The 136,654-nt window shown below is 32.1% G+C and overlaps 3 protein-coding genes across 3 annotated transcripts; 2 read left to right on the top strand and 1 right to left on the bottom strand.

Moving 5' to 3' along the window:
• The first annotated feature begins 11,494 nt into the window (after nt 1-11,494).
• Nucleotides 11,495-15,873, top strand: LOC127702152 (alpha-latrocrustotoxin-Lt1a-like). Its single transcript, XM_052206257.1, has 2 exons — nt 11,495-11,656; nt 14,491-15,873. The coding sequence occupies exon 2, from the start codon at nt 14,524-14,526 to the stop codon at nt 15,664-15,666; it is 1,143 nt and encodes a 380-aa protein (XP_052062217.1). The 5' UTR covers nt 11,495-11,656; nt 14,491-14,523; the 3' UTR covers nt 15,667-15,873.
• An 18,155-nt stretch (nt 15,874-34,028) lies between these two features.
• LOC127702162 (beta-1,4-galactosyltransferase 1-like) lies at nt 34,029-45,687 on the top strand. Its single transcript, XM_052206268.1, has 7 exons — nt 34,029-34,289; nt 35,707-35,939; nt 36,202-36,389; nt 39,792-39,914; nt 40,442-40,546; nt 40,761-40,899; nt 44,960-45,687. The coding sequence occupies exons 1-7, from the start codon at nt 34,145-34,147 to the stop codon at nt 44,963-44,965; spliced, it is 939 nt and encodes a 312-aa protein (XP_052062228.1). The 5' UTR covers nt 34,029-34,144; the 3' UTR covers nt 44,966-45,687.
• Nucleotides 45,688-58,391: 12,704 nt separating this feature from the next.
• On the bottom strand, nt 58,392-93,403 carry LOC127702837 (uncharacterized). The gene is made up of 15 exons (XM_052207140.1): nt 93,397-93,403; nt 91,840-91,967; nt 90,533-90,755; nt 89,491-90,084; nt 89,181-89,316; nt 86,208-86,311; nt 83,950-84,150; nt 82,611-82,812; nt 81,535-81,725; nt 75,155-75,280; nt 74,401-74,613; nt 73,432-73,620; nt 63,393-63,593; nt 61,249-61,373; nt 58,392-59,957 (listed from the first exon to the last, which is right to left on the bottom strand). The coding sequence occupies exons 1-15, from the start codon at nt 93,401-93,403 to the stop codon at nt 58,392-58,394; spliced, it is 4,206 nt and encodes a 1,401-aa protein (XP_052063100.1).
• Between the last annotated feature and the right edge of the window lie 43,251 nt (nt 93,404-136,654).

Genomic DNA, 136,654 nt, shown 5'->3' with positions numbered 1-136,654 from the left:
CATGAAAACTTAACATTGACCAATGAACCATGAAAATGAGGTCAAGGTCAATTCATACTTGCCAGACAGACATATACACCTTCCATACAACAAATATAGTTGATCTATTGCTTATAGTTGAAGAAAAACAGACCAAACACAAAAACTTAACACTGAGAAATGAATCGTGAAAATGAGGTCAAGGTCAAATAAAACCTACGAGACTGACATGTACATCATAAAATATTTCCATACACCAAATATAGTTGACCTATTGCATATAGTATTAGAAAAAAAGACCAAAACTCAAAAACTTAACTTTGACCACTGAACCATGAAAATGAGGTCAAGATCAGATGACACCTACCAGTTGGACATGTACACCTTACAATCATTCCATATACCAAATATAGTAGACCTACTGCTTATAGTATCTGATATATGGACTTGACCACGAAAACTTAACCTTGTTCACCAATCCATGAAATGAGGTCGAGGTCAAATGAAAATTGTCTGACGGGCATGAGGGCCTTGCAAGGTACGCACATACTAAATATAGTTATCCTATTACTCATAATAAGAAAGAAATTAACATTACAAAAAAAGTTGACTTTTTTTCAAGTAGTCACTGAACCATGAAAATGAGGTCAAGGACAATGGACATATGACAGACGGAAACTTCGTAACATAAGGCATCTATATACAAAGTATGAAGCATCCAGGTCATCTAGCTTCTAAAATATAAAGCTTTTAAGAAGTAAACTAACGCCGCCGCCGTAGCCGTAGCCGGATCACTATCCCTATGTCGAGCTAGGCTCGACAATAAACTAAATAAAGTATTATTATTTTTTTCCCATATTCATTTTACTATTATATGTACTCCAGAACACCAGAAAATAGTAAAAATCAAGAAAGAGGTTAATCAATAGGTTTTATTATTCTTGTTAAATGTCTTGCCATTCAATTAAATTGTTACATGCCTACTATGCGGTATGTGTTTCGCTCTATGTTGAAGGCCATACAGTGACCTATAGTTGCCTACCTTCTACTTCATTTGGTCTCTGGTGGATATTTGTCTCATCAGAAATCACACCACATCTTCTTATTTCTATATGTATAACTTTTCATTATTAAAGTCCTTATCCAATAACTTAAAAAAGTGACAATTTTTATTAAAAAAAAATCCTTTCTGCTTGCATTTGATCATTTTGTTAAAATTTGAAAACACTGAAAAGGAATTTGAGTTATTGCACAATGCATGGCTGAATGAATAGACTTTTTACAATTAAACTCTTATTGCTCTACAAAAACACATCAGAAAATCATAAAAAAAAAACCTTTAAGAGGGTCACTGTCAAATTTCATGTCATTAATAGAAACCTTTCTGGAGTTACAATTAAAGGTATCATACAACTCATGAAAATTGCCCCAAGCTTACATGTAGATTCACAATTAAAATTTATAGTATCGAAACAATAACTCAGAAAGTCAAAATTGAAGGAAGTTTTTTTTCATCTTTATCTTGTGCTAAAAGTTCAAGAAAGTTTCAGATAAAAACAATATCATTTTTATAATTTAAGAATGAAATAACAGAGATGTAAACAGTTTTTTTTTCTGTCAGACATTGGGGCCTACAGGGTAGCAAGTTTTGTCAGACCCATCAAATTTTTGCCAGACCTACATTTTTTTTATATCAGCTTTTTATACAGTAAGAGAACAGAGATAGGATGTATTTACAGTGAAAGCTGCTTTAGTGGATTATTTTTAGAAAATATCTAAAATTCAATTGAGTTCTTTTATTTAATAATAACTACAATATATTTAAATTTTTTTTATTGTGTACCACTGAACATCAGGCTAGGGCCATTCTCCATTTTTTTGACAGTGCTCTAAGATTTTTAATTGATTACAACTTTCTCAGGAAAGTGAGGACTGAAAAGTCAATTCAGTTTTAAATTTCCCTCTTTAAAGTTCCCAGTTACAACTCTCATCACAGGGATGAATGTACTTACAAAAATCAATCAGATTGATATAAGCTGTGTGCAGCTTGTTTCCAGATCTTACTTTTTGTTATCCTTGTATATTTTGATATATTTGTAAATTGCATGATTAAATATGTTTAAACTTCAAAAAGCAACATTTGAAAATTTAATAATTTTTTTACCATTATGTTGACAGCAAACATACTAACTTTAATTAAGAAATTTTCAACAAGGCAAATTTCAATTCCCCACTAATAGGTTAGCACCAAAAATGCTAAATCTTACTAAAATCCTAGAGAACTGCCTGCCGGTCATTAGGTCGTGCACAAAAGCCCAATTTGCCGGACCTGCTCAATTTCTGCCCCCCTCGGGCCGACAGGTCCGACAATTAGTTGCATCTCTGAAATAAATGTGGATAGTGTCCACATGTGGACACAGATGATGCCCCCGCTTGCATATCATATAGTTATAAAGGGACATAACTGAAGAACGGTAAAAGTGACGCTCCCCAAATTTGAACTTGATCTGAGTTTTGTGGTAATAAGCATTGTGTGTAAGTCTCATAACATTTGGTTGAGGCTAACTTAAGTAGAGAACAGAAACTAAAAATTCAGCAATTTTTCTATTTGTAAACACGCATAACTCTAGAACGGTTGTGTATAAGTTTTATAACATTTGGTTGAGACAAACTAAAGTTAGAGAACGGAAACGAAAAATTCAGCAATTTTTATGTTTATAAAGGGACATAACTCAAGAATGGTAAAAGTGTCGCCACCAAATATCGTACTTAATCTGTATTATGTAGTAATAAGCATTGTGTATAAGTTTCATAACATTTAGTTGAGGCAAACTAACATGACTAAAGTTAGAAAACGGAAACAAAAAATGTGTACTTGATCTTAGTTTTGTGGTAATGAATATTGTGTATAGGTTTCATAATGTTTTGGTTACAGAATGGAAACTAAAATTTTTTCAATCTTTCGATTTATAAAGGGGCATAACTCAATAATGGTTAAAGTGACACTACCCAAATTCAACTTGATCTGTATTTTATCAGTGGAAGTCAAAATTGAACATTGCATTGTATAAAGCATTGATTGAAGTTGATTCAACTATAATCATGGACAAAGGAAGATAACTCCAATTTTAAAAATTATTTGATATTTAGAAGAAAATAAAAATTTTGCAATTTTTCCATTTATAAAGGGGCATAACTCTAGAACGGTTTAAGTGACGCCACCAAAATTCAAACTAGGTCTGTGTTTTGTGGTAATAAGCATTATGTATAAGTTTCATAACATTTGAATGAGGCAAACTTAAGTTAGAGAACAGAAACTAAACATTTTGCAATTTTTCCATTTATAAAGGGCATAACTCTAGAACGATTAAAGTGACGCCACCAAAATTCAAACTTGATCTTTGTTTTGTGGTAATAAGCATTGTGTATAAGTTTCATAACATTTGGTTGAGGCAACTTAAGTAAGAGAACGGAAACTAAGAATTTTGCAATTTTTCTATTTATAAAGGGGCATAACTCTAGAATGGTTAAAGTGACGACACCAAAATTCAAACTTGATCTGTGTTTTGTGGTAATAAGCATTGTGTATAAGTTTCATAACATTTGGTTGAGGCAAACTCAAGTTAGAGAACGGAAACCAATTTTGGGACATACATACGTACGTACAGACGGACAAGGGTAAAACTTAATGCCCCCACCGCTACAGCGGGGGCATAAAAATAGCAATTCAGTCAATATTTAAAATCCAAAAGTTTACAAGCACATGTTATTTCCCATAGGGTTAAAAAGATCTTTGAGGCATCAATTACACCATGTAGTCATACAATCAGCTTGAAATAGCCATTATTTGTATAATATCTCAAAATAGTTTTGGTCTTGTAATGTTAAAGAGAAAAAAATTGGAAAATTGAACAAAATTTTGTCCATTGAATATTGTGGAAGATAATGATAAATTTTAACAAGGGATCCTACATACATCATTTCTGCCAAGTTTTTTTTAGAGGAGAAAAGAGGAGTTGACAAAAATGTGAAACTGTAACATGTAATGGATGACAAACAGCAAATCACAGTTAAGGGAAAATTCAATACATGTAGCGATACCTATAGCTAGCACAGACAGTTGCACTTTGGGTCAGGTGAGAATAAAATACAAATATTCACTTACATTTTATACTTATACTGGTTTCAAGTTAAATTCTCTGGACTACCTATGTCTGCTCATTTATCAACTGCAGTTCCTGGAAATCAAAGAAAACAAAAAGCTAAAAATATATTATTATATATAACTAAGAAAAAACAAGACTTTTGAATTAAACCCCATTAAAATTGCTAAAGAAATAAGCAATTTATACAAAGTATTGGTTTAGCCCCTTTTAACTAAACCAATAGGATCATAACCCCTAAAATCAATCCCAGACTTTATTTTATGGTATAACACCTTGTGGCACAATAAGATAGCAATAAATAGACTTATACTCAAGTTATTATCCACAAATCAGAAAATCCTAGTTTTTTGGCCCCTTTTAGTCCCTTATTATTGAACGGTTTGGACCATGACCCCTAAAATCAATACCAACTTTCCTTCTGAAGTATGGATCCTTGAAGTAAAATTTCATATAAATCCATACTCTGATACACAAATTAGTGTCCTGAAACATGAAAAATGCTTGTTTTTTACCCCTTTTTGGCCCTTAATTACTAAACAGCTACAACAAAAAAAAAACAAAATAAATCTCAACCTTCCTATTGTGGTATGGAACCTTGTGCTAAAATTGAATAGAGATCCATACACTTATACTCAAGTTATTGCCTGCAAACCAGAAAAATAGTTGTTTTCTGCCCCTTTTTGACCCCTGATCATTAAAGATATGGGCCATGACTCTCCAAAAATCATTCCAAACTTTCCACTTTTCCACTTTTGAATATTTTACTTAAATTTTAAATATTTTTTATTGCACAGTAAATTTATATCTAGTGAATTTAAAATGTGTAAATACAGTTTTCTGTCTTTCCTTGCATATATGTATTAAACTGTTTTGGTTCTTCTTTTTCACAATTTTTCATAAAATATCATAAAACATGAAAAAGGAGCATATAATTTCCTTTATACAGGTACCATTTCCATCTCAACTTTCGATACATTTAGTTTTAAAAGAGATATTGGTTTGTATCAATTTATTTCACAATTTCTGTCATGTCTGTCAGTGCTTCCAAAATGCACTGAAATGTATGAATTTTCTCACTGAGAGTCTGGGCAGCATGCAGTTTTTTGGGAGTCGTTGTGGGGATGAGCTTGGAGCTTTTAATAAAATTCCATTAATTGTTAAAATATTTTGAATTTGTTCTGTTTAAAGAAAAGGCTTAATCAATACATATGTAGATTTAGATTTAGGTTTATTTTATTTAAAGTGCATCCTTATACAATATATACATAATATAACACCACAATTACAAATCAATACATCAGCAATAGTGTACTTTATCAGCCAGCCTTTAGAGGCTTATAAAACTAACAATATTCATACAAGCATATAAACATACAAAGAAAATATAAACTATAAATTAATCTTTCTGAAATCTGAGGTTATTATAATTTGTTAAAACAACTTAGGTAATAAAGTGAGTTTTCATGAAAAACATCCTTCATAAATATTAATCAGACTTTTGTAAACACAGATTAAAAACACATCTACATATAATGTGTGTGTAAATAATATTTTTTTTAAATCAAATAATAATTTTATACGAAAAAAAATTTCTTTTTACAGTGTTTTTGATAAAAGCTGGCAACCAGAATAGAGAAAAATCGGTACGTCTAAACACTGCTAAGGACTCCTTAGTGCACTAAGGACTTATATATGCCACTAAGGACAAGAAGGGGTTATATATACATTGTTTTCATATATTGGTAGAGATTGATATTTGATGCATAAATTTCAAATTTTATAGAAAAATAACCACAAATAAATGAGAAATTGCACAATGTTTAGGCAGAGACATATATATGTTGGTTTAGGCACATGCATATTTTTCTCTGATATTGCCGAAAATCAGTGAACCCATTGACACGGGCCTACTTACATAACAACTGATTAAACAATTATAATCTTTTTATTCTAAGTAATTAACAAGTTCGATAGTTTATTAGTTATAAAGAACTTTATGCAAATGAAGTTTTGTTTTCAAATATATAATGGAGACAAATATTTAAAATCAATTTCAACTGTTTAAAGTACATTTTATACGTACAAACTACCAGAAAAGCGCACTTTTGTCACGATTGTATATTACAGTTGCTTATTTATTTGTATTGTATGAAATCACAATGTCTGCAATAAATAATTTCATATTCTCTGCTTAAAAGCCAAATATACTTATAATTCCCAAGAATTATATCCCGTACTTGTTAATTTAGAACAACTTTGACTATATAATTTTGTCAAAAATAATTTATGATTTGTACAAAGTTGAAAAGCCTAAAATATCTTTTTACCTAACAATGAGAAAATCATAACATTGGTAATGCTTATTTCTTCATAATCTATTTCTTAAATGACTTCTCGTCCTGAATATGCATGAACTATTTGTCACTGGACTTTAATCAACCAATAAACAATAAACCAAATATTGCACTAAAAAATGAAATAACCAATAAAAGCAAGAATTGCATCCATATTTTGAGTCTGTCGTCTGTTTGTACAGTAATATACTAAATTTGTTTTTGTCCAGAAAAAGGTTTCAATATTTTGATAAATTCATTGAGTATCTTGTGGTAGTTGTTATTCAGTGAAATCATTTTGTGTCTTTCCTCATCTGCTTTACATATCAAATATTGTATCCACTGTTTGAAATCAATTGTTTATGGCAATTGCCATTTGTGCCCATGCCCTAAATGTAAACCCTACCCCCACTCTTAGGCAATGACTAATCATGTGGGGGGGGGGGGGCTATTTTTGGGGACAATCTTATTTCTTTCCTTAAAAAAAACACTCTGTTTGATATCAGTTGTTTATGGCAGTCGGGCCTTTCATTAAATTAACTAATGTATAATTTTGATTTGAACAATAAATGTTGAATTAAAAAAAAACAATAATAAACCCCAAAGTGTTCAAATGGTAAACATATCTAATGTCTGTTTGTTTTCTTATGCAAATATTTTTTTTAGTTTTTTTTCTATACAGATAATAGTGTAATCGATTATGTAACTTGACACATGTGTAATGGTTCATTGATTTTCAGCAATATCAAAGAAGAACTGACAGGTGCCTAAACATTGTAAAAATTACTCATTTATTTGTGGTTCTTTTTCTATAAAATTTAGAATTTATGCATTAAATATTAATATCTACCAAAATATGAAATTTGTTTACATGTTATAGCATACCTTCTAGTCCTTAGTGGCATATTATAGGTCCTTAGTGCACTAATCAGTCCTTAGCAGTGATTAGACACACCCGAGAAAAATGGCCTTAAAAAATAAAGGATACAAAATGAAGACCCCCTTTCCCCCCCTAAGACCTTTTTATCTTTGCACCATGACTCAAAAGACCTAAACCTAAATGTCCTAAAGTTAGAAGGATGGAGACAGATCTTAAGTTAGTTTGTCATAAGACGTAAGACATTTTATTTCACTAAAGCCCCCACATGAGGTATGTTAGTACATTTGTACAACATTTAAACCAAAAAAAATGTCAGTGATGAGAAAATGGATAAAATTTGAGTTATCTTTCTTTGTATTCAAAGGTGCTCCTACCGGCAGAGGCTTATGGTTACAAGAGCGCAATTATTCGTAATGCATTTTCCATAGGGTACCACTGGTGTTCCGTATTTTTTTCCTCGAGGACTACACAAATTAGGGAAAAACGGGTAGCAGTTCCTGTTACTAGAAATGCCAGTGTTGTATTACAACTAAAAAAATATATATGGTCATGCGGCAAAAATTGACTTAAAATGCAGTTGAAAAAGATCGTCTATTTTTTTCGCTTAATGAAAAAGGCATATTTTTAATGACTCTGACGTGCAGAAATGGAAGATATTTTCTACACTTTGTAAAATATGAATATGATTTTCTGCATTTTTTAAACCTAATTGGATAAGCTTTCGATTAAATGTAATTCCAATCCTGTATAATCCAATCAGAAGCCGTATAGGATTCTATTCTGAGTACCATCTTGGGGTAAAAAACTTGCCGGTAAAATGTAAACAAATAATTGCGCTCTTGTTACCTTATACACAGTAGAAGTGAATACAATATGGCGTCGATTTTAAATCAGAGACTTGACAAAAACCATGTCGGATTTCAAAAATTGTCAGGATTTCAAGATGTACTTTAATGAATTCATTATAGTTTTCGTCTTTCAATTAATTACGTTTTTGTCATGATACTACGGTAAACATTGCAAATTGTGATTGTATGATAGATTAAAATTGAAATGCCAACTGACCGATTCTATTTATCAAATTAATTAATTTTGAGGATCATCCGATAAGCAGATTACCTGTAACAACAAATTATGACACCTGTTGTAACCGTTGATTAGCTGGGGTCATAAACTTGTCATAAATATGTCGCCAGGTAAAATCATAGATTTACAGAAGTTGATCAGAAAAACTTCAAATCGATAACCCACAATTTTTTTTCTGGTAGATTTTGTGAAAATAAGGATTTTGACTTGTTTTACGATATCGATATCGGGATGAGGCATGAAAATCGGGAAGATACCGCCAAAATAGGGATAGTTGACAGGTCTGATCCTTTATGATTGAAAGTTTGTTACCCAATCAAAAATGAAAGAAAACAATCACAACCCAGAAGCAAATATTATTCACTGTGCATGTAAATATCATTTACTCATTTGTAAATAGTCTGATACCCTTTACGGGAGAGGAGCTTGAGAAATATATTTACTCTGCTTATCTTTTCATATTGTGACCCAAATTCTGTAATGAAAGTTGACATGCTTGCAAGTACATGACCTTTTCATGGAGGATGTTTTGTTAGGCATGTGCAGCAGAACCTATTGTATTATTAATTTCAATGCTTAAAAATAAATTTGCGATCTAGTGACAAAAAATAAAAATTTTAGAAAAAAATAAAATTGGGACTTGCTTGTTTGTGTTTTCTTTCCACAACAATTATTCCAATTTTAACAGGTTGGGTACAACCCGCCAAATGGGGAACTATTCCCCATATGAGTAACAATCCTTCATTTGAGTAATCATTTGACATGTTTGATAGAATTAAAAATGAAATTTTCTTAACCAAGGTTTTTTTACTTAAAATGGCATATACTCATAAAAAATGCAGCAAATTTTCCAAAAGATGAATAGCCCTAACCTGATTTACTGAGAAGTTACAGGCCTATATGGAAACTTCGAAAAATGGAATTTTTTCAAGGCTTCTAACTTTTTAAAAACCCACAATAAAAATATGGTTCCTTGGAAGAAGTTGTTCCATTTTCTATAAATTTGTGCCATTTTAAGTAAAAAGACCCAGTTAAGAAATTTTGGTTTTAGCACTATCAAATGATAACTCAAATGAGGGATTGTCATACTCTTTTGGGGAATAGTTCTTGATTTGGTGGGTTGTCCCCAACCTGTGTAACATTTTAATTCCAATGGTCAATTGGAAAGTCCAAGACGAATTTAAAACATACATGTAACCTGGGAACAGTATATCTAACAGTAAATGAATCTGATAGGCTTTTCAGTATAAAATTGATAAAATCTCTGACTCCACGAGACTTCGCGAGATTTATGGATTTTGGTAGCATCTGACTGAAAAACTATCGGAACTGCGCAATAAATTAACCACATAATTCTAATCGTAAATAGATACACGTTTAATCATAAAGTAGATATATTTTGTCATATTAAATGACCAAAATAAGTGTGATTTATTTGATGTGAAGTGTTTTAAAATGGTGTGAGAAATTGTGAATGCAATTGGCACCATTTTTTTATTACCCTGTTTGCATTCTGTGATGAAATGAATTCGATTATAACAAATTTGAAGTGACAGATAACAAGTTTGATACACTGGCATCACTTTAAAACTATGTTTGAAAGACATTTTATTGATATTATCAGAAATTATTAGGATAATAGTGAGTACGTTTTTAACACATCTCCGTTTCCGTATCATCTCTTTATTAACTATGACCCGACGATAAAATCTGCTACAATTAGGTAGTGTCAAGTCCCGTCAATATATATGTTCCTGATGTAACTAAACGACTTTTTACAAAATTCAAATGAAAGGAAATTGAAGCATACATTTTTATGTACAAATATTTTTGCATAAAGTTTTCATTCAAATTATTTTACTATTTACTTGCTTATCTTAGTTTTTTTTTTTATTGTTTATAAACACTTTTTGATGTAAAAAATCTGTTTACTTAAGGAATGACTGTCTATGAAGAAATAACATCAAAAATGTAGTGCACAATAAATAACCCGCGTAGCGGGTTATTTTAAAGTGTGCACCAAATTTTTTATGTTATTTCGAATAGACAGAAAAAATATTACAGTCATTTCTTATAATTTAATTCTTAATTCCATTTTAAACCTGAGTAAACCATGAGAAAACGTTGATGACGTCACGGTCACATGACAAAATTATGTCTATGAGCTGATAAACAAAAAAACGTCAGCCAATTAGAAGACGTGTTACATCCAAAATTAAATTATTTAAATATATTGAAACAATTACGTCTTTAGCCTTGAACATGTTGAATAGGAACAAGCATCACATGGCCTACAATTTACAAATAGATGATGACTCATCCTTCCAGGTGCCAACAGTGTTGAGGGGCCTGATGGGTTATTTTCGTTATTCGTGATCGGCGCATTTTCGCTATCGTGATCCGTTTTTCTACAGATTTATTATTTTTTATATTTTCGTGATCCGTGATCATGGAAATTTATTTTCTGTGAATCTTGATTGACAAAAAAATCAACTCGTGAATCGTGATGAGACCCCCCCCCCCCCCCCCACATCAGTGTTGCTAGAAGGATATTCCAAAGAACTCACCGAAATTCTGGCAGAAATAAAAACAGTTACGTATTTTGAAAACAAATGTTTAAAAAAATTATTTCCAAAATAATGCATAACTTTTTTTTATATTTAAATTGGTAAAAATAAAACAAAAATCGTCATGTTAGATATCCGGAATATCACGTTGCAGATAATAAATATTCATGCATGACGCCATGAGTTAAGTGGAAAATCCCGAATGTCAGGAGAACTTGTAATCATCGACGATAATCATTATGTAATTTACACAAGTTACCTGCAACTCGTCTTGGGGAGAGATATAACAGATACAGTCACATTATTTGCAAGAAGAAACAAAAGATAGCATGTATAGCCGGTAATGTGGAAAAGTAGCTGCTTTTACCATGCTTTTGTTTGTTCAAATAATTTTGTTGCCATCGGCATCTGCAAGAGGAAAGAAAAATTTACCGGAAATTTGTTTTTCATTATAAATGTCGAATCCGGCGGGGAAAGGACGTAATCCGTAATTTAACACACCTGGCTTGTCAGCATATAGCACACCTTTTATATATACAATAATACATGTATGTAGGTAACACTTGGACTAATACATTTCAGACGTTTATTTTATAAAAGTCAACTACCTGCAACGTTATAGAGCTCTACATTCAGAAAGGAGAGGTCAGTCAGTCTTCATTTACCATGTTTACAGTTTATACAGTAATACATGTAAACATGTGTAATAGTTAATAACTATTACAATAAGTAGTCATAAATAGAGGACCCAACACATATATGTCTATACTAAATTAATCCCTTACCATAAAAATAACCCTGTATCACTTGAACTTGGCAGACTAGTTGCTGTACTTGTGGTGTCATGCATCACAGGTCAAACTCTGTAAACATCTGTTTAAAATTCCATTTAGGTAATTGACAAATTTAATAACACTATAATATTACATGTATATGATAATATTAAGTACTTGTTTGATGGGTCTTAGTCCCTTTGCATTTCAATGATGAAGTTGTAGAACACTTAAATTACCATTCTTTGATGATATTTTTGCTTTAAACTGGGTTTAGTATATATATATATATATATATAATGATATATACTAACAATTACCAGGAATTGTCTAATTATACTGCAGGGAACTTTTTTTAAATAATTCTAATACATGTATATGTAAAATAAACAGCAATCATTGTCCTTTTCTATATTTGGATATTTCTGGTCACACGATGAAACTTTCTACAAAAGTTTATGCAAAGACAGATGATTTTCTGTTTCCTATTGTTAATTTTCCATTTTTGGATGGTGATGTTTCTCTGGCCCCTTTCAGGTGTGTCAAAAGGGTAAGCAGATGGCCATATTGGTCGTCATCTGTGAAACAGACATTTCATAACAGTTAACCAACTAGTGATGGTGTCCGTAAAATTTTCGAAGGGGAGATTTCAACTTCCCCACTTAAAACTTTAGGTTTAATAGCTACATTGTACATGTACCTTGTAAGCAGCAAGTAACCCTCATTATAGGGAATGTGAGCTCTTGAATATCATATTAACCATGTTAACTGGGAAATAAATACTCCATGTTCAGGCAGTACTGTAATGTTGCTACATAGAAATGAAAAGTTCACAATTGGGAAGCTTACATGTAAATCATCTTGTGTCTTGAAGTTTTGTTCTCAACTGACCCTGATTGTCAATTTCTAGATGTAAGATAAGAAATGAGGCAGACTTAACAGTATCTGTTGTATCCTTTACTCCAAATTCGAGGGGAAAGACACGTTTAACATAGTTTCCAAACAGAATTATTTAGTGAGAGGACATTATCTCTTTAGCGGAACATGAAGTTAAAGGATAATGCTAGCTTTTTAAGAAGCTCCTGTTTGAAGTCAGTCACATGATTAAGTCTGAATTTTGTTACCACAATTTCTTTCATAGATACAAAGATTTGATTTGGTAGTTTGGCTGTACCTGTAGAATTCTTATTACAAACAGGATATATATATATCACATCCTAATTTTACAATGATATTGTTGATAATGGAGCCAATTAATTTAGATACAATCCATGTAAACTCAATGATCCTTTGAACATGTTGAATAAACCTTATCAATTTAACACATAGTAAGATCTTTGAATATTGTTTATCAGTACTAATTTACATTGATTTTGTTTTTGATATTTTAAAACAAAACTAAAAATGAATTCCAACACATTTACATGTATGGTCCCACATTCTGTCAAAACTACATCTACATGATCTATGTACTTATTTTCAAAAGATCATGCTTTTCTCAGACTGTTTATGAAGTCTTTACACTAAGTCTGTTGGATGTGTACTGATTGATATTTTCAGTATTGGTGTCACCATGTGTGGTTTGAAAACACTATAACAATTATATTTCCCTTGAAGTTCTACATTGGCTACTGTACTGCATCAGGGCACTGATCTGATCCTGATCCTTTAATTTCAAAGTTGACATGGCCGTTTACAAAAATTGTCTATGGGTGCCATCTTGTTAATGTCAACTATGATATAAGTCTGCCAAATGATTTCTCATTGTAATTTTCAATATTATTTGTTGAGGCATAGAATCAAAAATAAGGTTATATAGATCTTGATAACACTCCACATTCTCTATGAATTCACCTTCATAATCATGAGCTGTTCTTTTGTAGTTTATTATTTTGATTGAGCAATGCAAGTTTTTTTATGTGTCTAAGACCTCCCATTTTAACAGCAATAAAAGTACTTCTCCTTTGCTTTGGGTTTTGTCAAGTGTGTGTTATGATTTGTACGGTGAATTACTACACCACATCCCCCCAAATTTTCCATCAGAGACTAGCCCCAGACTATTTGGTTGTGATTAAGCTTTTACTTGCCAGCAGAAGATTGTTCCCTTCCCATGAATCAGAAGTTGAACATTTCAGTTCCTTACAAGCCAGACATCACATGCATACAGTTTTTCTGTCTGTTTTATAATGACAGTTTCAAAACACTGAACAATGGTAGTCCATCTAATCCAGTCCAGTAACATAGATGACTTTGCAGTATTTATGGAATATTAAACTTTTTCAGACGGACGTTTTAATTTTTTTTAATTTTTTAGATGACAGACAGACATTTAAAACTGAATTATTGTCAAGGTGTGCATTATTTTTCATTCAAAGTAGATTCCATACTGTTTATCTCAGCAGTTTGATTACAGATGTCTGGATTACTTAAAGCTTAGAAGTTTCATCAATGTAACAGGTTTATTTAAACTGTGTATGACTTATCCACCACCAATAGTAGATGTGCTGTGGATAAGGTTAGAATCTTTGACTGTAATGTTGAGATAACAATTTACAAAATTAGCTTTATGTTGTGTTAACATTGAATATTGAATGATGTTCACATATCCTCTGTTTTAAATCATGTCTGCTTTATATCTTGAGTATCATTTTTCATGTTTTTAATACTTGTGCATGGTAAATAATGTTTTTTTGTATTATCTTCCAGATAATAACTCCTGTGAGAAAAAATGTTTAGATAATGACCAGTCGTTATTCAAGAAACAGTATGCAGGATCTATTCACTTCGCTGAGAAATGGAAGTGCTCAGCTACTGACCGAGTATAAAAAGAATGGTGGTTATATGGATATTGTTGATTCTGAAGGGAAATCCTTATTAATACACAGCCTATTTGATCAGAAGATTGCAAGGACAAAATTGTTAATTAAACTAGGCTGCAACATTAATCTTGGCACAAAAAATGGATTATCTCCCTTGCATGTGGCATGCATACAGAAAAGTTTGCCACAGGTTGAATTGTTAATGGAAAGTAGAGCAAATATAAAAGTTAAAACTGAAATCGGAAGAACACCTCTGATGCAAGCCATTATTACAGGTAGTTACCAGATTGTAGAAAAGCTTTTGACATTAGGGTCAGATGTGAATGTTTTTGACAATATAAGAAACACTCCACTTCAGATAGCATTGCTAATGAAAAGAGAAGATATTGCAGATTTACTTGTCAGACAGAAGGGAATAAATTTATCATTGTCATTCCGTTGTCGTATTGATGAAGACTTTTTATATATTACTAGATACCTTCTTCAAAATGGAGCTAATCCTTTTGAAAGAGGCCAATCTAGTAGCAGACAGAAAGCTTTCTTTCCAGCAATGCTTGATTTGGAGATTGTTTCTTCTCAAGAATTTTCTTCAAAAGTTGAACCGATCTATAAGGAAATTTTTACAGAGTATGGACTGTCTACTGCATTTTACACAAAGAACAGAATGCTACAGGAATTTCTTAACTGTAGTCCGATTTTACGTTTGTTTGAAATTGAACCCACATTACAAATTAGTGTTGATCGATGTGTAAATAAGGTCTTTAACAAATTTTTGTCAATACTTAAAACTTTGAGTGGCCTTGGTCTTGTTTTCCCAATAAGTAAAGATATTTGGCAATGTGAATGTGATAATACAAGACTTGTTGATATTGTGAACCAGCTTAAAAATCAACAAGCATTTTGGTCAGTGATGTATTCCTTACGTCAATCTCCACCTTCACTGAAACAACAGTGTCGTACAGCTGTAAGGTCTCAGTTAACATTTGGTGTGACATACAAGGTACAACAACTTCCTTTACCAGAACAAATAAAGCGATATTTATGTTTTCCAGAAATCAAATAATTATTATACATGTATTGATTATGCTTCTTTTTTTTTCTTTTTGAAATTGTTAGAAGTAATAAATATTGGTGCATTACTAGTGCCGATGAGATATACGGTAATGAGAAATTGTAAAATGGTATAATTATAAATGCAGTGTCACGTTTGTGGGCATAGAAATATTATTTTGAAACTTGTTATATATATTGATATTAAATTTTGAATATATTAGTGTTTTGAAAATAAATTATTTGCAGTACAATGGGTATAAGAAAACCACCCTATAAATGGGAGATAATCGCAAAAGTGGATTAAACATGACAGAATCTCAAAACTAATAGCAGACATTAATATAAAAATTAGGAGATGTGGTATGATTGCAAATGAGACAACTATCCACCAGAATTCAAATGAAATGGATACTGTAAATTCAGAAATTATTGCGATGTTTTTATTATTGCGAAAAATGCGACAGTGTTATAATCGCAATAATTTAAACTCGCATTTTGAAATTTTTTATTTGAATTAAACAGGATTGTTCTCAATATCGCAAAAATTAAAATCGCATTTAATTCTAAAATTGCAAAATCGCAATAATAAATACACGCAATAATTTATGAACTTACAGTATTAGAAATTATAGGTCACCGTATGGCCTTCAACAATGAGAAAAAGCCATACTATATAGTAAGCTTTAAAAGGCCCTGTCATGAAAAATGTGAAACAATTCAAAAGAGAAAACTAATGGCCAGGACCTTTGTTTTTCACGAATTGTATTGTTACAAATTAGGCCGGGCCTAATTTGTAACAATACAATTTGTGAAAAACAAATATGACAACCATGAACAAACAACATCTACTGAATGTCAGCTTCCAATTTAAAGTACTTTTGATGGTGTTCACACAGTCTTTGTAAACAGGGTGTTTCCTAGGGATTAGATGGGAATTTCTCTTATTATACGACCGCAAAAAAATTTTGTGGTCGTATATTGGTATGACGTTGGCGTCGTCGTTGTCCGGTGTCAGCGTCGTCGTCGTCCGAAGACACATTGGTTTTCGCACTCTAACTTTAGTTTAAGTGAATGGATCTCTATGAAATTTTACCATAAGGTTCAATACCACAAAAGGAAGGTGGGGATTGATTTTGGGGGTTATGGTACCAACAGTTAAGGAATAAGGGGCCAAAAAGGGGCCAAAAATAAGCATTTTTGTAACTTCCAGACATAACTTGTGTGTTAGTGTATGGATCTCTCTGACATTGTACCACAAGGTTCCATATCACAAAGGGAATGCTGGGATTGATTTTGGGGGTAATTGCCTCTAAATTTTAGAAATTACGGGCCAAAAAGGGGCAAAAAACAAGCATTTTTCTAGTTTCATGACAATAACTTGTGTGTAAGTGTATGGATCTTTATGAAATTGTACTACAAGGTTCCATATCACAAAGGGAAAGCTGGGTTTGAGTTTGGGGGTAATTACCCAAAACGTTAAAAAAAAGGGGCCAAAAATAAGCATTTTTCTAGTTTCCAGACAATAACTTGTGTTCAATTGTATGGATCTCTCTGAAATTGTACTGCAAGGTACCATACCATAAAGGGAAGGCTGGGATTGATTTTGGGGGTAATTGCCTCAAAATTTTAGTAATTAGGGGCCATAAAGGGGCAAAAAAACAAGCATTTTTCTAGTTTCAGGACAATAACTTGTGTGTAAGTGTATGGATCTTTATGCAATTGTACTACAAGGTTCCATATCACAAAGGGAAAGCTGGGTTTGAGTTTGGGGTTAATTGCCCTAAAGGTTTAGGAATTTGGGGCCAAAAAACAATCATTTTTCTAGTTTCAGGACAATAACTTGTGTGTAAGTGTATGGATCTTTATGAAATTGTACTACAAGGTTCCATATCACAAAGGGAAAGCTGGGTTTGAGTTTGGGGTTAATTGCCCTAAAGGTTTAGGAATTTGGGGCCAAAAAACAATCATTTTTCTAGTTTCAGGACAATAACTTGTGTGTAAGTGTATGGATCTTTATGAAATTGTACTACAAGGTTCCATATCACAAAGGGAAAGCTGGGTTTGAGTTTGGGGGTAATTGCCCTAAACGTTTAGGAATTTGGGGCCAAAAAGGGGCCAAAAAACAAGCATTTTTCTAGTTTCCAGACAATAACTTGTGTTCAAGTGTATGGATCTCTCTGAAATTGTACTGCAAGGTACCATACCACAAAGGGAAGGCTGGGATTGAGTTTGGGGTTGATGAATCATAAGGGGGTTCAAAAAATTTGGGGGGGGGATTTTTTTTCATTTTTTTTCTTTAAAATTTTCCATTTTAAATTGGTTATTTCTGATTTATATATAAAAGCAAATAATAATGATATGGTTTGAATAGGTAAATTTAAAATTTTAAGTTCTTAGACCACATTCATTCTGTGTCAGAAACCTATGCTGTGTCAAATATTTAATCACAATCCAAATTCAGTGCTATATCAATCTTGAATGTTGTGTCCATACTTGCCCCAACTGTTCAGGGTTCGACCTCTGCGGTCGTATCAAGCTGCGCCCCAGCGGAGCATTTTATTTTTGTCGATGCTATAATTTGAATTGCCACATCTGCATAAGAAACTTGACATAATGTATAAGTAAAGATACATACAAGACTAACAAAGGCCAGAGGTTTCTGACTTGGGACAGGCTCAAAAATGCGTCGGGGTTAAACATGTTTTGTGAGATCGCAACCCTCCCCTATACCTCTAGCCAATGTAGAATAAACAAACACACAGCAAAACGCACAGTAAAACTCAATCTTTTGTAGCACTTATTACCCAGTCTCCAGATCAAAAGCTTGTCAATAATTTAATTAAATTTACTGGTAAAATATTTCCTGACAATTTCTCATTTCCTTTTTTGGTTCATTTATTACACTTACTAAATCATATTGTTGAGTATGTATTCAGTCAAAACAATTCAATTCAAATAAAAATTTAAATAATCCGCCCTTCATCGAACACTATTACAGAACCTATCTTTTTTTAAGTATTATTTATTTATTTGTTCTCCTCCTGAACATGCATGAAATATTTGCCATGTGATGTTAAGCAACCAACAATCAATCAATCAATCAATCAAACAAGTTAATTCAAATAAATATTTTTGTAATGTTGTATATTAAAATGTGTTTTATTTTGCAGTAAAGATTGCATTCATGCAATCAAAATCCTTATGTGGCTGGCTTGATAGTTATCAATTTTACAGATTTTATCACTACTTTTGATATACACAAATTTGAATCATCATATGTGCATTGAGGCAACATTTTATACCAGGTTTGTGCATCTGCTCATAATATCATAACCAAATTATCTATTTACATTCATGTATACCATGTGCGTCTATCTCCCACCTTGCCATGCAGCACCGTCCCATGGTGGCTTTTGCAGTTAAGTTAAATATCCAATTCATGGCCAATTTATTTTAGGAACTTTGTCATGTTGGGGTGTACCTGAGAAGGAGGGAAACACTGTTGAACATATATTTAAATATATCTATATATGTGTGTAGTTCATGATATTCAAACTTCTTTTTCTTTTCTTTGTATGTATACTAGACAATTTTTGTTTCTTTTTGTTATTGTCTTATTAATGTCTTATATTGTATTATGCTCCTTGTGAGCCCATTTAATGGAAATAAAACATCTTCTTCTTCTATACATTCTACCTATGAAAATTTCAGGAAATTTATCAATGAAATATATACTCAGATACTCCAGTTACAAAATGATGTGTATGTGTATTACCATACTTTTCTAGAAAATTACATAAATTGTGCATGGTGCATGAATCTAGTATCTTGTCTAAAATATCAATGATGTCATTGTTAAAGTAATATTTAGAATTGGATTTATCTTCCTTTATACATATTTGTAGTTGTTCTCCAATTCATAGTTATGCCTTCCAATGCTTAATACATTGCAATGTTTAATGATTTTTAGTTTCAACTGCAAAATGAATGATACATCTTTACCCTTCACTGCTCACAAACACTTTGATTTTGTTATGCAATTAAGTTGTGTATATTTAATTGCTCACTAGGTTGTCAATTATGTAGAGAAAAAACATCAGAAGAAAGAAGTTCGCTCTGATCTCTGTTTTAAACCAAACAGACTTAAATTACGTTTATGTCCAAATTTTTTTGCTCTAGAATGCTTGTTTATCTTCCACCAAACCAATTTGATATAAAGAAGAATCTTGGTGAACAGAATGGTATTCTAAATAAACAGGTACTCGTGCATAGTCACCTTAACAAAGACTGTAAAAATAAGGAGATGTGGTATGATTGCCAGTGTGACAACTATCCACCAGACACCAAAGTTAACAATGAGCAAAAACCATACCGGGGGCTCCCACAGGGTACCCCCCTCAGGTCGCAAGGTCGCTTTTAAATTCGTCGCAAGGTCGCGAGGTCGTTTTTAAGGGAAATGTACAGGTCGCAGGTCGTTTTTTCCAACATAGAGGTCGGAAGTCGTTTTTATATTTTAAAAAAAAATCCATTTAAGTCATTGTTGTGTCGATTCTTGTGTTATTAAAACAGGGACATATATGTTCCTGATTAAACTTTTAGTTTTAAATTAGATATTTTGCTGTGCCCTTGGGTTCGGTTGTTCTTGTTTTGTTTGAGGCCATCAAGAGATGCGGACTGTCTGTAAGTGGGAAGTTCCTGCTCTATTGAAGTTCGTGTCGTCAGCTCTAGATTTATTTTTGTGTGGCATTTAATGATCAATATGTGATGTCTTCTTGCCATTAACCCATATCCGTTCTTTTCCATATTGAGACCAAAACAGGACTTGAACTTTTCGATTTTTCAGAACAGTAGTTTCAACCAAACATTCAGGATTTCACTAATCCAACACAATATTCATATTGAGCAAGTCCCAAGAACTTTTATAAAATCACCGGGGATGTAGAGCTGGATTTACCTAATGAGATACTTTGAACACGATCTATAGACTGATGGCAACAAGGAAATGTCTTGAAGACAGGGGTGTCCCGCTCGGCGCTTATTTCCATTTTCGATGGAACTCCCCCATTTTTACACAGTTGTTAGTCCATATCATGATAAATAAAGAGTAACTTGTACAAAATTTCATGAAGATTCGACTTGAAACTTTTTAGGAAATCATCTTAAACGCAAAGGTAAACCAAAGTGTAACTGACGAACGAATGGATGGACGAACAGACAGAAAAACTATATTTACCGCAACAATGTTGTTGGGACATAAAACATGTAATTCTGATCATCAACCTTACTTGGATACATTTGTCTCTTTGGAGCACACACAGAGACGCTAGTAGCTAGTGCCCTATGCGCTAGTGATGACCATCGCCCATAGTGTCCATGCATAGTGTATTTGAAGCAATAACCCAGACCAACTTAAATCTTTTTTAAGAAACAAAAATGGTCCAAAAATGATCATAACTTGATAATTTGATAGCTTATCAGGCTCTAAAAACAAAGAAACGAAGACTTCTAACCGACTATAGATACAAAAAGGGTCACAAATAGTTCAAAATTGATTATTGAGGGGGCGGACAGGGTAAAGGGAGACGGGGAGAGAAGGGGCGGGAGAAAGGAGAAAAGGGGTAGATAAGGGAGACAAAAATGTTTATAAAAAATAATAAAAGTGAGTCGGAAATTGATTGTTTTATTAAATTAGATAATACAAAGCTTGAAGAAAGTGCTAATAAATGTCATAGTTGGCTTAATGAAAACGACCTCATAAATACGCCAAGCGTCGTCACTTATTCAATCATTACGATCTCTTATATACGGAGAAAGACTAAAAACTAACAGAATATCAATGATTGTATTCTGAATCCGTGCATTTATAGAAACAAACATGTTACCATCCCTGTTTTTTAGACAAATTGCGTCAAAGTTGACCGATATGCAGAGAATTTGACAGAAAAGGGATGACGCTTCTGCATATCAAATAACGTTATTTTTACGGAGAGGTATGAAAATATGTAACGGGATCTGAATGGTGTTTGTCATTTTGTTTTCATTTCCCCTGTCCGGTTACTTACATTTCGTCCTAACCGGGTGCATAATTAGCTTATAAAGAACTTCAAATCTTCAACTTAACCCTACTAGCCAAATTAGACAAGGGTGATGCCACCGCAACTTCCGTGTGTAAAATATTTCATGCATGTTTAGGACGATTCAATACAATTAGAAATAGATGTGTTTAAAAGACACATTTAATGCAACCATCAAAAAAGGTTCAACATTCTGTTAGTTGTAAAAATGATAGATACAAACAATATCTTGATGAAATACATATTCTTAATCAAGTATATTGTATGGTGTAAACGTGTGATTTTTTTTAATGAGTTTGCTCATTTTAACATTTTGATAATATATAAAGGCACCTTACAAATTGTATTCAAAATTTCACTTGAAAAGACTGACAAAGTTCAACATTCTGTCATTCGTGAAAAATTATACAATATAAAATCCTTAGAATATATATGCACCCGCTATATAAGTAAAACACTCGGTGCATATAAAAGTTCAAGCTTGAAATTGTTCATGTAGTCGTAGAAGGAGTAAGCAGGGCTATGTATTCTGCGTGCATTTATATATTATCAAAATGCCAAATTAAGCAACCTGACATTTAAAACAAAAAACAAACCAAAATCCTGACAATATGCGCACTTTTGGTATATGTACTAACACCTGGTACATAATTTAAAGTTGAAACTTAAAATCTTAGCAAGAAGAAATAAACTGAATAAACCCTCAGTTATATATACCAAGTCAGGGACGGGCGGTCATACGGACACGGGTAAAACAGTATGCTTCCGGGACCAAAATATATTAAGCGTATCTGGTGATGGTCTATTTTATAAGGCATTTTGTGACAAAACATAATATTGTCTTTGATAGAAAGATGTCTCATAGGCACTACATCTCCTTATTTCATAATGGTTTGAGTTTTCTTCTGAGTTGTTTAAAGACTAACAAATTTGTACCTTACGAGATTGACATATGCATGTTTGTATTGTAATTAATATGACTAATGTTGTTAACGTGTGATGTTATCATTTGATAGATGTTATACTTACTATAGTAAATATACTTATTAACTTTCAAATTCAAGGGACCAAATTATCTTTTCTAAATCTACAAATTAGCAGTATAAAAATTCTCGTCCATTCTGCATTTGTCCTGTGTTATCTAGATGTCTTTGTTTTTTGTGTTGTTAATTGGCCAGTTGCAGTCTTATTGAATCTCCCATATCTCCATTTACAACACTTTTATTTAACATACATACTTGTATATGTAGATATAAGAAGATGTGGTATGAGTGCCAATGAGACAACTCTCCATCCAAGTCAAAATTTATAGAAGTAAACCATTATAGGTCACAGTACGGTCTTCAACACGGAGCCGTGGCTCACACCGAACAGTAAGTTATAAAGGGCCCCCAAAATTACTAGTGTAAAACCATTCAAACGGGAAAACCAACGGTCTAATCTATATAAAAAACGAGAAACGAGAAACACTTATGAACCACATCAACAAACGACAACTACTGAACATCAGATTCCTGACTTAGGACAGGTGCAAACAAATACAGCGGGTTTAAACGTTTTAATGGTACCAAACCTTCACCCTTTTTCTGAAACAATAGTGTAACATCACAACATAGAAAGACACACTATAAAATATCAACTGAAATAGCTTAACTCAATCAAAAGACATATTAACACCATTGAACATACACTGAACAAATAAATTTGACCTATGATACAATGTAAATACAATGATAAATAAACTAAGGGAAGAATAATAAAAGTAACATGTTATATCGGTATGAAATGTTAAACAATTAAAGAAAAACAATCTGCTCGAACAAAAATATCAGCCGTTTGCAATAACTTTAAACACAGGTAAATGAAAATAATTTTGTTGTTAGGTATACGTATACAGTTCCAATAGAGAAAGGAAATATTTTTACAAAATAAATAATTTTGATGTTCATACTACGAAGTGAAAATTTATAGTAATACCAAACACTTATAAAAGCTGGTATATAGACCAGATATAAACCTGAATAACATTAAATAACAAAAAAGCAATACAATTAGTATCAACAGGTCAAATAAACAAGAAAGTACGATTTGAGAGTACTCGCAGTTACTGACAGCTAGTTAAAAGCCAAAACAATTAATAATAAAAAATCATGCATCAGAGACTAAAATCAACTAAAACACATCCCAGGGATTTAGTATTTTAACGTCATGGACAGTCAAAGAAGACATGACTAGTGCAATGCCAAAAATAAATGTATCGACAGACAGTAGGATAGTTATGAGTTTAACCTCTTTATAGATCAAAACGAACGTGGGTGTGTCTTTATACATCCCGTTTGAAAAGAATACAAATTTAGTTATGTTTTAATTTGCTGATGACAAAATCGATATTAGTGCCAATGTAAACTATATTCAAAGATCTAATTACAACATTGGTAAGATAACCTTTACTAATAAGTTTGTTTAAAGGTTTGATGAGTTTACACGGATCACATAGTGATTTCCGCGCTTTAAGTACAATATTACCGTAAAATTTAGGATGTGAAATACCGTTTTTAATCAGTTTTCTACAAGTACAGCCAAATTTACTTTGTATCTATGAAAGAACTTGGCTTAGCAAAAGTTTTACGTAATTTATGGTAACGAAATCCCTGATTTAATAATTTACCAGTGATGCATTGATTACGTTCGTTAAAATCTATGACATCACTACACACACGGGCATAACGAACGAGTTGGGATATATAAACACCGTATGATGGAGCCAAAGGAACATCGCCGTCTAAAAAAGGAAAATTAACAATAGGGAATGAAAAATCGTCTCTTTTGTCGTAAATTTTCGTATGGAGTTTTCCTTTAGAGATTGAAATGTCCAAATCCAGAAAAGGACAACTACTGCTGTTTATGTTAGATTTAGTTAAAGTAAGTTCTATTGGGTAAATTTCGGTAGTATATTTAGAGAACTCTGGATTATTTAACGAAAAAATATCATCTAGATAACGGAAGATGTTGTTGAATGTATCAACCAAATGTACTTGTTATAAAATCTCTTTTAAAGATCGCAAATACCCTCTGAATTTTTCCGACGCTCATGGAGTCATGTCAGAAATGTGTCCCTCCCCAAAAAGACACCTTTGTTAATCATTTATGAATCGTTTTGACTCACCGTTTTATGAAATGGTGCATTTTTCATCATCTGTACCTGTACAACATGTCCAGCTCAAACAAACAAAAATACAACCATTCCTGTACACCGAAGCGTAAATTAACTTGAACCTATATTAAAATCAATCAGGTCCAGGACCAATCCAGTATATCTTATTATAATCCTTCGTAATTAATTCCATTTTCTATGTGCATATATTTAGAGTAATTTGGAGCTGGTATACTCAGCATAGGATACATATTTCTTGTTGTGGAATACATTTTTCAGAATTTATTTTCATATTTTTTAAGACATTCACATTTCCATGCTTGTCGTATAATTATTGTGTGTGTGTATTTTTAGAATAGAAATCCAGTGATCTGGTCTGTGTTTCTTATACTAAACGAGGTGTTTCGGTTATGGTCATGTATACGTAGGCCTATCCTCATGAGGTATACTTCCGAAATCATATCGAATTTCTTCTAAAACAGTCCAATAACAGATATTTTTTTTCTTCTTATTTAGCAGCATTTGGATTTCTACTTTTAAAAAAAATCATCGGGAAACGGTGTTTATCAAACTCAGTTGCAAATTCAATGCAAACAGACAGCTTAACAGTCAGTGAAAATAATATTGAGGTTCTTGAAGCAGAAGAAACAACACTTCTGTCTTGTGAAAGGACAAGACAGGGACTAGCTATAAAAAAAAGCAACAAATTTGATCGATTTTAATTAAAACGAGATTTCTATACATTAGTTTTTCATGTTTGAGGTCGGGAGACAAGAGAAAGGTGTGGGAGAAAGGAGAAAAGGGGCAGGAGAAAGGAGGGAAGGGACGGGAGAAAGGAGAAAGGTACCCCCTGTCCGCCCCCTCATTATTTGAAAACTGCATGTTGATTTAAGATGAACATCGAACATAACTTGTACTTTATAGTGCTAAACAATTGGGAACAAATGAAATAAATCTTCAAGTGATCCGTTCTCAAGTTTTCATCTGGATACCACCATGGGACGGTCAGACAGATGGAAGTACGGATGGATACCCAACCATGTAATACTTCTCTACATCGCGCCCAAAATGGCAAGGTCGTTTTAAGCGTGGGTGAAGTCGGAGGTCGTTTTTTCCAAATTTTACAGGTCGCAGGTCGTTTTCAGAAGGCCCTCAGGTCGGAAGTCGCCTCTAAAAAGCCCGGAGGTCGCAGGTCGTTTTTGACCCTGCGGGAGCCTCATACCGTTTAGTAAGCTATAAAAGGTTTGTTTTGCATTGTGTGCAAAAGAAAGATGCATCAATGATGATCTGAGATAAGTGTTTGATGTTTAGATTATCAAAACGGACTTTTCTTAATGACAAAATATTTTGGCAAAAATTATCCAAAATCAATGTATTGCACCAACCTGGGACATGACATATAAAAATGGATCTCACACTTAACTCCGAAACATATAAATGAATCAAAATTCAAAAACATACAAGACTAACAAAGGCCAGAGGTTCCTGACTTGGGACAGGCTCAAAAATGCGGCGGGGTTAAACATGTTTTGTGAGTTCGCAACCCTACCCTATACTTCTAGCCAATGTAGAATAAACAAACACACAGCAATACGCACAGTAAAACTCAGTTTTAAAGGAGTTCGAGTCCGATGTTAGAATAGGTAACAGAAGAAACTAAGCAAAATGACAATGATCAACATAAATTAACAAAGGACTACTAGCAGTTACTGACATGCCAGCTCCAGACCTCAATTAAACTGACTGAAAGATTATGTCTTCATCATATGAAAATCAAGCACAATCCCTCCAGTCAGGGGTTTAGTATTAGTTTAAACATATTTTATTTACTCAACGTAAAATGGATTGGACACAAGTAAACCATACTTATGAAGTCCGCTCCGAATAACAATAAGTAACAATACAATATAGAGGTTTAATATCATACCATCATAAAATATACGAGAAGAACATAACCCATATCATGCCAACAACTGGTTTTAGAAGAGAGGTTTTTATTTACGATGCAAAGACCCTATGAGTGAATCAATATTAATTCCAAAAAAATGCCATATCTAATGACATGACAACAGTATCGTAACTTTATCCCTTCTGAATAAGTCTGTTTAAAGATTTGGTTAGCCTTTGAGGTGAATGACGACATTTTTGTGCTTTGTATAGAATATTACCATAAAAGATGGGATGTGAAATACCTGAACGTATAAGATGTCTGCACGTTGATTTATATTTACGAATGATGTCTTTATACCGATGATAAAATTTAGTAAATGTTTTGACAAGTTTGTGATATTATACTCTTCCCAACACCAACCCACCAAAACAGCTGTCTGTCTCTCACTTATTGTGTTATCTGACACTGTACTCTGAAGTCATTTTCGAGATTTCCCCGATTTAAATAATATGATTTCGTTCATGCCGTGAACATTTTTTTCTCGATCAATTCTTTATTTGATATACACTCAAAGGACGACATTTGGAAATAAATGCTTTCAATACTTATCCTATAATTCTATAAGTACTCTCAGAAGTCCATCAATGAACTTCTGGTACCTTTTAACATTGTCAGTATTGTTTTATCTGTCTTATTTTTCCTAGGACGCCTATCCGGCATAGTTGATATCTTTTACAATTTCCGTCTCAGTTTCTCAACTTACTAGAGATATTTGAACTTAGTCATATAGAATATAAATTTTTCAATCAGTTTTTACGCCTCGCTTACGATAGTACGGGTATAATGTTTCTCAGGTTAAAGCCTTTTAAAAGATATTAAGCCAATGGTGAACCACATTAAACGAGAGATAGCTTAGAAGACTTTCCAAAAGAGTTGCTAAAATCACCATTAACTGACCCTGTTTGGAAGAAAATTGAACTAAAGAATATAGAGAATTGATTTAAAATAGACCTATCCATTCTTCTGTAATAGGATTTTTAATATTTCCATAATTGAAATATGAGTAAAAGTGCATTTAAGCGGTAGCTCATTGGTTCCTTTATCATTAAGTCAATGCCACTCCTAGTGGAGGTTTCTCCCCGAGGGTATCACCAGCCCAGTAGTCAGTACTTCTGTGTTGACATGAATTATCATTGATATGGTCATAATTATAAATTAACTGTTTATAAAACTGAATTTTTCGAAATACTAAGGATTTTCTACTCCAAGAATAGATTACCTTAGCTGTATTTGACAAAACCTTTCGGAATTTGGGGTTCTCAATACTCTTCAACCTCGTACTTTTTTGTCCTTTTTAACTTTTTTTATTAGAGCGTTTATTGTACCAATTATTTTCTCAGCAGATGACAAATATACACAATTCTAAATATAATCAGTTGCGTTTACAAAATAGACTGTTGTGCTAATTGGTCAATTATATATATATACTTTTTTATAAATTTTGTGTATGTTTTTGTCATGTGTTTTGTACTGCTGTTTCTTTTTATGCATTAGGTAATGTATATTTAATTGTTCACAACATTATCACTTATGTAGGGAAAACAACAGTTACGTCAGAAAGAGCAGTTCCCTGACCTCCGTTTTGAACCAAACTGAATTGAACTAAGTTTATGCCCAACTAGTCTCGGTAACAAGTCTATCTGCCAACAAAACTATAGGTGCTTATAAAGTCTACTTAATTTTGACTTTTGGATAGTTGTCTCATTTGCAACCAAACAACATCTCTGTAATCTATACATTTAATGTAAGGGGGTCATAGGAAGCAGAATTATATTCTTAACAACCATATACTCGTGCATAGTCACCTAAACAAAGATCGTTTGTCTCTCACTCATTTTGTTCATCTTTCCTTGAGTTATCTTTTTATCATTTTTTTTTAGAATAATGAAAAGAGATTCTTTTGTGTATCAGTATAATTCTTTTTAAAGTATATGCCAAATTAGGGTTTGGACCAGATTTTGCTGTTCACTAGACTTTTATACTAAAACTGGATATATTTTCAAAAGGAATACGACCTCTTCACCCCTGAATCCGCCACTGCACCCGTCCTTTCCAGATCCCCTGATATCACTGCAAGTATATATTTTGTTTGAACCAAAGAAGTTCAAGAAAAACAAAGAAAAAAAAAACCAAAAACTAACTGTCATTCCTTTCTTACTGCACATATATACTGTCTAGAACTAGTGTAAGGAATATTTTACATTGTAAATGTGCTTATGTAACTAATGTAAACTTGTACGGTTATTATAAGCGTAAATTGTATCACAAAAATTATAGAAACGTGCATGACCATTAACAACTAGATCTAAAACAATATGATTGAAAAACAGAAATAACTTTTTTGATTGTATACGATGACGATTATTTTGCAATTGTGAACTATTTTTGAAATAATATAATTACAACACTGATTGGTGATAATTGGTTTGTAGTTTGCTATTTGTAGTTCTCTCCGGTTTATACGTGATTTACAACAGAAGTACGTAAGTACGTATATAATTCGACTGTCGCTAAAGGAAGCGGTTATCGCCAACCGATCAACCAGTGAATCGGTTTCTATGATACTGAAATGATTTATATTCTAATATGACGTTCTTCAAACGCTTTGAGTACCCACCCGTGATGAAATATGAATATATTGATGTCAGCTGATCGGCAACGTCATGATTTGTTTGGGCTGTTCCGATCATACTCTCACGTAATATGCTTTTTTATGAATGAGCTACCCGACGTCAATTGGTGTAAATGACGTCATTGAACGATGACGTAATATAATTTACGGGAAAATGCACGGTTGTGAAACTGAAAGTCGTCAAAACAAGGAAAAATAAACAAACGATAATAAAATTTGTTAAAAGCCATTTATTTTTACATATAAGTAAGATTATCATTTAAATTCACCCAAACCTATCTAAATACGTTATTTTAAATAGTTTAAGCATGTCAATAGTTCAGTTTTCTCCGTTCTTTTACGTCAATATTAATAGGGTGTTTAATAACGGGAACGGCAAATGTTTGCCTTCACCTAGAGCGATTCGATCCAAAAGAATTGCCGTATTTGTCCTATTAGAATAGAAACAATTCATGTGGGCTTGAATTTATACTGATTTGACCACGAGTTTGCCCTTTATGCCGATATTTTACCCCTCGCTATCGCTCGTGGTAAAATATTAGGCATAAAGGACCAACCCGTGGTAAAATCAGTATAAATTCAAGCCCCCGTGAATTATTTCTTAAACAAATCTTTTTTTGAGATAATTTCTATGTAGTTTGCTATTCGTAGTTCTCTACGCTGCATGTATACATGATTGTATTGTTACAGATTACCAATTAAAGAAGGTACGTACTTATGCAATTCGATGGTCGCTAAAGGAAGCAGTTATCGGCAAACAATCAGCCAATGGATTTTTTTTTTTTGAAAAAGGAGAGAAGATTCCAAAGTGATTCCACGCTTGGGGAAAACAGATAGCATGATGGCGAATATAAAAATATGAACAGACAAGCATAACACATGAGCGAAGGCATACCCAAAACAACATATTTGTATAAAAAATTTTGTAGCAAAATGTCTTTTTGGATACGACTACGGCCCATATCAAATTATTAATGACTGATCTAAAAAAATATCTATTTTTCAGTTTTGCATAACATGCGAGAAGCTAAAAGCTTAAAGCAAATATGTCAGAATCTAAAATATCCGACTGACGATGTCTTGTGAACATCTGAAGGATGTTATCTAGATTGATTTCTTTAATTTTTAAAATTTCCTTATTCAAGGGGTAAAAATTGCGAATATCATGATACATTTTCTTCGGAATATTTTAAAACTGCATTTTTTTCCTTTTGTGTTTGATATTGCTTACCGATAAAACTGATCCCTCTCTCTCTCTCTCTCTTGACCCTAGTTTTTAACAATGAAAAGACATATATTAAATGTAATTAAAAAAAATCAAAATGAATATGAATAGCATTTTTACTTTCAAGTGTATTAGAACTTTATGTATAGTTTTGAGTCAAATATTATAAGAATGGACACGTTTGGCCTGAGGAGGTTATGTTGACACTTACATTGGACTTCTACTTCCTTATGACCGGACAATACTTCGACGGACACATTAAGGTACGGATTTAGATTTAATTTTACAGTAAAATATTGTTAAAAAACTCGTTTGAAGAAAAAAGATAAGATTACTATAAAATAATTTAAGCAGTTTTAAGTTTTCTTATTAAAGAGGATGGGAATAATATAAAAAAAAAAAACTGTATTACAAGGATTTATTCGACATTTTTTTATCCTATCAACTGTTTTTTTTTTTGTTCAATTTTTGTCATCTTCATCGCACTATCAATACGCTTTGGATATATAAAGTTTGAATAGTGCAATATAACATCTACTAATTTAAGCGACTTTACTAATGAATAAGTCAAGACAGATTTTAAATAACCAATAAAAAAATAACAAATTTGATGAAACAATAAGCAGATAGAAGTTTATCAAACAATAAGTAAAGACAGATTTTATTAAACAATAAGTAAAGACAGATTTTATTAAACAATAAGTAAAGACAGATTTTATTAAACAATAAGTAAAGACAGATTTTATCAAACAATAAGTAAAGACAGGTTTTATGAAACAATAAGTAAAGACAGGTTTAATGAAACAATAAGTAAAGATAGTGGTCAATGCAGGTCGTCTTAACAAATCATATGATATACATATAAATAAATATTTAATTTATTTTGGAATAATTTTGTAATAAATATGAGACTGTGAACTCTTGTCACCATTTTCATGTCTAGAATGTACATAGAACTTGTTTCAGTAATATGTCCTTTCGAGTGTATAATTAAAAATTGGTTTTGTTTCTATAATATGCACATATACATTTTCCCCAAGGTAGGAGCTTTTTTTTTTTCTTTCTTTTTTTTTTTAATTTAAAATTTCTTTATTTCCATTAGTTGCTTGTTACAATGTCTTCAACAGGTCCAAGCTTCTTGTGAAGAATAAGTATAATTTTCAATTCTATTATATTAATAAATAAAACATCAATCTAATAACTGTTTTTTCACATTAACTAAGAATTTAACTTCTTCTAACTTCTTTGTATAATACATTCGTTTTGTAAATTCTCTAACAACAACAAAAATACATCAAGTCCTTTCATTTTCTGATCAGATACATAGTAGGATTTATAAAATGAAAATCCAATAATAGTTATAAGATAGTTAAAGCCAAAGTAATATTTATCTGATATTTTATAGCCAAAAACAATATCTTTTTATGTGATAGCTTTTTCTATATTTACTTTTTGCAATACATTATGAATTTTTCTCCAAAAATTGTTTAAAAAAGAACACGATATAAAATAATGATGATAATCTTCTTCCGTAAAGCATTTGTTACATAAATCAGTGTCTGTTACCTTCCATCTAAACAATAACTTCTTAGTAGGTAATATACTTTGTAAAAGTTTCCATCGATACATCTTCAATTTATTTTCTTCTAAATAGTAAAAAATAAAGTTGTACAATGGTTTCAAATGAAATTCTGTCTGTAATGGTAATACATTTAACCATACATTTATACCAATCGGTTTCACAACCTTTTTCTTTACTAATCTGTCATATAATAACTTATTTGACAAAAAAGAAATGTCAATATAATTACCACTTATTGACAAACATTGTCTTTTAACATTGACTCTACTTCTCGTGGAATTCTCTGATCTAAGACATTGTAACCAATCTTTTGGAATTGCGTTTTTTAAGGATGTTAACTCAGCTATCCAGTTGGATTTATTATTTTTCTTAGTGCCATGCCTTTTTGCTTTTTTGTTTGTTTTGTTTGTTGTTTTGTTTTTGTTTTGTTTTGGTGGTTTTTATTTGTTTTTGTATGTTTTTTGCCTTTGTTTTTGTATATTTTTTTGTCTTTGTTTTTGTGTGTTTTTTGTTTTTGTTTCTGCAGTGGACACTGTTTATGTAGGTTGAGATAAAACTGAAATCTAAAATACAAATCAATTCTTAAATATACCAAACGCATGCATAATTAATGAACAGTTTTGATCTTTCTGTTGACAGTTGTAGGGTCAAGATGGTGTTATTGCAGTTGAAATCAACAACAGAAATATTGATGTAATTATCTCATATTGATACACATGGAAGAGATGAAGAAATATCTGAATAGACTCATAATCTTGCTTGTGTTGTCTTTGTTTTTTCTGTCAATTCATAGTGAGTTTTTTTTTAAATTAACAACCGCCATGAACTGCATTGATATCTAACAATTATTTCATATTAGTGCTGTAATATGTTTTTCGATTGGCATTTAAGAAGTAACATTGTATACAAATAAAGTGTACGCACTAGATTTAAATGTGTGCTTTCTTAAATGAAATAAGGGCAATAGATTCTTTTACATAGGGCTATATTTCCAAGTATGAATTCTGCCAAAGGGACGAATTATGTAGCGTTATTGACCAGTCTTATGGATACGGCCTATTTACAAGTAATTATTGTATTAAGTGTGCAATGTACCGAGGGCCGTTTAGCTGTTTATTGACTCTTCGGTCATTTGCTAAAAAGTATATAAAGACTGAAGTGAAGTGGAGTACCAACAAAATATATATATCATTATATTCGATAAAGTTTACTAAGATTTCGATAATAAAACGATCGACTAACTTTGTAGAACTTAGTACTTCATATATGTATGGTCACTTGTATATGGATGAAATATTTGCTTGTAATATTTGCTAATGGACTTTAACAATGCAACAATTATCCACCAATCTCGCAAAAGAACCGACATTTAATGTTACGTTGCAAAGCTGGTATTGAACGCCATCCTAACTTGTTACATCAAATAAAATAAAACAAATCATTTAGAAATATAAAAATCGCAATGTCGCACATGTTGTACATTTAACTCTTACTAGAGGAAGTAGCTTTTGTACGGATAATATGTTGGGGGTTGGAAAAGTATGTTTTCTAATTTTTTTATAAATGTTTCTTTTGTTGTTGGGTTGGGTCTAATTGACGTGTACCCAACATCTCTGTTCATTCATATTAAACGAAATATATTCATATTCATATTTGTGTACTGTTAAATTACATGATGAATAAAGAAAATATTAAAACCTATATATGTACAATGAAATAACTAATTTGTCTTTCATTTCAAACTGTAGTTCAGTTAGCCATTAACTTTTCCGTCAAGAAAACAGCTTATCATGTAGTCAACAGAATATCTAGGCAAATACAAGAAGGACATTTCTCCAGAAAGATTTCATCAACAAATAAAACTGGATCTATGGACAATTATCGGAATAAACTATACACTGTGATGAATTCACCAGCAGGTCATGCGAGTTATGTTGGCAACAATGAAAATTGCACAGATATTAAGGACAAAACCAACTGCTTTCTTTCATGTCCAGAAACATCCCCTAAACTTGGTAAGAATGACTCAAAATTTAATTTATTAGAACCTCTTGGTATTTAAAGTATCAAAAGGTTAGACATACTTGCACCATGAATAACGCCAAAGATGTCATACATAAAACGGTATTTCACATCCTAAATTTCACGGTAATATTGTACTAAAAGCGCGGAAATCACTATGTGATCCGTGTAAACTCATCGAACTTTTAAATAAACTTATATCTTACCAATGTTGTAATTAGATCTTTGAATAAAGTTTACATTGGCACAAATATCGATTTTGTCATCAGCAAATTAAAACATAACTAAATTTGTATTCTTTTCAAACGCTTTTTTGGGGATGTATAAATACACATCCACGTTCATTTTCTATATAGAGATTACTCTATCTATATATTATATTATACATATTTATCAACAGGTTAACTCCTTACTATTCTACTACCTGTCGATACTTTTATTTTGGCATTGCACAAGTCATGTCTTCTTTGACTGTCCATGACGTTAAAACAGTAAATCCCTGGGATGTGTTTTAGTTGATTTTAGTCTCTGATGCATGATTTTTTATTATTAATTGTTTTTGGCTTTTAACTAGCTTTCTGTAACTGCGAGTACTCTCAAATCGTACTTTCGTGTTAATTTTCGGTTTGAGCCAAGGCTCCGTGTTGAAGGCCATACTTTGACCTATAATATGGTTTACTTTTACAAATTGTGACTTGGATGGAGAGTTGTCTCATTGGCACTCATACTACATCTTCTTTTATCTATTAGACAGAAATTGTTTTTACCTTTTCGGGAACCGGACCCACTACCGTTTTTTTATTTGTGTTCTTTGTTACAATTTTTCTAAAGTTTGGTTGGAATTCGTACGTTAAATCCGATGGTACATGTAGGAATAGTGTTACGCTCTATGCATGTTAAATAGCGCTTGTAACAACAATCCGGTGGGTCTTATTGTTCATCTTGTTCGACCCACAGATCTTACATGTTTTAATATTGTTAATTTATTCATCCTAAATATGCATGCATTGTTGTTGTCTCTTTGACACATTCCCCATTTCCATTTTCTATTCTAATATTTGCCACTAGACGTTAAATAAGCAAATCAAATCAACACCAAGTACTAATACAAATCATGCTTAAAGGAACAAATGAATGTATACTTAACAATAATGAGATGTGGTATTAAAGCCAATGAGATAACTATTCATAAATGACATAAACAGCTTTTTAATGTACGGCCTTCAACAATGAGCAAATTAAATCCGTTCTGTATAATAAGATATAAAATGTCCGAAATTGATAACGAAATGTGAAAAAAGGAAAACTAACTATATTTGATATAATAACAGAAAACGAAAAAATCTTGAAAAACCTGAGTATGACAAACTTCAATAAAGCACAAGGACTTGACTACAATTTTATTTTCAGTTGGACGAAAAACTCCTTATTTATCCATACCAACTACTACAAAATTAAAGACAGCTCTGTCATGGGTCAAGAACGGTGGTCGTTACAGCCCTGATGGTTGCATTCCCCGTCACCATGTTGCCGTGATTATACCATTCAGAGACAGAGACCAACACCTAAAAACATTTCTATATAATATACACCCCTTCTTAAGACGACAACAACTTGACTACGGGCTATATGTTATTGAGCAGGTAATATAAAGACGATATTAGATTAGTTAGATGGTATAATTTTTCAGTAACCTTACAAATATTTTCTTTCAAAAAATGTTTCATATAATGTTAATTTTATTAACTTTTTAGAAAGTGAAATTCGATTATGTCAACCATAATTTGATACATTCAAATTTCACCTTAAAATTTACCCAATCTTCTTGTATTTATACGATGACATTTTATTGTTCAAACCACAAAACGTTGCGCTTTAACTATATAGATTTAATTTGTTTTTCAGATTGGTACTTCTAAATTTAATCGTGCCATGTTGATGAACATAGGTTATGCAGAATCGATAAAAATTCACAAGTTTACATGTTTTGTATTTCACGATGTTGACCTTTTACCGGAGGATGACAGAAATTCATACACCTGCACAACACAACCAAGACATTTGTCAGCAGCCGTTGATAAATTCAAATACAGGTAAAATCATAGAAGTTGAATGTGATCGAACATAAGGGAGAACATCAAAAGATCGATGTAGGATAAAAAAAAACTTAAATAACATAGTTAGAAGGTGGGGTTCAAGCTGGCTGCAAGTTTTGTTATCCTACATTGCTTTTCCGGGTTAAAAAAATGTGTATGAGAGTTCTGTCCTAAAAGTGAATTGACCTTTCATGCAAATAAACGGTAAACAATCGTACAGGATAGTCATTTTTGGGGAGAAAAAACGTCATGTATAATACATATAAAACTCATCACTGGCGCTCTATTCAAAACAGTTGGAAAGCCAAATCAAATACGAAGTTGAAAAGCTTTAAGAACGGAAAATTTTGAAAAGTGAAGTGACTAATGGTATCAATGTCAATGTAACCATGATAAATGGCTATTTTAATTCTCCAGTCAATATTTCCAGTAGGCCCAAAGTCAGTACACACAGAAGGCACCATTCATTGTTGACACACAAGACACCATTCATTGTAAACATGTTTAACCCCGCCGCATTTTTGCCAGTTTAGTCTTGTATGTTTGTTTTTATTTATTTCATTTATATGTTTCGGAGTTTAATGTGACGTCCATTAGCTGAACTAGTATACATTATTGTTTAGGAGCCAGATGAAGCCCGCCTCCGGTGCGGGATTTTCTCGCTGTGTTGAAGACCGATGGATTGGTTGCCTTGGTCTGTTTTCTGCTCTTTGGTTGGGTTGTTGTCTCCTTGACGCATTTCCATTCTCAATTTTATTGACACACAGAAGACACCATCCATTGTTGAGGAAAACAACACTCCCAGTACTACATGCATACTTTAATGCATTTAAAAACATTCCCTCAATGCTATATGTCTATACCGAACAATCAATATTTTCCAAATTAAGTTACTAGCGGGGGTTAGTTAGGGGTCCAGGAAAAAAACCACTGTGCATTTTTAATGATATTTTTGATGTAATAGACAATTGAATAGTACCACATCATGTCCACATGTATATTTATTTATGCTAATGACAACACCTTATCCCTTGCTAATTTTGATATACAAAATGATATTAAAATTTTAAAAATTGGTAGTCTCAAAATGCTGGGAGGACGTCCCCAATTAGACGAGAATGTTGACGTTGGAGTTGTCTCATTGGCACTCATACCACATCTTCTTATATCTAGTTGTTCCAAAAAACGTTTCAAGCGTACAAGCTTTTGACTTAAGTGAAAATCCCGCTTAAGATAACCGTAGAATTTACATTCTTCTCATATGTAGTTATTTTGCAGATATTTTCGAAGGTACTTCATTAGCTATTTTTGTTTTCCAAGCCGGGGTTGGCATCATTAATATATGCAAACATTGATACCCAAATTTCCATAGAACTTTAAAAAGATATTTAAAACATATGTTGTAATTTTGTATAAAAATTGCCCCCAACAGCAACGTTTTGCACTGAATGACAATTAGATGTCTTGAATGTATGTAACATGATTTAAAATTTTTTTTGAATAATATTTAGCGTCTTTCATTTTCAAAATCCAGAATGTTTTGAAACTTTAAAATTGATTTTGATACTATGAGTGAAACAAATGCAGGGAAAATCTGACACTACCTCTTTATTCTTAGCGTGCTTCCAAAATATCACAATGAATGTCTTCGTTTATAACATTCGATGTCTTATTTTCTTTTTTAATATAGACCCAAATCTACCTTAACCACTAATCGATTAACAGCAGACCGAACTCCGATTTTTAAGTTATACTCATTTTGATGTGACAAGATGGATATATTTAAGTAACTGCTTTCGTAAATATACGTGGATCAATGTTTTTGAAAGGAAGTACTATGAACCTGTAATGCATTTAAATAAGAAGATGTGGTATGATTGCCAAAGAGAAAACGCTCCAGATGACGTAGAAGTAAACAACTATAGTTCACCGTACGGCTTTCAACAATGAGAGAAACCCATACCGCGTAGTAAGCTATAAACGGCACCTACATGACAAATGTGCAACTATTCAAACGAGAAAACTAACGGCCTGGTTTATTATTAGCATTTTCAAACCTTCCATCTCTTAAAGTCAGAAGATGACGAGCAATAACTATGGAAACTTTTAAGATCATAAACAAAAAGAATCCATCATAATTTGATTAATATAAAAAGTAACAAATATTCCATTAGATATATGGCACTCACAGACAAGAACAACAAGCTATGGCATGAATTCCTTTTGCTACACAGCTGCAAAAATAAATGGAATGAACTACCCCAGAGTTTTAGAGAAGAACAATTTTAACCAATTTTCTAAGCTCATTGTTACCGGGAATGGTAGTTTATGCCAACGCAATATCTGCAAAAAATTAATGCATTAATTTATAGTGCTTTACTGCTTCATGTGTTTTAAACAGCTTTATATGCTTTTAACAATAATTGCTTAAAGTACTATTATTATATCTACATATTATTACCTAATTAACATTTTCATGTAATTTATGTATATATATTTACATGTATATGTATGCTCCTTTCAATGATTTGCTTTATTATGTAGTTCTTGTGTGTTTGCTTTGTTTTAAACGTGCATTCTTTAAATGTTTTGTTATTATAAGACGATTAAAAGCTCAATAGATCTTATGTTTTCTGTATTCTAATATTTGTCTATAAATAAAGCTTTTGAAATTGAAAAATCCCTAGTTATAATGCATCAGCATTTCGTGCGTATGTTAGACCAGATGCCATCTAATTAACCATCGAGATGACATCCGAAGACTGTCGATGGTCAATGACCTGATCTGAACATAAATAAAAAAAGGACAGCCAAGCAAGTGAAATCGTACAATTATGATTTTTCTAAGTCTTTTTTATTTCATTTTATAGATTAAAATATATGCAAATCATCGTTTTTGCCTGTATAAGAAGGATTTATTTTTGAAGACTGAATCACTACAACGGGATGGTTCATCCTGGTTTCTCTTTTTAATGTTGACATTCTTTTCTTTTTAATAACTGAACACGGTTAGCACATGCGTAACCCATCTCCAACTAAAGGTCAAATTAAAGATTACATGATACGGATTCAAATGAGTTATATTATTGATTTGCAATACAACAATACATGAGCGATGTAATTGAGTTTATTTTAACAAAACTGAACCTAATTGACTGCTTTTATGAATGTTTGAAACAGAAAATAATCCTATCTTAAATGATTTGTCTTAATCGCAGCTAATGTCCCTTTAAATGAAACCGTTAGTTTTTGTCTTTCTATTTGTTTCATAAGGCCATTTATAGTCTTCTTTACGGTTCTGATTTTGCTCATTGTTGAAGGTCGACGTAAACCTGTAGTTGTTCACATAATTGATCTTTTGGTTGATAGCTGTCTCATTTTAAATCATTGTTTTTACAGATTACCATATAAAGCTATATTTGGTGGCGCGTCAGCTTTATCTAAAAGCCAGCTACAAAGTGTCAATGGATTTTCCAACAAATTTTTTGGTTGGGGAGGAGAAGACGATGATATGTGGAACAGGTGAGTTCATAAATAGAAAAAAAGGGAGACAAAAAGTAACACACAAAACAATCATGAAAACATTTATCCGAATTCACGTAGTCATTCACTGAATTTTACAAGACATTTACTGCTATAATATACGGAACAGATGACTTAATGAATTGAAAGAGTGACAATCTAATTAAAATTAAATCTCCGCACTTGCTCTTCGTTGTTTATATGTCGCGCGGGGGAGCGCGACATATAAACAACGAGGAGCAAGTGCGGAGATTTAGTTTTAACTAGATTGAAAGAGTGATAGACACAAATTTACAAACAAAATTACGAAGTAATTTATCAGAAATTATATAGTCATTCAATGAATTTAACAAGACTTATATTGCCGTATAACCAGAAAGCCTTAAGATTCCAAAACATGAATAACAATCATCCACTCTTTATATTTAAACTATATATTTGAAAATAGCCATGCGTTGATATATCTTAAGACTTGCATGTTGTAATATGACGTCCTCAAATTATTCATTGACATTTCACTTTTTCAGGCTTATGCACGCTAACTTCACAGTTACAAGACATTCGAATAAAGTAGCAAGATATACAATGTTGAGACATGGCAAAGAGAAGGGAAACAAACACAATACAAAGAGGTAAATTTATATTGAAAAATGACAAATAAATATGCAGCAGACATTGGATCTTGTTTGTGTGATATAGTATTTCGTATTTGAACACGTTTTCATTTGCATAATTGTCAAGTTAGAATACAGCCACTTTAAAATAGAAAAGTTCATTAAATATCAGACTCATACATTGCTGAATCTTATGATATACGTTGTTTTTACATTTTTCTTACTTCTATAGATACAAACTTCTAGAAAATGGCTATAAGAGATTCAAGAAAGACGGGTTAAACAGTTTGACATATAATGTGGTCCGAATCCAGATAAATCCTCTTTATACTAGAATATCTGTAGACATCAATGAAAAAGAAATTATGAAGGTAAATGCATATTTTTATACCTAAAGACGATTTTGTGCAAATATTTTGAGCATTCCCAGAGAGTGCTTCAGCTAAAAAATGTCTAATTTTCCCCTTAAATTTTGAATGAATATTACTGCAATTTTTTTCATGAAACTATTTTATTGAACCCGCCCGAGGAATTCTTTACTTGACATGATCCAGAGCACGAAAGGGTCAACAAATCAGATTTTGATTCGAGCTTCACAAGTCTTTTGTAGGCGAATCGCGTGTAAGCTTCCGTACAAAATTTTAATCCTGGTATCTATGATGACAATACAGCTATGAATGCCGGAAATTTCAAAATTTAAAATAGAAAGCTATAGGACAATGAATTACCGGTTTTACTCCTTATACGTTGAAACCAACAATTATAAATTCTGACAGATCTATTCTATCTGAAAAACTAAGTAAATCCATTTATAGGCATATCAAATAAAATCGATATAATTAAGGATTATGTACCCTTGTTTTGCTTCAATGCTAAACATAAGGAAATTTTATAGAAAATCCACAGACTTTCCCCTTGTACTCTCATATTTGGCAATTCGGTACTTGATAGATAGAGGATAATTGCATGCAGTGCTAGCAATGATTTCCTTAAAACAAGTGTATAAATTTAGATATTGGTTAAAATAAATATAAACATGGACCAAATCAAGTTTTGGAATTTAAAGGTTGTTTAGAACTTTTTGTAAACAATAAACGCTAGCTGATCATAGAAAAACAAGTGAGTAAACTATGTTTCAAATTTTATAACAAAAATCTCTGTATTAAAGTCTGTGGATTTTCTACAAAATTCTTGATTGTATTTTCACCAAATTACCTTTTTCTATTAAATGCAATGACACTATCAATAATTATGCTTTGCACGACGTTTCCCCTTGGTATATGTACAAAATGGCCCATCTCTATTATTCATTATCTTTGCTGTTTTGATACTATTGCAGTTTGAAAAGTTCATAATTCACAGGCCACAGAAGGGGTCATAAACCTTAAAAAAGTGACAGTCAATTCATGTGAAAACAATACCTAAGCTTGGCTCGTGCTAAACATAACCCATATACCTTTTATTGCATTTAAGAGCGAACTGGTTCCCGGAAGTTCGGAAGTGAAATACAGGTACTTCTGATCTGGGAAATAGGCCTTCTATTTTAATTTCATACGTTTTTTATCATTGAAAATGAAAAAAAAAGAAGTGTCCAACACTGGTCCCAGGTCATTCAGCTTTCCTTTCATTCGAAAATTAACCAAATATTTGCATATTTCAAAGTTAAACTATGCGTAGAAGCTGTTTTTTTTTTAAAATATGTACTACTATGTTATTTGTTCTTCCTGACCGGTCCCGAATGAGTGGTTCTATACCATAAACTGATTAGTACGTTCCTTATTCGATCATATTGTAACGATCAATCAGACAAGATAATAGCATAAAATGGCTTGAGAATTGACTATCAATATACAAAAAGTTAACTGGTTACAAAAGTGTTCCCTCTTCACAACAATAGTTTAGTAAATAGTAGTAATGCAATCCGATAACAATAAAAACTGTATTCATTCTTCTTTAGATCTAAAAACGAAGAGAACGGCAGTTTCCATGAGTTTTAGATCATAAGGTTTATAATGTTGTTATGCATATCAATTCAAAATTTTCTTTATGCGGTAAATGTCACATTTTCACGTAAATGAAGACAAGACAAGTTAATAAAATACGTACAGAAAACATGTACTATAATAGGCAGTCAATAACAATACATTTTAATTAAGGTAAATATAAAAGAAAATGTGGTATGATTGCCAATGAGACAACTCTCCACCAGAGACCAAATGACGTAGAATTATGCAACAACAGGTCACCGTACGGCCTTCAACAATAAATAAAACCCTACAATCATGGAAGGAAACTTTTAAGACGTTATCCGGACAAAAACATATAAATGTCAATGATTCGAAAAACCGTACATATATGTGCAATAATAGAGACGACCTACACTAATCATTGCTCAAAATATAATAAAACGTTTAATCTATATAAGTTTTTGTAAATATATTTTGATTATATGTTTCCCCCTGAACAGACCTTTTAATCGTCATATGATAAAAACAAATCATCAAAGATAACTACCTAGCTTATAATTTGGTTCGCCATATGCGCGTTTCGTCTACATAAGACTTACCAGTGGCGTTCGAAAAAAACAGTTGTAAAGAACAGAGAATATTTTTATATTTCAAGTTCAAATGATTTAGTATAAAAGAGGTCGAAGATACCCAGGAGACATTGCAAACTCATAAGTCGAAGAAAAACTGACAACCCCCAACCCCATGGCAAAAAGAAAAAAATACGACGAAAAGACTAAAAAATTCCACAAAACACTATATAAAAATCTAAAGAATGAGCAACACGAACCCCACCAAACCCTGGGGTGATCTCATGTGCTCCGGAAGGATATAAGCAGGTCCTGCTCCACTTGTGCCATTCGTGGTTTATAAAAGGGACGTTATTAGGACAAACACAATTTAAGCGAATAAAACACAAGAACTGCACATAATCATGACAACATTTTTCTCGGTAACTAATGAATGATAGACAATATTCATTTGCACATATCTTATATGGCACAGTTTAACTGATAATTAAAAATGGAAAATAATTCTGGATTCAAAATTCCTTTTGATTACCATGGCCAATGAAGTAAAACACCATTGATCTTTTTACTTTAGTCACAAGAAAACTTAATTTTCTATTGTTCTCGAAGCACTAGTCATCCCATTATTTAAGTTTGAAACAAACGCGCTCAGAAATTAAAATAACACTTTGTGAATTGATGCGCTTTTCTGGATTTACCTTCATCTTGAACGATCAAAAACAATAATTGAAAGCCAAGGACGTATAAATACTTAAATACTTAAGACACTGTATGACCAAAAGTGACCTAAAATAACTAAATCCACCTAAGGTCAACTTTATAAATAATAAGACGTGGTATGAGTGCCAATGAAACAACCATCCATCCAAGTCACAATGTGTAAAAAGTAAACAATTATCGGTCAAAGTACGGCCTTCAACACGGAGCCTTGGCTTACACCGAACAGCAAGCTATAAAGAGCCGCAGCATTTGCCTGCCGGAGTTGGTATCTTAGTTTCTACAAAATAATTTCTACATTTATCAACTTAGAAGTTAAGAAAAGAACGTTACGAATTGTGTCAGTAGCAAGGCACATAATCTGATTACATGTTTGATGAAACCTACGGGGACTAGCTGTCCACCACCAATGGAATCTACCCAGTGCTTGTAAATTAAAACAACACTTTATCAAGGTGGTGCGTCCGAAGCACATTTCTGGGTTTACAATCAGAATGAACACTCAAACCCGATTGTGACAATTTATAGTCCGAAATTCTGATATGATTACACAATGCTAAAATCACATGTAACTAAAAAAAATACATGTTAAATGTCTTTAGAAGATGTGATCATATTTACTGACATTTAATGACAAATTAAGAAGAAGGTCAAATATATGATACTATGGTCATACACAGGAATGACTATTTACGTGTCAGGTGTTTTTTGATAAGTGAATAATGTAAGCATGGTAATTTTTAAGGTTACAATGCCAATACTATTCGTGTGTGGGTTCAATTCTTGCATCGACGATAAATTTGCACTTCAAATCAATAGCATAACCAATCAGATTAAAACAAGCACTTGGTCCTCGTTTTCGTTTGAATATTTATATTTCGCGCGTGGTAACGCAATATATTAACAACCGAGCGAAATTGAGAAGCAATTGCGGAGAATTAATTACAATTAGATTGTTGTAATGATTTATACAAACTTTTTGCGTAGGGAATATTTAAGCGCAATTAACATGATCATCAGCAAAAAATAAAACCCGCCGAAAATTTACAGTAACAAAAATGTGTGCTTATGAACCAGCACTAATGTTCTTCGATGTCATTCAATGTTAGTCTTTACATATTGTAAATGTTAGTATTCACATTTTTTAATGACAACAGAATATCATGTATTATCTGTAGAACTGAGTGCTTGTAAACCAAAGTAAAGACAAATGAGCGCAAAGGAGAAACAAAGAATAGAACTTACAAGAATTTTGCTGTCGGCTGATTGAAGACTGAAAACTAATTCATCATTCAGCATTTGGTATAAGTAAAGCGTCTATAATTCCTCGTGTGACGATTTGCTTTAGAACAAAGCTGGATTATTATTTCTATGCAGTATCATAGTAATAAAAGATGAAACTGTTGTATATGCATCAATAGTGTCAAGAGAATTAATGTTATTCTTTATGAATGTAAGCAATAAATGTGCCAGATCCACGTTAGAGTATGTATTAGTTGTGTCCGTGAATGTACGGCTGATATCTAAAGTGAATACGACATCTAACATATTAGGAATATTAAGTCAACTGGGGCGATATTTTTGCAATCATGTGATTTATATTCTAACTTGTAGTTAATTAGTCGGATTGTGTAAAAAAAAATGAACGAAGAAACAGCTTACAATTTTTGTCCATCATTTAACATGAACGATAATGTGTCCTGAAGTGTATTCTTCAGTAACTTGATATGTATCAAGCAATGGAAACTCTCATATTATTAATCTATTGATCAATATTCTAATCATATTTCTATGCAGTTTTGTATTTGATCACGTTATTTATATCTATACGTTACTCTCCTAAAGGAGGATAACTAATGTATATTTAATTATATAGACATAATACAGTAAAGTTATAGAGAACAGATATATCATGTTTAATTGTGGTATTTTCCAAAACTACCAGTCGATATAATGCAAAATTGTATGAAATTTATTCTCACGTCAAGTATTTTTCGCAAAAACCAAGTCTGAACATAATACATAAGTGTTTAATTATTGTGAATATCAATAAGATGTTTAAGTTGAACACGCTATCAAGATTTTAGAAAAAAAAACAAGCGCAATTTATAAAGAGCACAAGTGAGCAAGCGTCTCTGTTAAGATAAAAAAAGAGGCGTATACCTTTTTCAAATACCACGCCAGAAAGGGTTAAAGAGATATCCTTGTACATATACATCAGCAACAGTTAAATCAGATAAATACACTAGCTATTAACCATTCGACGACGCAGATTTCGTCAACATAAGACACATCAGTTTAGTTTAAACAGTATTTTATTCAAATAAATTGAATTGGATTTGGAAACAGGCATAGCCTATGTAAGCCCTCTTCATAAAACAAGGTACAAAGTAAAATCACAAAAATACTGAACTCCGAGGAAAATTCAAAAAGGAAAGTCCCCAATCAAATGGCATAATCAATAGTTCAAACACATCAAACGAATGGATAACACAATATATTACATTCAAACAAAGCAACACACACACAAACATAATGGCAACACAGAATTAATTTTCCAAAAATACCTCATAGCTGACTGGAATGATGCTTCAAATAGTGAACTCAGATAAAAAGTATGAATATTTTAAGAATGCTTCAAATACATGTAGTTAACTCAGAAAAAAAAGAAAAAAAAAAGAAAAAGAAATATTAATATTCTAGGTAATAAACTCCAACATTGATTTAGAGGCCTTACATTAAATTAAACAGTCTCCAGTCAGCTGTTCAATATTATAATTTTAATAACTCATTTTTCAAAACAACATGTTTGATATCATGTACTTATTTTTACTAATTTATCGCACCTGAAGAATAACGACAGTGAGTAATAACCATATTGATACAGTAAAGAATCATAATAAAGACACATCAGTGACAGTCTAATAAAAAGAATCGAAAGGCCAAATCAATTGTAAAGCTCAAGAGTATTGAAAAGTACATTTAAAAAAAAATATTGAGTCAAATTTGGCCTAGTCATCTTTGACTTGCGGTAGAAAAACCTTAGTGTTTCGATTGATTTTTACATTTTATGAAGAGTTTACAGAAAATTACCGTATCAATGATATTTCATGTCAGCACAGAAGTGAAGACTTCTAGGCTGCTGATACACTCTGGGACGAACCGTTCACTAGCATAGGCATCTACCCAATGGTAATAAAAACATAAAACACATTAAAGATGCCAGGCATTTAATTTCGTCTACATCAGTCTCATCATCGAACTTCAAAAGCTTCATAAAGTTGTGCCAAATATTGCGTTGTTTATCTATGTATGTGAAAATGAAAGAAAACCGTAGTATTACAATTATATTAACAGTAAATGAACATAAAACGCGATTGTTAAATAAAATATCATGTCCGCGCAGAAGTGGTTTAATTAGTGTATAAAATTAAAATTTCCGAGAGAAGTCAATAGTAACAACTTCCAAAACAACTAGAAAACTTTACTTTAACTTTACTTTCCGCTATATAGATGATGTTCTTTCACTAAATAATTCAAAATTTGGTGACTATGTTGAACGCATCTATCCCATCGACCTAGAGATAAAGGATACAACAGATACAGTTAAGTCTGCCTCATATCTTGACTTACATCTAGAAATTGACAATGAGGATCGGTTGAAAACAAAACTTTACGACAAAAGAGATGATTTCAGCTTCCCAACTGTGAACTTTCCATTTCTATGTGGCAACATTCCCGCAGTGCCTGCATACGGAGTATATATCTCCCAATTGATACGATATTCCAGGGCTTGTATTTCCTATCATGATTTCCTTGATAGAGGGTTGCTGCTCACAAGGAAGCTATTAAACCAAGAGTTCCAAATGGTGAAGTTGAAATCATCCCTTCGTAAATTTTACGGACGCCATCACAAGTTGGTTGACCGTTATGGAATAACCGTTTCACAGATGATAGCGAATATGTTCCTAATGTCGTGACTACAATCCCGTCCCCTTTTCACGAATGTGACCTACGGAATTAGACTATTTACCGGGTTTGTACTAACATGAGCAACACGACGGGTGCCACATGTGGAGCAGGATCTGCTTACCCTTATGGAACACCTGAGATCACCCCCAGTTTTTGGTGGGGTTCGTATTGCTTAGTCTAAAGTTTTCTATGTTGTGTTTTGTGTACTATTGTTTGTCTGTTTGTCTTTTTCTTTTTTAGCCATGGCGTTGTCAGTTTATTTTCGATTTATGAGTTTGAATGTCCCTCTGGTATCTTTCGCCCCTCTTTTAGAAAAAGAATTCTATAATTCTGTATCTAACATAATATTTATCTAGAATGATTAATCTAAGGTACGTATTTCAGATTGTGTTCCTGATTCACAGGCCAATAAATACTCCCAAATTAACAAAAGCCTTCCAACATTGTGTTGGGTAGCATTTACATTTCATTGTAAAAAAAAAACACTTTTAAAGCTGTATTAAGTTGGGTTTTCCTTCAGCAATAATCAAACAAAATGAAAATATCACGAAGGAAAGAACTTTTATAGCGGACTATACGGTATGGGTTTTTTTTATTGTTGAAGGGTTGCCTATAATTGCTTACATACACTTCATTTGAACTTTGGTGGATAGTTGTCTCATTGGCAATTATACCACATCTCCTTATTTATATAACTATATTTAGTTTGCTCATTAGTGTATGAATTCACTTCAATGGAGAGACAGCGATTGTAATATCTAATTATCAGTATAATACCCGTCAATATCGTCCTTTTCGCTCTCTTATAATAATCTATTAATACAAAGATCCAAAGAAGTTGAACAATACTTTTCACAAATTATATACGTAAAGGAAAGAACTGATGACTTGTTGTGTTATAAAATAGATTTCTATAACTAAGGTATCTGGTTATTTTGCCGTTTTCCCGGTTAATTAGTTCATTAGACTTTGTTATGAAAATACATCAAAAAAGAATTCAATGACTTATTTAATATCATTTATATCATAAATTACTACTTTTTTGGTTTCTCTAACTCCTTAGACACTTTATTGAATATTTTCCCCTGGAGATAATTATTCGAATACCCAGAAATGGAAATCGGTGAAAAAATACTAAAGTAATATGTCATCAGATTCGAGGAACGGGTAGTCATATTGATTTGACGGAGGTTGCCATTGAATAATCCTGACATAAAGGAGAGGACCTGAACCAACAACTTTGATGTAAATAAAGTTGATCTATAGAAATATGGATTAATATATTTTTCTTTGAATAATCTTATTTCAATGGTTGAAAACAAACACGAGACTGAGACCAACTGATGTTTTCATACAAAAAAAAAATTTGATGATAACCATAGAATTTCAAAGCGCATTCCAATCAAAAACAAGACTTTTATCAGATGCAAAGCTATGAATGGTCTTCAAAGTACAAATTCATTAATTGTGGTTTTCGATGAAATTTTTTCCAAAATATGCAAAATTGTAAGTATGGTATCAATCTGCTTCAACAGCAATATTGATTTATTTACATTTCAGGAAATAGTTTTTGAATAAAGGAAACAGTATTTTTCCGATGTTCAAATGTCATAAATTAATTAGGAAGACAAATCAAGGTAATAATGAAAAACAGGTGGAATATCATGAACTCCAAAAAAAAAAAGCGAAATCAGGTGCGTCGACAGGTAAGGGTCTCCTGCCATGCATTTATCATCCCCATTCGCATCCACACACAGTCAAAATGTCACATTTGGGGATAGGACGTAAAATTACAGATAGCATAACTATTCTTGTTTCTAAAGATACATGATGCTAGTGAGTTGAGACGTATGCATATCGCATCGTCAACAAATTCGTGATGGAGTCCGTAAAACGTTTGTAGAGTCGATTTCAGTTTTTCTTCCTCATTTCTTTTAACTTTATTATTCAGGCTCTGCTTATCAATTTTCACTATGTTTCATCAACCATCTGATTTTTCCCTGTAAGTGAAATGAGCTTAAAGGGGCATTATCTACGAGATATAAAAAAAAATAAAATATGATTTGTTTTTGTTCAATCATTAATGAAAGTGAAATAATGATTTAATGATTTGCTTTTAGCAGCCAGTTTGGTTCAATTTTGTCAAAATAAGCTAAGAAACATCGTTGATGAATTATTCACTTGCAAGTAAATAATTCGACCTCATTGATTTCGTATTCATGTGACCTTCAATTCAACCCCTTAGCTGGAGATGGGTTACGCATGTATTCAGGTATTAAAGGGAAAAGGATGTCAACATTGAAAGTGAAACAAGGATGAACTATATGGTTGACTGATTCGATCCACAAAAAATCATTCTTATACAGGCAAAAACGATGATTAACACGCTTTTTAACACAATATGAAACCAAACAGGCCTAGAAAAATTCAATTGCACGTAGCCGCTATCTATTATATTCATATTTATGTTTGTATGGTTATATGACCGTCGGCAGTCTACGGAGGTCAACTCGATGGTTAATTAGATGGCGTCTGGACAAAAATACACACGAAATGCTGATGCATATTATCGAGTCCGTGCATTGTTAATTGTTTAGTTTAGACTTTTTGTAATTTGAATATACTTTAGTATATTATAAATCAAATATGAGAATTTGAGTCAAATCGAATACATGAATTTGACAGCTAGTTCCCCTTTAAGGAGATATTTTCTAATATTTAAGTTACATTTAACTGATTTGTATGAAACAACATAACTCTGAATCTGAACTGTTAATCTTTCGTGATTGCACATTTTTAACAACATATAAACCACATTATGATCCGTTATATAGGTATTTTCTGTGTCGTGTCTGTTGTCAAAATGAAAAGCAGGTTTTAGCACTTCAAGTTGTCTTTGCTTCTACAACACATTTACATCATGCGTCCAAATGTAAATCGTTGACAATTGTTGACAATAAACTCATCGTAGATACATTTGATCAGCTTACATAAGCGAATTGCAACATATTTTATTTAATGTACTTCAAAAATAAATTAATGTTTGATTTGTACTATATTGCCAAATGATAAACCAAATCAACGTAAACCCATTACAATTCAGTAATATCAAACAATATACGCATGAAAAGCCTAGTTTGAATATTGCTTGCAAATCTGCAAAACGGAAGTCTTTTAAATTGGTACGGAAGTTGTTATAGAACATGTCTTTCAAACCCAGTTGATACATTTTTGCAAATGGCGACAATTCTTTGTAAGAAACATACACAAAGATGTGATGAACAATGTGCTTATAAGTCCTTCACGACGTGTCACAAATGGAAAATATTTCTACGGTATTTGACGTCAACAATTTCATTTTCTGCGCATACGTACCATTGTGCTACGAAAGCTAACAGAGCTGGAATCAATGTGTATTATAAATGAATGAAAAAAAAAAACCATGCTTGACTTTGGTATCCATCTATCCAGATTCAGAATTTTTCGCTTACACTTCGAAAGTTTTACGTGCGCCATTATGAGTTGGTTGACCGTTATGGAATATCGGTGTCAAAGATGACCACATATATGTCCAATTGTCGTAACCATTCTCCGGCTTTCATTTCCTCAATAGTGATGTCACCAAATAAAACTGAATACCGAATTTGTTCTTACCATAAGCCACCTGACTTGTGACACATGTGGAGCAGGATCTGCCTATCCTTCCGATGCTCATGAGACCACCCCGGTTTTTGGTAGGGTTCGTGTTGTTCAGTCTTTATTTTGTTTTTTGTATAGTGCTTTGTAGGCTGTTGTATGTATGTTCGTCGTGTTTTGTTTTTTGGACACAATTTTGTCGGTCTCACTTAAACTTTATAGTTGATGGTCTTTTTGGTATCTTCCGCCTCTTTTTAAAGGAATAAGTGATTATTGAATTAACGTGAGAAAAATTCAGCGAAATTTCACCGACTTCTTCGTGGCAATCACCTTTAGGAGGCATTCACAGATATGCTATAAAGACTATTCAAAGCATATTTCTTTGGATTTCCAGAAATAAACAAAAACTATTGTTTCATTATTCACTTCTTAGAATATCAATATAATTTCAATCATTTATATTCCTGTCGTAAACATAAGCTGTAACATTAACTAATTGTACTTTTTTCAGTATATATATCTTGTCCACCACATCGCAATGTTTGAACAATGATAAACTACTATATATTAAAAGTCTACACGCGACGATTTTGGTTTTTCGTTCGTCATACCCCATTTTTTTAGTAGTAAAATGGAAATGGATAAGCTTACCCTTTTGAGTTACTCGGTCAAGATACGCTCACCCTTTTGAGTTACTCGGTCAGGATAAGCTTACCCTATTGAGTTACTCGGTCACTTTCCGTTTCGAATCAATACGATTCTTTCAAGAATACGATTTTTTCAAGATCCTTTCCAGAAAATCGCTTCGGACGAATGAAATTGTTTAACGTGTTGTTTTCATTTGTTTTCTCTTGGTTGGTATATATTCGAAATGAAATGATCAAGTTCAGAAACATTTTCTTTTAGAACAAACATTGTTTGGATTGGTTTTATTCGTGCTAGTTTACTGTGCAATGTATTTTGGATATTTTTTTTTATTTCTAACTTTTTTTGTTATCATGGAATTAGTTCGAAGTAGAGCTAATAATAACAGTTTTCAGAATTAGAATTTAAGATAAAATAAGAACTCATAATATAAAAAACAATAGTTTAATCAACATATCATTGTTAAGAAACATGAACAAGATGAATATGCATCAAAATAACATTTTCATATTTTCGCAACATTCAATTACGATATTTCTGCATTACCAATAATCAATTCAATGTTTAAACAATTAAGGATTGATCAAATTAAAAAAAAAATAATTATAATGTAACGTTAAAACATAATAAGGTTCATGATTAAAAATGTATGAAAGTTTACTGACCATTCGAAAATACAAAATGATTATTTGCTGGAAGGTCGACACAGTGACAAATATCACAAGTCTGACTGACGAGCATGTCAGCACTTTTCCTCTTCTTTCCATTTTTTTTAGTACACATAGCAACACAAGGAAAGGGTTACATGGACTGCTTTAGATTTCTCTCTCTCATTTTCACGACTTTAATGTATATTTTTGTAAAAATTGCGAAAATTGAAATTCACTTAAAGCTTGCAGAAAAAAAACAATTTTTAAAGCGGCACCAGAGTTTTCCACATAATATAGGTAATTTAAATAACATATATTAGACATCTTTCAAATGTATTTTTATGTAGAAATGTGATTGGAAAAAGTACCGGTACTCTTCCTTCAATCTTTTAAGAAATTCCAATGTACTTCCAAGTTTTCAATTTAAAGAAAAATCAATTTTGTGGGTTGAAAGTTATGAGAATTATAAATTTGAAAATCAAAAAGTCTTCATATTTCATGAAGAGATATGTTTCATGTACAAAAATTGGCTACTGGTTGATCCATTCTTTAATTCAAGACATAGGTATTTTAAAAGAAATTCTCTGTGGTTGTGCATTTTGTTTTATTCAGTATTGTATAAACATCAATTTCTAAATGGCGATTCATTCCGATTAAAAGTATTTCTATTAGATTTCACCAATTATTTTGATATATAAATTGTAAAAATTATCGGGCACTATGGTAATATAATCGATTAATGAGATATATGTGAAACGGAATGTGTTGTACTGCATATATAAATGGTTGAAATAGCACCACCTTTTTGGTTACAGAACAGAAATATATACAAGGCTTGACTCAGTTATACATTTAAATAATTTAATAATTTTGTAAACGTTCAGTACTTTGGCAAAGTGATTTTAATAAGTCACAAATTACATTAAAAATGTATAAAACTCGACAAAATATAAAATCTTTTATTTTACAACATAATCAAAATATTTATACTAATTTGAAAGAAACGATACTACGAGATGACGATATGTTTGTATTAAAAAAGGAATGTTTAATTGTGCTTTGTCTATGTTAAACACAACTAATTGCTCCTCTACAGTGTTATACAAAAAGTAAGAGCATTAAAGCTACCAATTTCACTACAACAGATGCGCATGCATGTAAACAATTAATGTCTCTTCAGTGATGGACGAGGCCAAATTATTTGAAAATCCATAACCAAACACAAGAGCGGATTAATCATTACCTAAAATGTTTTGTTATATATTTCATATAAAACTTTTTTTTGTTAAAGCTGTTTGGTTATATTTTTGTTGCTTATTGTTCTCATTTTCTGATGATATACACTCGAGTATTATTTCCTGTCCGGGAATGATTAATAATATTCAACCAAATTAAATTGTAAAAAAAAAGTATGCATCTTTATATCAGGGGAAAACAAAATCTAATGACAAAATTATGACCAAATACAGAATTATACTTTAGACAATTCTGTATCTTTCAGCATATGGTTCATTAGAATTCAATCATTAAGGCTATTAAAAAAATATGTAATTATATGAAATATATAACAAAAACATTGTAGGTGACGAATACTTATTGTATATGACTTGTACGTTCGATCGCCCCGCTATGATGTAAGTTTCAGCAAACGCTATTATGATATCACATTGTCAATGTAACTTCACCAGATATAGATTAAAAAGTGACTAGAAGATGATGTGACATCCATTCAATCGTTCTGTAACATTTGTTAATATTTCAATGAAGTTTCAAATTTAAGATAGCTTGGTTGGAAGAACTGTGGTATCCTGAAGTAACTTTCCCACATAACATATAAAAATAAAATGTACAAAAAATAGACCAAGACGAATTGACGCCAAATTAATGTAGAATTTCTGGTTCAAAGCAGATGTTTTTGAAATAAATGTAATGTTATCATGAAGTTTTGGTTACTGAATAAATCAAAATATGATCTATCTACAATATACTAGGTCCAATAGATGGTTTTGCCATCACTGTTGATTGGTGATTGTAAATATTCAAGTTAAAGATAATTTGGTTTAGAGCCGATATGACAGCATGATGAAACTTCAACATTGTTTGTTTTTTATCAAAATATGAAATACTCAAAACATAAATTCCCATAATGGTATGACTCTGATGCAGGATTTCCGTTATAATGTTTCGACGTATAGTGGGTGCTGCATCATGAAGAAACTACACCAAACACAATGCCGAAATTAAAAAAAAAACATCATCCTAAAAACAACTTCTGACAGGTCTACCCATTTTTAGATTATGATAGTCCTAACCTAGATCAAATTCTGACTGTACTACCCTATGTTTAACTGTTTTCTAACGGTTAACTGTTCTCTAACAGTTAAGAGCAGTTCTATGACAAATCCTTCTAATAATTCTACGGAGAGGTTAGAACTGATCCTACTTGTATACGGTAAAATTCACTCATTAATTTATTGATGACTTTTAAACGACAAATTCCTTCATTTCAATGTCTTCAGTAAACAAGGACTGTGTGTTAGTATCGTCATTTATAGTTGCAGATTCGGGTGTGTGACTATCACCTTCTTCTGACACCTGCTCTAATGGGTACAGTTTAGGATGTAGTGAAAAATTACTGGTTCTTGGTCGTAGTGGTGGATGTAATTCTCTGAAAAATCAAGAGTTCAGTCTTTTTAAAAACAGTGTTATGCAATGTCATTTCATAATGATTAAATCGTAACGGTCGTAGTGGTGGATGTTATTCTTTGAAAAATTAAGAGTTAAGTCTTTTTTAAAAAGTTTTTATGCAAAGTCATTTCATAATGATAAATCGTAACCACCAATATTCTTTATTGTTCCTGCCATTATTGTGTATTGATTTATGTACTTCTATTTACACTTCTTTTATATTGCTCTATGAAAACAGGGGAAACCCAGGAAACATAGTTTTGACGTGACGAAGAGTGTAAATACTTGTACACATGATGTAAGTGTGCTTAGACTGAAATCTACTATATTTGTTTTCTCTGTGTTTGAAAAACATTGATTTCAATAATTAACAAAAAAATTAATTGATATAGGGAGGTATTATTTTCTCGTGAAACCCGCGTATCGTCTGATCCTATTACTTCATGAGTATTGAACGATTGGCCATTTTGTTGTCATTTTTTATTTTTCATTTTGGTTAAAATTTGGTAATCCCGTAAAGTTCCCTATTTATAAGCCATTTAATACTAAACACACATCGATTGGACCGTTAAGATTTGTGTTTACCATAGCCCCATAGGTATTTATCTATTAAACACCGAACGCATACCCAACTGTTCAACTTTGTATTTTTAAGTTGATTTATTGAATTATATATGATTTGTTTACCTTGGTGATTTGTCCGAATCTGTATCTTCAGTTTCTGAGAAGGTATTTGTGAGAGCGCTGTCTTTTGAAAACTGAGAATTCTTCTCATACATAATTAATCTTTTGGCAGCTTGTTGAAGCTTGTTGGTCATGTCTATTCTGCTGAATAAAAAAAAGTCACTGATCTTTTATTGGTATACACTTACTTTAGAAAAAAAGTGTTTAAAATAAAATTCACTAGTAAGCAGGCTAATGCTGTCTACAATAAGATAGAAAATACTGAATGTTTTCTTCTTTTATATGATATTTTATATTTATTGTTTTACATAAGTTTGTCTAAGAATAAGTAAACACCCTTTGCCATTATTTTTTTATTGTTGTAATCCTACACAAATGGATATACATGTAACTCACTGTACTGAACATCACCATAGTGACGCAACATCTGTATTAAAAAAAAATTAGTAACATAAACGGCTTTTGTACTTTATTTCTCCATATTTTGTGGTTGGTGTTTCATAACATTTCTTATTCATGAATGTTGTTGATAGTAGGTATATGACAGTATTATATGTAGACTAGAAAGAAGAGATGTATAACTTAATGTCTGGAGGGACCTATATAAACCATAACAAAATCGTTACATTTTTAACTCGTATGGATTCGCGCATGAAAAAGTAAAAAATCAAAAATACCGAACTCAATGAAAATTCAAAACGGAAAGTCTTTTATCCAATGGGAAAATCAAAAGCTTAAACACATCAAACGAATGTTTGCCAGATTGCCAGATGATAAAGGACTTTCCGTTTTGAATTTTGCTTTATTCTATGACAGTTACCTTTAACGGAAACTAAGGTTACCGACCGAAAACTATTTTCCCTTAAAACAGTATTTGAGTTACAATGATTTGAATTTTGAAATATTGACACGACTATATATCGGCTTCTTCTTCTTCCAATTCTCTATATTTTAATTTTGTATAAAGCTGATACAAATTTAGCAAATGAAACTCAAGTTACCATCCGGATGGCATTTCTTTTTGCCAATTTGTTTTTATGGAAGAAGCGGTAGTGCCCGGAGATAACTACCAAAAGGAAAACTGGCAATCCTAGTCAATAAAGATTGGAGTCGAACGCACATGCCACATACGGGGCTCGAACTCACAAACTCAGTGTTTTAAATATATATTTAGTAAAAATTACCTTTGACTTTTACTTACTGAAAAACAAAATTCAATAGACCTCTTCCTATTCCCTATATCTTCCATATATGTATTATTTCATTAAAATGAAGCGATACAAACTCAAGTTGCCATTTGGAAAGCATTTCTTTTTGACCGACGTACAAAGCGAATACTATGAGATCCCGAAAAAAAATTGGGGAGCATAATAAGATATTTGGCAACAGAACGTTTGTTTTATAATTGTGAACAGGAAACTTGTTTTTGAAATTCCTGTAAACTCTTCAAATAAAACATATACATAATGAAATATGCATAGAGGAAATGGAATGAGGGTATAACTGTACGTGAACGAAATAGCAAGATAACAATAAACATTTATCCCCTGACAAATTATTTGAAGGAAAAAGTTAAGATACAACTCAAGGCAACCACGAACGTTATTTCTGACAACATATGGACATTAAGTTATGACGGGATAACACTACTTTCTTTTGTTTCTTATCAATTTACCATTTTATCTTGATTAATAAAATGATAAAAGGTTCAAAGAAAAGATTACATGGAATCCTGGTTCGAAAAAAGCGTTCAACCCTATGATATCGGTATTATAGATGCCATGCTTATCGGTATAAGAAAAGAAATTCTAAACAATACAGTATCAACACATGCTAGCAGCTGTAATACTCAATCTGCTATTATACAAATTAGGTTTTATTTGAAAATATTAAGAGTAGATTTCATAAGGCTATGTCAAGCTCATTGCAGAATCTTGAATGAATGCAAGAAAAGCATAATAAAATGATAAAGCTGGATTGAAATAAAACTTTTTATTTAAATTCCGACAAGCAGAATCCAACCTAAATTCCAATAGGGGAAATAAACAGTCAATTTATTTTATCGGTTTTCCAGTTGACAAAGTTATCTAGTAAAGAAGATATATTGTTTTGTAATCTCAGACGTCACTGCAAACATGCGCATCTATATATATATAGAGACTCTATTGAAATCTAACAATCCGTAAGAAGATGCAAACGGAACATGGTTACCATCAAGGAATGGAAAAAAGACAATAGGGAAGAAAAAGTTGTTTAGTTTGTAACAATTGTGTACTTGCTTTCTGATATTCAGCTGTCCATAGATAGTTTAAATCTCAAAGATTTGAAAGTCTACTCACTCGTTTATCTTCATATCTTCAGGATTTTCGTAAGAATTTTTAGGACCTTCGTATGGATGTCGTTCGACAGATGACTGCTTTGTTTGATATGCTGAATCTTTTAGGCTGTGAATTCTAAGTTTTTCAGCGACATTCTCGTCTGTGGTTTCCCGCCATGGTGACGATGACGAGAAACCAGTATCTGTGTCGGTTACACTTAACGCTGAGGAAGTAGACACTACTGCCAGGTCTGTTGTGGAATGTTCTAACGTTTTAGACTTTTCTTGTTCTTGATTTTCATTTCCTAGATAAAATGACGGACCAGATTTCTGATCGTTATTTAAAAGATCATCTGGATTATGAGTTTTTTTTGTATCTGATGTTTCTGAATGAAATGAATGGCTACGTTTTCTGAAAGGTGATCCATCATCTGAAACTTGGTTAGCACTAGGGGTTTTGTTCAAATTAAGATCATTACTTCTTGATTTTCTAACAGGCATCTTACGATATTCATCGTTGTCTATTTGATTTTCTTCCATGATATGTAAAGAAACCCTTTTAGCAGACTCTGAATTTTCATAAGGAATCGATAACGCATGTCTTGAAACATGATCTCTTTTGTGATATCCAACGTCATTCAAACTAGAAACTCTTGGATGACGTCGATGTCGTCTCTTTTCACAACTACTTGACCTGTCTGACGTAACACTGTGAATATGTTGCTGTGATTTTTTACGGGACATCCTTAAATATTTAGGCCTTTTTGGTCGCACTCTTTCGATTCCACAGCATTTACATTCATTTACCGTTTCTTGTAATCGATCCGGTTGCGAGCAAAATGATCTATTCATAAATCGATCTATTTCATCCTCTGAGGAATCTGCTCCGGATTTTATTCTATATCTTCTGTTGTAACGGTAGGAAGGGTCTGATTCAAATGACGTAGGTGTAATGCTTGGAGATCTTCTCGCCAACTCGTGATTGCACTTAATTCTTCTCTGTGCCAAATGCGACTCAAACGGTGGTATATCAAGCATTGTACTTGAAGTTTTTGATTTCGATGCAAATACTTCTCTTTTCCTCTGAGCATCAAGATCGTCTAAGGTCTTTTGTCTCTGTATAGATTTTTTTCGTTCTCTAGTCAATTTAGGAATGTCGTCATTCTCGGCATCATCTAAATTTTCATAACTAGTATCATTCACAATAACTATATGAGGATAACAGTGAGTCACACTACTAAAATCTGCTTGTACTGAATTCGATTTCACAAATGTTGAGGTGCGTTCTTTTTGTGAAACTGGTAACGATGAAAGTGATTTTCGCAATTCTGGATTGGAAAATGGCATAAACTTCGAATATGTTTCATTATCCGATGACAAAACTTCAGTATCAAGCTGCAGAAATTGTAGTGTTCCGTCCACAATTCCAGATGATTGTTGATTTTCATATCCTAATATTGATAGCTGTTTTTCAGCGCATCGTTTCTCAGATTTACTGTTATAGGCATCAAAAAGTCGGACTGCAGCTCCAAAATTTTCCACGTCAATTGGAGGTGTATGAAATGGCTCCATGTCATTCTGTGACTGGTAATAAATTGGTAAAAAGGTTTTACAGTTACAAAAATGAAGACTATTTTAGACATTTGTAATACATTTCATTTTTTCATTTTCATATTTGATTAAAGAGCCTAGACCCCTAGATGACGGTACATTAAAAACAAAAATACACAACAAAACACATTAAACTTTACAAATAAGGTCTAAAAAAGAATATGTCATAAAAAATCATAAATGTACAGTACTAATTTTTTTGTAAATATTTTTCATTTCAAATTCTCTGCATGATTTCTTCTCGCGTTTCTTACTTCCATTGTATATCCCAAAAGTCATTATATATACTTTTTTTTAATTAATTACGTGCGTCTTTAATTTGAAATATATTTTGTAATTGTAATTTTGATTTTGTTTTCGTTTTAAAGATAATTTATATTTTGATTTTCCAATTGTAATACCTTTTTATATAGTCAGTAAATATCCCATGCTAAAACAATATTGACCCGACTATCTGATATTTTTTATTGTGATTTATATTGAACATAGGACTAAATAAAACAGCGTTCCCGTTTGCGTTATTTTACATTTTGTCATGTTGCGGTCTTTCATAGCTTGCTATTCGATGAGGCCGTACGGTGACCTATAGTTTGGTAACATCTACCTCAGATTGTTAGGGAATTCTGCAATTTTGTTCTCTTGTGAACAAACTAAAATTAAGAATGGAAATAGGGAATGTGTCAAAGAGACAACAACCCGACCACAGAGCAGACAACAGCCGAAGGCCACCAATGGATCTTCAATGCAGCGAGAAACTCCCGCACCCGGAGGCGTCCTTCAGCTGGCCCCTAAACAAATATGTATACTAGTCTAGAAGTGCCTTATGTGATATTTTTGTCGGTTGTAATAGTGTGTCCCGATTGCTTTTTTATGAAATTTTTTTTCTTGTTTTTTTAAGGAAACTCGTTGTGTTCCAAATTTATGTAACCGGGTTTTTGATTATCTCGCATTGACCGCATAATTATAGAAAATCTAGTGTGTCATCTGATAAAAACAGTTCATTGGATTCAGATATTTGTTTGCACTTTTAAGATACATTCATAAAACACATTCATTATGTAACGTCACATGCATTTTTCCTCAGTCATTTTGGTATTTTCGTTGTCTCTAATAAATAACAGCTTAATCATTTCATACCCAATATTCACACATCGCGAAATCCCCATTTAAATTATGTTTGATAAACAATATAATAAATATCTTTAATGGTGGAATTCAAATTAAATGAAAATGAAGCTAACTTTAGCATTTAAGAAGTACTTGCCTCTACTTTTAAGAAGTTAGACGAATCTTCTTCTTCAAATTTAAATTTCAATGCTGATGTGCTGGTCCCTGTTGGGGTTCCTTGTGTGGACGGAGTATAATTTTTGTGCGCAGGTATAGCATTCTCTGTCAAAATATATAAATATAAATATTAGATCTGCATGCCTAATAAAAATGTCACGCGAAGAAAACCTATCTGCGTTGTTCCAATTTGTGGGACGTTTTGTCACATAATTTTTCATATAAATTTGTATTTGCGTTTACATTATTATTATGTTATGTTGCAGCGGAGATTTAATCTACATGTATATTTCAAAAGGAAGCAGATATATTGGATGCACTCAGAATATGATATACAAAAATGAGACATTAAAATACCATGGCCATTTAAACAAAAGAAAAATAAAACAAGCCACTGTCTTCATAACACCATATAGGAAAAAAAAATAGCAACACGAACGCCACCCAAAACCAAATCACATACATATATTGAACAAATTTACAGTGCGTCTATAATTTTTGCAAGTAATATGAAAGATTCATATTAAAGTCTTTGTTTTCTGAAAACTAATTCCTAAATGAAATAACACTATTATTTCGATTACGTAGATTAAGTGAAAATTGAGTATCATCATAGTATATTTATATTTGCTTACAAAATCGAATGATAGTTTATTAACAAATAGTTCTTTTTTCTATATTATCAATCATGCTTATAACGTCATTAAGGGATTGGATAACATAACATTCTGATAATGAGATGACGGTTGTCATTTGATCAATCATATTTACGTTTTTAGTAACACTGTGTCATTTTTTAGATAAATTAGCAAGAGTGTTTATAATGAAAAGGACTAATAATGTTATTGATTAGCTTCACATCATCCTTCATTTTGATTATCCTTAGTGGTCATGCTACGTAAGAATGGACATTTTGCTGAACGTAGGATAGTGCTTTAGGGGGTTTAATAATCTCTTTTTTTATATGGTGCTGTTGTTTTTTAAACCTTGCTCTTTAATTCCATTCTTCAAACTAATGTTGATGTATTTAAAAAAAAATATTTAAAACATATCTGATAGCGTTATTGAAATTAATATTGGTGTGAATTATAGTTTAAATGTTTTTAAAAAAGTTAAATCAATTATGTACTTTTATTTGTGTAGTAATGAATTTTGTTTTGGAGGCGGGGTCTGTTTATGGACGTGTTGAGGATTTTTTTTGTGTTATTCAAGTTACTTTGAATCTGTAAAACAGAACCCATCAAAGATACCAGGCTTATAATCTTATACACCAGAAGCAGATTTCGTCTACAAAAGAACATCTGATATATTGACGAGTTTTATTCAGAAAAAATATTTCAGAAATCCAAATTACAAACCGATTTTCCATCCCTTTACTCATTTCAAAGCTGTAAATAAACGAAATGAATCTTATTATATCATACCAATAAAAAAAAACTGTTGGATAATATTAAGGAAATCTAGTTAATACAAATCGATACTGTTAGCTAACGATATGTTTTAAAATAGTAAATAAACGTTTTGATATTCAAATAACAGTGCAAAAATTATCAAAGTTAACTTAAGGTACACGATGTAATTATACTTCTCACATCAAGAAGATGTTAGAGCAATACAATTTGAAAACAAAACAAATATTAAGTGTTTATAATACTATATTTATTTGTGTTTGGTCTGATAAATAAATATAATATTCCGACGATTTTAGTGTGCACTATATTTTTGTGTGTATTTAATTTACTAAAGTTTAATCAGCTTTTCAGTGTTCGAATAAATTTAGGATTTTTCAATATTATGGCCAAGAGCATCACTAGAGAGACATATATTGTCGAAAAACGCATCTGTTGCAGTAAAATTTGTAACTCAATGTTGTTTAGTCTGACAAAGAACATTACACTTTGCACCATTATCAAGTTGAAAGTAAATGATTGTATTTCAAAAGTAATTCTGGAATAACCATAATCAGCTAACATCCAGGTCAAAAGTTCTAGGTACTAGGCGTTCAGTCAACATGCATCCGTGTATTTTCTTTTGATACAATGTCAATCATTCAATGGCCCCATTTAGGGGATTTAACCGTTAATGCCTAGGATAAAACATCTTTTTTTATATCTTAAGACTAACCTGCTTGTTTTTTGAGAATTTCATCTGTATCTTCGCAACACTTGAAGTATCTACTACATCTACGTCTAGTTAAAAGAAGCAGTCCGAATAGAATTAATAAAATCAGAACTGTTATCATCCCTATCCAAATAGGCTCGTCCATTAGTGTTCGTTTTGACTGTGTACTAATAAGAGGTTTCTCATAAAAACTGCAATTTCGACCTATAAATAACAAATGAATAGAAGAAAGTGATAACATATTAATTTTCACCTTTAAAATTGAACATCATTGAGAATACTTGAAACACTTAAAGCTTGATTAAAGTTTGAAAAAAAGTATGCGAGTACATTACTAACTTGTGAAACAAGACCTGCTGACCCTTCCGCAGTACTTATTTCAAACAAAACTATTCTATAAAGTTTAATATTTAAAAAGATAAGAAAACTATTAGCATTTGACAAACCATGCAAAGCTCCTTGATATCAAAAATATAATTAAATAGTTTTATAACTAAATAAATGAAGAATGTGTCCATTGGACACAGATGATGCCCACGCTGGCATATAGCGTTATAAAGGGACATGACTACAGAACTGTAAAAGTGACTCCACCCAAATTCGAACTTGGTCTGTGGCTTATGATAATAAGCATTGCGTATAAGTTTCATAACATTTGGTTGAGGCAAACTAAAGTTAGAGAACGGAAACTAATTTTGGGACGTACGGACGGACGGACAAGGGTAACACTTAATGCCCCTCAGCCGCGGTGGGGGCTTAAAAAAACGAAATTCTGAAATTTGCACAAACATTATATACGTATATTTAAGGAATGACTGTAATCATTTTTCTGTCTATGAAGAAATAACATCAAAAATGTGGTACACACTGAATAACCCGCGTAGCGGGTTATTTTAAAGTGTGCACCACATTTTTTATGTTATTTCGAATAGACAGAAAAAATATTACAGTCATATCTTATAATTTAATTTTAAATTCCATTTTAAACCTGAGTAAACCATGAAAAAACATTGATGACGTCACGGTCACATGACAAAATTATGTCTATGTGCTGATAAACAAAACAACTTCAGCCAATCTGAAGACGCGTTATATCGAAAATTAAATTATATAATGATAACAATAATGTTGATGTAGGATTCGAAAAGCAAATACTTTTTTATAAATTTATCAAATTGCATCATTAAGTGCCAATCTGCCTAAGAATCAGGCAATGGCGAAAACATGACAACCAAAAAACACTCAAGTTGACATTAATGTATGTTCAAATTGTATAATGGTGGACGAATATAACATTCGTTTCCTTTTCCTGTTCTGGTAATTCAAGATATAATTTGGTTAAAATGCACTACAAATTAACAATTAAGGTGGCTAACTCCGTAATTTGCTATCATTCTAACCAAAAGTTATCCAGAGATTTTTCGAATTACCAGACACGCAGAAATGAAAGACCTACCATTTCTAACTCGGGGTGAGGGTAACTTCAAAATTGGATGATTAAGTCAGTGGTTTTTTTTCGGTCATGTTTTGATATTTTTCTAAATTGCCTGATTCTTACAAAGACTGGCACTTAAAATGTTCACAAAAAAGTCTGTCAGATATTAATTTATGTGTATTTGTATTTTTGAACTTCGTTTTTCTTTTATGGAATGAAAACTCTAAAAAATCCAAAAACTGTAAATGCAATAATATCAATAATAGTATTAAGATAGGAACCATAGTACTAAAAAGATAGATTGCTGCAATATGCCTTATATAAAACTACAAGTTGTTAACAAAATCTCTTAAGACTTTGGTTTATTTTCTATTTTGCCAGACACTATGTCTAAAATAGCCATCATGATTACATTTGTCAATTTTGGGATGTTTTAATTACCTGTCCACTCTTTGTTACAGCTACATGGTTTTCCTGAAATGGCATCCTCTATACACACACCATTGCCCGAGCATACCATTGCAGCACAAGCAGCCGACGTAATGTCACAATTCTCTCCCCAGTAGTCTTTATAACAATCACAACTATAGCCGCCATGATCAAGAATGCATTTCCCGTGTTGGCATACAGGTAATTCGCACCAGGAAACCTGACAGAACATCCCTTTTAAAACACAGAATCACGTTTATAAGAGATGGTCACTGAGTATCCAACTGACACATTTATTGTTTTAGAAGTCGTTATAAAATGATTTAAAGTATTTAAGCATTAAGACAAAACTGAGAATTAAATATTCTTTTCAAGGAAATAAAATTGCTTAAGACAGTTTAAATCATTGTTTGACGTGATTATCAGATATATACTACAATAACTTACTTATTTATGAAAGAAATACTCTGTGATTCTACCGTATGATATTAACTGCACAAATGTTTGCAAATCAGATGGATATAACCTATCTTTGTAATAATTTCCTGAGTGCAAATGATAAAAATGTCTAAGGAGTAGGATCAGTTTCCACCCGTTTTTGTTTCACTCATTGGGGAAAAAATCTGAAAACTTATTAGATTTACATATCAAAGGGTCTATATTAATAATTCAATAACGATTCGTCAATTTTATATATTTCTCTTTTTTTAAAAATGTTATTCAGTGTTACATATTAATTGAAGACAGCATTGCAATTTTTATTATGCATTGAAGGACGCCGTCAAACAAAAAGAATTAATTTTGATCCGAAAGGCATTATATATAATAACTTTCATTAGAATTTTAGTGTTAGTTAGGAATGTCCTTCATATACATTGTTTAAGATAATTACTGACATTTTGTAAACTTTTTCCAAAATTGCTAATTTGATGCATCTCCAGGCTATTATATTTTGATCATATACGTATGTCAAAGTGTGGTTAATACCATGAAGTACATACATATATATGAATCTATCATACAGTGAATTTTAGAAAATTATCAAGGACTTTTTCAAGTTTTTGCTTTATTCGCCTACACTATGCATAAGATTGATATAATTTGAACCTCACACTTCTCGAAAATCAGTATGGGGCTGTTTTTAAATTGAATTTTGAATATATATGAGTGTCTTATCATATAAAACAAAAATGCATCACACAGTGCTTTATTTCAGGTTAATGATATTGGTTATGGTCATAAAGTACCACTTTATCAATTTGGTTCATCAGAAACACTTTTTGTGGACTTTCGATCATCCGGAACGTTCAAAAACATAAAATTTAATATGAAAGGGATGTTGCATTACTTGAATACTTGAGATGCTATGTAACCAAAAGAGACTTAGAATTAATAAACAAACCCTACTATTAAAGTTCAACTTTGTCTGAGAGAGTTGGAACCTGAGAATCTTAATATGTTTTTTTTAATTTATCAAATTAATATGTAAGAAAGGTTAGATATAAATCATGCCAGTACCGAAGCATTGACTACTGTACTAAAGTCCACCAGCAGTAGTATCGACCAGCTTCATGTTTCTTTTTTTTTTTACAGACAACATTTATTTGGATTAAATGTAATATTTTACAAGTGATCACGTTACCGATAGACATGAACTTTAAAACAAACCCTTAAAACAGATGAAGTAATCATAAGATACTAACAGTCCCTCAGAAACATAACACAATGTTTTAAGTTTATACAAGACATGAATTTCATATTAGAACTCAATGAAATTGAGTATTAATCTGAAAAATGATGAAAAGCTATTAAAAATTGTCTGATATAACCAGCTTAAATTACAAAGACAGATTCAGCTGTAATGTTTATGTAACCCTGAAACATTGATCACTAGAATACTAAAGTATCTTAGGGGAAAAATGCTCAATTATTTTATTATTGTACTTAGTTTTACATTGGTTCTATGCAATTTCATATTTTTCTACATTTTATGAGAAAAGACGAAGTTTTCGATCAGTGAGGTAGATCGGGTGTCTTTCGCCATCTTGAATTGTAAAATAGCAAAACAAAATCAGTTTTGTCCTTTAATCAAATATGCAAATTTTCAGACAACAATGTAATTCAATTGTTAGATTTTGTATATATCAAATGAAAAAATAATGTGATTTCTTGTTATATTACGAATGTTTTACTAATACTGAAAACAATTTTTTTTATTCGTTTTTTTAAACTTAGCCAGATAACTCAAGATAATTCAATTTTATAAAGGAATGTTAGTTACATTTACCAACTTTGCTTTCAGAATTTTCTGAACATACATTGTAAAAGAGAGGCATTTGTAAGAGCTATCTAAATTTTTTCTAATGGCATAAAAAATGTTTTTCAATGTATAATCAATACAAAATATAACAAGTTTGTGAAACCTTTAGTAACCGATAGTTTTTATAATATTGGAAGCAAATTTCGTTTTTTATATAGACCCCTCTCCACCGAGCTACCTTCAAAATATATAAATCATTTGTAGAATAAAAAGACCAAAACAATAGAAAAAAACTGTTTAAGGCCATTTTTAAACCAATAAGATGAATCTTAGATTTTACTAAAGTTGTATCATTTTAGAGCTGTGATTGTGTAGAAAAATAATCAAACAAGTAAGTATCTACAAAGGAGTTCTATTAGTTTGATTAATTTGATTCAAATAATTATATTTCCCTTGTGTTGAATTTGATTTTTGCTTCAAAGATAATTTAGTTATTATTTCGGATTGAAGCTAACAATTTTGGAGTAGTCCAAAGGGAACACTATTCTACTATTTAGAAAATACTCTACACTAATTGTTGACTCACCATTTTTAAGGTCAGAATACTTATTTGAATAAAAGACCCTCGACCTTAAAGTGTAATACCACAAAATTGTTTTCTCCTACTATTCTCTAGGAAATTAAGATTTTTAAAAAATATTACCATTATATCTTTATTTCAAATAAACTCAAATACTATATGCAGGAATTCCGATACTTCCTTGTATCCCTGTTATAAATTTCAACCAAAATTTCATTGAATATAAAATCAAATTACTCGGAAGTTAATTAGATAAAGTTTTCTACTTTTTGTCTGAGTTTTGAGCCAAAAGTTGTTGGTTAACTTCAAGTGTCACAAATTGTTTATAAAGCAAATAAATATATTTAAAGAATGATGTCTTTCCATGTTTGAAATTTCATCGTTTTATTTTTTTAACCTTTTCATTAACTATTTACGTAAAATATTTGGTCAAGTTTATGGCTGATAACATATGCTGCTTTTAAATATCAATGCAAGTGATAAATTGACAATATTAGTTAGATGACAGACAGAAGAGCTCAAACGTTAAAATTGACGCAAAGGACATCGACAAGCTAAAATGTAGTATACACGATGCTCTTTCACCTTAAAACCTATTCAAGAAATGTTGACTGATATTTGTTAAAGAAAGTATAACAAAAATACCAGACTCAAAGGTAAATTCAAAAAGAGCAAGTACAAAAACACTGACAAAATCAAACGAAAGACTTTATCAAACAACGGAACGAATGGAAAACGGTTGTCATAATCCTAATTTGGTACAGCAATTGTCCGAAGAAAATGGTGGGTTAAACTGGGTTTTATAGCTAAACCTCCCACTTGTACGACAGTTTTTTTTATATTTCCGTTATATTAACATAATTGGATGAGCAACAAAAATAATGTTGCATATTTTTGGGGATATCAATTCAGGAAAGTAGAACGATATCATGTTTACTTGAAGCGGTTTAGTTAAAACAGCAGAAAGAAAGTGGGAAAAAATAGTTCCGAATTCAAGATTCCATAACTTTTTAATCCTTATGGCTCGTGGCATTTCCCCCATCAAATCCCAGAATCACATTACTGCAAGATATGTGCATGGAAAAATTACCATTTTCTTTTTTTTCTTCATAAAATTAAAGATCAGCTGATTTGAATGTGAGACTAATTACAAGGCCGCAACCTTAAAAATGTCAGCTTAGATAAGATGAAGGATTTTTTTAAAAATATAGCCATCTTGTAAAAAATTGTGGTGTTAAGATACGTTATTCTGAATGGTATACACCTATAGACAGTACCTGCACGAATATGTGTCCACAAATAAGATATTTTGAACAGAAATAGGGTCAAACTAAGCCATATCGGCTGTCACACCGTATACAATATTATCTTTAAATATAGATATATGTATAAAGGTGTATGGTAAACATTTGCGAACTAACAAGGATATGTATAACCACCGACAATTTGCATCCTAGCCTAATCTTAATCTTAGATGCCACATTTTAATATTGTCTTTTGAAATGTGTTATGTATACATACCTGTGTAATGAACTGGGCAATTGCAAATATATTCTTCGGTTGAAACATTTTGACAATATCCTCCATTTAAACAACTTGTGTTTGAACATTTAGCAAAGGGAGTGTTTGGATATCTATTTGTTTTCAAAAGGTAGTCAATATCTAAAAAATAAAAATTAAACGTTATTTTATATTGATACTGACGATTTGCTATTGATCACGTAACGCGCATCTAAAGTACTAAATTAAATCCTTGGTAATTTTTTTAAAGCTGGATCTGCGCATGTTAGGCGTAGACAACTTGAATTTGTTGATTTACATATTTATAGATATCATAATATCTTTGTTTATAGTTGAAACCACGAAGAAAGGAGATAATGAAACATGTTATGCCTAAAGATATACGACGATCTACAATATTCAAAGTATTAATACAATTATTCCTGACAAAAGGCAAAGATGGCAATCAAAAACAATACTTGGAGAAAAATATATACCACCATGTTCAAATGATAAGAAAGAATAACAAACAAACAACATAAATCCATGAGAAAAATATTAGAACTGGAGCAATTCCTTGACCATCATTTCAGAAACATTGATAGTCGAAAAGTGCGTCTGGTGCAGTACAATTGGTATCGTTAATGGTAGTCAAGACTAATTAGGTGTACAGGTTTTCATTGACGTTAATGAAATAAATTGACTATGTTAGTATGTATTTAACTGAAAATAGCAAACCGAGAATAACTATACCCCCTAAAAGGCACAATGAATTCACAACATTTTCAATATTACATTATAACATTGTTTCTGTTAAATCTATTCACCACTTTTACAGACATTGGTATATTGTATAGATACCAGCCCTGTTAATCATTGTAGATTGTATGTAACCGTCTAGGATGTTTTTGTCGTTTGGTTGCTGTCTCGTTGGTGAATAGTTAACATCTCCTTTTATTCATATCAATAAGTTTTTTAGGGCAAATACGGTTATATTCGCTCTATAAATAATATTACTACATCAAAATTAATATTACAGTATCTTTTTTAGCCGTGGCGTTGTCAATTTATTTTCGACTTATGAGTTTGAACGTCCCCTTGATATCTTTCGCCTCTCTTTTACAATACATTCCTGCAAGAGGAATCATGTTTTCACTATACATCCCAAAATATGTGACAAAACTCAGTAATGTTTAGTTTTCAGACCAAATATTGATATCTCTATGCCTGGTTAAAAGGGTTTTAGTGATGAAAATCAGATAAATCATTTTAAACACGCACATATGGAACAAACTGAGAAATACACACTATAAGAGGGAGCTAATGGACCTTCTAATCAAGGGAGGGAAGACACAATACTCCTAATTGCCACAAATCTGGTGTAAAGATTGTCTTGAGCTCTTTAGTATATAAATGAAACATCATGAGGTGCCAGCTTTTTTCCAATAAAAGAATCATTTACATGACTTGTTTCTTTATTATTATGAGGCTGACTTCATACAGGAACTTCTTAGGAAGAAAGATAAGACGTTAGCAATATCCTTTAACTTTACTTTCCGCTATATAGATGATGTTCTCTCACTAAATAATTCAAAATTTGGTGACTATGTTGAACGCATCTATCCCATCGAACTAGAGATAGAGGATACAACATATACAGTTAAGTATGACTCATATCTTGACTTACATCTAGAAATTGACAATGTGGGTCGGTTGAAAACAGAACCTTACGACAAAAGAGATGATTCAGCTTCCCAATTGTGAATTTTCCATTTCTATGTGGCAACATTCCAGCAGCGCCTGCATACGGAGTATATATCTCCCAATTGATACGGTATTACCGGGCTTGTATTTCCTATTATGATTTCCTTGATAGAGGGTTGCTGGTCACAAGGAAGATATTAAACCAAGAGTTCCAAATGGTGAAGTTGAAATCATCCCTTCGTAAATTTTACGGACGCCATCACGAGTGGGTTGACCGTTATGGAATAAGCGTTTCAGAGATGATATCGGATATGTTCCTTATGTCGTAATTACAATCCACTTTCTTTTTCACCATGAATGTGACCTACCGAATTAGACTTTTTACCGGATTTGTAATAACATGAGCAACACGACGGGTGCCACATGTGGAGCAGGATCTGCTTACCCTTCCGGAACACCTGAGATCACCCCCAGTTTTTGGTGGGGTTCGTGTTGCTTGGTCTTTAGTTTTCTATGTTGTGTCTTGCGTACTATTGTTTGTCTGTTTGTCTTTTTATTTTTAGCCATGGCGTTGTCAGTTTATTTTCGATCCACGAGTTTGACTGTCCCTCTGGTATCTTTTGCCCCTCTTTATACATGACAGGGGAGACTTTTGTTAATTATTGATTTGTTTGTATTCGTTCTTTTTTTTTTTGGGGGGGGGGGTGGTGTCTGTTGGTGTGTGATTTCTTTTGTCTTTTTTTTCAGTTTTGATGGGTAAATAAAGGCACCAGTAGTATACCGCTGTTCGAAATTCATAAATCGATTGAGAAAAAAACAAATCCGGGTTACAAACTAAAACTGAGGGAAACACATCAAATATAAGAGGAGAACTACGACACAACAGAAACACAACATTAAAATGTAACACACACAGAAACGAACTATAATATAACAATGGCCATTTTCCTGACTTGGTACAGGGCATTTTAAGAAAAAAATGGTGGGTTGAACCTGGTTTTGTGGGTAGCCAAACCTCCCGCTTTTATGGCAATGTTAAATATAACATTAAAATGACAACATTACATGAGATCACTACAATACAAATAAATGGGAGAACATACAGGACAGAGAAACATACAAATAATAGCTAGCAAAAGGTACCAGGTTTAAAATTTAATACGCAAGACGCGCGTTTCGTCCACACAAGACTAACCAGTGACGCTCAGATAAAAAAAGTACGAAAGCCAAAACAAGTACAAAGTTGAAGATCATTGAGGACCAAAAGTGCCAAATAAGGCTAAGGTTATATGTCTGGGATAAGAAAATCCGTAGTATTATCGGCATAATATAATTGAGTCATTTTCATGTACTGATCTTTATTGTACGTTTTGATATTTTAGTGATCGACATTGAAAGGGGCAGGGTTGAGAACTAAACAGATCTTTATCAGTGGTTGTCTTTGTTTTATATTTTAATGTTTTTCTATGTAATCAAGAAAATAAGTTATTGGCGGCAGATCTTTCATAGTTCCTGTTAACTTTATTTACGTCTTTTCTAGACTCAGAGTAATCTAGAACATGACATGTTGTTTAAACTAGAATTAGTTATTCTGTTGACCACTAGATACATAGTAACTTTTGTGTCGTATGGCTGGTTTCTCTTTGACGTATATCAGTTTGTTTTATCTAATATGAATGCATGAGAAATTATGACGAATTTCAGTGTTTAAAGATCATTTGGTAACTTAATATTAGTTCGATTACAAGAGCAGGCGATATATTCTATATCCCTTTTTTTCTCCAATCGTGAGATATATGTGATTTTGCTCATTTTGTCTGTAAAATTGTTTGATTTTTGCATAAAAAAAGCATAGTTTGTAAAAAATGGCTAGAACGAATGCACAAATCATAGATTGTTGTGGACTGAAGACATAAGAGAAACATACCTGGTTTGACAGAAAAAGTGGCACTATATTTTGTCAAACTTCTGTCGGCATTCTCTTCGCCGACTGTGAAAATTATTTTCAATTTGTTTAGGTTTGATTGTATAACAACTTGTTCCTCACCACCTGACGTACAAGATGAGTTTTTCAGTGAAATGGTGTTGAATTTTCCAAGTGTATCATCAATTATTTCTACAGTAGATAAACTACAGTTTCCATTCACTTTTGAAACATAGGTAGACATATTTAAATCTATCCGGTAACCAATGGGGGCAGCTAAACTTGTAATCTGAACGATTTTAAGTGGTGGAAAGTCAGGATAATGCGGGCTTACAATCTCTCCACTTGAATTTGGTTGTAGCTGTTTTGCTGCAACAATGGTTGGCGTAGGAGAATAATCTGCAGAAAAAAAATCATAACGTCAAAAATAAAAATAAAAAATTTAAATACAGGAATAACACTAAATAAATGTCATTTCGAAAACCTAATCTAATAATATATTTATTTTAAATTCTGAAATTATCATATGATAATTGAAATTTATTTGTACAAAATAAGAACGCTATATAATTCGAAACATTGGGTTATGTCTTGTGCATTTTCAAATATACGGTGCAAAAGTTACTGAAAACATCTACATTTGCATGCATTAATTTGGTATTGAAAACCTAAAGATATATATCCTTTTCAGTTGATACATACCAATATAGTAGTTTCCTTGGAAACCATCCTTATGTAATAGCTGCTTTGAATGAAGGCACAAATTTATTGAATTATTTGAAGATATTATTGTCGCGGATCCAAATCGAAAATGTTTATGACCGCAGAACTGTTTTGATTTTCCATCAGGTGTAAATATTACGCTAACACAAGAGTTGTCAGCAGAAAATCTTGAATAAACAACGTGAAGAATCAATCTAGAGCCAGTAGGTGTATTTATGTCAGAACAACAAAAGCGTTCATCCATAAAAGGTATAAGAAAATTGAAAGATTTAATTATTCCAAAGCTTCCGTAGGATTGTACGTCAAAACACTTAATTGTATTAACATATGTCCATTTGAAATGGAATCCATGTCCTAAAACACTTTCGTCAGTTCGGAATGTAATCGATGCATTATTCGATAAAGAAATATAATATTTCGGCACATTAAATGTCATGTTCCCACACAAGGAGGTACCATTTTTGAAACCTCTAAATATCAGAGCATCATATAAACAATCTGATTGAAATTCTAAATCTAAAAATGTTATTTCTAATACAATACGGTGATATTTTGGAGCTTGAAATTGGAACTGTCTAATACGATTGTTGTCATAATGAATACTATCATCTTTTATCATTGATATTTCACCAGTATATGACGTACAATTAACAGTTGTTTCCTGAATTTCTGAAATGGAAAAGGTATTAACTTTATATTATTCAGATGAATACCATTCATCTTTTTTCTTAAATATGGCAGTGCTACAGGTTTTCCAAATCTACTGGATTCTATAGTAGTTTCCATCATCTGATAAGAGCCGCTTTCAATAAAAGCGCAAATTTGCTGAATTGTTAGAAGACATTATTGTCTCGAAGTCCAATCTAAAATTATATGACCGAAAAATTGTTTTGATCCACATAATTTGGGTGGTTTTCACATTGCCAATCATACAACATCTAAATTTGCATTCTATTGTACCTTTATATTATTATATTTTATTAAGGCGGTAGTTGTTTATCAATGTTCAAATTTCTTAAATCGAAGAAACCGATACAATAACATGTCTTAAAACCCAATCACAAATCTCATTTAGAACCAGCTAGCAAAACCGCCCAGGATGCTACCGTTGTTTCCCGTAAGTCATATATCGAGTTGAAAGGACAAGGGCTTGTCTATTAGTTGTTTTAACAACGGTTTACTATTTGATAATACGTTCTTATAGACTTACTTGTTTCAGGAATGTACAAAACACAGACAAATGATGCTTTTATTTCACATTGAACACTTTGAACAGATATAATTGGTTGACCTTTTCCTCTTGCTGGGATTAATTGCATCACTTCACACGTGTCACCTACAAATAGAGACAGAAATAAATATTTACTTCAGTATGTGTTTAATCAAATGTATAATTTAATTTTAACGTAGAAACTAGACAATGAGTAACTGTTTAATTCATACGTCACATATGAAACTCTGTTTAGCAGTAATTTGATTATAACAAGATCTGGTGTTATAATACTTCTTGATTTTAAAAGTTGTAACTTTTCTTCATAATCATGACACTTAACGAAATTATCAAAATTCCTTTAGGTAATAAAATAATCATATTGTTTGCAGCAACTTTCAAACATGAATAGTCTCTATATGTTAACCAAATCATCTTAAATTGTGGACATAAGGTTACCACATGTATTTTTAAATTAACCAGAAGGAACATATCAAATGAAGAACATTGTTTACAAGTCTTTCAAACGGGACTTAATCTTAAAGTATTACAGCTTCATTTGTATATGCGAGGCTTTAACAATATAATGATTCATATTTAAACGCATTACTTAAACGCTCAAAGAGAGCTGAAAATTGATATTTCAATAGATTTTGGCAATTCAGGATGTCCTCATAACAAAAACCAAAATTTTATTGGAGCGTAAGTTATATGGCAGATTTCATTTTGGTTAAATTTGTCATGTAGAAAAAGAACATTCGGATCGAATGGAAATGTGCAAACTTAAGAATAAATATTTTAAGTATATGATATAAACTCTTTAATCTTCCGTTCAAATACAGGGAAAATTGGCACTACATATTTAAAAACGGTACATTTTGAGGATATTTTTCAATAGGTAATTGGCTTTCCAGGTGGTAAAAACGTATCTTTTTTTACACATGCATATTTATAAAAGAAGCATGTCACATATCAAACGTGTTACCCTTGATTAAACATAAACTAGGTATGATTTTACTAAACAACATTTCAAAATTCAAAAATAACACTTTATTGATTTGGTGCGTTTTCCTTTAACCGTCAACAGCAACGATAAAACAAACAAAAAAGGCCAATGATTTGTCAATATACTCGGTGAGCTATATGTCTAAAAGAGGCCCATAAAGAACTACCTAAGATCAATTTTGCCTAAGGGATCTTGAACCTTAGTATTTTATAATTTCTAAAACAAATAATGAAATCTATATTCGATTATTCGAGCATATCGTATCGAAAGGAAACATTGATTACTGTTATAATGATACCCTGTGGGACTAAACAGTCTACAAGCAGCGGCATGGACTGAAATCAATAGTTTTAAATTCAGTACATGAGCATTGAAATTGAATATGTTGTGAGTTTACAACACAATAAGATGCTGAAACTTATTTGCAGTTATTACCTCGTCAAAACGAAATATATCGGACATCTAAAAGAACAAATATAATTGATTTACCTTTGTATTTTGTATCAGTATTTGACCATATGAAAATAGATTCATTTGCATTTACAGCTTGGTCTGGAACGAAAAATATAAAGTTAGTAAACTATTGAGTTATATTACCAATCAATTACAAAAGTGATTGCCATGTTAAAAAGTGTATTTACTAATTAGCCTTATAGATGACGACGGCTGTGTTCCATAAAAAGTAATTTTTTTCTAATAACCCTAGGAGACGACCATGGTTGTGTTCCATAAAAAAGTTTTATTTTTTGTTACCCTCACAGACGACCACGGATATGTTTCATTTGTCGTAACAACAATGCCGTCATCTGTTCCTTGTCATTACATATATATAGCGAATGATCATAATTTACTTGTAATAAGGAACACGACAGTTAACCCTCTTTATCTGGGTTCGTTTTGCTCACTCTTTAGTTTTTCTATGTAATTCTTTAGACTTTCTTTTGCCTTCATATTTTAGTCTGTCGGTCTTGCAATTTGTTGTCTTTTCCTCACCGACTTAAAGTTTTAGAGATTGTTTTTTTGTTTTTCAAGTTTGGTTTTCTTGAAAGTTTTATTAATAATTCGTTCAACTTACTTTTAGACATAACAGCAAAGTTGCTGATCAGATATGCAGCCGTAACAGACAAATTTAACAAAAGATTTGCTTCTAGACCTGCACACCAGTCGATGGCCTTCTGATAAGTAACCTCTGTGAGAAACGGCTGTATACATGTTGCTGGTCTTAGATAAAATGCTGTACTATTTAAAGTATCACAATTGTCATCTTTATGAAATATAAAAAAACAAGATGTTCTGTGCTGTCGTTAATGGACGATGTTCGTTGTTATTCCGTGGTTTACATGTTGTAACGACTATTATATTATTTATTTGTGCGTTTCTCTGTGCTGAGTGTTATTGCGTTTGTTTGTGTTGTATTTCTGTCACGAAGTGTTGTCTGTTGTCATTTTAGCGATATTTTTTAACATTGCCATATAAGCGGGAGGTTTGGCTAGACATAAAACCAGGTTCAACCCACCATTGTTTCTTAAAATGTCCTGTACCAAGTCATGAATATGGCAGTTGTTATCAAATAGTTCGTTTCTATGTATGTTGGAGTTTGTTTTTGTTGCACTTCAGTGTTTCTGTTGTTCCGTTGTTTTCCTCTTATAGTTGATGTGTTTCCCTCGGTTTTAGTTTGTAACCCGGATTTGTTTTCTCTCAATCGATTTATGACTTTTGAACAGCGATATACTACTGTTGCCTTTATTTATACAATACAAAACGATTGCCTAAAAATTGTGAAAGAATTAAACAAATTTCGTTTTAGAGGATTCGTGTTATATTAATAAGATGCTTGTCTAATAAATATTTCTACAATAATCAGCAACGAAAAAGTTAAAATGTCTTCTTAATTGTATGAAGTTTCCGAATTCAAATGATAATTTATTAAATTTATATAAAAATTAGCAAATCATAACTATTGCATTTCATTATTGATTTAATAACAGTAAAATCTGAGTAATTAAATTTTCTTTCGTAAATCTTAACTATAAACCATCCTTATACATGACTTTATTGTCCTCTGTTAACGTATACGTATTAGATGTACAACCGAAGTCGTTAGTCCGTTTGCATATATCTTATTAACACAAAGATATAATTGCTATTGCAAAATGATAGGTTGCAATAATTTAACGAGTTTTCATGAATTCTGAGCTTTTTCAAGAATAAAGCATAATAGATGAAAGATATCATTGCATTCAATGACACCATTGTGTAATTGTAAATATATACGGATACGGTTTGACCAGACGTGTTCGTTGTCATCAATAAATCTGTACTGATAAATGACTGAACTGGGATGCATGTTTATGTTTAAAAAAAAAAGAGGTATGAGATACTGAGGGGACATAAAAGACTCATAAGTTGAAGATAAACTGACCACGTCATGAGAAAAACGAAATACTACGAAAAGACAAACAAGTCAAACAAAATAAAATGTAAACTATTAAGACTTAACTTCTGTACAGTTGACCATAAAACAATCAGAATCATATCAATTTACATATGAGAAATTCTCAACTGTTTAAAAACATATCATATTTACAAAACAAGCGAACAAGGTGTAGTTTAATATGATATTTTTTTATTCAGCATGTCGGGATTGAATACTATAAAAAAAAGTTTGCATTTGTACATAAAGCTGGAAATCTGTAATTATCAATGAGTAATACCTGATATACTCATGAGGACGCAAGCCCGATTGTCAATATAAAGCTTACACCATGATAGTATTATTAATTCAAAATAATTGCTTTTAATAATTAAAGAGGTAAACGGTGATTTCAATCTAATTTTGATATAAAGCTCAATAAATGCAGGATATTCAGTTAAATTTGATAGAATCCCGGTGTAAGTTCCAATGTTTGGATATGGCGTCTTTAAAATCATTAAATAGTATTTTAATACAAAACTATGTACTTATGTGCATACTGTGGAAGAATATCAAGAACATGTGTTAAATATCATCTCATTTATAGTTAATAAAACAGTGAAATAACAGTAAACTTTTTGATAGAAATACTTGTTCTATCTTATTTACAAAAAGACTGTTTTGCTTGAAATATTATAGGTTAGGATATGAAAATAAGACTTTATATCACCAGGGAAAAGATGAAAATATTATTTGTAACTTCTTTGTAAATTTTTTTATGGGTTCACGCATCTGTGTTCGATCAATGCTATTGACATCGGACATATAAGAGAACCAATGTATTATATACTTACATTAAAATATGATCATTTATAACACAAAGTCGAATTTTTTTTTTTTTTTAAATACAGTAAACAGTGATCAGACCATTAAGATTTCCTTCCTATTAATTTATCAAAACACATTGAAAAAAGTGTTATCACTAGTTTGGAAAATTTTTAATCACTGAAGACGACAAAAAATCCTTTTATAACTTTTATGCCAACGCATCCCCAATCGCTATATTAATAATGTAGTCATTAATAACAGTAGAAACATGTGATATGTATAATTTGAAAATAATAAAATGTTTCGTCACATACTTTAAACAATTGATAACTTATTGGAAGTATGTCTATAATGAATATCACAGATTTATATTATTTTAAAAAAAATGGCAGAAAAAAAGAATGAAGACAAACAGACAAATACGTGCACAAACCACTTCACAGAAAACTAAAGACTGAGCAACACAAACCCCATCGAAACGTTTGGAACAGACCCACGTATTTAATTTTTGATAAATAATTCATGGAGACTTTTTACAGAAGAATATTCACGTCAAGGCAATGAATACTGTTCTGTAGACGGCATATCAAAGTATATTAGCTTAGCATTTTTAAAGATTTTATTCAAATCATGTTTTTTTCATTTATGGTATCATAATTTGGCAAATTACCACAATCCTGAAATTAAATAAAACAATTCAAGACAAAAGATTTCGTTCGGATAAGATAAGTTAGGTGTTTCTCATAGCATATTTAAAAAGTAAAATAACAAAAATACCGAACTCCAAGGAAAAACCAAAACGGATAATCCTTTATCAAATGGTAAAATCAAAAGCTCAAACACTTGGTACAGGCATTTCCTTATGTAAAAATGGTATATGTATTTCTATTTATATCCATCTGATGAGTTAAGCCTTTGTAAACTGATTTGTACAGTTTGTTCTTATGTTGTACCGTTACACCACTTTCCCAGGTTAGGGGAGGGTTGAGCGCTCACAAACATGTTTAACCCCGCCACATTCTTTATGTATCTGTCCCAAGTCCGGAGCCTGTAGTTCAGTGGTTGTAGTTGGTTCATGTCTGTCATATTTTTCTTTCGTAAATGCTTTTGTTATAAATTAGGCCGTTGGTTTTTCTCAAATTGTTTCATATTTTTCATGTTGGGGCCTTTTATAGCCGATTATACGGTATGGGTTTTTCTCATTGTTGAAGGCCGTACAGTTGCTTATTATTGCTTACATCCACTTCATTTGAACTTTGGTGGATAGTTGTCTCATTGGCAATCATACCACATCTCCTAATTTTTATAGCACAATAACACAATGGCGGGATTTATAAGTACCAAGCCACGCCAAAAGTATATTACCAAAAAAGGACTAATCAGTAAAGGTGAAAAATATACAAAGACAAATAAAAGGTTATTAAGATGATAAAAAACGTCAGTACCTATAATCTATACTTCAAGACCATTATGTATTATTTGTGAAGTTGATAAAAAGTAAAATAACAAAAGTACCGAACTCATGGAAAATTTAAAACGGAAATTTCCTTATCAAATGGCAAAATCAAAAGCTCAAACACATCAAACGAATGACAAACAACTGTAATATTCCTCACTTGGTACAGGCATTTCCTTATGTAGAAAAACCTGGTTTTATAGCTAGCTAAACCTCTCAATTTCCAATATGCAAAGCATGTCATAATTGATTCAAAACTTCAGTTTCATTTGATTTCTGATTTATGTAAGGCACGATTAATTTAAGTTTCACTGTATTTCGAATTATCATGAATAGTATACAGCAGGAAAATACCATAGAATATCGGAAATTGCTACGTTGTTGCGTCTTTTATGATTGTATTACAAAACTTAACTTAACAAACACTTGACATTTATTCCAATTGGTTGCTAGTTTATAAATACAGAAATATATATATATATATAGATACTCAACATATTTCTGTTTCATTGATGTTCATAAAGTACGAACTTAATGTCATGCATTTTATTTTATTAATGAAACGTGAAACGAATATAAATATTGACCCACGAAATTAGTTGTTATTGTTTATCATTGATAACCCTGACATTATGTTTTATACCCTTTTTAAGACTTAACGAACTCAATATACTTACACTTGTAAATTGAAGCTGTCAGAGAGAATCCGGACCTATATATAGATTTATCTGATCTAAAGCGTAGGACTGCTATGTTTGTTTCAGATACCCAAGTCATTTTCTTTAATTTCGTATTCCAGTCACCACATGTTGTTTTATGTTCTTCAGTCCTGACAACAGAGGCTAATGTCAAATTATCGTAGATGCATCTGCAAAAGGATTTATTTTAAACCTGTAATCATGTATTTTATTAGTTTATTACCATTAAGTGCAACTGAATTGTTTTTATTTTCCATATATAATATTTTATATTTAATCAAATGTATGGAATGGGAAAGGATTATATGAAATCAAATAGAGCTTAACTTCTAAATTAAGGCTGATTTTTGTTGTCTCAATCTCATTCCTTATTTAACTGTGTAGAAAGCGGCTGCAAATGTAAAAAGAATGACAGAAATGTAAAGAAAAATAATCATTAAAGAATGGTTCGTCAAGATAGATACCCGATAAAGTAAATAAATCATAAAGTTCCAAAATACATTACACTGAATGAAACTGGTCTGCATTATACGCAAGTCGACAAAGTAAAAATATTTTTTATCATGTTAAGTTTATTATGAAAAAAATCAAAACCTTTCTTGGTTTTGCATGATTAAATATTTTGATCTTTTGCATGATTAGATACTTAGATCTTTTGCATATTACTAATGCTGCGAATTTCAGAATAGAGAGTATGGTTTGCACTTTTCATTGAGAAGCTAATTTTAAAATCAAATATAAAACGAAAATCTCTTTTTCCACTGATATAATAAAATAGAATAGATTTTGTTTATTTGGAAAGTATTTCTTTGAGTATTTTGAGGACCACGATGTGAACAAGTGTGGGGACACTTAATCAATTTATGTATCACTTAGAACCCTATCTTTGGTAGAAATTCCCAACGAACATAAAACAAAGATATGAGTGTCAAGGGTTCATTTTGATTTACCATTTACCTGGAAAATCTAAGTCAAAGTATCTTTACGTTGATTATTGGTCGTTATGATTTGGTCCGTTGATACGTGGCTTTTCTTAAGTACGTATGGATACTTACGAGTCTGACGATTCTATATTGAAGTGGTTAAACCTAACAGCAACATTGTAACCAGTAGGTACTATAATGGTATAATTGATATCGGATAGCATAGGATAATGTTCAGGAAACCCAGGGCTTTCTATCATGACATCTGGTTGACTTGAATTCAGATAGAACATGTAACTCTGTACTGTAGGTGGAAGAACAGTTGACTGGTTATCTACAATTAAACATACTGTGGTAGTAGACATATTATCTATACTAAATGAATCTTCAAAATTGCAACTTAAAACTAGTATATCTTCAATAGTTTTTGCTCAATTAATAGAAACGAAAGGATATGGAGTATCCATCCACTTAATCAGTATATGCACAGCACAACATACAAAAGGCAAAACAACAGCGCTTTTATCGCTGTTCTTCATCTCAAAGTCACAGTGAAGCCTTCAACGCGGAGCAAAAAAGGCTTTCTCACTTTTGTCAATAATGATTGTGCTGGAGGAAAGTAACACAATGCTTTAAGTTTCTTCATCGAGGTTAAAGGTCATTTCGGATTATTGCCGTGTCCAATTTTCTATGTAATATGGTACAATGTACTATCAAAGCAAGTTAACAATTATATAAATTCTTCAAATAAAGATCAGCCTGTTAATTAATTTACCAAAGCTTTTAAACAACCTTTCTCAGTATATCAAAGGTGTTGATGCTACATAAAAGTTTTCTGTTTCTATTAAGTTCAACTAGTTCACGAACTAAAGCCGAGTACTATAGTAAGCAAAATATTGAATCGAAGTTTTTGCATTTAAAAATGATTATAGTTTGGGGAAAAAACAAGAATAAGTGGGAAATGAAGATCACCACTAGAAATCTGAAGGCCAACAGAAAAAACAGAAAGACAACTCATGATATTATTCATTTGCTAGAATACGGATTTTCCCCCAAGGTATAATATGCCCGGCACTAGCATTTTTATTTCAAACATCTGATAAATGACCAGTTCACACATTTACTTATTTTTTTTTTTTACTTTGGTTTGTAACTAACTTAGGAATATCTGACTTTAGAAATCTTTAGCTCGGACTGCATTTTTATGTTGCTCCAATATTTTGTACTTTTTTATTTTTCTTTCCATTTCTAAACTTTACACTAGTAATTTTCTGGGCCCTTTATAACTTACTGTTCGGTGTAAGCCAAGGCTCCGTACTTTGACCTATAATGGTTTACTTTTATAAATTTTGACTTGGATGGAGAGTTGTCTCATTGGCACTACTTTAACTATTTAGAGAACATGTTTCGGAATATGGTTGATCAATAATAGCAGTACATATTTGATGAAAAAAATCAAACAAATACATACCGTCGAATTTGCTTATTTGACAAATATACGGATTCCTGGTGGTACATTTTCTGTCATTCCAAAAGAAATGTTCAGCTACTGATGTACCTTTATTTAAGTTATGGAATGTACGTCGAATTTCAACACAGTCCTCCTCTGAAAAGCCATCATCACTTGGTTGTTTATTTAAGTGTCCGTTTCCATGCCAACCCGGAAACCAATCTGTAAAAAATGGGTATAGGAATCATTTTGTTATGAAACTTATTGTCAATTAGGTAAAATATTTACTATGCTAGATCCTAAAACTAACTGAAACGGTAAAAATTTCACAAAAAGGGCGAATAATGAAAAAAAATAGGTTTGATTACAAAACACCATTGTCCAATCCACAAATACCATACTATATTTCTATTCTCTAGTGGCAAACATCTTACATACATTTGTAATTTCCAGATCATGTGTAGAACTGTTGGTTTGTATTAACATCACAAAGTGGTTGAGGATGTTTATTTGTAAAAGCTCACAATCGACATGTTTTGTTGGTCTTAATTATAAGCCTGGTATCTTTTAATGATTTTTTACAATCACTGTTTCGATGTCATTGCTGGTGGAAGTCTTGTCTCCGAGGGTATCAACAATCCAATAGTCAGCACTTCTGTGTTGACATGAAGTATCATTGATACTTATTAATAGTATTTCAAAAAATTTGGAAATCTTCTAAGCACTTAGGTTTTTCTACTTTGTTGTATTTTGGCACAATTATTTTTTTCATTTTTGGTCCAACGCTCTTCAATTTCCTACTTGATTTGACCTTTAAGCTATTTTGATTTGAGCGTCACCGACTAGTCTTTTGTAAGCGTAATGCGCGTCTGTCGTGCCAATTTCCTTCTTTTTCTAAACCTTTTTAGCAAAATATTATATAAATCTAAAGACTGTGTCGTATGACCGACTTCGAAATTTTGACTGAGTGTGTCTTTGCATGGCGGGTGATGTGACAATAGCAGGAGACGCTTACCATGTCGACGTATTCGGTATCACTCTATTTTGTAGTTCATGCGATTCTTTCGGAGTTTGATTTTCTATCATGATATTTATTGTAAAAAAAATTAAGAGATTTGAACATCAGTAAACTTGTGTTACTTCTAATTTTACACAAATACAGTAAAAACATTCTCCATTCAGTCTTTTAAAAAAAACATCAAAGATAACAGTCTTATAATTGAGCATGCCAGAATTTTAACAAGAGAATTGTTAGTGATGTTCGAATAAAAAAAGTAAAAGTTAAAAAGGCCAAATCATGTACGAAGTTTGGGAGTTACAAGTTACTTTAAATTGTCAAAATTCATTTACATCGTACATATTTGGTTTACTAAGATTATGATTTCAGCGCCAAAAATACGTGTTTCAGTGTTAACCTATCCATCTTTTGACCAAATTACTTTTTCATAAACTTTATAAAGAAAATAGTAGTTTTTTAGATGCTCGTCCAATCATAAAGTTACAAAAAAAGTCGCCTTTTAGTTTCAAAAAAGATCTTTGAAAATTGATCTTGACTATCAGAATCAAAGATTGTTTCTGCTTGCAATACTTTCATCCATATGATGCCAAATGAAGAGCATTTACAGATGAACTTTAATTTATCATTTCTGCCAAGTTTTTTAGTTTAAGACAAGGAGATAAAAATGTAGTTTTGCATAGGTGTTTCACGTGAACTGTGTGCAACCAATGCAATCTTGGTTGCCACCGATCAACATTTGCAATGGACCGTTTGTAAACAATCATCCATATATCATAAGTGCAACGTTTGGTTGAAATTTGATAACCTGTTTTAGACAGGAGTATTAACCTCACACAAAAACTTCTCTAACAGAGTAATGAGGAAGAACGACTGAAATCGACACTACATAAGTTTTACGGTCACCATCAAGAATTGGTTCTCCACTCAGAAGCAACATGTTTTCCCGGTATTAAATCTTTAGATATTCAAGTATAGTCGTCTAATCTGTAATTTTACCCATTGTGTCCTATTATTCCCGATTGTGATATCTTAACTGAGTTGGAACAGGTATGGTGGATGATGCATGCAAAGCAGGAGACGCTTACCCTATCGACGCATCCGGTCTCACTCCTTTTGAAGTTCATGCGATTCCCTCAGTTTTTGTTTGTTACCTTGGTGTGTCTCTTCCTACTCGATTTACGAGATTTGGTCACATAGATAAACTACAGTCGCCTTTATTCATTTAAATCCATTACATACCATCGACCATAATAAAACTTACATTCGAATTCAACAGGGTGTCCATTTACCCATTGAAAATGATTTTCAGTAAGGGCATCATTGGCACCAATCCAAAATGCATCCAATTCTAATGTACAGTTTTGGCTGAAAGTATAATAAACTTCTTATAATATTTAAATCCAAATAATAACAGTGTTTTATTTAGGTTACTCCGGCAACAATTGATTGTTGACAAAAAGCATATGTTTTTCTTCTCAACAAATAGAATTATTTCAATTTGTATCTTCATGTCTATGATACTCTGTTTATGAACTAGGACTAAGTATAAATTTACTGTTTCAATAGAGCAATTCGATAAGTACATTAAATGGGGATTGTAAATTTTCACGTGCCGCAACCACAGTAATACATCGTCTCCGTCTAAATATTGTTTAAATGAATAGTAATTGAGCTGACAATTCCCCAGGAGATGAACAATTTAATTCAGTCTTTTTTTAAAAAAGGTTTACGTTTATCCATTTAATGAATCATATGTTATCTTTCAATCCTGTTAATACAGAAAAACTGTAGCAGTAAAAATTGGGTGGAATTAAATCATGATGCAAATTTTTCATTTTTTAACAGCGGGTTCTTTTCTGCTACTGTACATGCGTATGCGTTTACTACTTTAAACCATGCTATTTGTAATATCCCTGATCGAGAAAAATATATTTTTGGTGTTTGGAACATTTGCATGCTTAAAACAGTGCAATTTTCATTACACAGTGATAAAGCTTTAGACAATAGTTTCTCCGGAATTAGGCATGTGTGTGCCTACTTGAAATTGCAAATTTCAAAAGTGATATCATTTCAATAAACATAAAAATAATTAATGTTGTACTCATGAATATTTGTTCAAATGAAAATATCTCCATATCAATAGTATATTATTTGTGTATCGATCATATAAAAGCATAGCTGGTTAAAAGCTCTTAGTCTTAGGTATTTTATTTCAAAATGCTGATTGATGATAGATCTGACCTGTCGTTTCCCAATTATTTTCACATTTACCTTTTATGTCTGTTTGGGTTGCTCACCCAATTTTGTCAATCTAACGGAACTATAAACTACCTGTTATACTAGTGGGAGGTTTATCTAGCTAGAAAACCAGGTTTCTTTGGAAAAAGCCTGTACCAAGTCAGGAATATGGCAGTTGTTTTTCACTTGTTCCGTTGATTTATAGCGTTTGATTGTGTTTTCATGGACTTTCCCTTTGGAGTTCGGTTTTTTTTCTATACTTTTTTTCCATCATGTTTAGAACTCGAATCAAGTATCAATTGCAGTTGCCCTTTCTCTGTAGATATGCCATTTGAAAAAATTCCCTAGGGTTTTAAATGTCATTTTTATATCATTAATGGTCATCTCACAAAGGATTCATCTTTTGCATGTTTATATTTGTTACTGTGAATATCCTGATTATAACTAATTAACTACTCCTACAAAAAAAATATCATGCAAAAGCCAAGGTTATCAAATATATAATATGAAGTCAGCACATTACTGGAGGTTATATATTGCAATACTAGTACATGTCATTTTCTAAAAAGATATATATCAGATTACTGTTTTTTTTCTATTCAAAGAGGTTAAAAACGTGAATACATTTGAACCATCGTTTCAGCATCTGAAGGAGTTAAAGTCATTTCATTGTTCGTTGAAAAGAAATTGTATCATGTATTTGATTTAATTTTCATTGTTTAGTATTCTATTAAGAAAGCAAAAAGTTTAGTGTTTGTTTCTTTTAGATATTTCTCAGAATTATTAATATTATATAATGGAGATTCGATTATAAAAACACGACAAACTGAAAAGATTATTTATTTGTTACACTTCCGTTCCGAGAAGTAATTCTCAAGCTCATGTTGTATATGTTACGGTCCAAAAAATATCATGCACCTAGTTCCCATATAATAAACCTGTCCAATTGTCTGTTTTTGAAGAAAAAAACATAATCAATATCCGATTATATATCTTTTCCTGTATTTATGAACTATAATTATTGGCAAAAATGTAGTTAGTCCCTGCTTCAACAAAACGTAGACTCATTCATTCGCTAAACATCTTAAGCTAACGATTACATGAACTGCAATTCTATTTAGTTTATGTTCGAATCTTCTACTATAATTTTATGTTTTCCTTTACAACATTGTGTTTAATTAGTTTAAGGGAGGTTTGAATAACTGAGAGAAAAAAAAAACACTTTACCCTGCACTCTTTGTTCATGTAAAATTACGTAATATAGCCATTATATTTTTTGTCTTTCGTTTGACGGGCGGGAAATACATGCAACGTATTGAAGTTCATAAAGCTCCGTCATTGTCTTTCGCCAATGTTGCACATTCCTGAGCGTACAATATTTTTTTTGTTAATTTTTATTATCATTTGGTCATGGTATATGATGATATCCAATTTGTACATTTGGTCTAAAGCTATATACTATTCTATATTATCTTGAAATATGTTCAGCAAGTTCACTTTGTACAATATGTACATGAGCATTGTTCAAATTATTATCAGATCATTTTTCCAAAGTCATGTTCATTTTTATTGTGAAAGTGAAAAAAAAATGTGAAAAGATAATAAGTGACCTATCAAAACCGCTCGTTCAATAAACAGACAACCCAATTGCATTATAGAAAAACGATAAGACAAATAACTATCCACCAAAACACAGAAAAACTAAAGATGAGCAAAACGAACTCCAACAAAAACCGTGGATGAATTAAGGTGTCAAGTAAGGTCAGCATAACATTACTGCTTTACATGTGTGTTATTTACTGTAGGTAATGAATTATAGTTTAAGCAGATCGAAGTGTACCTACATCATTAACGTAAGCTATATCATCGATTAAAGGATACTTAGAAACTTTATAATAGATTTTTTTATGTAAAAGAAAATATAAAAAGAAATTGATGCCCCCTTTTTCGTTCATAGTTGTATAATCAGAATGCATATACCATAAAAATAAAATACCTTTGAATTAAATATTTTTCTAACATCAATTGGGTGTCAATATCAGTGATAGCTACAAGAAACCCCCCTTTATGTTGGCAGTCATTTTGGCTTTCTTCCCACGTCAAAGGATTTCGCACGATTTCAAACGAATATTCTTCTCGCTCAATCCATGTTGAACTACATTGAGGTAATGTAATATTTTGCAGGATGTTTTGCCATGTGGCAAAAAATCCAGATCGAGTAATACGATAGTTCGTGACGAACCGTAGCATAATCCTGTTTGTTTCTGTTCGAAAGGATAGAGTATTTTCTTGTCCTTTCCACTGACCACATATTCGTTCTACTTTATCATCTATGTGTATTTCCAAATAGTCTAAATTGCATAGATCTCCTCTGAGAAAGGCATCATTGACGGCTTCTGTATAGAACGATTCAAAAACAAGTTCTAAAAGACCATTTGTTTCGGATAATTGAATAATGTAAAAACAGTCCTGGTTGTTAGAGTACTTATTCGGATAGTTATCACTATAAACATTACCTGAAGTGTTTACAAAAGTTTTGTTTGAGCAAGGAACATGACTGGAATATTCAATCCAAAATCCTCTACCTTCGTGTAAATAGTCTGAAGTGAAAATTATATCCACTTCTGAAAGTGAAGACTGATAAAACAATTGTTCAGACGAATATTCGGATGAATTACCACACAATGTATCAGTACTATTTCCTGAAATAATTTGTAAACTGTCATTTAAGCACTCTCCGTTTGTTTTCATTGGAATATCCATGTCTTTTATAGTCAATTGAATACGAAACTCGGATGGTAAACGGATACTAATTACACAATACATCCATGGAAAGTAAAGCTTTGGGTAGGCAATACTGGTAATGTTGTCGTTGGTAAGTGTCAACGTTTTGTTGCATTCTGTTGGAATAAACAGTAAAACATAGTCATATTAGGCATATGATTAAAGTATGAACAGCTTATTCACACCAATTTACTAAGTAACAAATAAGATTTAAGTAATTTTTAGTGTTCGTTAAGCGTCTGTGTCCATATTTTTGTCATTTACTATATTTCTTTTTTTTTGTCATGGCATTGTTACTTTGTTTTCGGCTTATGAACTGTTTGAATACCACTTTGGTATCTTTTGCCTCTCTTTTTCAATAGCTTATTTTAAAAAAATCTTTAATGTAACTAGTATATAGGTTATGTTCGTATGTATTATAATCTCTTAACTGAGAGTTGAAGAAAAATATCAATCAAAGACTTGGGATTTGAACACTATCCCTTATAACAAACATGTATAATATTTTATTTTAAATGAAAGCAAAGCATTGGAAAAATAATACAATAATCCATTATTTCATACCATGTTTGTCTACAGTGAAGTAAATAAATCGGAATCCACTGTGTCCAATTTTATTGTCAGTAGAAAATGTTACAGCTAGTTTACCCGTAACTGATACGAAGTACAATGTTTCTAATTCTTCGGTCTGGAAAGCACCACATAAAATGTCGGTTTTATCCGATATCACAGATACAGCATCAAAACACATGCCTCTATACGACGATTCTAAATTGAAAGACTGAAACTGGAAATAAAATAAAAATGCACGATTTTTAAGTTTATCAATGGTTCTTTATACGAGAGGGACTTTCTCCGCTACAATCTCATGAAATGGCGTTAGCCTTGAGAAAAATGTAACGAGAAACATCCTCGTTTTTTTAATATTTGTATCTAGTTTATCGCTGTTTTCCTATGTAACAGCAATGACGCAGTCTTCTTTTCTTTCTCTTTCTACTCAACGGAGTAAAAATCCATATCCCTCGAGAAGTGTTAGAAGGAAAATTTGAGGAAATAGCTATAAGTTGTTTTAGTTGCTGTTAGGATAAGCATTTACGGTAACAATCAAGACAGTATGACGTTTTTATATTCATGAACCATACATATTTCATTAAAAACATTTTTTTTTAAAGCAAGTTTAACAATAATACCCAAACATTTATGGAATCCGAACAAACTCGGTGTTGAGTGAGAATAAATTCAGATAGATTGATATTATTTTTATGTTGTTTTAAACGTTTTTTTTTTGTTTTTGTTGAGCTCTATTCTACAGGGAAAATTATCAAAAGACAATAGTCTACTAAACACGTCGCAGAAAACTAAAGATTACGGAAAAAGAACACCACAATCAAAATATGGTAAAATAAGCTGCTTCGGAAGGGTAGCTGTTCCGTTGGTATCCGTTGCTCACAACAGTTGGAAATCAGTCGATAAGGCAAATTCTTGTATGTTATACACGAAAAAATGAGGAGGGTGGTCATCTATGACAAAGATTAAATTCTATAATTGTAAACTATTTGTTAATCATGATACATTTTATATAAAATCATTTTTAGATGACTCTTCATACATGACAAGATGTGTATTCCAGAATATTTTCTTCGCATTGAATTATTTTTTTTACATTTGATTACATTCTGGGAAAAAAACATTATATAAAAACGTTCTTTCTTTGATCTAGCACTATCAGATTGCATGGATTACCAAGAGATCAGAAACAAAATAACTTACTAATGAACTAACATGAAGAAATTGATTTCATAAAACGCTATGCAATCACCTTTGGTTCTAAAGAGACTAGAATACAGTTATATTTAATGTGGTTAACGCACCTGCAAGTGAATAAATGTGTGAATTGAAAAAATAATGTAGGTAGCGTTGTAATTGTCTGGATATAGCTTGGGAAACCCCGGACTCTCGATGTCTCCTCGTATATCAGCCAGGAAGTAATTTCGTCTTCCTGAGAAAAAAAAATATTTACAATAATGAAATATTCTTTAGTAAAGTGAAACATACATAATAAGTCACTCGATCAAAAGTTAAATAATAATCAAAACTGTATTGCATTTCAAATCAGATGAAAACATAATAGAGTTTCTAGATTGCCATCCCATAGGGTTTGTAATTTTAAATTATTATACTGTCAACAAAGTGTATTACTACGCCTTACTAGATGAATGAGTATTAACTTCATTAATTATTGTTCGTATTTACTGAGCCAAACCCTAAACGGAAACGATAGATATTGGTAAATAAAAGAAACACCAATAACGATTCATTAAATTTGACAGAACACATAGAATTGGTTTGATTGTTCTAGTTCACAGTTCGCAGAAAGACCTGCCATTCAACCAAGATAAATTATTCTAATTCTGACATCATCTTTCTTTGGTCTTACTCATAATGCTATGTGCGTATCTGAGAAGCAACAAATACCAGATTATAGTCTATGGTTGGCACGAAAGGGGAGTCGAACGACCCCCCCCCCCCCCCCCAACCCAACCCAATCGAGGAGAGAATGAATGTTTCCATACCACGGAGGCGGTATAACAATCATACTTCGTCTTATAGTCGAAAATTCCGCATGTCCTTTAGCTCATATACACAATAAAATTCATGAAATAGTAAAATAATTAGGCTTGACATAACAGTTAGTACTGAGGTTAAAAAAACCAGTAGAGACCAAATATTAGATTTAGATAATGAATGTATAAAACTAGATTATATTAACTACTTTCAACTTTGTAAATAAGCTTCTTTTGAATAAACAAAAGATAAATAATGCATTAAAAAAAGAATATTAATGGTTTGTCATGTGATCCAATGAGTAAGCTGAAGGGGGTATTTTGCAAATCAATTGGAAGCGTTACTAGAAATTTAAAGACATCTATCATTCATATACATAGAACAATCGAATTCCAAGCAACTCATTGCTATTTCGGTTCGGTTATTTTTATTAATTATCATTATTTTGATTAATGCTATAGTTTTTAACATAACATGACATTAACTTTAAAGATAAACTCTTTAAAAAGGATCTTAAGATACACTTTTTATGTTGAAATATCAATTTCACATCTGGATTTCAGCGCACGCATTGAATACTTGTTATATCCTTAAATAAAAAATAGAAAACCCGTCTGTATAAACTTGCATATACAACATAAGCCCCACCACTCCCCTGGGATAACATCTCTTGGTGAGCCAAGTTCAACAAAATGACAAATATATATTGGAACTTAACAACACACAGTTTTAAGAGTTTCCTCATTTAAACCAGTGCAATTGAAATAGTGAAGTTAAAATTTCTCCCTTATGGCTGACTCAAATATGAATAACTCGGGTTTCCGCCATAGTGTGGCTGACCATTTAACGTGCAACTAGTATACCAGTCATCGTTTGTTTATATTTATATTTTCAAAAAAGTTTATTTGTTTTGAACTCTTTTGAATCGAAAGACACTGGTGAGTCTGATGTGGAAGAATTGCGCACCTGGCGTACGAAATTATAAGCCTGGTGTCTTCTACAAGGTTATATGAGACGAACAACAGACTTTCTGATGTGTCTAAACTCCTCTCGGTAAAAACTACAATGCAATAGCCATCGAAAATTTTACTCATTAGAATATACTCTGATAATAAAACTTTAAAGCACATAGGGTAAACCAGAATTGTGACAATAACCCTACAGGGCGATACAGATTATGCTTCAGTTTACTTTTTAGACTGTATAATGCATTTAGGTAGATACAGATGTCCAAATTGAGCCAGGAATTGTTTTAAAATTCTGAAGCAGCTGTGTTAATCCCCATGCAGTTCCCTTTGTAATATTATCTGAATTGCTGTCTATCTTTTGGGTTTTTTCATTATGTTGACCAATCCCTTTGTCAGCGACAATTCAATGAATAATCAAGGATTCAGTTTTGGGGTATATTTTTCCAATTTTTGTTTTATTGACCTCATATCCTATTTTTAGCTGGGGGAGGAAAGGGGGGGTTAAATTGAAATTAATAATTACATCATTACCGTCCATGACAGTCTGAAGATTATACAATACAAAAGCATCCAATGCAAATTGGCAGACCGTACGGTGGCCTATAGTTGCTTACATATACCTCATTTGGTATCTGGTGTATAGATGTCTCATTTCTTATTTTTCATAATGAAACAAATAACTACCTGGAATTAATGACTTTTTCAATTTTAAAATAAAGTGTTACGGTATAAAAATAAGACGATGTGGTATGATTGCAAATGAGACAACTATCCACCAGAGTTCAAATGAGGTAGATGTAAGCATTTTTGGTTACTTTATGGCCTTCAACAATGAGGAAACCCCATACCGTATAGTCGGCTATACGAGGCCCCGACATGAAAGATGTGAAACAATTCAAACGAGAAAAATAACGGTCTATTTATAACAATACAATTCACGAAAAAATCAATATGACGGACATGGAGCAACGACAACCACTGAATAACAGGTTCCTGACTTGTGAATACAGAATGTGACGGATTTAAACATGTTTTCGAGTGCTCAACCCTCCCCAAACATGGAATAGTTGTGTAACAACACAACATAAGAACAAACTGTAAAACTCAGTTTCAAATGGCTCAACTCAATATATCGGTACGAATCGTCAGTGTATGTTTTGTGCCCATGCAAATCAAATTATTTGTTTTACAGACGGGATACCATCAAATATAAATGAACCCCGTTAGTCATTGACCAGTCACTGGTATTTAGAACTGAAAACTTATGTTATCGACATAAAAAATGAAAATAACAATTTCAAAGTCACTTCAATGAACAAACAACTTTTAATTAAAAAAGAATGTTTATATACACTTCTTTGAAAATGTAGCTTATTCATCTTCGACTCACTTTAATTATATTTCCCTAGTCTACCAAGTTTAAGTTAATGAGATATTTCTATTAAAGCATACCATTTCGTATACCTGATACATATGCAACATGATTCTGCTTAATGTACGTTATATATCGTTATTATTCTAATCAATATTTAAAATTATTATTCTATTTTTCGTAAAAGATGATATTGACTGCGGGCCTATAAAATAATTGTTTTAGTTCTCTACGTGTCATATAATACTAAACAAATATATTTTTTTCTTGGTTTCCTGATATCGTCGAATGCATTTTCGTAATTTTGATTTTCCCGTTAAAACCCATTTTATCATTGAAGGTATCAAAATTTCTTTGGTGTAATTTTTGAAAGTATAACTCATGCTTGAATACAACATTAAGATTTTATCAACAAAAAATAAACACCAATAAACTGGGTTTTGTTTGCTTTTCGATGTTGTACTCTATGTTACAGCAGTCTTTAAGTTGGAATTTGTTGGTATGCAATGTTTCTCTAATATTTTGCATCTTATACACCAATGTGACATGTATAACAGAATTAAATAAGACGAATAGGCTTAAAATTATAAAATTACAATTTCAGTGATGTATAGTGTCTTAGTTGTTGATTTTTTCCCCCCTGAAGTGCCATCTTTGACCCGGAACTATATTGGTACACCCCATTGTTTGCAGCCGGTAATGTGCGTAGTAATTCGGGTGTTTTAATCCATTTCTATAAAAACTCATCAAAGATACCAGGCTTATAATTTCGTTCGCCAGACGCGGGTTACGTCTACATAATATATTTCCGTGGCGCTAGAATTAAAAGTGTTCAGCTACCAATTTAAGTACAAAGTATTTAACATACAGAATTGCAAAAAAGATGCGAAAAGTCTGACTTAGGCCGTCTTCGTCTGGGATAGAAAAGCCTTCACGTTTAGAATGATTATACAATTAATAAAACAGTAAAGTACAACGAATGACCGTAGCATTTATATTTCTTGTCGATTCAACTACTGGGCTGTAAACCGGAGCGTCCACCAGTAGTGCCATCGACCCAGCGTTTGTAAAAACTTACCAAAGATACCAAGCTTACATCAATCGTATACATCAGACTCATAAGTGGCGCTCTAACCAAAATATAATCAATTACGAATTACAAGGAAAAAGAGTATTTAAAAAACAAAATTATAAAATGTTGTGCCAGAATGCTGCTAAGGCCATCAATGGCTGGGATAGAAAATATGTGTTTAAAATTATTAAAACATTTTATGAACAGTAAATTTACATAGAAAACACTGTAAAAATGATGATTCTTATCAGCACAAAAGTCTGACTACTGGTCTGGTGAAACCCTCAAACTGAAAACAGCTCAAAACATGCATAAAAATCATACCTGAGGCTCTGCACACATTTGCCGAAACCGTGTAGAAAACAGACTCATTGGTCATTAAAATGGCACTGAAAATAAACAAAACAATTGAAAATGTAATCAATTTTGGATCTAAAAAACCATATAATAATATGTAAGGTTGGGACAATAGATAATGCTTTATTTTATAGAAAAACTGTGAAACAAGGCACCTACATTAGTAAAAACTTCGGAATAACAATAGTGTGAACTTGTATACAGGAAGGGTGTCAAATTAAATACAAACGATACAGTTAGCGTCATCACAAACTTTAAACAGCAAATCATAACCGTGCAGCAACACATTATCTTGTACAATGCCCCTATAAACAGCAAATCATAACCGTGCAGCAACACATTATCTTGTACAATGCCCCTTCAAAGAGCAAATCATAACCGTGCAGCAACACATTATCTTGTACAATGCCCCTTTTAACAGCAAAACATAACAGTGCAGCAAGACTTTTTTTTTGTACAATGCCCCTTTAAACAGTAAATCATAACTATGCAGCAACACATCATCTTGTACAATGCCCCTTTAAACAGCAAATCATAACCGTGCAGCAAGACATTATCTTGTACAATGCCCCTTTAAACAGCAAAGCATAACCGTGCAGCAACACTTTATCTTGTACAATGCCCCTTTAAACAGCAAAACATAACCGTGCAGCAACACTTTATCTTGTACAATGCCCCTTTAAACAGCAAATCATAACCGTGCAGCAAGACATTATCTTGTGCAATGCCCCTTTAAACAGCAAACATAACCGTGCAGCAACACATCATCTTGTACAATGCCCCTTTAAACAGCAAATCATAACCGTCCAGCAAGACATTATCTTGTACAATGCCCCTTTAAACAGCAAAGCATAACCGTGCAGCAACACTTTATCTTGTACAATGCCCCTTTAAACAGCAAAACATAACCGTGCAGCAACACTTTATCTTGTACAATGCCCCTTTAAACAGCAAATCATAACCGTGCAGCAACACTTTATCTTGTACAATGCCCCTTTAAACAGCAAATCATAACCGTGCAGCAAGACATTATCTTGTGCAATGCCCCTTTAAACAGCAAAACATTACCGTGCAGCAACATATTATCTTGTATATTGCCCCTTTAAGCAGCAAAAAAACATAACCGTGAAAAGAAATATGTTAAAAGTTTCCCAAGGAATAAAATGAAGACAACACTGTATACATTTGGTGCGTCCGAAGAACTCTTCTGGGTTTGCCTTCTTTAGAACAATACGTTAAATCCCAGAGAAGCGAAAGATGTTTAAATACCCGAAAAAGTCGAGATCTGTATGACCAAAAGGGACAGAAAAAGAATAGCCAAAGTCATGTTGCCTTAGTGAGTTTAAAAATTATTTTTGTTTTTTCATCGGAGAATATAGAATTAAAAAGTTGCAAGAATAGATTGGTACGACAGATGACAATAACACATGTCCAGTGTATACTCAACAATGACAAACAATTATTCTTTCAATCCAAAATAAAACAGATTACGATTATACTGTTCGCTTGGAAGTTAAGTTGTCCTTTGTGTTAACATCGGAACTGCCATTACTTATATGCATGTACAATATTTCATTTCTACTGCAAGCTAGTTCAGCTTAAAATAATCCACTTTTGGAAAGATCTTTTAAATGCATTTTCATTTTTTTTTCTATATATTTCAGTCAGTATTTGAAAATTCGTTCCAATTATTTTTACATCTTTGTATTTAAAATCAGGGAAATTGAAAATTGAAGCATTTTTCACTTCCCAGTTCTCAAAATAAATATCAAACGAAACTGGTAGAACAAATTTGTTTAATTTTACATTTTGACATATATGAAAAAGGATTGAAAAAAAAAAACAGTATAATTTCCCCATTCTCTATTGATTCTTTTCTTAAATTATTGGTTTTTTTTCATTTCTTCGTTCCCATTTTATATACTATATTTTACTACGACGTATATGAAATTTTATTTCATATGTATATAAATGATTCTTTTTATGTTAGGAAACTTAATAGTAATAACAAATAGCATGTATTGATTTAAATATACCTTAAGCTATAACATCTTTTCAAATTTCGAGGCGTCCACATAATTGAGCTTTCTAAATACATATCGCAAATTGTTTCTTGTTTGCTGGAATTTTTCGATAAAAACATCGCCGTTTGATCATCTACGACTGTCATATCACTGTCTTTCATTAGAGTTCCTATATCTGATAATGAGGTTGACGACGTTTCATTCTCTTTAATCTCGAGTAGAAATCCTGACACTTTAATTCCTGGTATTGTCGTTCTAAAAAGCACTAAAAAATGGTTAAATTACAATGTAAGAAAATTGCTTTACTGGATGTTAACTCATGTTAACTCATGTAGAATACACTATAATATGTCATCTGAAAATTATTGAACACATTTGAGAATTATGGTTTTTTGTTCAGATAAGTGTCTTACTTCTGCAAAACTCTATTACATTTGAATGTTAGGCAATTTTGGGTAACTATTAATAATGTGAATACTGTTTAAAACAAAAATCTCAATCATATTCCCGCATACATATGAAGATTTGGTGCCCTAAATCTATTTAAATATTCAGAAAATGGCTTTACAAATTTATGAATATCTTTTTTATCTTGATTTTTTTAATATTGGAATTCACAATTTTCCTATGTTTTCTTAAAAGTGGACGGGTGTACAAATGAATTGAAAGTTAATTTTGTCTCAATAAACACCAAAAAACTATTATGTTTTCTTTTTCTTTTTATTCTATTTTACCAAAAATAAATAGAAATGTGAAGAATGTATGTTTAACATGAAATCAAAGTAATATTCCTTTGCTCTCCTTCATTATACGTTACTAAAACGACTATCAGACAATCTATGATTTTATAACGACAAGTCTACTAGTACTTCAACATTGCTTTACAATTTTCTATTCTGCTGAACACATTAATGCTACTTAAACCTGACTCAAAAAGACAATAAAGTTTATAAATGATTGTATTCATTCCATGGAGTAAACTGGAAAGGAGGATCTGTAGAGCGCGAAAGCACAAACCTCTCTCTCTCTCTCTCTCTCTCTCTCTCTCTCTCTCGCTCTCTCTCTCTCTCTCTCTCTCGGATGGTGTTATATTGTCACCATGCTCTAGTTACCTCCTTAATGCATTAATTAGAAAACACTGATAAATAATTTCATTCTTTGCTTAAATGAAAATCATATTTTCATTAAATATTCAGATATCAAACTTTTCATCAGGAATAGCAAACAATTAAAACTTTACTCGAAGGACCGTTTGTGTCAGCATTGTCGTTCAATATAGGCATTAATACATCATATGGAAGAACAATCGATTAAGCGACTGAAATCAAAGTCTAAACACTTAAACCACATTCAGAGAGATGATCTAAAATAACAAGCGATTATTTTCTTGATATTATCAACGACATATCATGTGTTTTTCAGTCTGCAAACATTACAGTTATTTGAAGTTGGTTGTCTTTCTCTTAATATCTATTGAGCACAAGATAACTTTTTAATATGTGATCGTAATATATGCGACATGTTATACCTATTTACCATATGTCAATAATATATGTATCCTCACTGTTCAGTAATTGTCGTGATGTTTAATCTTCAATGTGATGTTTAATCTTCAATGTTCAGTAAATATCGTGATCTCTAATCTTTAGTGTTCAGTAAATATTGTGATGTTTAATCTTTATTGTTCAGTATATATCGTAATGTTAAATCCTCAATGTTCAGTAAATATTATGATGTTTCAGTTGATATCGTTTATCTTCAATACTTCTAGGTATTTCAAAACTTTTATTTATTTTCAGTAGTTTTTGTTTGTGTGTAGCTGTGGTTTGATGTTTAGCAATGCGTTGCTTTTTTTCAAATTTTGCAAAGATATGTCAGTCATCTTGCTTTTTGTAGGTCCTGATTAATTTAAATGTTGTTGTGACTGCATTGTTACTCAACTATGTTCCGGTTTTCCCTTAGTTTGTTTGCTATACTTATGTTTCTTGTCCAATTTTTGTCTTTTCTTTGTCTTGTTTGTTGCTTTGTGTTATCCACAGTTTCTGTCTTTTCAGTTAGATAAGTGTGTAAAGTTGTTAAATATAATGTTTCTTCTGTTCCTTTGTACTATGAAGGTCTCCTCGAGCAATGTCTGTACTGTAACTTTATGTTGGGCCAGTCGTTACTTTTTAAGTTTTCTGTTTGATTGTAATTAAACCCGTCTAGATTTTGCTTGTCCTTTTGGATTTTTTTATTAGTATGTGTTCTGTATTTGGTTGTTTTGGTGCTTCTGCACTTATTTAAGTTGATTAAAGCTTGGGCCCGTATTGTTATTAATAGATAAGTTAACTCTTACAATTCTTATATTAAAACTCACCCCTGTATGTTATGTTTGGAAGAATATCAATGTATGGATCTAATACGGAATGCTCTACAATCAATTCAAAAATCTGACTTCCATCACGAGGCTGAATAGTAGATGCGTTGGTTACGACAGTTCCACAATTCGTTGTTACTGAATACAAAGGCGTCATAAATACGTAATTTATCAGAAATATCCATGATACAAAAAGTACAAAAACTTTAAGTAGCATTTCATCCTATTAGAAACAAATCTTCCATTAATGCTGCATTACCTTTCCTACAAAGTAAAAAGAAAACTCAATCATAAATGAAATGAACAAAAATAATTATTCAGCGAAACCTTACTTACATTGAAATGCATGTGTATAAAAGATATGTTCTATGATTGTTAACTAGGTAACCTGCACAGCATGTGCTGATGTTTAATCAGTTTTACATGCACACAAAGCTTCCCCTTAAACCATATGTCATAAAAGTAAAACGCCCAGCTACCAACACGATGACCCCTAACTTTGACATTGAAATGAATGACGACATATAATTTGAAATGGAGCGTCAAATGTGATCGCTTCTACAGAAAGCTCGAAAAGTAGCAAATTCAGTGTGTTGAAGAAAAAATACATAAATCAGCAACAACTCGTCACCTGATTTTATCGTCCCTCTTTCCTATAGACTATAGACGACAACATTACATTAACTGTATTATATAGATTATAAAAAAATGTGTATATTATAAAAAATAAATAATGTCTACAACGATTTATAAAAGATATCATGCTTTGACACAGCTACGAATCATGGTAATATCTGTGGAGAAAAACACTAATTTCTCTGTATCCTATGGTGGCCGGTTAAGGTCATTTCGCGTTTTCCCGTTTTTGCCCTTCATATTCTATAGGGCGAAAACGCGAAGTCAAAAACGCGAAATCGGAAAAAATTATATTTCGCGTTTTCGAGTTTTTGACTTCGCGTTTTCGCGTTTTCGTCTTCGCGTCTTCGCGTTTTCGCGTTTTCGCCCTATAGAATATGAAGGGCGAAAACGCGAAAACGCGAAATGGCCTTCACCGGCCACCATAGTATCCTTAAAAGTCACACCATTGTTTTATGGTGATCGAGTATACAACAATACAAAACCTAATACATTACAAGGATATTCAGCTACCTGTCAACTATAAGCTATCTTATTTCTTGTTTGATAATATCAATCATTAGAATCTTCTTTAGCTATTTGAACAATGTACATCAGAATTAAAATGCTTTAATGACCTTTTTACGTTTCTTTCATTTGTATTGATCATATGCAATGAGCTCTTATGATATAAACATTTTAAAGCAGTCTTAAAGCTAAATTATGAAAAAAAGCAATGTTTTGACTAACGTAGATAACTAGTGTGGGAATCAATCCTCATAATGGCATTTGCATGACAAATGTTCATAAAATGTTCAATTACTAGATCAAATATAATTGTATATTTGATAGAGTCGTGGATGTTGACACATATATATTGCATATCATCTGAAGGGCGTGTCTGGATTCATTGTTAGATGAGTTTAAACATATTTTATTTGCTAAATTAAAGCAAAATGGATTAGACACAAGTAAATCATATTTATGACGTCTTCTCCATAATACAATATAAATATATACAATAATAATATAATGATAAAATTGAGAATGGAAATGGGGAATGTGTCAAAGAGACAACAACCCGACCATAGAGCAGACAACAGCCGAAGGCCACCAATGGGTCTTCAATGCAGCGAGAAACTGAGCATAATGAGCATGCATGTAAAGCAAACAGTGAATATAGAATATACTAATACGAGCTATAGGTAAAAAAAGAAGAGAATAGAAAAAAAGAAGGGAATATTGAAAAGTCACATAATTCTGTTGACATGGGTGTTGATGATGATGTCGATGATGATGATGTTCCGTGTCAGTATCAATAACGCTCTGTGAAGGTGCAAGAAATCTGTTTGACCTTTTGATGACATTTTGAACATGTTTGAAAATTCGGAAATTTTGTTAGATACATTCGACCTCAACATTGCATAACCTCTGAAGGGCGTGTCTGGATCCATTGTTAGATAAATTCGGCCTCAAAATTACATAACCTCTGAAGGACGCGTCTGGGTCCAATGTTAGATACACTCGACCACAACATTGCATAACCTCTGAAGAGCGCGTCTGGATCCATTGTTAGATATATTCGGCCTCAACATTGCATAACCTCTGAAGGGCGTGTATGTATCAATTAATAGATACATTCGGCCTCAACATTGTATAACCTCTGAAGGGCGTGTCTGCATGGATCCATTGTAAGATACATTCGACCTCAACATTGCATAACCTCTGAAGGGCGTGTCTGGATCAATTGTTAGATACATTGGTCCTCAACATTGCATAACCTCTGACGGGCGTGTCTGGATCCATTGTTAGATACATTCGGCATCAACATTGCATAACCTATGAAGGGCGTGTATGGATCCATTGTTAGATACACCCGGCCTCAACATCTCAATCCTTTTGTTTACTCTTTTACATTTTCGTTGTAATTATAAACTCATCACAGAAACCAGACAAATGTGAACGCCTAACGCGCGTTTCGTCTACAAAAGACTCATCATAGACGCTCGAATCAAGAAATTGAAAAGCCAAATAAAGTACGAAATTGAAGAGCAGTGAGGACCCAACACAGCTAGGATACTCTACATGTATTCTTTGGGTAGAAAATCCTTAGTATTTAGAAAAAAAATTGTGAACAGTTGATTTAACAACATATCAATGATAAGAAGTGATGTGCCCATTATTTTTTAATATGAATCTAATTGATAATTGAAAATAGTATGATTACTTTTGAATGTTGTAAATTTCTCACAAATATTTTTGATATTATTACTATTTTATATCACAATGTATCTATAGTGGCCGAAATAACACTGAACGATTTGTGTTTCATAAAATTTATAAGCCTGTAGAACATATGGTTATTCAAAAAACGATAGATATATGTATGTAATGTAGTTCCACTTGCTGTAAGAATAAAAATGCAATAAGTATCACGGTATAAAGATGTTATCTCGTTGTCATGTGAAATAAAATAAAAAGAGAATTTCCCTTGATGGTTACCTATTGGAGATTCGACGCCATAAAACCCTAAGACCAAAGAAGAACGATACTATCGAAGTAACATGCTGATCATACCTATTAATTAACCATTATTAATTCATCTATCGTATTGAAAAAAGTACGATAAAGTAAATATACCATGTCATATAAAATTAAATCTTCTATTTTTTGGAGAGGGGAAAGGGGGGGGGTGGTGGTATAAGATACATTTTTGTTAGTTTGGTACATGACTAAACATGTATTGCTATCCATTAATGAACACTTTTTTCTCAATCAACATACCGATACATGTACGTATATTCTTATTTAAAGGTCATACTTATTTAAAGGTCATACTTTTCTCAGATTGCACCGCTGGAGGTGTACTGATTAATAATTTAGTCGGTACAAACACGAACTATTTATTATTTGAAATTAGGCTTTGAACTAGCTTTCATTTACTGCTGGTACTGTTAGATCATTATGTATGTCTCCTGTCTTTCTGTTAGTCTTTTTGTGCTTTTTACTGACATGATGAGTCAAGCCCTTTTCAACTGACTTTTACAGTTTGTTCTTATGCTGTGCTGTTACACCACTACCATCCCGGTGATGGTGAAGGTGTTGAGCGCTCACATGTTTTATTGTGCGCTTTAAAATAGTATCGAATGCCGTCCGGTGCTTTTTGCTAACGTCTAGAAGAGAGAGACTAATGGAATTAAAATACGAATATGTAACTTAACCATCTTGTGATTAAACAGATGTATCGCGTTCAGGAGAGATACTTGCGACAATAATAACATTGAACAGATATATCCTAGAGAACAAAGTTCATTCGCCTGGTGGCTCGGGATATTTTACCCTCTCTCGACTGGTATGTGTGTTCAATATTATACCATATTAAAGAATGCCCGCAGTTACAGAAAGCTAGGTTAAAGAACTTAACATGCTGATAAGAAATTATCCCGTCCTGTAATCTAATATCGCTTACTGTATTCCATAGATTATCCCGTCCTGTAATCTAATATCGCTTACTGTATTCCATAGATTATCCCGTCCTGTAATCTAATATCGCTTACTGTATTCCATAGATTATCCCGTCCTGTAATCTAATATCGCTTACTGTATTCCATAGATTATCCCGTCCTGTAATCTAATATCGCTTACTGTATTCCATAGATTATCCCGTCCTTTAATCTAATGTCGCTTACTGTATTCCATAGAACTACACACAGAATGACAAAACAAAGTCATTTTTGAATTCAATATGATTTTTTCAGGACGTAAGTTTGACTGTGGAAGATCGTTTTTTATATGGTAAAGCAAAAGCTGTAATGATCACAAGCAATATTTTTTAAGATATTCTAAAAAAATTGGTACAGAGGACGAAACATATACAACAGATGTATTTTAGTTATTTATGTCGTTAGGTTGTTGTCTCATAGATGTTAACCACGATATGTCTTTTCTTTCAAACAATAGGGGGAAAAAAGTAAAAAACACATTTTCCTTTGCTTTTGAAAATGTACATTCTTTTGAACTGATTTATATGGTTTGTTATTTTGTAAGTATTAGATGTAGTATTCTCATATCTGAGTGGCGTCAGCCACGAAGTTATGAGACGACTACCTCTAATTTTTAAAGTAGTACTAAATAAGTATGTTGTCGTTTGTCTTATTCTAAAAAGAACAATTTGTTTTGATGAAACAGGAATAGTGTCATTATCTCAAATTTACCAGATGCAGTAACATATTTCAGAAGATGTTTTGTAGTTAATGGATAAGGAATTAGATATTAATTGCTGATATTTTTATGTTATCAAATTGAAACCTTATCACTGGTATTGTATGGAAATTTGAATTGCTGTTCTATCTCGTCTTTTTCTAGTTTAATTGTCAAAACCTAAACTTTTTGCTGATAAATGATAACACTTCTATTACATATTTGATTTGCATCTTACATAACAATAAATTGAGAAGTGTGTTCATGCTTTTTTGTTAAACTTGCACTAGTTTTAAGACGTATGTTTCTTCTTATTGTAACTGACAACTGGATAATGACGCCCCTTTCTTTCTTTAAGCTTCGAAGACCATTTCAGTTCTTGAGTTATCTCAGATTACTTATTTATTATTTTCATGAAAACTACTTTAAAAATCCAGGATAACAGAGAAATTATAGTATTGGTATTATATATTGTGATTGTCCTTTATGTTCTGATAATTGTCATTATTAAGTATGATGTCAAGGACCGGATTGTCAGTTAACGACTGTTTACTTACATCAGTCGCCATATATTTCCGTTAGCTGTCCTTTTTATTGTGAATCAAACTTATTGAATATCGTATGTTAAAAGAGAGGCGAAGGCTAAAAAATGGCTAAAAAAAAAACCAAACAAACAAACAGACAGACAGACAGACAGACAGACAGACAGACAGACAGTTCACAAAACAACATAGAAAACCAAAGACTGAGCAACAAGAACCCCACCAAAAACTTGGGGTGATCTCAGGTTATCCGGAATATATATGTTGTGTTTTTAAGTTGTAGTTTCGTTGATCTTTAACTCAAATATCTATTTTTTCATAAGTAAACTTAAAAATATATATAACATTGAACTCTGACATAAAGCTGTTGATATATTTGGACGTATATAATAAAATATTATTGATGTGACTGCACGGAAAGTATTGTCCCCCTTTACGGTAGACAAACAGCTGATCTGCAAAGTATTCCTTTTACATACCACAATGTAGCATATACAGTGTAACAATCATAAATAAAGCCGACGAGGAAAGGCTTCACTCAACTAACGACAGCTATACTTTAAAGCAATAATGATCAGCATATTTAGTGCATATTTTAGTGCGGTTACCCATGTCCAATGGATAGCGTCTGTTGTTTAAACACATCTGTATATTTATATGTGTGCTTCGTCTGAAATTTAACACAACGTTTGATATGCAAATTTTCGTTAGCAAATTCTTGTGTTTCCTTCAGCGGGGTTATGCTTATGTGACATCGTGGCAACATCGCCTGAACCGTGTCCAGCGTCCTAGACTACTGGGTCGAGTGGTCCTGGGCACTATACATGTTGCATGGTTAAAAATGTTTGTATTAACGCTCAATCATCTCTCTAACTTAGGATAGTGGTGTTAACAGCGCAACATAAGAACATAATGTTAATATCAATTTGAAAAATATATTTGAGATTAAATTAATCAGTACAAAGATAAATGTTATATTAACAATGTGATGACAATAAACGCAACATTTCCGAGAAAATTACTTCCCTTATACGGGCGTGTGAAACGATCCAATTTTAAATGTAGGAAGACGAAGAAAATATTTTTGTAATTACTAAATAAGATTCATCAATATTTAAAATGTCTCATTTTTTTTCATGTGAGCAATTATTTGTTATCAATTGTTTCATTCAGGGTTATCTTGGTTTTGCATCAACTTTTTCGACAAGTTGTTTTTCTTTGTGATTCAGTCACCTCGGTAATTTAACAGTTTCGGTATCCAACCTTCACTTTTACCAATAGCAGTTTCGGTATCCAACCTTTACTTTTACCAATAGCAGTTTCGGTATCTAGCCTTAACTTTGATCATGAACATTTTCGGTATGACCATGAAAAGTATGTGTTTTGAAAAATAAAAGAAATATATAAAAAAACATACACCATGTATTACTTCGTTACACAGTACCAGACATTAATAAATCAAAATATCTAAATAACCATAAAATCTTACCAGAACTATCGAATTTTGAATCCTTTTAGTTTTAATCTTCCATCAATTTTATGAAAAGACACGAATGTTCCCGATTTAACTTTCATATAACTTCGTTACATAAAATCCGTGGAAATGCTGAATTTATAATAAATTTTCATAAACAAGGTTGATGTGATCTTGACGGAAACATTTCTAGAGGAATGTGTTATACATGTAATCAGCTTTCAGAAAACCCATAGAGCTATTACTGCAGCACAATGTACAAATATAATTGATCAGAAATGCCATAGTATAAAATTATTCTGCTAGTCTGATGATTTCACGTAAAAGATGTACTTTTAAAATCCATATACGAGTTAGTCGTTTACTACACACTTAAACGACTTTTTTAGACTCTAGGCGTTTAGAGCTTGGCATATTGTAAAGACACCTGCTTATTGTTGAAGTCTATATGATCTTATATGTTGCCCTCTACATGTCTTTTGTTATTTGTGACGTTTATAATTAAAGTATAAATCCCACATCTATTTTTATTCAGAGAAAGAAAGAAAGAGCGAGAGACAGAGACAGAGTAAGTTGGTAATTATTTTATTCATCACTATCGTTAAAACTGAGCAAAATGTGACAAGTCGTTTGCTGAGATCAGTAAAGACGAATAAAATTGATCAAAATAACAGGGTGAAATAAACGTTTCCAAGTACTGTTCGAACGTACCCGGTCTGATAACCTCATATCAGTTCTGCCTGACGTTACGGGGCCAGGCTGATATGGGATTATCAGCCGGGGTGCAGTACATCAGGAGTATATGATAAACACAAGAATAAATGACCTTTTCCATATCGACCATGTTATCCTCCCTCGACCCATATCAGACCATTGGATTTTGCCTCTGTTCGATATGGTAAATGTCATGTATTAATCTACATATACAAAATCAAATTATTATATTATATATATATTGTATTATTATTATAATTAAACCATATTTTTCGGTATTTAGGTAATGATAACCTCTACTTTAGACTGGTTTGATCTGATTGATTGATTAATTGATTTTTTTCAGAAGCAAATATATCACGATTTTTTTACGAGATCCGATATTACAATGTATTACTGTTTGATTTTGAGACATGCAAAAACGGAAAATATTCAATGATTTAAAAAAAAACTTTTAACATTCAGTGACAAAAGATTAGTCTCAAATTTATTTATAACTTTTCTACAAAAGTTTTCCGTTTCTCTATTGTAATTTAGGCTCCTTTCATACGGAAAGTAAATATGCTTATTTCTCAATAATCTAATGCCTTAGAAGGGTGATCGTCAACGCTATTGTATGTATGCATACGGGAAATGCTTGGATTCCAAAACATGTCACATGTAGTTTCCGGATGTAGTTATAAAACAAGGACGGATTCAAACAAAAAGATTTTGAAAGCAGAGAAAACTGTGCACTTTTTAATCAGCATGATTTTATCTATCAGATGACAATACGAATACTAAAAATCCAGACTAGAATTAATTCGAAGCTATATGTAGGAAGCATATATTGTCAGAAAAAACTTCAAACATCTATAATATAAAGTCACACTTAAATTCTTCGATTTTCTTAGGAATCGTTTTATTTATCCATTTACATTTATAGTTCATAATCTGTTGCTAGGTAGATGTAATATTTTTCCTTTTCAATAAATAATCATAAAAACACAATGCCCCAAGAAACGCTATATTGTCTACCACACCTAATCTTTAGATAAATAACTTCCTTAAAGTTTGTATTTATACATTTTATTAACAGATACAATTAGTAAATGATTAAAAATATTTCTCAGATTGAGTTGATTTTGATATTTAGAGCAAATCTACCCAAGCTAATCAAAAGAATGATAGCATGTATCATTGTAATTATTCTAGCTTAAGAATTTGTATCTATGACGCCGTTCTATTATGTGGCGGTCCAACAGAGCCGATCATGACTCCCGTTTGAGAGCAAACGGTACATTGTCTGGTTACTATCTGATCTCTGTCGGATCGCATTCGGAAGAATCGGGACGCTGTCGGGACAGATTCTTCGGGTTTTTTTTTTACACTGCGAAAAACACAAATTGGTCAGAATGTCATTTAACCATGCGAATGACACAAATTTTTACGACCGTAAAAGCATATACTGAACAGTTTTAAGATCTTCAAGTATCTTTTAGAATGACGAGATGTAAAGAACCGTTGCTCCTTTGATATGTAATAGAGACAACCAAATGGAGAATCGATATTCAATACAATGCACATCATAAATGAAGGCAGATGTAGAAATGATAGAACAATGAAAAAAAGACTTTGCCATACTTATTTTAAGGGGAGATAAGATACCAAGAGGTGTAATCAAGATAAATTCTAGAATAGTCCATATATGACAACATCAATGCTAAATATAGATAACTTATGGACTAGACCATGACAACATCAATGCTAAATATAGATAACTTATGGACTAGACCATGACAACATCAATGCTAAATATAGATAACTTATGGACTAAACCATGACAACATCAATGCTAAATATAATAAAAAATTATTCTGTAAGTTTCGTTTTTCACAAAATGAACATGACCTACGTAAACTACGTAAATTGAGATGCTGAAATATTGAAACAATCAACCGATTCAGCTAAACAGAAAAGAAATTGTCCTCTTTTCCTCAAATGTGACATCATCGAATTAGACTTGTCACCGAACTTTTACTTGCATAAGCAACACGACGGACGACGCATGTGGAGCAAGATCTGCTTACTTTCCGGAGCACCTTAGATGACCCCTGTTTTTGGTGGAGTTTGTGTTGCTGATCTTAAGTTTTCTATGTAGTGTTTTATAAACTGTTGTTTGTCATTTTTTCGTTTTTTGGTTTTTGTTCTTTTTGGTTTTTTTGCAATGTTGTTGTCAGTTTGTCTTCGACTTATGCGTTTGGATATCAATTTGGTTTCTTTTTTGTCTTTCTTTTGCAGAAATCTTCAAATGTATAATTCCTCTTGTGAATTTCTTCTACGAGCATGATGTCTTTCGCTTAAATGTATATTGCTACGGAGGAATTCGAAGTTAATTGTTTGAAAATTGAAATTAACAGATCTGTCATGGGAACAGCATTGGGTCTGTTGACTTTCTGTCCTGGGTCCAGGATTAGAGCTGTTGACTTTCTGTCATGGGTCCAGGATTAGAGCTGTTGACTTTCTGTCATGGGTCCATTTTTAACCCCGCCACACTCTGTATGTGCCTGTCCCAAGCCAGGAACCTGTAATTCAGTGGATTTTATTTGTTGCTATATCATATTTGTTTTCTTCGTTTATTGTTTTATACATAAATCATGCCGTTAATTTTCTCGTATCAATTGTTTAACATTTGTAATTTCAGGGCCGTTTATAGCTTGCTATATATGCGGTATGGGTATTGCTCATTGTTTTAGACCGTACAGTCATTTGGTGTCTGGTGTAGAGTTGTCTCATCGGCAATCATACCGCATCTTCTTATTTTCAAAGAGCTGTTGACTTATCAATTTCTAAGAATATATATATAGAAATAAATCAATCAGACGTAATATTTTTATTCGAAATGGTCAGAGTTAAATGTAGATACAAATAATTTCGTGACATTCATCATTTATAGCTCTGAGTAAAACAATAAACCTTTTCAAAAGTATTTTTATGTCAAATATACTAGAAATAGTAACATCAGGGTACCCCCAAATTGACGATAAAATCATATACGGTTCTATCAATTGTGCCAATAGCCTTTATAGTATGACATTCTTGTAAATAATATATCGTATTACCATATAAAGTACTAATATATCGTATTACCGGTACCATATAAAGTATTAAAGGAATTCTCTAGCTCGATTTAAAAGTTATAACACGATACCAAATATTTTATAAAAATTAAATCCAGTCTGTAAATTAATTTCATTATCAGTTTCAAAGATCTAAAGACCAATTTCACAGAGTCACTTTCCGGTAAAATTTTGTCAATTGAATTGAAAATGTTCACATATGGTAACATTTAAAGAGATAACCGAATACCAAACATCAGCTCAACATTTTTCAATCTAATTAAAAACCGATCTCTCATCGCTCCGTTTTCTGATATGTCGCTTGCGACATATCAAAAAACGGGAGCGATGAGAGATCGGTTTTTAATTAGATTAAACATTTTTACAAAACAAAAAGTCCGCAAAAGGATTTAATGTCCAGTAATCAAATAAACGGACAGTGGTAGCAAACATATCTTTGATACTGTGTACATACATGTACAGAGTCTATCCTAAATTGAGGTAAATTGTTGGGCTTTCCAAATACCGTTTCGATTCCTAACATCACTGAAGAGACATTATTTGTCGAAATCCGGATATGGTGTACAAAAACCTTTGCACCTTTTGTTTGCGGTATATCATCTTCTCCGCAAGTTTATTGTTTTCTGTTAAGTATTAAATTTAAAATCAAGATCCATTTATTACATCGGTGATCCGTTTATTTGGCAATCGCCAATGGCAGTCAGCAGGGTTTAAGAACATTTGTTGTTCGACCTGTTAGTCAAATGCGTTTTGTTAAAATATACTTTTTCACTTTTTTGGTCTTTTGGAAAATGTTGTTTGTGCTGTATTTAGACCCCTCTAACAAGAAATTTGTTTTGCATGCACACGTATAAAAATTGCGGTTTTTATCCAACGCAATCATAGGTTGAACGTTGTTTTCAATTTAGACTTGTATATATATATATATATAGATTCTACCACTGCATCGAGTGTGATACGATATTTATCCACTCGAGACAGTTAAATTTTCAAATTTAAAACGCGAGGCTCGCCGAGCGTTTTAAATATTTAAAATTTAACTGTCGAGAGTGGATAAATATCGTATTACACGAGATTTGGTGGTGGAATCTGTTTCTCTAATGATTTTCAAACAATATGCAGGCAAACTTATTCCTTCTTTTTGAATGATCTGCAAAAAGATGTGTTCTTTCTATGTGACGTCATCAGGCATGGTCGCCTTTTTTCATGCCGTCACAATAGGAAATTCAGAGGAAAGCAAGAAAATTCGACGTCATAATCGGATTTTAACCAATGAAGAACTGAGATCAAATGAACCACAAGTTGATTAAATTTTTTTTATACAATGGGTGCAGAAAGGGATAAATTGACGAAGAATTAGAGAAATATATATATATATATATATATCGGCAGAAAAACAGTTCTACCCAAAACCAAAGGAATAAATCCTGAACTTCATTCTATTTAACTAAAACAACTATTTGTTTTGATTTAAGAATTGCTATGTACAATAAGCGGCAAAAATATTTTTCTAGACAATTTACAAACATATATTTTTTATAGAACATCAATAAATTTTGTTAAACTTTTACTCAAATTTTGTGTAGTTCTAGCTACAAAAATATTTTTTTGTCATGCATCCGATTTCACCTTGAGAGATGCACACGCCTGATGAAGCTAATTTGTTTAGCGAAATATTGCGTGAATAATATAAAATATGACAACTAATTTTATAACACTCATTAGTGTGTAAAAGTTACATTCTTAGGCACTTATATATATATATATATATATATATATATATATATATATATATACAAGTCTAAATTGAAAACAACGTTCAAACCTATGATTGCGTTGGATAAAATGAACCGCAATTTTTATACGTGTGCATGCAAAACAAATTTCTTGTTAGAGGGGTCTAAATACAGCACAAACAACATTTTCCAAAAGATATGAGAAGCTTACATCTGATACATTATATAAATAACACATAGCTGAGAGGGTGATAGAGCAGATTGTTACCCCGAGAAAACATTGTCAACCGCGGCGAAGCCAAGGTTGACAATGCTTTTTCGAGGGGTACCAATCTGCTCTATCACCCTCTCAGCTATGTGTTATTGAATTTATTATACTGAATGTCCTATCATTATTGTCTTTTACAGATGAATTTTATTTAAAAATATTTTCTATGGCGTCACGTACATAACAACGTTACGGGTATTAGAAAAATCAACAGAAGTGAAGCAAGATGTTTTATTTCAAAATATCAGAATCTGAACCAAAACGTAGAACTTCGGCATTGTCTTTAATAACTTGATGTAAATTCAATTCATTGTCCTTTAAATTATCGATTTTTGATTGGTCTGGACGAGAGGGTGACATTCAAAAAAATTGTCACCCGCTCAGCCATGTGATAGAGTAAATTAACACCCTCGTAATAGCCAATCAAAATATGGCATTTTAACTTGAAGTATAATAAATAAACTTATTGTATGCTCCCACCTAATACGTCCCTGCTGTTCGGCAAGAAATAGTGTTATCTTTCAGGGATCATGCCCCCTCTTAGGTCATCAAGATTAGAGTTATTTGTTTAGTTTCAATTTGCATGAAACAACTATTAACAATTACTAACTAGAAAAAATCATGTTAAGATGCTATTTACATTAAAAATCCCTTCAGAATTTTCAATGACCTAGTAACTATCAACCTCGTGTTTTTTAGCATCCTGTAATAGCTTTTTAACATCAGAACCAAGACGATTTAAACCAACGAAAGGTTAATTGTTCATATAAAAAGATTACCTAGGGGTTGACACTGCAAAATTTAATAAGAATTATATCCATAAGAGATATAACGATTGATAAAACTAATGGAAATTGAATGAATTATGACTTTAGTTTATCATGATTCGCCCTTGAACAACCAGGATGTAAAATAGTTATCCCTATTAGACTGTATCATTCCTCCAGCTTCCGGATGTCAGGTAGATATACTAAGTGGACATACGCTATTTTTGTAGGATGAATATCACTGACTATCAGCGTTTTTATGACGGTTCGAGTACCCTTTCATCTTCAATGAATACGTGAGGTGTCATTTACACGAGCCACATATCATAACTATTGAAATACTGAAAAGTGTGTAAAAATAGTTTAATCTGAATACTACGATGTGAGTGTCTGAAAACAGCAATTCTGCTGAGACATGTACGTAAGACCCTTTTAGATAAAAATATGCTTATTGTAGGAAATAGTGATTCACTTTTACCTTTATTAACATGAGTATGCTTGCTATTTAATCCCATTTTAAATCTTCTTAAACTGATTATCTTTTGTTAAATATTAGTGCATAAGTCCTGATTTCAGACGGTTTAAGTCAATCCATCAGCTTGCTAGTCTTATTTCCTACTTTGATTCTCAGTCATCTATACGTTTGATGTTTCAGCTCTTTACATGTCATACATATTAGACATCACATACTTAAAGGACGGTCCTCGTCTATTTTTGATATTTTGTTTAAAGATTTTTTTACTTTCCTATATAACTTAAACTTAGTGCACTAGAATACAGATCAAGAATGAGTAAAATAATATACCAAAACATAATAAACTCACAGCACAATAGTCGGAAGAAAGAAAGAAAAACATTTAAAATCGGGCTTTTATCTTTCAATAGAAAGGGCTACAGACGTGATAGACAACTAATTCGTTAAACATGGGTCTTTCTTCCGATGGTCTGACAATTTCAATTAAATTTTATGATGAGCCTTCTTAAATACCTGTAAGGAGTGTTGTTTCTAATATGTTTTGTTTTCTTGAGCGACATTATCCAAACAACAGCTGTAGCTACCATAGCTTCTTGTAGCAGCGAGAACATTTCCCCTGCTTTAAAAATTATGTGCCTTTTTTATTTCGTTGTTCAAGTTAGTGGTCACCCTGTTGGTAGCTGGACTGTGCAGGATTTTTCTTGTGTAATTTAGTTAATCGAAATATTGTTTAGATGGGCAAAGGGGGAGGAGGTTCACACGGAAAACTGGTTAAACCTTAACCATTTGTTGTTATGGATTGTCTTTGTTTGATGTATGGTATGTTTTCGGAAGAGCCGAGTGCTGATGGCGTATGTAGTATGTTGTACCGTGTGACATTCCAGTCAATACTTGAAATAAAAAATGTGGAGGCATAAAAGCTAAAATTTGTCCACTAAAATTGCAAAAATGATAGAAATTCTTCAAACCTTTCAAAATTTTCAAAGGGTATTTAAAGATTTTAATTTGATAGATGAGTCATAGATTTCTTATCGTCATTAATTAAAAATCAAACTCAAAACAGATTTTTTTTTGTTTCACGATGAAAATTCATACCTAATGGGACTATGTTTTGAAATTTATTAAGGAAACTTAAATTTGAAACGGTTTACTTGGAGCTAATACAATTGCTTTTTGTCTTTATTTTTTGGCTGAAAAAAATGATTCACTTGAATACAAACTTAAGACATTGTGTTTAAGTTCCAGGCAAAACATCAGTGCCAGCAGAACGCGTATTATCCAGACCACGTGCATTTGCAAAAATGGCGAAGAAGAAGTTTTTTACACTATTCGACCAAAAATCCATTATGACTCTAATGCGAACGTTCTAAAAATGGGGAGATAAGTTTATGCTGTGTGTCTTTTTCACATGTGTAGTCAAATGTTAAAATCTGCTTTTGTATTTCAAGACCATAATATCAGAGTATTACATGCTAAACTGATAAACAAAAAATCCACGTACAAGTATATATTAATGAAAGTCTTTTGATCATTAGAAATTTTCCTTTTATCAATTTTTCTTCATCAAGAGAAATTTCTTTTAATTTCCACATATTTCAAATATCAATAAACCTAATCATAAAATTTCATGAAATCAAAAATGCACCATGATTAGACATGACATTTAAATGATAAAATATTGTGCATAGTGCCAGATTAAAAATCTACAAGGATCCGTTCGCTGCATTGACATTACAAAATCTGCACTTAAATAGAACAGATTTGTTTTTATTTGTATTATTCCTGAAGACAATGCAGTTCCTTAGAACAACACGAAAACGAGGCAGATCAAAAGAAACGAGACATGTGTAAAGCCAACCTTTTCTTCATTAACTTGTAGTTTTTTCATTTTTTTGTTAGAATTCCTTCGAAGAGCATTGAGGACCCAAAAATCAGAAAGGTTTGCCAAGTATATCTAGAAATGTCATATCTGAAATTTAAAAGGAGTATAAAGTTGAAATTTAACAAGTACATGCATGTAAAAACAGACAAACACTAGAGTGAAAACAGCCGAAATCGTAATAATTCCGAACAACACCAGATGCATCGACAGAAAAAAACATCTCTTTTTATGCGTACATCACCTGTCATTCAGGTTTTACATTAACGTATATGAGACGCTCACGATATACCAACTTTGGATTGCGACCGCAGAACATAGATTGATAGATGATATTTGTCAGTCTTTTTCCCACCTTGATGGATTTTTTTTTTTTTTGGGTTAAGAGTATCTCTGCCAATGATATCTAGTGGCAGATCCAGAAATTGCATAAGGGGGGGGGGGGGCACTGACTGCCTAAGAGGGGGCCCGCTCCAATCATGCCTCAGTGATTCCCTAAATAATCAACCAAATTTTTCCAACAAAAGGGGGGCCCGGGCCCCCTGCCTCCTAAATCCGCCTCTGATATCTTTATAATCAGTGATGGATACGTTAAGGTTTTAAGCTTCGTCAGGTGACATGTTAACCCACTGGGTATTGGGATTTGGCAGTAGGAAAATGAAATTATTGCTTTTTTCATAGATCATAGATAGATTTGAGCCTTCAAAAAGTCAAACATTATTAAGTTTATCATTTATAAATATCAAGCTCGAAAGCATATTATCATCGTTATGCAGTTTATCACTCTTACGTAATCTATGTTAAAATTGAGCGTTAATAAATTTTGGAATTATAAGAAAATAAGGTTTCAACTCCCTCAAGCAAAGTTGACCTCCGATGAATTTGGCTATTGTTTAGGTCCTTTTTGATCACATAGCTCTTCAACTGTTTAGGTTATTATACATTCTTGGCTTTCAAATATTCGGCTTTGAGCGTTCCTGATGAAGGTAAATCCAGATAAGCGCGTCGGACGCATGAAAATTATAACGTGTTGTTTTCAATTTTTAAACAAATGTTGACTTGCAAAATGATAACGGTGTCATTTGAAAATGATAATAGTTATTCGACTTCATTCTTTATTTGGCCTTTTCACTTTTTTATTCGATATTTCTAGAATTTATTATGGCAAATATTAGACTTTCTTTATTATCGGACTCTATTTTTTTGGTAAAATTGTCACTTGCGTGCAAAAATTATGGGTCTGGCATCTTTGATGAGTTTTTTTGCAATGTCATACAAAAGTTTTGCAATCGCAATTATGAATTGGACGATTTTTGTTTTGTAAGTGTGATCGCAGGCTGTTTTCCATAAGTGATAAAACAAGTTTTGATCCTTGTCGATAGCTGTATCTTCAGTCTGCTCTTTTTTTTTAAACCAATATCTAAATTTTAATAGGCAAATCTACGGCTGTCACATGCGAAGCAGACAATGCACAAACCTGCTGAGACATCTTATACTAGATGTGAGTTAAGAGAGTTTGTTTTGCCGAACGTTTTTTTTTTTAAATGTTGGTATACATCAGTTTTTGGTGGTGAGTATACATTTTTGTACATGTCTCTTTCGTGAATTTTAAATTTAAAAAAAATCAGCCGTGTTTAAATTTTACATTTAAGTGTCCGATTCTAGACCACTCTATTTCATCTAAATTAAAAAAAAAAAGAACCACATTCAAAATATCTAAAAATATATAATAAAAAATTCTTACCGAGTTTATTTCAAAGAATTTTAAAAATCCATTTTGATCTGATTCTTGTATCGATTTGAAACACTTTCTACGTTACATATTTAGTCTCTGGAATAGTTTTATTTACATAAATTCTCACAGGTTTATGGCTTCTTATCGGAAACATACCATATAAGGTGTTATGCGTGTAATCAGACAATAGCTATGATGCTCCCTTCCTTTAAATAAACATAGTTTTTGAATATTCGTTATAAAAAAATATCGAAGTGAAGGTGCATGAGGTTGAAGCTAGGTTTGCAAACCTAATTAGAAATGTTTATATCAATACTTGACATATAGTCGAGTATGAAGAACTGCGTATTTTACGCAGGTTCATTTGTTGGGATTTTATGCCATCATCTGGAGGGACTTTGATGGGGTGCCTCACATATATGTTTGTGACGGCTATTATCATTTACACCATCAGTTGGTAGGACAATATCCATCAATATTCATGCAATAACCCTATAATATATACTAGTATATATAAATATGGAGGTGTGTTATATTCGCCAGTGAGACAACTATCCGCCACAGTCCAAATGACGTGCATATAAGCAACTTTATTATATACTTAGTAGTAAATACAGGTAAATTGTATGTGTAATACAATTGATGGCAATCGTGCTGTATCAGCCATCCGTGATGATATCAGTCATGGTTGCAAGGCTTTATCAAACCCCTAATCTGTATGACGTCACGTAATCGATATCAGTCACGGTTACAAAAGCTTTATCAAACCCTTAATATGTATTACGTCAAGTCTCGTGAATAATACAAAAGAGAGATTAGTTGTACTTGAGGTACATGTATATAATAAAGTGTATATGATATGGCTTTTTCAATATCACACACCGTATCAACCCTCAACCAATATAATCCCTCGAGCAGAGCTCTTGTGATTATATTGGTGTCTCGGGTTGATACAGGTGCTATATTGAAACGCCATATGATATTCTCTGTACACTCTATAGGTCACGTATGGTTTTCAACAATGAGCAATACCAAATAACGTATTGTCAGCTATAAAAGGTCCCGACAATAGTGAAACAATTTAGAAGAGAAACCAACGGCCTGATTTATGACATAACAATAAAAAAAAAATCAAATACTGAAAAATCGAAAAAAATTTCGCGGGGGGTTTAAAATTTTCCCAAATTTCACGTTCAAGATAAAATCGCGAAATAATATCTCCTACGTGTTCGAATGTATAAGGATTATCAGAGATAGGAACGAAAACCCTGGAAAAGGTTCTGCATTAAACATCGTAAAATTCAAACTCAGCCAAACTATCGCTTCACAGTATGGCAAACAGCCATCTCTGAATCACAGAGGCACTTAAAGAATGTGGCGGGGTTACAATGTTTGTGAGCATTCAACCCTTTCCCTTTATTTTTGAACCGATGTAACAGTCTAGAGAGGTTAACATTTCCTGAGTCATCATGCGAATGGACATTTTTTTTCTCTAGAATATATCTGTTCATCATTATTATTGTCGCAATTGATTCTGCTGAACACGATACATTTGTTTACTTATACCGAATATCTATAGAGATGGTTAAGTTACATATTCGTTATTTAATTCAATTAGTCTTTCGATTCTAGACGTTAGATAAAACGTCGGACTGCATTTGATATTATCATAAAGCGCACAAAAAATCATTTGAAAGCTACACACCTTCTCCATGAACAGGGACAGTTGTTTAACAGCACAACATAAGAACAAAATGTAAAAACCAGATGGAAATGGCTCGACTCATCAGACTGCCATTTCGTCGATCTAATACGAATATTTGTTCTTTTAGATCATGCGGAGTAACACGCGAATGTGATATTATACTGGATTATCTGATGTGTAATCCTATCGGCTTCACTCTATAGCGTTCATTCATTCCAGGCAGTGTTATACAAACAAATCGAATTTATGTGAAGTTCGTATCGCTAAATCTTTACTTTTCCATATATGTTGTTTTAATCTTGATAATCACGTTTTCCTTTCATGGTATAAGACTAGCATCAATGCGACTGATCACCGGATATATATCTATATATATATATATATATATCTTTATCATTCTTAGTCTATTTTTTCGAAAACGGTTTTGTCTAAAGTGGATATATAGTTGTTTCACTGGTAATCATACCACATCTCTATATTTTTTTATTGTCTATAGAGCTGGCCCTTTCGAAGCACTTGAATTCACTTCCGGTTTACGTGGGGTCCTTGTTGCTCAATCTTTAGTTTTAAGTCTGTGTATTGTTTTGTTGACAGTTGCTTGTATGTTTTTCTTTTGACGAATGGATTGATTGTCCGTCTTTCTTCGACTTGAGGTTTTTGATCCCTTTGAATCTTCTAGGTGTATTTATAGTTTACCTTTAATAGGTTTGTGTTGCCGTAAAATGTTATTCCATTATGCCAGTTTATAGGTGAAGTACCAATTACAGCTCTCCATAGTAAAAAAAAAAGGACTTTTCAGTTTTATTTTCGATTCCCAAGTAAGACAAACACGTGTCAATATTGTTGTGTAAGAAAAATGTCATATATCTTGTCACAACGATTATCATAATTCATAAAACTAGAAAGTAATCAGGCATTTTTATTATTTTCAAATGAAATAATGTATTATTAAATCTTTTAATACCTGACAATGACACAGCTGATCAGGCAATTCAATTCCATATTGAGATGTAATCGAAGAAAAGCAAACATAACTGGCTCTCAGTTTCCATTGAATAAATAAAAAATGTATATATTTCTATCCAATATATTTTTCATTTACCTTTATTTTTGCTTAGTCATGGCTTATTTCCTCATTATCAGTTTCTCAACATTTCTTAATAATACATATACCATCTTTCTTTGAATTGCAGAGAACATAAAATAACCTTAAAAAAAATGGACCTGCATGATTTCTTTTTACTTTGTTTATTCGTGACTTGTTTTGAAAAAAAAACCCAATGCATATAAAATCAGGTAAGTGAATACTGCTGATGTACTTAGACCTAGAATTTCAACTTTTGGTAAACTAACTTTCAGGTTTAAGGTAGGACAAGTATGGAATTCTCTTCCTAATTAGATAAGATTTAAACCTCATTTGATCAATTTAAGAGCTATATTAAATCCTGATACAAGGACAAAAGTGTTATTGTAACTACATGTCGCTTCTATTCAGTGTTGCCTCACAGCTTAAATTTCTTCCTGTTTCTAGTATTTTCCTCTACAATTCTGAATAGCTATTTGTAACTGCTTTTTGAATACCAGTGCTTGAATATTTTAATGCTGAAGTTTTATTTTTTTTCAGTTTGGTAGTATTTTTTTGACATTGCATTGATTGCATTTAGTGCACAGAGGGGCACTTGCCACATGTATACATACATTGACTGTGGAGGTTCAGAAATCAAGTCTATCTTTATGCTCCCTTTTGCAGTTTATACTTATTGACTGGGTATGAGTGGAATAGTACGTTTATTGTCCCCGAGGTGAAACTATTGCCCTGAGGTGTAGCCGAGGGCAAAAGTTGTATCCTAGGGGACAATAAACTTACTATTCCACGAATATCCAGTCAGTAAGTGTTTTATTATACCGAAAGAGAAAACAGACGATAAATGTCGGGGCTAAATCAACTATTGTAATATAAAAAGCAGAAACACGACCATACTGTTTAACGTCTACTTCATATATATTCTGAATCCTAAGGCTACGTCCTGCACTGACGTCAACCCTAGATGCAATAGGTAAAACGCGACGTCGCAACTCCCGTGGTATTCTCAACATCCTCCAATACCGTAGCTGCATTTGAAATTCCGCGAAATATAATGACGCTTGCGGTCAAATAGTTTCATCGAGGGCCAATAGTTGCAACTATTGACCGGTCAAATAGTTCAACGCTTGCAATTTGAAAAATAGTCAAAATATTGTGTACTTCTATATTACTAAATGAATAGAGTTGAAATTGGGTTTCGCGTTTTCTTCTTTCGCATAAAATCCACGAATATTGTTTTATACCAGAAAGGGGTAATGACCAGCGTAGTTTATTATGTGTTCATTTCAAGATCTTTTGAGGGTATTTGGGGGTTAAAATCGGAAAAAAGCCAGTTCGGATCGACCGTCCTTCACGACGTTCGGCTCTTAAATTTACGTGCCGTCGTCATTTCCGTCATTGCACATCTGCCCAGCAAAATTAAATTTTATTTCGAAGCAGATACGGTAAATATTGACCCTACACTGAAACACTTTGTGATGCACATTCCCTTGACGCTCTCAGCAATTTAACAACAGATTTTTACACGTCAAGAGCCTTTCCTTCCGGGGAACCGCATCAATTCAACATGAAAAGGGTGGGGGGATTACTTCAGTTTTCGGTTAAAAATGGGAACCGAAGTGCGGCTAGAATGTGACCCACCCCCATTCATATATTAATGCATAAAATTTTCATTCCACTGATATAGGGGGGTGGTTCTGAGCACGGAAACACCAGAAATCAGGTGCGGATCCAGGATTTAATGTTAGGGGGGTGCAAAAAATATTGTTCTGCGGGACGGAGCATGTTGCGAATAATTTTTGGGTAAATTAGCAAAAATTTACGTGCCGTCATCATTTCCGCTTTGTCTGCAAGTATTATGGGCTGCTCAGCAAAAAATATACCCTAAAGGGTGGGGAGATTACTTCGGTTTTCGGTTAAAAATGGGTACAGAAGTGCGGCTGGAATGTGACCCCCCCCCCCCCCCCCCCCATTCATATATTAATGCATAAAATTTTCAGCCCACTCATATATGGGGGTGGTTCTGAGCACGAAAACACCTGAAATCAGATGCGGATTGACTGTCATGCGCACCTGGATTTTTTATCATTCAATGTTTTCCCTATGTGTTCAATACATAAAATTTATTTCCAAAATTTTTATGGGAATTGCCAAAACTGCTAGAAGTGCTAGACAGATTATTTTGTTTTACCAAATCAGGGTTAGGATATTTTTTGTAAAAAATCCCAGTCAGTTTTCACTCTATATGTCACCAATTAAAGGTATTTATAAACACATATAATTTTGATCAGTGCAATGCATCCAGGGTATAACAATGACATATCCTATGATTAGATCACAAACGCCAATAGTTTCTGTCGGGAAGACTATTCTTTTGGGTGTCATATTGAGTGATGGTATTTCGTCTGTGACACGCCACAAAAAGATCCTGCACCAAAACTATATATCTTCAAATTATGAACCAAAGTATATTTCGCGGGTATTTTCTAGTATTTTATATAGAAAATGATAACTGAGGTATAATAATTGATTCTCTAATTTTTGTGCTATTTTCACATTTATTGATCGGTGTGAGAAAAATATTTCTCCTCACTAGTGAAATATCTGTTCTCGGCAAATGATTGGTCGAAATTTAATTATGACGTCAAATTTTCTTTGTTTCTTCTGAATTTTCCTATTGTCACGTCACTGATGAAAAAAGGCGACCATGCCTGATGACGTCACATAAAGAGAACACAACTTTCTGAAAATCTTTGAAAAGGAAGGATAAAAATCATTAGAGAAACAGATTCCACCACAATCACTCGTGTATTACGATATTTCTCCACTCTCTACAGTTAAATTTAAAATATTTAAAAAGCTCGGCAAGCCTCGCGCTTTAAATATTAAAATTTAACTATCTCGAGTGGAGAAATATCGTAACACCCTTGTTGCAGTGGTGGAATCTATATTTCTGTATCATACTAGTTTGTGTTAACGTTATATGAAACGAGTTTCAGTGATTTTAATGTTAAGGAAATTATTGAACCAATGCAAGCATATATACTGAACTAAGTCTAATGTGCACGATTTTTTCAACATTTAATACGAATCCATAACGAACAATCGCCATAAAATATTTCTTCCGCTGATTGTTGATCGCCCGATGACAACTTTGGCTGCTAATTAACTTTCTGGTTTTGGCACCGATTTTTCAGTTCGTGATAAACAATCAACACAGAATCATGGAGGATAATTATGCTTAATAAGTGAAATGATAGAGCGATGTTTATTTGTTGTTCTTTTATATATGTCCATGCGTTCCCATTTGGCATATCAATTGATATGTTGACAATTGATATATGTTGCATTTAGAGTTTTAGTTCAAAATCGTTTAATACTATCTTCCTTCTACGTTAAATTGTTTACATTTTCTTCAGTCAGGGGTTTTCCCTTTAAACTGTGTGATTGTCGATAACTGCTAGAGGTGTCGTGGTGTACGAAAAAGCTGTCGGCGACTTAGAGTACGGGAAGACAATAATTCAATAGCAGTATATTTCTGAAGATTTTGATATAATAAGGGATTTTTCATTTTAAAGAAAGTACTAGTCAAGTATTTAAATAAAGTATATAAAACATATTCTTATTTTTTTTAATTTAAAGTATTATATGACTTTAACTAAATGTAAGCTGTTCTCTTCGAATCAACAGTGTGGATGATTAAATTATTGAAATTGCTTCTTTCCGAGCATAAAGAATAATAATTAGAATCTGGAGACATATTTATTATAAATATTTTACTTTGTTATGAATGTGTGGAGTCAGGCGGATTAAAATAAAACAAAAGAAATGAAACTCTTTTTTACAGATAGTACACATGGACAAGTTGGTATATTTGGATTGTTAAAATTAGAAATCCCTCTTGCATAGCTCCGATTCATTATCTGGGTTTGACTTTAACAACTTTTGGTCCTTTTTGTTTGACCAGTTTTTCAATGATTGTATTAGATTTTCGATTTTCAAAATGTTGGCCTCGAGCATCACTGAAGAAACATTAATTGTCGAAACGCGCATCTGCATGGTGCAGTAAAATTGGTACCGTTAATGTTATTACATCTGTTTCTATGACCTTTAAAGGTTTAATGTAGGCGTAATAAATTAAGATTTTTTGCATCTTATACTTGTTATACTCAAATGATAGCATGGAGCTACGACATATATGCAATCTTTAAGATGAAAGACAATTTTTTTACAGAACAGCAGATTTTGATAGATGCAAATATTTTCGATCTTGCAGATGCATAATCATAAATTCCAATGAAAAAAAATCGTAGAAAATTTAATAGATTGATCTTTTAAATGTGTAAATGTGCGTCTCTGCACCTGAAAAAAAATCCTGAAAATGGACAAAAATCTTATCTCAAAGAGAAAGTCGAGCACCTTTTTATGTTAAGACGTGCTTGAGTCAACTGGTTTGTCCTTAAAAAGGTTTAAAACAAAAAAAATATATGATACATTGTCGCACTCGAGATTCCAATTTTTTAAATATTATGAATACATGTTTATATAAAACAAAAATAAAAAATCCGGTGGAATTGACCAAGTGAAACGCCTTTTTTTATGAGTCAACACAACAGAGTAGGTTTGTTTGGAAAGCAAAAAAAGCTTCTGGTTCTAAAAATGTTTAAAGTTTAAAAGTATTTCTTCTTGTTTTTTTTATATTTTTTTATTTTCGTTCACTCATGTATCAAGAAATGTAGGCGTAATAATTATTTTATTTATTAAGATGAGATTTACTAGAAAAAAAAGCCAGGCACATCGATCACTGACACACCTTTGACGACAGACTACTTTTGAATCATTTTGAAATATGCATAACTCAAAAAAATGATTTTGATTGTGTTATCTAAGGTAATTAGCATTTAACTTCTGATTTTTTTTTTATTCTGCCCTTCCATGAAATATTTAAACATAATTTATTTAGTGTTTTATTGAACTTTCGAAACAAGAAGATGGCGAATAATTCTCAGCACTGACATGAGTTGGTGATAGCAAATAGAAAGTATTTCAGACAATATTTCAGTGTCTTGTTCAAATCTTAAATATGTTCTCCTTGTACTTGAAGACAGCGGTCTAGTAGTACTGAAATGATGTCTAATTGAAGTATGTCCAAAATTTTCTTTAATTTTGTTTCACTCTTGCTATGCATGTATCAAACGACCTAGGATTCTTATGTCATATTCAGTTAACCACGGGAGAAATACAAAACAATGAAGATTTTACATATCCTGAAAGTGCGTTTTTGACGTATCTACAAAAATATACAATTTTGCAAGTTAACAATCATCAATGGTATAGCTCTGCGTCAGAGAACCCTTATAGTTGTTTTTTCTTTTCTTATTGAGACATATTTACTACTTGAATAAAATCAAAGATAGCTTTTGAAAGGCAGAATCTTATGGTAAAATGTCTCAAGTGAATATGATCTATATTAGCTTATCGGATTTTTATGTCGGATTAAGATCTTTGTTTACAAAAGCTTTCATAAAGTTTTCACCTGATACGAGAAAGTAAGAACATTTTTTTAATCTTATATCTATTGGAAATGCGAATTGAAAAAAAAAACGTTTCTTATGTAGAGAGCGATATTTTCTAATATGAAATTTTAAATATGCACACTTCATGAGAAAAAAAATCGTTTTCGGCAATGAAAAATGTGTTTGATATTTTAAAATGTCAATAGATTAGGGGACGCAATACATTTGCGCGCATTTGGGGATTAAAAGTTTTTACGTTTGCGCGCAGCTTTTGATTACATGGAGTTTCGTTTATCAGGAAAAAATCGGGAGAACAATCATTAATGTGCGATGGATTTACTTTTCGTATACAGAGAAGACTTTAGTCAAGGGATACCGGTATTTATTGGTGATGCATTGTAAATTATTGCAAAGGCATTTCACCAGATTCCCTATTTCCTCCAAGTCTTTGGGCATCACTACCGTCAGCAGAATATAGGCGTACTGTAAACGGCCCGGCATATTTCAATGCTCACAAGAATGAGCAATGTTACTGTGCACATCTATGTATTTTTGTGTTTTTTGTTTTCCTAAAGCGATTGGCTTCAAATATTCAGCACGTTACGACATGTAAACTCAGTACTTTTAACCTTTAGATTTGCCCTGTTTTTACATTTTTATCTGTATATCTTTCCAGGACCAAGTGCTTGTGCATAATAAAACGGACTTATCTTGCTCGAAAATAAAAGTTAAATAAATAAGTATAATATACCCATATTTACCTGAGTTTACCTGTAAAAGAATGTGCGCAAATGTAATCAAAAACTGCGCGCAAACGTAATGATTTTTGCGCGCAAATGTAATGCACCGAAATAAGGTCCGGGATTACTTCACGCGATAAACAGGAGATTTCATGTAGGACTATAAATCAATAGAGTCTGAAATCGATCAGTACCTACATTTCAAGGTCGTTTTAAAGGAAAAGAAACAAATGCATCTGTAAAACGAGAAACAAGGCTAGATATCTTTTTTTATGGATATATCAACTCTTAACATATCTTTTAAATACAACCAAACTTAAGTCCTGAAATATGTACAATTGTAAAATAAATATATAGCAAAAAGTGTATGTCCGTGGAAAAATTGTAGTGCTATGTTTTTCTTATGTAAATGAATAATTAAGTGCTATTTATTTATTGTAGATGCTATACTTTTTTAATGTAATATCAGTATTTTTCTTTTGTAACTACATCTTTTATTTTATATGAGGTATCAGTTTTTAGCTCACTGCTGAACGTCAAAATTAATCTTTAAATCATTTTTTGAAATTCTTAATTGTTCTTCGAACAAAAATTTATTAGATAAAAGTCATATATACGTTGATGGTAAATAACTGTTTTGAGCTTTCTGCTGGGATGTAGAATTGTATCTTCCATGTCTGGGACGACGGTAACTGCACATCTGTCTCTGTTTGGAATAATACTTTTGCTATAAGTGAATTTATTTTCAAGTTTTATTGTAAACCGTTTTAGATTGTATTGTCTCTCTGAATATACTTTTCTCTTAATAAATAGTAATTCTTTGTTTGTTTGGGTATTTACAGCATGACCTATGCTACAATCAAATAGTTCGAAAGAATAGTGGCAGTAACCACATTAAAATTCCACGAAAGCACCACCATTTAAAAAAGAATTAGTTAGTAAAACGATAGGATCATGTGTGATGGACTTGGAAGGTGGTAAATACTGTGCAATATTGATAGGGAAATCCAAGATTCTCAGTCAAACTCAATAAAGATTCGTCTAAATTCCAATTAATTTATAAATTAAATAACACCCAACGTTAACTTGATGACGTTTTTTACTTTCTTTAAATAATCAAGAATTCTCTTATATACTGCTAAAATTTACCCAAGGGAATTTCTTTTAGACAACTCTACTATTAACATAATTTAATTTGGCTATTCCAACTAACCTGTCATAAATAAATGCCGATGTTTCTGTTTAGTTTGAAATGCATGATTTTCTTAGTATTTGTACACTTCGAAATTATATATTGTACAAATAGGTTTCATTTAATTTAACTTGCCTATTTTCTAGTACAAATACAAAATACTTGGAATCATATGTTCACAGTGCATGGGAAGTTATACTGACGTTTGTCCTGTTTTAAATATGTCCCTGTTTTGAAAAGGAAAATCAATTATTTACCAACAAATCTTGTTTTTTCTTACAAATGTGATATTCGTCTGCTATTTTCCCACAATGCATCTCGTTTACAAAAGAAAATATCGCTACTCTTAATAAGAAACGGATTTTCGATTCGCACTCTCCATAGACTGGTTTATAAAACTATGAAAGTAAATCCATATCTATAACAACCAATATTTAACTAATATCATATCAATAACAACCAATTTTAAACTAATAGCATATCCATAACGACCAATAATGTAACAATAAAAGCAATAAGAATATTCAAGATTGTTCCGGTAAAAGGTATTCGCCAAGGAATCCATTTGCCAAATAAATATATAAAACGTGATCAAAGGAACATAATTTAAAAAATAAAAGAAGAATATGTCTGAGGACACGAATACCCCCGCTCAAGCTTTGTAGTTTTCCAATTTAAAAAGGGGCATAACTATAGAAAGGTAAATGACTTACAACCCAAATTCGAACTCTGTCTGCGTAATGTGGTTCTTAGCATTTTGTATTAGTGTCATAATATTTGGACGAGGAAAACTTAAGTTAGAGTGCGGAAATTTTTTTTGCAATTTTTCAAAGTTATAAAGGAGCATAACTCAAGAACGCTACTTGACTCACTGCCCAAATTCGAACTCTGTCTGCTAGTTTTGGTTCTCAGCATGGTGCATGGGTTTCATAAAACTTGCATGAGGCAAACTTAAGTAAGAGTGTTGAAACGAAAATGGGACGGACGGTAGGACGAACGGACGGACGGAAAGAAGGACGGAAGGATGGTCGAGGGTAAAACTTAATGCCCTCGTTGCCTTCGTTGAATGTACGATACATGTAAAACATAGAAATAACAATAACAAATGTGCAACACACGAAAATCATACGAGAAAAATTCGTAAATCTTGAGGTTTTTTCGCACGAAAAACGTGACAATCAAGTCCTATTCGATAACCGAGCATTTATATAAGTTTTATATTAAGGTCAAGGAACAGTAAATGTGTTATCCACAGATTTTGGTGAAATCCACCATTTTCTACACAAGGAAATGTCTGTACTAAGTCAGGAATATGACAGTTGTTTTCCATACCTTTGATGTGTTCGAGCTTTTGATTTTGCCATTTGATAAGAGACTTTTCGTTTTTAATTTTCCTTGGAGTTCGGTATTTTTGTTAATTTACTTTTTGCAAACAACCTTGGTTCGTTGAACTATATCTAAAAATTGAAAAAAATATTGCACTTATCTCTTTTATTTATCTGAAATACTACTGATTGAATTCTTTCGATACATATGAACATTTGTATAGAAAGCACAAATATAGGCGAAAAACATTTATACAGTCTTATTAAAGATAAAATCATCAAATCTCCAATTTCAAATCCATTGATTAATCTTGCAAAATTATATGTTGCTGATAGTTTTACGTTTATTTCCGTTTTAATGATCGGCGGACTGTAAATTTACCTTAAGTAGGCATGATCCACACACATATATATATACAAATCATGAGATTAAAGCTATTTATGAAAAAAAAATGTTGGTTTGATTTACGCATTAAAATCTTATGTGAAACCATAAACACGATTTTCATACGAAGTTGTTAACGGAAAAGCTGGATGCACTGTGGTTGTTCCTTTATTCTTTTGTTCCGATTATATAACAAACTTTTATTACAAATTATTGAAAATATTAATAAATTAACTGTTTACAAAGCTTTAAAAAAATACCTTAGCTGTATTTGGTAAAACCTTTTGGAATTATAGGTCCTAAATGCTCTTCGACTTCATACTTTATTTGGCCTTTACAATTATTTTTAAATTGAGCGTCACTGGCGAGTCTTTTGTAGACGAAACGCGGCAGTGGCGGGTCCAGGGGGTGGGGGTGGGGGGAATCCGGTGGTTGGAACCCCCTTTTTTACGATCAATGCTTTTGAATTGGGACATATGGTTGGAACCCCCCTTTATCCTGGGTTGGAACCCCCCTTTATCCTGGGTTGGAACCCCCACCTTTTAAAAATGGCTGGATCCGCCCCTGCGCGTGTCTTAGGTACGCATCATAAGCCTGTTATCTTTAATGAGTTTTATTAGTATCATGGTTATTCTTTTATTACAGACATATCACTTGATATGTTCATGATTTACGCACATGACATTCGCGTGTATAGGAATTCATAAATATATCATGTGTGCTTAGAACGTTTACAAGTGTACTCTGTATGAAGTCATGAAACATTATTTACAAAATGATAACAATAAAAGTATTCTCACATCAAATAACAATCTGTCAACGTACATTTGTTCCGCGCCTAACAGAAGTCCCCCCTGGAAACTTTATTATATACAATACCATAATAATTATTCCAGTTGGAACACGATACCCTTTATTCCTTTTGGAACAGATACTGTAATATTTGTTCCAGTGGAAACAATATTCCAGAATATTTGTTTTCCGTTTGGAACTTATAATATGAAGAAACTTCTATTTCATGACAAATCAACCTATCAAAGCCTTATTAATAGGCCTAAACTAACAAAATTATATGATTTTAAACTGACTGAATAAATAAAATTTGAGCAGGTGTGCATATTTCTCATTATTTGTTCAAGAAATTGTCAACGTATTTAAAAAGTTCTTTTGCAAATATAGAATAGTTGTCTTGCGTTGAGAATGTCTAGGTATTTAAACAAAAATCATCCAAGGAGAGGACTGCAACAGACACCATAACTTTATAGAGAAAAAAGATAATATTGAAACGCTGTACGAATCTGCTTAATTCCCATTCTGGGATTATACACATTCTTTCTTCGCGATACTCTGTAAAGCCGGCGTATATCTCGCACTGTTAAATTAGCTGACGATCATATGCCCCCCCCCCCCCCAAAAAAAAAAAGGAGTAGACTTTTCGAATTTTATGTTAAAATGTATGTAAAATACCCTGGAGAAAAGCAAAAGTTACTATCAAGATTGCAGCTAAGTGTTGATGATTACAATGTGTATCTTACCATTAGCAACACGACGGGTGCCACATGTGAAGCAGGATCTACGGACGCATTACATTTGCGCGAATTTGAGGATTATTTTTTTAACGTTTGCGCGCAGCTCTTTACTACGTTTGATCGCATTTATTGTACAGGTAAAGCAGGTAAATATAAAGACAATCCATAATAAATTTGTCGATAATAATAATTTTGAACATATTTATCAATTTAAATTGTATATTTTTCATATTGAACTCTAAAAAAAGATATTTAGTGATCATGAGAAATCATGTTATCCCTAAAAGCATACATGCAACTTAATTGCGAATATGGTAGAGTGAATATTGTTCTGTTTCCAAAATAAGAGGGCCTGATACATCAGCAGTTGCACGGAGAAGTGAGAAAAAGAAAACAGAAACTCCTAGTATTGAGTAAAGGTTTATGACAGAGAGACCTCGCGACCTAAAGTCTACTAGTATAGAAGATTTTTGCCTCTGTCTAACATGATATGGACATGAGGCGACATAGATTGAGGAGTTTGCAAAAGGAACAATACAAAAACATAAACAAAATTTTTAAGAAAGGAGAGAAGGTCACAAAACAGCTACAGTTCCGAAAGGAAACACCAAATGTTCCTTATTACAAATATAGCATTGACAAAGAGTTTGAGGAAATCACATTCAAAATTGTTATAAAGGGTCCACAAAAGTTGGTAGAAAATCATGAAGCTCGTCCCAAGTAATAAGAAAGGCTACCCATTACTGCAGCAAATATGGCTGACTTTCTGTCCCTCTGTCAGAGTCACATAATACCCGATGAATGTGCAGGATTGTATCGGAGTTAGCCAAGCACAAAAGGAAGAAAGACAGACTACATGTACATGTATGGAAGGCTGACAGGACGAAAAGAGAGGGGCGAAAGATACCAGAGGGACAGTCAAACTCACGAAGACTTAGATTTAAATAAAGACAAAATACAATGGCATTCAATAAATTTAAACATAATTAGAAGTGGTGATGTTTTGTTGCATCTGTGAGAAAAACACACCTATGAACTTATTATCTTTTCTATGTTGCTATGTAAATAAAATATTTTACATTCCATAGCATTTTATCCTGCTAAAAAAAGATTGCACCTTTGTAATCAAATTTTACAGAGGAAAAATTTGTGTTAAAAGGTGCTACTGTGGATTCATTTATTTTCATGTATACCAATTTTCGTGGATTGAGGAAAAAATGTTCTTTCTGGACATTTAATTTCGTGGTTTTTCTAAAGTCTGCATTCAAGCCTATAGAAAATGTGCATTTCATCGAACATTGGAATTCGCGGTTCACCTATACCCTCGAAATCCATGAAAATTGGTATCCTACGGACAATTATGAATCAGTATCTCAAAAAAAAAAAGGTCAATTACACGTTAATTAAGAGTTAAATCAATTTGCATTTTCTGACACAACAAAATATTCGTTTATCTATATGTAAATGTATAATCTATTAAGTTAAATTTAAGTGCCTTATGATGAACAGTCAAAACTTTAAATTCAATTTCCTCAAAACTGCTAACTTGTGATAGCACCTGCTGGCACTAAATCCTCTATTTGTATGAGCTTTAGAAATAGGACGAAAATCGAGGCTCGCCGAGCTTTTCTTCTGTTTCGTAGCGAGTACAAATAATTTTTTTATTTCCGACAATGTACATACATTGTTTTGATCCTGATTTACACCTGGCACTTTAAGATTTAGTTATTTAAATCCAAATAGGTGTTTCTGATTTCTCAAAGAAATCGACATAGTTTAAACGCCGACCGCAGTGAGGACCCCAAGTTCAGATAAAGCAAAAGTTTATTTGTGTACGTGTTATTTGTACAATAGTTTGCTGATTACAGGATAAAGAGAAATATGTTATATTATAAAAAAATATGAATGAAAAAACTATGAAAAAAACCAGATAACAATCTATAAAAATTATAGAATTTAGCAAATAATAAAGGGGATATCTATACATCTTTTAAATATTAATCTCTGATAATCAAAATTATGAATATTTAAAAACCAATTCTATTAAATTCACAGTTCCATTCAAGATAAATAAAAATTGGAAATACAGCTTACCTGTTAAAAGAAGTACATCCTTTAATGATGATCATCTGCTTTCAGTGTGATGCTGGAGATTTACAATCAAGCTCGGTAAAGTGATCATCATTTGACAGGTGTAGTGAGTTAATTGCCGTATAATAAGTCAAAAAAATAAGCAGCGTCATTTCTGAAAAGTGTTAATTGTAACTAAGCTTTTGTTCTCTTTTTTCACGGTAGATAATAATGTTCATGTAAATACGTCATTTTATAGAAAATCATAAACATTTCGATAGAATGACTAGGGATTAACAAATGTACAGAACTCCCAAGATATTCTTAAAATCAATATCCATATACATTTGTACCATGTAAACTGCCTACTATGAGAAAGATTATTACCACGGACGAATGACAAAAGAAGTTCATACTTGGTGTATTGTCTTTATGATAAATCTGAGATACTTAATTTAATATAACAAAAATTTGTGAATTTTAAAATCTGAAAGGAGGAAAACATAAGATATCCAAGTTTTATTAAACAGAGAACTGAATCATCGTAACCAGTATATGAGTATCTAATAGATAAACCAGGGAAGCAATGAGAACATGAAACTTAAATTGTATTTTATATATTTAAATTAAACAATCGAAATGCCCCTATAACTTTATTCTGAAAAACGTATAACTTACATAAGTGGAATTCTTGTGAATGTCTCAAAATATTTATCTTGAATATATAAATTAATTACGAAAACTTGGAACCTCGGTTTATCCCCGATATGCATACTGAACAAAACTGCTGAAATTAAATAAACCACAAGAATTACATCTTGGTAGATGTTAGTTCTACTTGGTCAATTTAACTTCAGGTAGGCCGCTCGACCTGATAGCACAGTCCACCTTGTAGGGTAGACACCTGTCTATTGTTGAAGACTGAACATTGACCTTGATGTCTTTCGTTTTTTGTTTGTTAGGTTCATGACCTTTGACGTATACCCCTATTTTTCTCTTATTCATAATAAAGAATTATTCAAACATACCAATTATTTCCTTCATTCGATGTAGATCACAGATTTCAGGTTATGGTTGCCACTAACATGACTATAATATATTAGTTGTGCCACTGGCTTACCAATAATATATTTGTTTTGCCACTAACATAACTATAAGATATTTGTTTTGTAATAAGCATAACTATAAGATATTTTTTGTACAACTGACATAAATGTAAGATATTTGTTGTACAGCTGACATAACTATAATATATTTGTTGTGCAACTGACATAAATGTAAGATATTTGTTGTACAACTGACATAAATGTAAGATATTTGTTGTGCAGCTGACATAACTATAAGATGTTTGTTGTGCAACTGACATAAATGTAAGATATTTGTTGTACAACTGACATAAATGTAAGATATTTGTTGTACAGCTGACATAACTATAAGATATTTGTTATGCAACTGACAATTTTAAGATATTCATTTTGTCACTGGCATAACTATAAGATATTTGTTGTGTCACTGACATAACTATAAGATATTTGTTGTGCCTCTGACAGTACTGTAAGATATTTGTCGTGCCACTGGCATAACTATAAGATATTTGTTGTGACACTGGCATAACTATAAGATATTTGTTGTGACATGGGCATAACTAGAAGATATTTGTTGTGACACTGGCATAACTATAAGATTTTTGTTGTGACACTGGCATAACTATACGATATTTGCTTTGTAACAAGCATAACTACAAGATATTTATTTTGCCACTGACATGACTATAAGATTTTTTTTTTTTGCTACTGGCATAACTATAAGATATTCATTTTGCTATTAACATAACTATTACTTATTTGTTTTGTAACAAAACAAGATAAGAACCTACCTATAAAATGTTAATTAACTTTTTATGTTATAGACAACTCGTAAACAAGTTTTTAAATGACGGTATTGGATGTAACAATCAATTATTGTAAGGTATCATAAAACTTGTATCGGGGGATCCACCCAGTTAATTGAGAATATAGAGAGTTCATGACCTAATGATTCGATTTTTTTAAAACGCTTGATATGTAATATCATAGAGGTTTTACTGGTACAATGATATGTGACAGAATATGATACTTCCGATGTCATCTTAATATAATGTCGAGTACAATATTGATTCTCTTTGCTTTCTTGGTATTTGTATTTTGTTTGTTTTCGTTTTTCTGTTTTTAATTTTTTAACGCCTGTTTTTCAGTCTTATGTCTGTTTTCGTTTTGATGTCTGTTTTTGAATTTAACGCCTGTTTTAACATTTTTTTTAACATTGTAATACCTACTTATTCCGAGACAAATAATTTTATTAGTCAATTCAATTAACCTCCTATCAATGTATCTACAGATGCATAATAACAAATAGTTAAAATATTGACGAAATATAAGTAAATAGGCGATATCGGAATTTTATGAAATCGTGTATGCAATTTGAACTCTCAACTGTTTTGGATTATTAATTGCATTTATTCAAATCCGTGTTGATCAAGCGTTACATCTTCAGACAATGGATAGGCAGAGTTTTAGTATGTTTACAATGTACAACGAGTTTATCGAACATTGAACAAGGCAATACCACAACACACGGTGATCAACAATGGACAACTGTCTTCATAATATGTAATAACTTCCAAGCAAGGACCGAATCTCATAAACTCAACAATCAAGTAAACTCATGACTTCCTTCTGGAAAGTTCGGAGAGCCGACAACCTTGCTTTGAATTAAAGTTTGATTTGATTTTGATTTTTGGTGTTTTAACGCCACTTTTAAGCACCGCTTTTGGGCTATTTCGTGGCGGCCAGTTTTTATTGGTGGAGGAAGCCGGAGTGCCCGGAGAAAACCACCGACTTTCGATAGGAAAACTGACAATCCT

This window comes from Mytilus californianus, unplaced genomic scaffold (genome assembly GCF_021869535.1).
Source record: "Mytilus californianus isolate M0D057914Y unplaced genomic scaffold, xbMytCali1.0.p SCAF_5, whole genome shotgun sequence".
Taxonomy (NCBI): domain Eukaryota; kingdom Metazoa; phylum Mollusca; class Bivalvia; order Mytilida; family Mytilidae; genus Mytilus; species Mytilus californianus.
The sequence above is the reverse complement of the archived record's forward strand: the minus strand, read 5'-3'. Positions and strand labels throughout refer to the sequence as shown.

Bases quoted from the DNA above. Each gene is read 5' to 3' on its own strand.
- LOC127702152 (XM_052206257.1), top strand. From the start codon at position 14,524: ATGACCAGTCGTTATTCAAGAAACAGTATGCAGGATCTATTCACTTCG.
- LOC127702162 (XM_052206268.1), top strand. From the start codon at position 34,145: ATGGACAATTATCGGAATAAACTATACACTGTGATGAATTCACCAGCA. The intron at 36,390-39,791 runs GTAAAATCATAG...TTGTTTTTACAG, and splicing joins GTTGATAAATTCAAATACAG to ATTACCATATAAAGCTATAT. The intron at 40,547-40,760 runs GTAAATTTATAT...TTACTTCTATAG, and splicing joins AACAAACACAATACAAAGAG to ATACAAACTTCTAGAAAATG.
- LOC127702837 (XM_052207140.1), bottom strand. The intron at 74,614-75,154 runs GTAAGTCTATAA...TTTCCATTTCAG, and splicing joins TTTGTACATTCCTGAAACAA to AAATTCAGGAAACAACTGTT. The intron at 63,594-73,431 runs GTAGTTTATCTA...TGTTATTTATAG, and splicing joins TTCAAAAGTGAATGGAAACT to GTCGAAATTGCAGTTTTTAT.